The following is a 144179-nucleotide window of genomic DNA, read 5'->3' as shown; positions in this document are numbered from 1 at the left end:
TAGTTGGGAGATTAACATCAAAGGATATACTTTGTATGGAAAGGACAGGCAGGAAGGCAGAGGTGGTGGTGTGGCTCTATTGGTAAGAGATGGAATTACATCTTTAGAATGATGTGACATAGGGTCAGAGAATGTTGAATCTTTGTAGGTGCAGTTAAGAAACTGCAAGGGTAAAAAATCCATTAAGGGAATCAAACATAGGCCTGCAAATAGTAGCCAAGATGTGGGGTTGAGATTACAAAGGGAGCTGAAAAAGGCATGTAATAAGGGTAAAGTCACAATTGTAATGGGGGACTTCAATATGCAAGAGGATTGGGAAAATCAGGTTGGTGTCGGATCGCAAGAGAGGGAATTTGTTGAATGCCAATGAGATAACATTTTTGAGCAGCTCATGTTTGAACCTACTTGGGGGAGGATATTTTAGATTGGGTGTTGTGTAATAACCCAGATCTTAATGGAAACAAACCCTTAGGAGACAGTGATCATAATAAGTTTGAATTCATATTGCAATTTGAGAGGGAGAAGCACAAGTCAGATGTATCAATATCACAATGGAATAAAGGGAATTACAGAGGCATCAGAGAGGAGCTTGCCCAGGTGGATTGGAGGAGGATATTGGCGGGGATGACGGCAGAGCAGAGATGGCTGAAGTTTCTGGGAATAGTTCACATGGCGCAGGACAGATATGTCCCACATAAGAAGTTGTTTTCAAATGGCAGGGGTAGATAACCATGGCAGACAAGGAGAGTTAAGGGCTGCATAAAGCCAAGGACATAAGGTACCAAAAAGTGAGTGGGAAGTTGGATGATTGGGAAGCTTTTAAAATCCAACTAAAGGCAACGAAAAAAAAGCTATAAGAAGGGAAACGTTGAAATATGAGGCCAAACTAGCCAATAATATAAAGCTGGATACTTAAAGTGTTTCAGTTATACAAAGAGTAAAAGCGAGCTGAGAGTTGGTATTGGACCACTGGAAAATGATGCCGGTGAAGTAGTAATGGGGGACTGTCACGTACCCCGTGACCGGGTTACCAAACCAGCAGAAATGGAATGATACGTTGGAGTCCGGTGGTACTGTAACTAAAAGTGTTTATTAGTAAACTAAGCAATACAGTATCAAAAATGCAAATTTACATATAAAACAGGTTAGCAATGATATATACAGAAGTGTGGAAATATAAATCAAAACCAAGCTCTATCAAGGTCTAGGGGTAAATGAATAGTCTAAGATAATGCAGAGTTCTGTTCAGTTCAGTTTAAGTTGAGGTAGTTGCTGTTGTGACGTTGGAGAGAAAGAGAGCGAGTGAGAGTTGAGCAGCTGCAGCAGGCAAACCTTCCGTTGTCTTCTTATTCCATTGTACCGTTGAGGTCACAGATTATGACCCCTCCGTTCCCGGCCAGACCGTTCTTCAGTGGTGGGCTCGTCACCCAGGCGAGGGTGGACACACACACAAGCCCCCACCGGCCTGCATTCACACACTGTGAGCCTCTGACTGATTCCCCCGAATCGATCCTCCAAGCCCCCACCTTCCTGTGGGTGCACAATGCTCTTTCAGTGTCCAGTGGCATGTCTGCCGGTGTCTCAGCAGACTCGTCTTTTATCCCCCTTGCTGGGGTACCAGCCATCCATCAACTGACCATGTCCATGTCCATCAAACTGGGCCACTCCTTGCTGTCTCAGCAGGCACCTGGCACCACTCTGCTGTGTCAGCAGGGATTCACACAAGCAGGCAAAGTACTTGGAAGTAAAGTCAACAATTAGCGAAGAAGCCATAATTATAAATCCTTGTTTTTCTCTCTCATTATCAGCATGTGCAGCATGGTGTCTCTCTCCCTCTTTACCTCTCTCTCTCGTTAGCAGCATACTTCACAGGGGGGGTCAACTTTGGACCCCATCTTCCCATGGTTTGCTCATCACACATAACAGGGACAAAGAAATGGCAGATGAACTTAATGGGTACTTTGCATCAGTCTTTACTATGGAAGACACTAGCAATGTGCCAGAGGTCCGAAAGTGTCAGGGAGCAGGAGTGAGTGCCATTACCATTGCGAAGGAAAAAGTGCTAGGCACACTCAAAGTTATTAAGGTGGATAAATCACCTGGACCAGATGGACTATATCATAAAGTCCTGAGAGAAGTTGCTGAAGATATAATGGATGCATTGGTCATGATCTTTCAAGAATCACTTGATTCTGGCATGGTCCTGGAGGACTGGAAGATTGCAAATGTCACTCCACCCTCCAAGAAGGGAGGAAGGCATAAGAAAGGAAATTATAGGCCAGTTAGCCTAATCTCAATGATGGGGAATGTGGGAAAACACTGAGATAATGCTGAGCCTTTATAAGACACTGGTCAGGCTGCCCTTGGAGTATTGCCAACAGTTTTGGGCCCCATATCTCAGAAAGGATGTGTTATTATTGGAGAGAGCACAGAGGAGGGTCACAAGGATGATTCTGGGAATGAAGGGGTTAACATATGAGGAGCACTTGGCAGCTTTGGGCGTGTATTCACTGGAATTTAGAGGAATTCAGGGAGATCTCATTGGAACCCACCGAATGTTGAAAGGACTAGCTATGGTGGATATGGAGAGGATGTTTCCTGTGGTCAGGGTATTGAGAACTGGAGGAAACAGCCTCAAAATTGAGGGGCGACCTTTTAGAACATAAGGAGGCAATTTTTTAGCCAGAGGGTAGCGAATCTGTGGAATGCTCTGCCACAGACTGTGGTGTAGGCCAAGTCCGTGTATATTTATAGTGGAAGTCGATAGTTTCCTGATCGGTCAGGGCATCAATTGGATATGGTGAGAAGGGATTCAGGATCAGCCACAATGGAATGGTGGAGCAGGCTCGATGGGCTGAATGGCCTAATTCTGCTCCTATGTCTCATGGTTTACTCGCCCCTTCAAGAGAAGGTGGATAGAAGTCGCCATATTAACATCCCACTGAACACTTGTAACAACATTACGTTCATTCTTTAAGATTACCGTGTATCTAGGGGTTCAACAGCTCCCCGAAAGTGAGAAGATCCTGAATCAGGAAGTGGCAGCAACTAACATGGCTTCGAGATGCCAGGTCGAGATATTTTTTGATGAGGAGGCAATTTGCCCCATCTGCCTGGATTTCTTCACTGATCCAGTTACACTGCGGTGTGAACACAACTTCTGCTGTCCGTGTATCACACGCTGTCGGGAAAGTGAGGAGAGAAACTCCTGTCCGGAATGTAGAGCTCGGTTTGCAGACCGCACCCTCCGGCCAAGTCAGCTCCTGGCAAGACTGGCTGAGAAAGCTCTTCCACTTGATGCAGAGAGAGAAGGAAAGGGAACTTCATTGCGAGTTACACGAGGAAGAACTGAAGCTGTTTTGTGAAACGGACAAGAAACTGATCTGTCTGGTTTGTCGAGATGCTTGGATACACGGAGAGCACCACTTCCTCCCGATTAAAGAAGCCTTTGATGTTTCCAAGGTAAAAGCAGCAGATTTTGATCATGTGATTGCTTATTTACTTCTTTATTGCCTAACTCTTTTATTTCTAATTCTCAAAACCACCCAGGATTCGGTTAAATCTTCCTTCGAACTTCTCACAAAAAGGAAGTGGGTGACCCAGGCAATGGCGGAGCAACAGAAACAGAAGATTGAAGGAGTTCGGGTGAGTTTCGATTTCCTGATCCTGTGTAGAGTTGTTCCGTGTGATGCGGGTAATAACAGGACGGCACATTGCTCAATCAGTGCTGCTGTCACATAGATCTGGTGACCTGGTTAGATCCTGAACTCGGGTGCTGTGTCTGGTTGGTTCCTGTCATCGCCTCGATTCCTCCCATATCACAAAGACAAACAGGGTGGTATGTGAATCCGCGGGAGTTAACGGCCGTGTGAAAGGGAATCAGCTACAGAGGAATAATGAGGGAGTGGGAATGATGGGATAATGAGCTTTCTCTCACAATATTTCAGAAGCATCGTGACAAGATACTGAATTACGAAGGTAAACAGGGTTACAATTCCATGCAGGTATATCAAATATTGAAGTTAATACCATGCCCATTGCAAGCTATTGAATTTCAAGCCAAAGAGATTTTCAGACCAAATGCTGGTAAAATTGAACACTGTTGTGTTACGTACCCGTGGGTACCTTGTACTTGTCACGTGACAGTGGTGTTGAAGCTATACTGGACTTAAGGCAATGGTCTTGTGATGGTGGAGTGTCATCATTTTCCCGCCAGTAGAGGTCATGTGACAGTTTTTTCAACAGGGTATAAAAGGAGGACCCCTCCCTGTGAGGAGGGGCAGTTCGTGGCTGGATTTGCCATTTTGACTCCATGCTACTGCGTGGTTCAATATTATGACGCAGTTCCATTGAAAAGTGGAGTTTTATTTTCTGCCTAAAGTTTAAAAGGTCATTGCCGGCAGTTTCTTTATAATATTGCCCGTCAAAAATCAGTGGAGAGTGAAGATCGGAGTTCGGGAGCTAAAAGATCGAGGAAAGTTGATTTCGACGGTGAAACAGGTTCAACCTTGTTTGATCCTCATTCGGAAGGAGTTCGTTGGCTGTGCCTGTGTTAACCCCTGCAATAATAGCAGAAAGGGTTGGGTACAGTTTTGTAAAGGAAAGATCAGTGCCTTTAAGCTGTTTCATTTTCATCTTCGTAAATTCACCGGGAGAAGTATAGTTCAACTGGGAACCGCAACAACACGACGTGAAAGAGAATTTAAATTGTCTGAAAAAAGTCTCTCCTTTACTGGACTGTAAGCATTTTGAACTTTCACAGTACTACTTTGAAGAACTCTTTTTGCAACATCGCTTTAAGAACTGTTTAAGCTGCCGCACAGCAGCTGACTTCCGGTTGCGTTAGCTGTTTGTTTACTTTTTGGGGGTTTGTTTTTCAGTGTTTAATAAATGTTTTATTTGTTATTAGAAAAAACCCTGCCTCACTTATATACTTACTGTTGCTGAATCCGTAACAGTAGGTAGATACGTAGCTGGACCAACCAAGTGAGCTGATAGACTTCTTCCTGTGCTCCGTGATTCTGTTCTCCAGACTGATGGGCTGAATGGTCACCTTTCATATTGGAACCTGCAATACAGTAATATAACATTTAAAGACAGGAACAGTCAGGCATCCTTCAGTCCCACATCACATCCCAGTTTGCTGAACTACACTGGATTCTCATTGAGAAAGAGCAGCACTTACTCCGAGATCTCAGGGAAGAAGAGGCAAGGATTGTAAATCCAATGGAGAAAAATCTACAAGAGATTCAAGAAAATTTGAATTATATTCAGGAGGAAATTTCAAAATTACAGGAAAAGATAGATCAAAACGACTATGTGAAATTTCGAAAGGTAAAGGATTATATTACAGATTGATTCAGTGAAAATACAGAGTCACAAATGGTGGGTGGCATTTCTGAAACAAATGCAGCATTTACCAATAATTCAGAAACTGGTAAACATTCTGTCTGTTCCAGGGCTGAGCTGGTGTTGTTTTCCAGAATAAGTGGCCTCCTTAGTATATGTTCAATCGGAGGATTTTCTCCAAACTGCTTGTGAATGAGTTGCTGTGATCTTGACAATGAGATTGTGATTGTTTCATATCTCCACACTGTTTATATTAGTTACTGCAGTTACACTCAGTGGGTGTGGCTTGTGCGGTGGGGTGCGGGCTATACTGGAGTTAATATGTTAAGAACATAAGACATGGGAACAGAATTAGGCCATTCGGCCCATTGAGTCTTCTCAAACCATCCCTTCATGGCTGATTTATTACCCCTTTCAACCCCATTCTTCTGTCTTTTCTTGTAACCTTTAACACCAGCTAATCAAGAACCTATCAACCTCCATTTTAAGTATACTCAATGACTTGGCCTCCACATATACCAGTGGCAAAGAAGTCCACATATTCACTACACTCTGGCTTTTCATCACTGTTCTAAATCCCTCTGTCTTGAGCTGTGCCATTTGTTCCTAGATTCCCCCACCACAGGGAACATCCTCACCATATCCACTCTATCTAGGCCTTTCAATACTCGATAGATCTCATTGAGACCCCCCCCCCCATTCTTCTAAACTGCAGACCCAGAGGCATTAAATGATCCTAATATATATCAACCCTTTCATTCTCATTCGAATTTCCATTCGAAGCCCCCATACACCTCTGATTATTAAATTTTCTGCCTGTTCAGAAAATAGTCTTCGGCCCACTATGTTATGCCAACCGTGTAACCTACTCTAGAATTTCCCTGGCGCATAGCCCTCTATTTTTCTAAGCTCCATGTACTTATCTGAGAGACTCTTAAAAGACCCTATTGTATCCACTTCCACCTTCGCCACCAGTAGTGCATTCCAAGCACCCACCACTCTCTGTGTGAACAACTTACTCCCTGCAATTAATAATTGGTTATCACCTGGGGAAAAAAAACAAAAATTGGAATAAAGGGTCTTTTTCAACTTCTACACGTGGACTGCTCCAAGGACCTGTTCTTGTCCCTGAATTACCTGTTAATTGTATTAATGATCTGAAGGAGGGATCTGTGTCTAGGATAGGTTCTGTGAACAGACAGAGTGAGTGGGCAAATAAACTTCATTGTGAGAAGCTGTGAGGTGCTGACCTTCAGTAAAAATGAATCAAATGGGAAACAGACTGCAAATGAGTAAAACTCGGATTAACTCATCATCACCTTTCACTTGCACTATTTGTTCATTTTAGTAAGTGATAGAATTTTAAGTATTTGCACTGTTCCACTGCCACAGAAGAACATGTTTCACTAATGGCTACAATATCATAATTCATCCCTGCCCTGAACTCATCTGTTTTTCCTGCAATGAAATATACAGACCTCAGGACATTTGTCTCACCATGCTCAACCTTTTAAATCTGAGTTTTGGTATGAGGTCTTAACAACATCTGTCTCCAGAAACTCTTCACTATCTGTTCTGAAATACCTAAGTCTTCACTCCAACGTGCCCAAAACGCATGTTAATCATTGTTGTGTCTCAGCTGCATTTTAAATTCAGTCTACAATCCATATTCAGATCCAAAGACTGGTTACTATTGAAATTAATATTTGCTGTGTTCTATAACCCCAGAATACACCCTAACGACTGGTCATGGAAAATGTCACAGTAGTGCTCAGTCTGGACAAACAGTGTGGCATTATTGGTGTAAATGAGGGATAAGAAAGGTATGACCACGTCACTGGGCCTATATTATAGACCACACAACAGTCCATGGTATTCAGAGGGACAAATCTGCAGAGAAATCGCATTCTATTGCAAGAAATATAGGGTTGTTATATAAGGTAACTTCAGTTTTGCGCATATTGTAGAACTCACACACTGTAAAAGAACTAGATCAGATATAGTTTGTCAAAGGTGTTCAGGAAAGTTTCATTAATCAGTGCAAAGAAGTCCCAACAAGGGAGTGTACAACACTTGATCTGTTATTAGGGAATGAGAGAGAACAGGTGGGAGAAGTCTGTGTGGGGAACACTTCTCATACACTGATCGCAGTGCCATTAGTTTCAGAGTAAATCTGCAAAAATATACATCTGATCCACAGATTGAGTTTCTTAATTGGAAAAAGGCCAATTTTGATTGATATCAGAAAGGATCTGGCAAGTGTGGATTGGGACAGGTTGTATTCTGGTAAAGGTGTACCAGGTAAGAGAGAGGCCTTCAAAAGTGAAATTTTGAGGGTACAAAGTTTGTATGTGCAAACACGAGGAAATCTGCAGATGCTGGAAATTCAAACAACAACACACACAAAATGCTGGTGGAACACAGCAGGCCAGGCAGCATCTATAGGAGAAGCACTGTCGACGTTTCGGGCCGAGACCCTTACCCTTTCTTGGCCCGAAACGTCGACAGTGCTTCTCCTACAAAAGCTTGTATGTGCCTGTCAGAATAAAAGGTAAAGATAACAAGTTGAGGGAACCTTGGTTTTCAAGAGGTATTGACACCTTGGTTGAGAAAAAAGGAGGCTCACAGAAGGTATAGACATGTCGTAAGAAACGAGGTGCTTATGCAGTAAAAGAAATGCAAGAGAACATTTTAGAAATAAATCAGAAGGGCTAAAGGCAGGCATGAAGTTGCCCTAGCAGACAAGGTGAAGGAGAATCCGCAGGTATTCCACAGATAGATTAAGAACAAACGGAGTGCAAGGGACAAAATTGGTCCTGTGGAAGATCAAAATGATAATCCATGTATGGAGCCAAAATTGATGGGAGAAATCATAAATGATTTCTTTTTTTGCATCTGTATTTACCCAGGAGATGGACATGGAGTCAAAAGAAGTGAGACAAAGTGGCATTGACTTCATGGACCTGTCGGATAAATCTGTTTATTTCCTGATCCTTAGGGTTCTTCCTGGAGCCACAAATAATGTCACTAACAATCATTTATTTTAAAGTACAAACAAAATATAAATACAAGCAAAGTAAATAAATAGCTGAAAAATTATGCTGAGAGATAATGTTATAGAGAGCTTCTTGTCAAAAAGAAGCTATGACGCCTCTGAAAAAGCCATAACATTTTAGAATCGAGATAACAGAAATTGATTAGATAGAAATAAACTAGTTAATATGTACATAATTAAAACATGTACATCGCATGGTTATGTATTAATAGCCAATGAAAAATGGGAGAGGTGATAAACCATCAGTTCAACTGCTATACTGCTCCTTGCCAGTAAGTGGGGATGAACCACCACATACTGTGAAGAATACAAGTGTGGAACGAGCTGGCAGCACAAATGATACAGCGAGCTCGATTCCAACGTTTAAGTGAAGTTTGGATGGGTACATGGATAGTAGGGATATAGAAGGCATAGTGCAGGGGAGTAGGCAGTTTAAATCGTTCGGCATGGACTAGATGGGCTGAAGGCCAATATCTATCCGATAGTTTTCTCCGATTCTGAACCAAGACAGGATTTACACAGCAACTGGTGAGGTGAGGCCCTGGAGAGTGGAGGAGGACAGAAAACCCAGGAGGTGATTGGCTTCACTGGTGGGAATACTGAGTACTGGAGCTGGGACGTCACGTTCCATGTGTACAAGACATTGGAAAGCTCACATTTTGCAGCACTGTACCGTTCTGATTTCCTTGCTGTAGGAATGATGTAACTGAGACACCCGACTGTGCGTGAGACCTAGTAACCTCTCCTCGGATCACTGGGCCACACTACCCGGGTTTCTCCAGATCCCCAGGGACTCTCTAATTCTCTGCTTTTCTCCCCCTGTCTCTGTCACCCTGGATGTGGAAACAGCGCACCCGGGACTCGAGGTGTCTGAGGATCAGAAGAGTGTGAGATGGACGGGGACCCAGAGGGTTTTCCCTGACACTGGGAAGAGGTTCACAGTCTCGGCCTGTGTGCTGGGATCAGAGGGATTCACATCAGGGAGACATTACTGGGAGGTGGAGGTGGCGGAGAATCAGTTTTGGGGTCTGGGAGTCGCTGCAGAGTCTGTGGAGAGGAAAGGATTGTTCGAACGGAGTCCAGAGACCGGATTCTGGATCTTCAGGTGGGTTGATCGCATGGTCAGTATTCTCACCTCCCCTGAATCTCGTCTCCCTGCTGGCCCATCCCCGGGAGGGTGGGAGTTTATCTCAGTTACGAGTCCGGGGACAGTTTCACTTTACAACGCGGAGACCAAGTCCCATCTCCACACCTTCACTGGGAATAAATTCACAGAGAAACTTTATCCTTTGTTCTGGACTGGATATATAAACCAGTGGCTGAGAATCTGCTCCGGTTCCGCTCCGGGTCTGTAAATAGGTCGGGTTGCAGGACTGCCGTCAGGAATAAGTCAGTGGGGTAACTGGGAAGAGTGGTGGTCGTGCTGAATGGAGGAGGGAGTTTAAGGTGATTTTTGGAAATAAGGGACATGTAGTGGTGGTCAGATAGCATCTGTGGAGGGAACTGAACAGTTCATATTTCATCTCGAGGCCCTTCAGCAGAATCAAGTTTAACATCACCAGCATACGTCGTGAAATGTGTTAGCTTTGCAGCAATACAATGTGATACATGATCATAGAGGGAAAAACTGTGAATTACAGTGAATATATTACAGGGTCTATTATATAGTTGAATAAAATGGTAGCACAAAAGTAGTGATGCTTATGTTCCTGGGTTCAAAGTCCATTCAGAAATCGGATGGCAGAGGGGAAGAAGGTGTTCCTGAATCATGGAGTTTGTGCCTTCAGGATTCTGTTTCTCCCTACTAATGGCAGCGATGAGAAGAGGGCATGTGCTGGGTGGTGTAGGTCCTTAATGATGGACGCCGCCTTTCTGGGGCACCTCTTCTTGAAGATGACCAGGATACTACCGAGTCTACCGTCTATGATTGAGCTGGCTAACTTTACGACTCTCTGCAGATCCTTTGCTGTTCCCCCTCCCCACCCCCATACCAGACGGTGATGCATTCAGTCAGAATCTTCTCCATGGTACATCTGTCGAAATTGCGAGTATTTTTGGTGACGTATCAAATCTCCTCAAACTCCAAATTAAAAATAGCCACAGTCTTTCCTTCTTTATAGTTGCCATCAATATTTTGGATCCAGGTTAGGTCCTCGGAGATATTGACACGCAGGAACTTGAAGTTGCTCACTCTCTCCACTTCTGATTCCTCTGTGAGGTCTGGTGTGTGTTCCCTCGTCTTACCCTTTCTAAGGTCTTTGGTCCTATTGACACTGAATGCAAGGTGACGTCACTCAACTAGCTGGCAATCTTGCTCCCGTACACCCTCTCACCACCATATGAGATTCTGCCAACAACGGTTGTAACTTCAGTAAATTTATAGATGGCATTTGAGCACGCAGTCTTGGGTGTAGAGAGATTGAGCGTTCATTATCGGCGATGTGGAGAGGTAATTTCCGATCAATACAGAACGTGCTCTTCCCATTAGGAAGTCGAGGGTACCGTTGCAGAGGGACATACAGAGGTGCAGGTTCTGGAGATTTTCGGTCAGGATGTAGCAATGATGGTGTCAAATGCTGAGGTGAGGTCAATAAGCAGCATCCTGACATACGTGTCTATTGTCCAGGTGATCCAAGGGCGCATGGAGAGCCAGGGAGATCGCATCCAGCACAGATCTATTGCAGTGGATCCAGGCCCTTGCTGAGGCAGGAGCTGATTCTAGCCATAGCCAAACTCTTAAAGCACTTTAGCACTGTAGATGCGAGTGCTGGTGGACGACAGTCGTTAAGGCAGCTCACATTGCTCTTCTTGGGCAATGATATAATTGTGCCCTTTTGCAGCCGGGGGAGTTTCTGACTGTTGCAGTGAGAGGTTGAAAATGCTTTTGAACACACCCGCCAGTTGGTTGGCACAGGTTTTCAGAGCCTTACCAGGTACTCCATCGGGGCCTGCCATCTTGCTAGAGTTCACACCCTTGAAAGACAACTGGCGTAGGCCCCAGAGACCAAGATCAGAGGTCACCAGGTGCTGCCGGGATCCACAACTGTAGTTTCATTCTCCTTTCAAAGCGAGCAGGAACAGTGTAGAACTCGTCTGGAAGCGAAGCATCTCTGCCATTCACGATGTTTGGATTTTGCTTTGTAGGGAGCAATGTCCTGCAAACACTGCCAGTGTTGATGTGCAACCAATGTCGCTTCTAACCCTTACTCTGAATAGTCAAAGGCCTTCTGAAAATCCAAGTACACCATGTCTACTGCAATTCCTTTGTCTGCCCTGCTTGTAATTTCCTCAGAGAATTGCTGTAGGTTTGTCAGGCAGGAATTTCCTTTCAGGAAACCATGCTGGCTTTGGACTTTCTTGTCATGTGCTTCCAGGTGCTCCGTAATCTCATCCCTAACAATCGATTCCAACAACTTCCCACCGATGTCAGGCTAACAGGTCTATAGTTTCCTTTCTGCTGCCTCCCACCCTTCTTAAGTAGCAGAGTAACATTTGCAATTTTCCAGTCATCCGGTACGATGCCACAATTTGTCGATTCATTAAAGATCATCGTTTATGCCTCAGCAATCTCCTGCTACTTCCTTCAGAACCCGAGGGTGCATTCCAACAAGTCCAGAAGGTTTATCTATCCTCCGACCATTAAGCTTGCTGAGCACCTCCTCAGTCATAACTTTCACTGCACAAACTTAACTTCCCTGACACTCTTGAATGTCCGGTATACTGCAGACGTCTTCCACTGTGAAGTCTGATGCGAAATACGCATTCAGTTCCTCTGCCATCTCTGCATCTCTCATTACAATATCTCAGGCATCATTCTGTATCTACCCTCGACTCTCTCTTAGACCTTATATATTTAAAAAGTTTTAGTATCTTCTTTGATATTAGTCATCAGCTTCTTTTCATAATTCATTTTTTTCCTTCCTAATGCCCTTCTTAGTTTCCTTCTGCAAGTTTTTAAAAGGTTCCCACTGCTCTATCTTCCCACTAACTCTGGCTTCCTTGTATGCTGTCTCTTTTGCTTTTATTTTGTCTCTGACTTCACTCGTCAGCCACGATAGTGTCCTTCTTCCAATCAAAAATTACTTCTTATTTAGAATATATCTGTCTTGCACTTCCCTCATTTTTTGCAGAAACTCCAGCTATTGCTGCTCCGCTGTCCTTTCTGCTAGCGTCCATGTGCAGTCAACCTTGGCCATTTCCCCTCTCATGCCTTTGTAATATTCTTCATTCCGCTGAAATACCGACACATTGGAATTTAGTTTCTCCTTTTCGAATTTCAAAGTGAACTCGATCATATTGTGATCACTGTTCCCTAAGGGTTCCTTAGCCTTAAACTCTCTTATCAACTTCAGATCATTGCACAACACCCAGTCCAACACAGCCCCTCCCCTAGTGGGCTCAACAATAAGCTGTTCTAAAAAGCCATCCCTTCGACATTCTAAAAATACTCTCTCTTGAGGTCCAGGACTGGCCTGGTTTTCCCAATCCACCTTCATGTTAAAATCCCCAACGATTATCATGACATTGCCTTTCTGACACACATTTTAGATAGATAGATAGATACTTTATTCATCCCCATGGGGAAATTCAACTTTTTTTCCAATGTCCCATACACTTGTTGTAGCAAAACTAATTACATACAATACTTAACTCAGTAAAAAATATGATATGCAGTAATTAACATCTCGGCTGCTGTTTGTTATGGTCATGCATTTTGGTAGAAGAAATAAATCAGTAGACCGTATTTTATATGGAGTGAAAATTCAAAAAATATGAGACTTTGTGCAGGATTCCCTCAAGATTAATTTGTAGGTTGAATCTGTGATGATAGAGACAAATGCGGTGTTGGAATTAATTTCAATAGGATGAGGATGTAATGCTGAGGTTTCATAAACCTCTGGTGAGGCCTCACTTGGACTATTGTGAGCAGTGTTAGGCACCTTATCGAAGAAAGGATGTGCTGACATTGGAGACGTTTCAAAGGAGTTTCACCATTGTAAGGTGTCAAATGGGGAGCGTTTGATGGCTCTGGGCCTGTACACACTATAATTCAGAAGAATGAGGGATGACTCCATTGAAACATGGAATATTGAAAGGCTTTCATAGAGTGGGTGTGGAAAGGGTGCTTCCTACACTGGGAGAGTCTAAAACAGAGAGAACACAATCTCAGAACAGAAAGGCATCCTTTTTGAATGGAAATGAGGAGGAATTACTTTAACCAAGACTGGTGAATATGCAGAATTCATTCCACAGACAGCAGTGAGGCCACATGTTTAGGTATACTTAAGGCAGAGGTTGAAAGATTCTTGATTACTCAAGGCATGAAGGGATACGGAGTGAATTATTGGCTGAGAAGTAAAATGGATCAGTCATGATGAAATGGCGGAGCAGACTCTATGGGCCAAATGGTCTAATTCTGCTCCTAATTTTTATGATTGTGCAATTTCTTCTTCTTTTTTGCACATTGGGTGTTTGATGTGAAACCCTCTGGTTTTGCTGGCTGTGTAAGCCCAGGGAAGACAATCTCCAGCCCTCACCAAACTTGTGAGATTGAGGCAGTCTCCCACCCCAAACCCCTGTCTGCGTGGATGCTGTGTAATCTGCTGCCCTGTTACAAATTATTGCCACAAGATAACAGACAGTACACTGCAAACGGTGAAAGGAATTATATTTATGTATCTTAACTTAGCTGAAGGATTCATAAAGAAAAGGGCCCATTTTAATTAAACAGTCAAATATGCACAGGTTGCAGCTCATCTTGAACGTCTCTGTCACTCTCACGCGGGGCCACTGGTCTGCGTGAATGTCCACACCACCTTCTGAATGCCATTGGCAATCCATCTCGAACAAATGGGTCTCCCACCAGGTCATATCCTATGACCGGTTCTCCCCAGCGTCTCCTCTCAGAGAAAAGCCCCAAGCCCAACCTTCCTGTCCCTCACCAGAGAAATCTCCCCTTAATCTGACCATCCTAATTGGATGGCACACATCTCTCTCATCTCTTACCTTCAACCAGAACCCAAACAAGCTGGAAACACAGGTCTGATCTTACAGAACTGCAAAATGAAATACGTACAGCATAACAGTGAAAATATGAACCAGGGTGTTACACTCTCTCTTCACCAAAATAGTCATGTCCCCATGATTTTGAAATAATTTGTCATCCTGAATTAATAACACTATTTTCAAAGGAATTTCGTGATGTCAGCACCCCCAATCCATTTATAAAGGGTAGTGACATATCTCATGAAGGGAATAGTCATAGCATCTGCTCCCCTGGTGCTACGTAGGCCAGCCTATCTGGCGTCTCCTGATTCTTTGAGACCTCCTTATCCCATCATCTACTTCAGTTTCAGAAACTCCTTGCGATGCTTCTGGTCTATATGGCGGGGCCTCCCCCTGTCTATTACTCATGTCGTCCAGCAATTCCAGTCCCTCTGCACTTGGCTGAGCTCAGCTTCGTTCCCAGGTTGTAACACAGCCGGTGTGGACTGGGTGTACCGCACAGTCCCTCGTTTACGCTCATCAATCAGCCCATGGCGGCCACACACTTCCTCGAAAGCAGCTCGGAACGCGGGGAGAATGGACAATGTTTTCAAGATTCAAGATTCAAGATTCAAAAACTTTATTGTCATTCTAATGGTACATCAGCTGTGCAGGGCAGAATGAGACAGCGTTTCCCAGGAGCAGTGCAATCATAACATAACAAACGTAACACTAAATAATAAACATAACAATAAATAGTAAAACACAACAGCCACATGTCAGTTAAAAACAAGTTATAAGTGTCCAGTGCAAGTTAAAAGTGTCCAAAGCAGAGTCAGGTAGAGCAGCTATTTAGCAGTCTCACTGCCTGTGGGAGGAAGCTGTTTAGTAGCCTTGTGGTTTTAGTTTTGATGCTCCTGTAATGTTTACCTGATGACAGAAGAACAAACAGTTCATGGAGAGGGTGTGAGACAATAGACAATAGACAGTAGGTGCAGGAGTAGGCCATTCGGCCCTTCTAGCCAGCACCGCCATTCACTGTGATCATGGCTGATCATACACAATCAGTACCCCGTTCCTGCCCTCTCACCATATCCCTTGACCCCGCTATTTATAAGAGCTCTATCTAACTTTCTCTTGAATGCATCCAGAGACTTGGCCTCCACTGCCTTCTGGGGCAGAGCATTCCACATATCCACCACTCTCTGGGTGAAAAAGTTTTTCCGCATATCAGTTCTAAATGGCCTACCCCTTATTCTTAAACTGTGGCCTCTAGTTCTGGACTCACCCATCAGTGGGAACTTGCTTCCTGCCTCCAGCGTTTCCAATCCGTTAATAATCTTATATGTTTCAATCAGATCCCCTCTCATCCTTCTAAATTCCAGTCGCTCCAATCTTTCAACATATGACAGTCCCGCCATTCCGGAAATTAACCTTGTGAACCTACGCTGCACTCCCTCAATAGCAAGAATGTCCTTCCTCAAATTTGGAGACCGAAACTGCACACAATACTCCAGGTGGGGTCTCGCCAGGGCCCTGTACAGCTGCAGAAGGACCTCTTTACTCCTATACTCAGTTCCTCTTGTTATAAAGGCCAGCATGCCATTAGCTTTCTTCACTGCCTGCTGTCTCTAATGATGTACATTGTCTTCTGGAGGCATCGACTCTGAAAGACATCTTGGACAGAAGGTAGGGAGACCCCAATCACCTTCTCTGCCCCCTAACCACCCTCTGCAAGGCTTTTTTTTGTCGGCAGCACTGCAGCTGGAGTACCAGGTTGTGATGCAAAAGGTCAGCACACTCTCAACCACGCCTCTGTAGAATGTAGTTAAGATGTTAGTGGGGAGTGATGCTTGTTTAAGCTTCCTCAGAAAGTGCAATCTCTGCTGGGCCCGTTTCACAATCCCAGTGGTGTTCCTGTACCAGGTGAGATTGTCCAAGATCTGCACCCCAAGGAACTTGATGTTTTCCACTCTCTCCACTGTGGAGCCGCTGATGCTGAGGGGTGTGTGCTCAGGCTCAGACCGTCTGAAATCGACGATCATCTCCTTGGTTTTAGTGACATTAAGCATCAAGTTGTTGTCACTGCACCAGCTCTCTGGGTGTTTGACCTCCTCCCTGTACCACCACTGTGGTATCATTAGCACATTTAATGATCAGGTTCTCCTTCAATATAGATGCACAGTCATGTGTTAGCAGTGTAAACAGCAATGGGCTAAGCACACAGCTTTGTGGGGATCCAGTGCTAGAGTGATGGAGTCAGAGATGTCCCTGCCAACACGGACTGACTGTGGTCTCTCTGTCAAGAAATCCAGAATCCAGCGACACATGGCAGTGTTAAGGCCAAGCAGCGACAGTTTCTCCACTGGTCTCTGCGGGATGATGGTATTGAACGCTGAACTGAAATCAATGTACAGGATCAATGTTCAGAAAGCTCTCGACAACTTTCTCCTTGCAGTCTCCCACTAGCCCTCTCACAATAAGGGTATTCCTCCGCACTAGAATTGAAGCTTCATCCTTCTCGACCGGGTTCAGACAAACCAACACCAACGTAACAAGGACCTCAGCTACTCCCACATCTGCCTCCGAAAACTCCAGCTTCAATGACGAGTAACCATCGTACGCATAGTCATCCGTACTAATACCCCAGATCTCTAGCGCACTGAGTGGCGTCAATGGTAAATACGTCAAATACCTGTTGTAAAACTTGGCATTTTCTCCTTGGAGCGGCGGAGGATGAGAGGTGATCTGATAGAGGTGTACAAGATGATGAAAATGGCTAGCACGAGAGGGCATAGTTTTAAAGTGTTGGGAAGTAGGTACAGAGGAGATGTCAGGGCTAAGGTTTTTTTTTTACGCAGAGAGTGGTGAGTGCGTGGAATGGGCTGCCGGCGACGGTGGTGGAAGCGAATACGATGGTATCTTTTAAGAGACTCCTGGATAGGTACATGGAGCTTAGAAAGACAGAGGGCTAAGGGTAACCCTAGGTAATTTCTAAAGTAAGAACATGTTCGGCACAGCATTGTGGGCCGAACGGCCTATATTGTGCTGTACGTTTTCTATGTTTCTAACAGCAAAGTAACCAGAGAGCCGGCGACAAGTCTGGCTCTAGCATAAATACCCTCAATCCGTAGCGATACGCTGGACCTTGGCCTCCAGGAAACAGAACAGACTGCACTTACAGAACTGCAAAAATGAAACACTACAGCATAACAGTAAAAATGTGAACCAGGGCATTGCAGATGTTTCCTCAGAACGAGTTGCATGGCGTTCCTTTGTTTCATGGCTGCCTGCGGGAAGATGAAACCCATGATCGTATACTGAATGACAATAAATGTACTTTGAATCTTTGCAGTTGCTGGAATCCAGCAGCGCTGCCTAATTTCCTCCTGAAGATGAACTCAGCCATCTATTTGCCTCCACTGATGCTGCTTGACCTGCTGAATTCTCCTGGCAATTTAATTTCCGCTCCTCAACTCAGGGCTTTGCCAACCCAGCTGATGAGTACGAGAAGTTCAACTCGTTGCACAGCCGCTCTCAACTATTCGCTGGAGATGGCGAGCGACGCAAAGACTTGTTCAGTTCCACGGTGCAGGTGCGCCCCCTGCTGCTAGAAGTCGATACTGCATGAGGAGGAGAAACAATGTATTTTCCCCAAAAATATACTTTATTCAGAAATATTACAAAATAAAGTTATTTACATTAAAAACCATTCGTTGACTCTGAGTCCTTATTCAATAAATAAAGTTATTTACAATAAATTATGCGTTGACTTTCGGTTCATATTCAAATTAAAGATGTTTACAATAAAACATTCGTTGACTCTCAAACCTTAGTCAAAGATTAAAGACTTATTAACAACAAACATCCAGGCGTTGACTCTCATTCCTTTACCGAAGTTCCGTTACCGTATGTACATTTCCAGCCACTCCTGGGGCACCATATTGAGTCATCTATCCACACCGCTAATGAGGGGTATTTTCCTCCCCACCCGACCCCTCCCACTCCCGTGAGTGATGAACCTTAAACTGTGGTCCTTCCACAACGGGCCTTCGCGGTGGCTGCACCGAGTTTGAGTGCATCCCTCAACACGTACTCCTGCAGCCGAGAATGTGCCAGTCGGCAGCATTCCCCCACGGACATCTCCGTGTGCTGGAGGACCATCAAGTTTCGGGCCGACCAAAGAGCGTCTTTCACCGAGTTGATGATCTGCCAGCAGCACCGGATGTTGGTCTCGGTGTGCGTCCCCGGGAACAGCCCGTAGATCAGAGAGTCCTCTGTTACGCAGCTGCTTGGGATGAACCTCGACACTGTCCCTTCCATCCTCCTCCACACCTTCTCCGCGAACCCACAGTGTGCAAAGAGGTGGGTTACCGACTCCTCCTCACTGCAGTCCTCCCGTGGGCAGAGGGGTGTGGAGACGACGTTCCGGGCGTACAGGAGGGATTGGACTGGGAGGGCCCCTCTCAACGCCAGCCAGGCGAGGTCTTGGTGCCTGTTGGTGAGGTCTGGCGATGAGGCATTTTGCCAGATGAACTGGACAGTCTGCTCAGGGAACCACCCCACTGTGTCCATCACGTCCTTCTCCTGCAGTGCCTGCAGGACCTTACGTGCTGACCACTGCCTGATGGCCTCGTGGTCAAAGGCATTGACCTGAAAGAACTTTTCTACTAAGGACAGGTATGGCGGCAACGACCAGCGACCAGTGTTGCGCGGGAAAGGGGCCAGACCCATCCTTCGTAGCCAGGGCGACAGGTAGAACCTGGGCACATAGTGGTACATTGTGCCCACGTATCTGGGATCCACACACAACCTGATGCAGCCACACACGAAGCTGGCCATCAGGGTGAGGGCAACATTGGAGAAGTTCTTCCCCCCATTTTGTCATGGTCCGGATCGGTTCCCCTTTAGATTTAGTTAGGTTGCGTTATGATCCGGACCATTAACTCTTCGTTCCCTTCTAATTCCGTTTCACGTGCCCCTTGAAGCTTGGCAATTAAGGTAATCTACTCTCGACCCGAACTGGCAGCTTATAAGCCCCTGGCGTTAGCCGTTCGGGGCGAGAGTGTTAAGAAGCCTTAGCAAGTCGCCGTCGCTACCACAAGCCAGAGTTATCCAGCCCTCATCGGAATACCAGCAATTCGCCTTCCTGCGCCAGAGTGGGTCCGGGCAAGGTCAATCTGCCAGGGGTGAGATGAAGGCGGAGTCCTGACTCGACTTTCATGACCCTTGTCTGCGTCTAACCCTCGACGAAGAGACCCGACTCGGTGCCTGAGTTGAAGGCGGAGTTCCGGCTCGATGTTCATGTCCTGTGTCCGCGTCTGTCCCCTGGAAGAGAAGTCTTGGCTCGGTGCCTGATCTGAAGGAGGAGTCCTGGCTCAAGGTTCCTTGTTCTGTGTTTGTGTCCACGTTTCTGGCTGCGGCGATCCCAGTTCCCTGTTTCCAAGTCCCTAGTCCCCTAGTCCAAGGTTCATGTTCCTCTTTGTCCTCCTTGATTTCCCGATGTTCTGTGTAGCGAGTAATAAACGCTATTTTATTGAACCTAAGAAAGACATATTTGTGTCCTGCGTGTGGGTCCTCTCCCAGCACCCTTGTCCCCTCACCGTGACACATTGACCAGAGACTTCTGCATGACGGCCCGTCTGACCCGCTCCATCTCGGATCCCCATACGAATCTGAAGATGGCTCTGGTGATTTCCAAGATGCAGGAGCGGGCTACATCTGCGCCGTACAACAGACTAGAGAGCACCTCACACCTGATGACCAAGTTCTTGAACGTTATCGAAAGGGAGCGCCCCACTGTGGCCCTCCCCACAGTCCCAATTTTTCTTACACCTTGGCAGTCCGCTCCAGCCAGTTATTCCTGCACTCTTCGCCCCCTCCGAACCGATCGGTCGGGCCAGTTGCCGAAGAGCATGGCTTCGCTCTTCGTGCGGTTCACTTTGGCCACCGACGCCAGCTCGAAATGTACGCAGATGTCAATGTCTGCGACCTGGCCTCGGATCGGAGCAGAAGACGGTGACGTCATCCAAGTACAGGGAGGTTTTGACTTGTGTCCCTCCGCTGCCTGGCAGCGTCACCCCTCAAATGCTCTCATCCCTCCTGATGGCTTCGGCAAAGGGTTCTATGCAGCACACGAACAAGACAGGGGAGAGAGGGCAGCCTTACCTGACTCCAGACCTGATGGGGAAGCTGTCTGTTTCCCACCCGTTGACCTGGACTGCACTACAGATGTCTGTGTAGAGCAGCTTAATCCAATTCCGGATTCCCTCCCCAAATCCCATTTTGGAGAACACGTCCGCCATGTACGTGTGCGATATCCTGTAGAGGGCTTTCTCCTGGTCCAAGCTGACCAGGCAGGCTTCCACCCCCCTGTCCTGCACGTAGGCGATGGTGTCCCTCAGCAGAGCGAGGCTGTTGGAGATCTTCCCGCCCGGTACAACACAGGTTTGGTCCGGGTGGATCACCTGCTCCAGTGCAGACTTGACCCTGTTGGCAATAGCCTTGGACAGGATCTTGTGATCCACACTCAGGAGTGAGATGGGCCTCCAATTTTTAATGTCTTCCCTCTCCCCCTTCTGCTTGTAGATGAGGGTGATGATGCCCTTCCTCATGGATTCTGACATGCTGCCTGCCAGCAGCGTAGCGTTGTACACTTCCAGCAGGTCGGGGCCCATCCGGTTCCACAGAGCCGAATACAGCTCGACCGGTAAGCCGTCGCTTCCGGGAGTCTTACCCGACTCAAAGGAACAGATGGAGCCAGTCAGCCCGTCCAGGGTCAGTGGCTGCTCCAGACTCTCCCGCTTGCCGTCGTCTAAGACCTGCGTGATAGACGACAGGAAGCTGCGGGAGGCTGTGGAGTCTGTGGCCTTTTCTCCGTACAGACCGGCATAGAAGGACCTGCAGACCCTCAGTATGTCCGTCTGCGAGGACGCGACTGAGCCGTCCTCTTCCTTAAGGTTGTGGATCACAGAGCTCCCCCTGTGCATCTTTTGGAAGAGGAATCGTGAGCACGTCTCGTCCTGCTCCACGGTTCAGACCCTCGATCGGAAGATGATCTTGGAGGACTCGGCGGCAAAGTGCTGGGCCTGCCGGCCCTTCACCTCCCGCAGTTCCTCCCCGACATCCACCCCCCTCGACTGCAGAAGGAGGAGTTGCTGCAACTCTCTCTGGAGTTTACGCAGTTCCCTTTGCCCCCGCCTTGCTCTCTGGATACCCTTGCGGATGAAGAACCTCTTGATGTTCTCCTTGGGGGCTTCCCACCAGTGAATCGGGGAATCAAAGAAGGCTTTCGAGGTTCTCCAACCTGTGTACTCCTTCTCTAGTTCCTCGATGTTCTCTGGGGTCAGCAACTTGACATTCAGCTTCCACGTCCCCCTCCCTGCCTTCCGGTCCTCCCGCAGGTGGCAGGTGGCTCTCAGGAGGCAGTGACCAGAGAAGAACACCGGCGTGACGTCGGTGGTTCTGACCGTGAGGGGCTCTGACAGGAAGAGGAAGTCGATCCGGGAACGGGCTGAGCCGTCCGGTCGTGTCCAGGTGGCTTGCGGCTGAGCTCCACCTGTGGGGTCGCCAAAGGCGTCACACAGCTTGGCTGTCTTTACCGTATCCATCAGGAGTCTGGAGGCACTGTCCAGACTGTCGACGGCGCTGCCGGATCGTCCAGCCGCATCAACGGTGCAGTTGAAGTCTCCGGGCAGAACGACCGGCCAGGACGTCACCAGCAGCGGTGGGAGCCGCTCGCTCCGCACGGGGGAGGCGGACACGCTGATCAGCCGGAGCGGAGTGCCCCGGTATTTGACGTCTGCTACCAGGAGGTGCCCGGCAACCACCTCTTTGACTTGGGTGATTGAGAAGTTGCCTCCCCGTAGCAGAATCCCCAGGCCGGAAGCGCGGCAATCGTTGCCCCCCGACCACACCGACAAACCCTGGGACCAACACCGTGACCATCTCCGGCAGTTGCGGAGGTTCGGTAGACCGCGCTTTTGGAGGAAGGTCACTTCGGCGTTCACAGTGTTCAGTTACCGGAGCGCGCTGACGCAACGCCCAGTACTCTTCACACTGCGAACGTTAAAGATCCATCACCCATTACAGATCATCGTCCTCACTTTGGCCGTCCTGACCCCTCATGCCCACAGTCCTGGTGAAATCCTCCACCTGCTGAGGGCTCAGGTACTGCGGGTAGTCCTCGCTAGGGAGAGGCAGTACCGGTTCGGCACCAAAAGGGACCTCCGGGGCTGTCTCTCCATCGGGCTGCAGGCCACCAGAAGTTTTACTGCTCCCGGATTCCCGGAGCTGAGGGGCTCTGCTGATCTCCTCCTCCTGCGTCTGGGGGGTGGCCAGCAGACCTTCACTGTTCTTTTGACTCTCTTCCGCCCGATTAACCCGCCTGTTCCCCTGTCGGGGCTGGTGGCCACCCCCACCTCCCTCCTCCTCCTCTGAGGAGGACAGGTGCCCAGAGGATGTGGTATACTCTACTGTCCTTTTTTTTCGAGCTTTCCAATTGCTCCACCCGCTGTCTTTTGAGCGGCGCCTTCTGAGGCTTTTTCCGTTCCGTGACCACACTCCAGGCTCCCTCATCTCCCTCGGCTCTCCCCTCTTCCATGGATTCTACCTCATCAAGCGGTGGGTGTTCTGCAAGGGGAAGGGAGACCTCGGGGTGGACGCGTCTTCCTCCATCGGTACCGACACCTCCTCTGCAGACAGCGGGCGCCTTCAATCCAGCTGGGGCCTTTCCGATGTTATCACTACCCCTGGCCACCTGTGCGCAGGAGCCCGCACGTCTCGGACCGGCCCTATACAGATGGCCCACCTGCCCGCAGAGCTTGCAGTCCTTGGTGAGGTATCCCTCCCCCTTGCAGTTTCTGCACACCACAGCCTTACACTGGGCTGCGACGTGTCCAGCCTTGCCGCAGTTGCGGCACACCTTGGGTTGCCCGGCATAAACCAGGAAACCCCGGTTCCTGAGGGTGGGTGGATGACACAGCCATTGGCGTCCACCCTCAGCTTCACCCTGACCTGCCTTTTACTTGTCCATGCTCCCAGACTGTCGTTGACGTTCTCACACTTACCCACGCTCTCTACATATCGCGCTCGGAACGTGAGAACGTCGACGACTGGTACACAGGGATTAAACATTTGTACTCTAACCGTTCACTCTCGCTGCGTTGCATCGGCGAAGATGGGCTGCGCTTTTAGTAGTGTAGAATGTACTGTGATAAGTGCTTTCTCTCGCAGTTGTTTAGGTTTAGAAGTGCTGATAACGGGGGATTGTATTCATTTGTTAACCAATTGGGAATGTTATTTTGTCTTGTGGCTGGGAGCTGGGGCGTTTTCGCGGTCTTTCAGGGAGTCGGGAAGAGGACGCTGAGGAACGTGGACGTGTGAGGCACTGCCCGGTCGACCACCAGGGTGGTCCCAGGTGCAAGGACGTGGAGGTTGGAGGAATGCGACGAGGGGTCGAATGGTTCGATGGTTGAGCTCCAACGATGTGCACTGAATCGTCTGAACTCTGATAAGTTTTGGCGCCTTTTATTTTCTTTTCTTTTCCTTCATATATACTGTATTGTTAGTAACCTCTTAGTTCTAGTAAAATCTTTAAAGTACATTCTATAACGGTATTTCGTGTGAGTTTAATATTGTGTGTGCGTCACTGCATTAATTTGTTTTCCACTGCACTTGCATATACGGGAGGCGGGGTTGGAGAGTGGCTGGAGTTCTTCCCCTAGAGGTATACCAGTCTGTTAGGCAGGTGTTACATTTGAGGGGGCCCGTCCGGGATTTGGATTCTCAGGGGCTGTGGAATCGCGCAGGCAGTAGTGCGGAGATGGACAGAGATAAGATTGTGAGCTGGTGCGATTTGGAAGATGTACCAGCGCATTACGCGTGCGTGGTGAATGGAGTGGATTTTGGGGTTTCGGGAGAGGCGTTAGTGCGGGGATTGAGTTTGATAAAGGGTATGGGTCAGGTAGAACTAGTAGCTAGACGGTGTGGTAAAGAGATAGGGTCTAGCTGGGTGTTGGTTCGTACGAGTGCTGACGTCATGACGTTGGATCTGCCAGCGACGGTCAGTGTTCCGGGGGAGGCGGGGCCGTGGAGACTCCACACTTTCTCCGAGGATGAGGATGACGAGGCACCGGAGGAGGAGCTAGAGCTAGAGGTGGCCCCCGGAGTGGTGCCCATCACTAGTAAGGGGGGGTCGGAGGGGGAAGGCGTGACTAAGCCCGGCCCCCAGGTAGGGTGGAAGCCTCGGAGCTGGCAGCCGTACTTGCCCGACCTGCTGACCTTATTGTACAACTCTTGCTACAACCTATATCTGAAGCATTTGCCCATTAACCCCATTTGACGCCCAGCAGATTTGGGGTGTGAGCGAGGGTGATTACCCGAATGAAGGGTACCTATTGGTGAGATTGGAATTCTTGGAGGGCGATGTGGGAGTGACCGACGCTATTGAGACGTTGGTGTTGGTGTGTCCGGAACCGGTGGAAACCGGTGGTGCTGCCCTCCTGGTGGAGACTAACTCCCCCGTTGTGCGACGGCTCCTGGGAGCTTGTAAGGAGAAAGGGGGGGAACTCTTTCTGGAGACCCTCTCGGTGCATCCAGTGTTTCGAGCGGTATTCGAAGAAGGGGTTGCCCCCAAGGGCTAGACCCGGAGTGTAAACGAGGGACGGTGTGGTGTACGCAGGCGAGGCCCAAGGTGATCCGACCAGGGGAGGTAGCCTTCGTGATGGGGAGCCCCAGATTCCCCGGAGTGCCGACGGGCGAATCCCTGTTAGTAGACGACCCGGACGATCTTGACGGGGAAACACGATATCCGGCGGGGGTGCTGGTGAGACCAGGGGTGGTACATGTGAGGCGTATAGCCGTCAGTGTCAGGAACACTACGACAAGAGAAATCACCTTTAAGAGGAGAATGCCACTGGCACATCTGTTCCCGATGACGGTAATGTCTAGCGCACCAGTGAGCACCCCTAACGGGGAACGGTTGGAGCATCGAAAGGAACTGACCGCTGAGGCTTTTAACTTCGGGGATTCCCCTGTGTCGCTGGAGTGGAAATGCAGGCTAGTGGAGAAGATGCTGAAGATGGAAGCTGTTTTATCTCGGGGCGAGTTTGTTGTTGGCTGCTCCAAAAGCACTCGCCACACCATCCGGGTGACGGAGGACACCCCGTTCCGAGAGAGATCCCGGCGGCTGGTCCCGGCAGATGTTGAGAATGTGCGGTAGCACTTGTGCAAGTTGAAGGAAGCAGGAATCATAGCTGAGTCTCGAAGTCCCTATGCGTCCCCAATAGTGGTGGCACGGAAGAAGAACGGGAGGGTGCTCATGTGCGTTGACTACAAGACTTTGAATCGGCGAACAGTCCCTGTTCAATATACCGTCCCAAGGGTCGAGGACGCTTTGGCCTGCCTGAGCGGAGCGAAGTGGTTCAGTGTGCTGGACTTACGAAGTGGGTATTACCGGATCCCAATGAGTGAGGGAGATAAAGAGAAGACAGCCTTTATCTGCCCGCTGGGGTCCTTTCAGTTCGAACGAATGCCCCACGGCATATCTGGGACTCCAGCCACCTTCCAGAGACTCATGGAGAGGACTGTGGGGGATATGAATCTGCTGGAGGTGCTGGTGTACCTGGACGATTTGATCGACTTTGGAGGAACATGAAAAGCGGCTGTTAAGGGTATTAAACCTGCTTAAGGAGGAAGGGCTGAAGCTTTCCCTGGACAAATGCCAGTTCTGTAAGTCGTCGGTTAGCTACGTTGGCCATATCATTTCGCAAGAGGGAGTGGCTATTGATCCAACTAAGATAGAGGCCGTGACCACCTGGCTGAGACCCCAGAAAGTGAGCGCTCTGCGCATGTTTTTGGGGTTTTGTGGGTATTACCGCCGGTACGTGAAAGGATACGCTAAAATGTGTCACCCGTTGACTCAGCTGTTGTGTGGCTATTCCCCGGTGGGGAAGCAGAGGAAGGGGGACCGGGGACAAGACGTTGGAAGATACTGGAACCCGGCGGAGCCATTTGGTTCGAGATGGGATAATAAATGTGAAGAGGCGTTCCAATCTTTGAAAAGGGCGCTGACCCAAGCCCCGGAGTTGGCTTTTGCCGATCCCCAGAAGCCATATGTGCTGCACACGGATGCCAGCCGAGAACGTCTAGGGGCTGTTCTGTACCAGGAGCATGGTAAAGCATTGAGACCGGTAGCATTTGTCAGCCGAAGCTTGTCGCCCTCTGAGAGAAACTACCCCACTCACAAGTTGGAGTTCCTGGGGCTGAAGTGGGCGGTGGTGGACAAGCTGGGCGATTACCTGTACGGAGCCAAGTTTGAGGTGAGAACGGATAACAATCCTCTCACTTATATTCTGACTTCGGCTAAGCTGGATGCCACAGGACATCGGTGGCTGGCGGCCTTGTCGGTATATGACTTCAGCCTGAGGTACCGGCCCGGAACCAAGAATGTCGATGCGGATGCTTTGTCTCGTCGGGAGCCGGGGGAACAGGAGAGGGACGAGGAGTGGGAGAGTGTCCCTGCCCCTGGAGTGAAGGCGATGTGTCAGTTTGCTATCACCGTGAAGGCCGAGGGAAGAGGAAGGCTGGAGCGAGCCGTGGACCATTTGGGGGTTTTTGACGACGCCATACCCCTAACTTACTGTGACCTGACCGCACTGCGGACTAAACTGTTGCCGGAACTGAGTCCGGAGGAAGTGGCAGCTGCTCAGCAAAATGACCCGGGTCTTGGCACTGTGTGGAGAGCAGTAGAGAAGGGGGATGTGGTGTTGGCTGAGGAGGCGAAACACCCGTCCGTGCCGCTGTTATTGAAGGAGTGGCCTCGGTTAAATTTAAAGAACCAAGTCTTGCACCGGGTCACGACGCCTCCGGACCAAACCCGCCGTTGGCAACTGGTCCTGCCGGAGAAGTATCGGCAGACTGTACTCCAGGCCTTACATGATGATTCTGGACACTTGGGGGTGGAAAAGACCTATGGATTACTCAAAGACTGGTTCTACTGGCCCCGGATGAGGGGGGAGGTCGAAGAATACTGTAAGGGATGCAGTCGTTGCATCCGGAGGAAGACCCTGCCCGCGTTGGCGGCTCCACTGTCGCACCTGCAGAGTGCGGGACCTCTGGACCAGATGTGTATGGATTTTCTGTCGATTGAGCCTGACACCAACAACACCGCGAATGTCTTAGTTATCACCGATCATTACACTCGCTACGCTCAGGCATTTCCCACTAAGGATCAGAAAGCGACGACAGTGGCGAAGGTGTTATGGGAGAAGTATTTAGTTCATTATGGCCTTCCCAGGCGAATCCATAGTGATCAGGGGAGGGACTTTGAGAGCCGCCTTATCCATGAATTATTGACTATGCTTGGGGTTGAGAAATCCAGGGCTACCCCTTATCACCCACGGGGAGATCCTCAGCCAGAGAGGTTCAACAGGACCTAGTTGGATATGCTCGGGACGCTGGAGATTGGGCAGAAAAGTAAGTGGAGTCGTCATATTGGACAATTGGTTCACTGTTACAATTGTACTCGCAATGATGCTACAGGATACTCGCCTTATTATCTGATGTTCGGGCGGGAAGCGAGGTTGCCCATTGACTTGTGTTTTGGGGCTGGAGTGGGTGAATTACCCGGGAAGCCCTATCTAAAGTATGTGTCCAATATGAAGAGGGAGTTACAGAGGGCGTATGAGTTGGCCGAGGTGGCGGCTACCAAACAAAATCAGAGGAATAAGATGCGGTATGATTAAAAGGTGAAGTTTCCTCACTTATTGCCGGGCGACCGGGTCCTTTTACGGAATTTGGGACTCCCTGGTAAGCACAAGTTGGCAGATCGATGGGCGGCCAGCCCCTAAGTGATAGAGAGCCAGATACCAAATCTACCAGTTTGCCGGGTGAAACCTGAGGATGGGAAAGGGCCTATCAAGGTACTCCATCGGAACCTCCTGCTGCCCCTGGGCCAAGCGGTGCAAGTGGACAAGGAGCCAGACTGGGAGGTTGCGCCTAGTACAAAGACCCTGCGAGGGCGCGGAGCGAGGGAAGAGCCCGCTGCTGACGGGCCGAGACGGGTCCTTAACCCGGGAATGGATACCGATTCGGAAGATGACGACTCCGATGAGTGGCCCCTGATCCCATTCGCTGGCGCTCCAGTACCAGAAGAGGAGGCTCCTGGTCCTTCTCATACTGAGTTGGGCGAGAGGAGGGAAGGTGTTGATGGTCAGATGGAGAGGCAGCCAGCGTTGGGGGGGAGAGAGGATGGAACTCGAACGTGAGCCAGAGGGTTCTCAGGTGAGGGGGGAGCCCTGTGAGGGAGGGGGTGAAGGTCTGACAGGTAGACCTGGTGTGTCCGAGGCAGAGGGTTCGCAGGTGAAGAGGGAGCCCAGTGAGGGGGAGGATGAGGGTCCGACAAGAGTGTCCCCCGCGGGGTCTGAGGCGGAAGGGTCGGTAGAAGGGGTACGGAGATCTCAGAGAAGTCGGCGCCCCTGGGAGCGGTTGACATGTGTTGCCAGGAGAACCGAATGTGATTTCTACTGCTCTGGGTAGTTATGTCGCTGCTTTCTGCACCTGGGTTGGGTTTTGTGTGTTGCAAGAAGCATTGGGGAACTCTGGTAATGTCATGAGGGCATGACATTTGCTGGTGGGGGGAGAATGTACAGTGTACTGTGTAGGTTAATCAAAATGGCTTCTTTGTTTTGTTAAGAGTAGGAATGCTTCTTTGTATGATAAGTGCTTTCGCTCGCAGTTGTTTAGCTTTAGACTTGCTGATATCGGGATTGTATTCATTTGTTAACCAATGGGGAATGTTATTTTGTCTTGTGGCTGGGAGCTGAGGGGTTTTCACGATATCCGCCGAGATTCCTTCAGGGTTCTTTTGAAGACCCTGACCTGGAGACTTTAACTATGGTTCCGAGCGGGAATGGGATCCGTTCTCGGGGTTTCAGGACCGGCCGGTGTTGTTCGGCCTGAGATTCGGCCTTGTGTTTGGAAGCCTAAGGTCTCGGGACTCTGGAGACGGGCGGATCGAGGGTAAATGTCACGGCATGATACTCGTTTGTCCTCGGGGAGGCCGGAAAATCTTTCACTGTGGGCCGGAAGACGCGAGATATTTGCGATCTTCGGACACAGAGCTCGTAAAAAGCGACGAAATTGACTTTTTAACATCGTCAACCAGCGGGCTGTTGTTATATCTCTCGTTCGCTGTGAAAACTGAAGGATACCTCCCTCTCTCTTACTAGGATGTAAGACAAACCTGTGGTTTGTCGAATGCCGGATGAAATGCGATAGACTTTGGGGTAACTGCACGGTCTGTGTCTTTGCTATCGCCTCGCGTACACTTGTGCTCAGTAGTGGGCGCTCTTTTTGCCGGGGGGGGGGAAGTGGAGGGAGATATCGTTGCCTTGTTGCCGCTTACGCGCGGGAGGGGGTGCTGGGGGGGGGACTTTGGGGTTCTCATGTTTAAATGTCGTTCATTCTTTGGGGCACTATGTTTTCGTGGACGTTTTGCGAAGAAAAAGCATTTCAGGATGTATTTTGTATACATTAAATTGGACACTTCAACCTTTACTTTCTCCCTATCAAATTCCAAGTTGAACGCAATCATATTGTGATCACTGTTTCCTAAGGATTCATTTAGCTTAAGCTCCCTTATCACCTCCGGTTCATCACAGTATAGCTGATCCCCTTGTAGGCTCAACGACTAACTGCTCTAAAAAGCTACTTCTAAGGCATTCAACAGACTCACTATCTTGAGATCCATTACCAACCTGATTTTCCCCAATCGACCTGCATGTTAAATCTCCCATGACTACCATAACATTGCCCTTTTGACTCGCCTTTTCTATTTCCTGTTGTAACCTGTGATCCACCTCCCAGCCACTGTCGGGAGGCCTGTATATAACTGCCACCAACTCCACTTGGCAGAAAGTGTGTACACCGGGTCAGAGACACCCCGGACCCCGGAACCCGGGAGGCAACAAACCATGCGGGTGTCCTTCTCACGTCCACAAAATCCCCTGTCTGCTCCCGTGACTATAGAGTCTCCAATGACGACAGCTCTCCTCTTCTCCGTCCCATCCTTCTGCACCACAGGGTCAGACTCAGGCTACATCCACACTCGACCGGATAATTTTGAAAACGCCGGTTTCGCGTAAAAACGATAGGCGTCCACACTATGAGTTTTTGAAAATATCTCTGTCCACATTGAAACAGAGGTTTCAGCGAATCTCCTCCTGCTGCGCATGCGCATGACACATTTACCAAAAACAAACGAAATGTTTGGTGTCGAATCTCGCCGTAGAAGTGCGCGTTTGTGTAGTTACAGACTAGAAAAACTTAAAACGACGGACAGCTGTTGGCTCTCGCGCAGGAGAACTTAAAAGTAAAAAAGAAAACAAATATTGGAGCGTACGGCGGCAACTGACAGGGAGTTCACGGACAGATTGACCCGGCTGACGACGAACGTTGAAAAACTGACTAACTCTGTTGCATTAATAAAGCACCTTGTTAAATGTATAAATGCTTTAATGTCTGCATCAGTGTTATCCTGTATTTCCATACAACGTTACATTAGGCTGTTACACGTCTATTGTCAGAGAAGTACTTGCATAAATAGGTAAACCACCTTCATACCAGCAAGGACAGAAAACAGGGCAAACTGAGTACAGTATACTTATTTATTCAGTAAGTTATGGGTCAAAGTATTTGGTGCGTACATTTCTAACTCTTCTGGCTTCAGTATCGTTGCCCTCCGTTCTGAAATTGTTAGGTTGCGTTCAAGAAAACAATGAAATAGCGCGCTGCCGTCTGATAGCGTTTTCAGAAGTCTCCGGTTACCCCGTCCACACTGATCTGCCCGAGCAGCGTTTTCAAAAATACCCACCCTGGAAAGCGTTTCTGAAAAGCTCCGGTTTCGGGGGACGAAAACGCCGCTTTAGTGCGGACGGAGGGTAAAAACGAAGAGAAAAAGCTTCGGTTACGGATTTATCCGGCGTAGTGTGGATGTAGCCTCAGTGCCGGAGGCTATGCTGGGCAGTCATCCTCGCCAACAGTATCCTGGACGGTATACTTATTATTCAAGGGAATGGCTACAGGGGTGCTCTGCAGTACCTGTCTATTCTCCTTCACTTTCCCCCCTCTGAATGTCACCCAATGACCTGCTTTCGGCAGGCTAGGTGCGACTACCTCCCTGTAGCTCTCATCTGGCCGCTCCGCTTCAGCTCCGCCTCTATTCATTTATTTGAGCTTTTCAAACTGCTTGGTCACCTGACCTTGATTGCCCAATCAGCTGCCTTCTGCTGAGTCTGAGCTAGTCAAATCTTGATTGTCTCATCAACTGCTTTCTGCTGTGGAGGGTAATGAAAAAGTGGACATTATAGCTCAACAATCACTCAAATCGTCTATAATAGAGGTCCAGATTCCTCTAAGCAAAGCGGAAGTCAAAAGCATTATAAAAACACGTATTGAGGAGACATGGCAGAAGCACTGGGATGAGAGTGAAACAAGGAGACAACTGTACAAAATACAAAGGCAAGTCAGATACCAAAGAATATAAGGTGAGCATAAAAAGATACAAGTGATCATCAGTCGTTTAAAAATTGGACACTCAAGTCTTAATTACACATTATACAAATTAGGGAAACATCCAACTGGGTTATGTGAATACTGTAATCAACCAGAAACAGTTGAACATGTATTGATAAAATGTAAGAAGTATGAAAGAGAAAGAGTGAAAATGATAGGAGTGCTTCAGATAAGCAAAAAAAAAAAAACAACTGCATTTTAAGTAGGAGTTTAAGAGAAATACGGACCTATATCATGAAGTATCTGAACGATTCTGGTTTATTATATAGAATTTAAGGAATGCAATTCTTTTCATTCCTCCTGTTTATCAAACGATCCACACTCCAGTCCAGTAGGTGGCGGTAATGCACCTTACAGCTGGTTTGCCAACCGCCATAAAACAACAGAATAATAATAATAAGAACTGCTTTCTGCTGAGCGATTCAAATCTTGATTGCACAGTCCAATTGCCAAAACTGCCAGAATGTCTCAAGTCAAAGCCTCAGAGCTCCACTCCTTCACTGACCCACTCACCCACTGGCTGCTTTCCACCGAGAAGCAGGACCTCAAAGGTAGTAACCTCGTGATTTCTGACTGTGCCATGAGACAGTGAGGATAGGAATAGAATGAGGTGGCAGATAAATGCGTGGGACTTGTGCAAAAGGGGCAGGCTGCACTTGAATCCGAGGGGAACCAATATTCTTGCAAGCTGACTTATTACAGCTGTTGGGAGTGATTTAATCTAATATGGCAGGCAAATGGGAACTAGTATGTTAGAGCAGAGGATGAGCCAGAAGATTTACTAGTAGATGATGGCTATAAGGAAGGACAAGCCAATGAGAGGGTACAAATGCAAAGCAAAGAGGTAAGTTGTACCACAGAGGCAAAATTCAAAAGGGCGAAGAACAGAGGGCATTAAAGTGCTGTATTTAAACGCACATAGCTTTTGGAATAAGGTGGACGAACACGTGGCACAATTAGATGGTCGCTATGATGTTGTGGGCATCACTGAGTCGTGGCTGAAAGAGGGCTATATTTGGGAGTTTAACATCAAAGGATATACTTTGTATGGAAGCAGCAGGCAGGAAGGCAAAGGCAGTGGTGTAGCTCTGTTGGTACATCATTAGAAAGGAGTGATAGCGGGTCAGAGAATATATAGTTGCAACATTACCTCTGAGCTCTTAAACTCAATCCCATGATTGATAAAGGCACCATATGCCTTCTTAACCATAGGGTCAACCTGCGCAGCAGCTTTGAGTGTCCTTTGGACTCGGACCCCGATCTCTCTGATCCTCCACACTGCTAAAAGTCTTACCATTAATACTGTATTTTGCCATCATGTTTGACCTACCAAGATGAACCTCCTCACACTTATCTGGGTTGAACTCTATCTGCCACTACTCAGCCCAGTTTTGCGCCCTATCAATGTCCTGTCGTAAATTCTGACAGCCCTCCACACTATCCACAACACCACAACCTTTGTGTCATCAGCAAATCTACTAACCCATCCCTCCACTTCCTCTTCCAGGTCATTTACAAAAATTATGAAGAGTAGGGGTCACAGCACAGATCCCTGAGGCACACAACTGGCAACCGAACTCCATGCAGAATATAACCCATCTACAACCACTCTTTGCCTTCTGTGGACAAGCCAGTTCTGGATCCACAAACAATGTCCCCTTGGATCCCATGCCTCCCTACTTTCTCAATAAGCCTTACATGGGGTACCTTATCAACTGCATTGCAGAAATCCATATACACTACATCTACTGCTCTTCCTTCATCAATGTGTTTAGTCACATCCTCAAAAAAATCAATCAGGCTCATAAGGCATGACCTGCTGTTGAGCAAGCCATACTGTCTATTCCTAATCATATAATGCCTCACCAAACATTCATAAATCCTGCCTCTCAGGATCTTCTCCTTCAGCTTACCAACCACTGAAGTAAGACTCACTGGTCTATAATTTTCTGGGCTATCCGTACTCCATTTTTTGAATAAGGGAAAAACATCCATAACCCTCCAATCCTCTGGAACTACCCCCCCCCCCCCCATCCTCATTGATGATGCAAAGATCATCGCTAGAATCTCAGCAATCTCCTCCCTCGCCTCCCATGGTAGCCTGGGGAATATCTCATCCGGTCCCGGTGACTTATGCAACTTGATGCTTTCCAAAAGCTCCAGCACATCCTCTTCCTTAATATCTACAAGCTCAAGCGTTTCAGTCTGCTGTAAGTCATCCCTACAATTGGCAGGATCCTTTTCCGTAGTTAATATTGAAGCAAAGTATTCATTAAGTATCTCTGCTATCTCCTCTGGTTTCATACACTCTGTTCCACTGTCACACTTGATTGGTCCTTTTCTCTCATGTCTTATCCTCTTGCTCTTCACATAATGTCTTTGGGATTTCCATAGTCCTGTTCGCCAAGGCCTTTCCCTGGCACCTTCTGGCTCTCCTAATTTAATTCTTAAGCTCCTTCCTGCTAGCCTTATAATCTTCTAGATCTCTATCATTGCCTAGTTTTTTTTAACCTTTCATAAGCACTTCTTTTCTTCTGGACTTGATTTACAACAACCTTTTTACATCACGGTTACCATCCTTTCCCTTCTCCTCGCAAATATCTCCTGAACATTTGCCACATTTTTCCGTACATTTCCCCAGGAACATCTGTTTCCAATTTATGCTTCCAAGTTCCTGCCTGATAGCCTCGTATTTCCCCTTACTCAAATTAAACACTTGGTTCTTGCAAGATTATCACAAATGTCCTCACGATCTCTTCAGCCACCACTTTCAGAACCCTGGGGTGTACACCATCTGATCCAGCTGACTTATCTACCTCCAGACCTTAAAGTTTCCTGAGAACCTTCTCTAGTTATTCAGTTCCTCCACGATTTCGTTGTCCCCAATTATTCCCTCCCCAGCATTGTTGTCCTGTGTTCTAGTATCTGCTCTCCCCTCTCTTTTATACTTTATGTATCTAAAGAATCTCATCGTATCCTCTTTAAAATTATTGGCTAGTGTAACCCCCTGGGTCGCCTCAGGCTCGCTCAGCTCGTTCTCGTCTAGGGGGAGCAGCCTTCGGCCCCGCCAAACTGGGTAATCAGCTGGTGTGGATGCTGTGTGATTTCCCTGCCTCGCCCAAAAACAGACAGTACACCATATGCGATTAAATGAGTACAATTTATAAAGGTTACTATAACTAAGTGATTAATAACGATACAGTGTATATGAAGGAAATGAAAATAAAGAAAAGGTGCCAAACTTATCAAAGTCCAAACCACTTCGTGCACAACCGTTGGAGCTCAATTACTGAAGTCTTCTGGCCACCATTCGATCCCCTCCGAACTCCTCGACTCGCAGCTCAGGACCACCCGAAGTGGTCAACCAAGCACATCTAGCTTTATCTCCTCTCCTCGGAGTACCTCCTGGCCTTGGACCCCCGCTTGGGGTCCGTTCCTCGCCCAGATTACAGCATCGTGTCCTCTCTCTCTCAACCCCTCGCGCCGATCTCCCCAAAATCCTGCCAACAATAGCTTACAGACTCAGAAGAAAGAACAACATTAATCCCAATTGGTTTACAAAGGAATACAATTCTCGTTATCAGTAAATTTTAACCCAAACAAGCTTCCAGCACTCTCTCGCAACAAAGAAGCATTCCTACTTTTAACAAAACAAAGAAGCCATTTTGATTACATACACTGTAACAAAGAAAAAGAAGAAATCCCCTTACACTCTCCCCCACCAAATAAAAGTCATGTTCTCATGACTATTAAATAACTCGCCACCTTTCCTGCCAACACACCCTAACCCAAACACAAACAGTGACATCTCCTCCCCACACAGTAAACCTCACGCCCTATTCCTCAGGCGCTACATAGGCCAACTATCTGGGAGTTCCCTAACCCTTCTGAGACCTCCGTACCCCCTCACCTAAACCCTTCAGGCTAGGACACAACTGGGGATACCTTGGGCCCGCTACCAACTTCTCTCTCAACCTCTCACTCATGCCCCACACTGCACACAGCTAACCCTCCCCACTACACCTGACTCAGTGGGAGAAGGGCCAAAGGTCTCTTCCTCAATCAAGGGAAAGTCAGCAAAGGGCAGCATGTACCACACATCCAGCACATTATCCATCGGATCTGTATTCTTCCTCATTTCTGCGATTGGTAGCTGCTGTTTGATCTTCTCCAAACGGAAACACGTGGCCTGCACTGCTCCTGCAGTCTCTTCAGCCTCCTGCAATTGAGATTATCATCTTCTCTGGCCCCTGCAACTCTCGCCACAGGCTCAGCAGTTCTGACTCACGCATCCCGGCCATCTCAATCTGGGACGCAGTTACTCCAACAGCTTCTTCCACCCCGACCTGAAAAGCAGCAGTTAAAGATTGGTCAGCCTCCAGTTCAGTATTCACTGCACTTCTCTTCAGTTTTTTCTTCCTCATGACTTCTTCCAGATGAACATTCAGGTTTTGCACTTCATTTGAACTGTCGATGGTCATCTTCAGGTTCCCTTCAAGCTTCCGCTTCCCTCTGCCGAGATTTGTCTGTAATTTCTTCACCTCCGCAAACTCCCCTCTCCAGGTTCTCAGTTTGCGGTTGCCCTCAGTCAGACAACTTTCTTCGTTCTCTCCAACTTGTAAGTCTTCCAAATGGTTCCAGATCACTTTCTCCAGTCTCTCCGTCTTCATTTCAATCTTGATTCCGTAGAGACAGACACTCACGAGCTGCGACCTTCGCCAGCCCTGGCACGTGTCCAGAAAACACTTTAACTCTGTAGTTCTCAGCCGCTCCTGCAAAGACCTCACTTCATATTCTCCTGAGGCAAATCCAAATACCAAGAGATCATCCACACACGCCAAAACTCCAAACGCCTCCACATCCCCCATGGTCTTCCACGTGCCCCGCGGGAAAGTTGCAAGGGCTCCGGATATGCCCTGTGGCATCTTTTCGGACCGGAAGACTCATAGGGAACTTATAACGGCCGTCTTCTCCTTGTCGGCCTCACTCATCGAGATCTGGCAACATCCACTCCTCAGATCCAGCATCTTAAACCACTTCGCACCACTCAGATAGGCCATCGCCTCTTCGGCCCTCGGGGCCATATTCTGGTCACTGACGGTGCGCCTCTTCAGCGCAATATAATCCACACACACGCTGCCTACATCTTCCATGGCTTCATGGGCCAGTCGCCGCAACCTCTGTCTCACCGAGGTGTCTTCAGCGGTCAACTCCCCTCCCTCGTGGTATTTCGCGAGGGTCTCACCCTCAGATACTTCCCCCAGGCCGTACCTCCACCGGCTCTTGTTTGAATTCGGTATCGGCCCAATGCTGCTACACACGTCCGCACAAGCAGCTCGAAACTCTGGGTGCATCGATAATGCCTCCAAACAGCGCTCACCCGCCTCCTCCGGGCAGGCCCCCAAGCGCACCAGCAGGATATTGGTTCTCTCCAGAACCGAAACGCTGCCCGTCTCAACAGTGTCCAGACACATCAGCATTAACGATTCACGAACCTCAGTCACCTCCACATTTGCCTCTAAGAACTCCATTTTCACTGACCAACAACCGTCGTCTGGATAATCACCGGCACTGGTACCCCAAATCTCCAGTGCCCTCAATGTCGTCAAGGGTAAATGCTTCCAATAACGGTTATAAAACAAACTGTACAGCAACTTAACCGGCGCCCCGGTGTCGAGGATGGCCTTAACTTGACTTCCATCCATCCATAACAACACCTGTGTGCTTGGTCCCTCTAAGCCTTCAGGAATAGGGTCTGTTCCTTTCGGGAGTTCCTTGGTACATCGCTGGGAACGTGCTCCCCCAGAGACCCCAAGCCGGTCCCCCACTGGGCCTCCTCTAAGTTTCCCGACGCCTCTCGGATCAACTGAACAACTGGGGGAGGAGCTGATCCCCTTGACAAATCCCCCTGGTACTGCAAGCTATTTATCTGCCCCCCTAGCCAAAAGGGATACCCTAAAAACTTTCCACCAATCTCCTGCCACGGATATGATAAGCCCCCCAGCTGCGGCATTTGACTTCTAGTCGAACCAAACGCATTTTCCCACACTTGCCCGGAACTGGCAGCTGTCACTTCGAGGTAATTGTACCCGACAGTTCTAACAACGTCACCATCCCGCCTACTCAAACTTTCAACCAATCCCTGTCGCTTTCCCTCAGCCAAGCACTGCCACTCACCCAACAACTGAGAGGTCCGCTCCACCCCTTTAGGGCTGGACATAGTTTAAAGAGGGTGATCACACAGCTTCCACAGAAATCAATTCCGGACGAGCACCCCACAATGTAACCCCCTGGGTCGCCTCAGGCTCGCTCAGCTCGTTCTCGTCTAGGGGAGAACAGCCTTCGGCCCCGCCAAACTGGGTAATCAGCTGGTGTTCAATCATTATTCAATCATTCCTTTTAACTCAGATCGTCCAGAACCAGCAAAATCCTTGTAAATTTTCTCTGTACTCTTTCAACCTTGTTTACAACTTTCCTGTAGGTAGGTGACCAAAACAGCACACAATACTCCAAATTAGGCCTTACCAATGTCTTATTCAACTTCAACATAACATCACAACTCCTGTAATCATACATTGATTATGAAGGCCAGTGTGACAAAAGCTTTATTTCCAACCCTATCTACCTGTGACACCACTTTCAATGCATTATGGACTTGGGTTCACCATCCTTAGTGCCCTACTGTTCACTGTGTAAGACCTACCCTGGTTGGTGCTGCCGAAGTGCAAAACTTCACACTTCTCTGCAATAAATTCCATCAGCCATTTTCAGTTCATTTCTCCAGCTGATAAAGATCCTTCTGCAAGCCATGATAACCTTCCTCTCTGTACAATACACTCACAATCATCGTATCATCCGCAGATTTCCTGATCCAGTTAACTACATTATTGTCCAGATCATTGATATGGATGACAAGCACCAATCCCTGTAGTACTCCACGAGTCACAGGCCTCCAGTCAGACGCCATACCACACACAACCACACACCAGCGTCTCCCACAAAGTCAATGTCTGATCCAGTTTACTACCTCATTCTGAATGCCGAGCAACTGAACCATCTTGAGCAGCCTCTACTGTGGGCCTTGTCAAATACCTTGCTAAAGTCCATGTAGACAACATCAGCTGCCTTGCCTTCTCCCACTTCCCTGGTAACTTCCTTGAAAACCTCTGTAAGATTGGTTAGACATGACCTACCATGCTGACTATTGTTCACCAGCCCATGTCTATCTAAATAGTTATGTATTCCCTTAGAGTACTTCCAGTAAATTTCCCACAACTGATTTCAGACTCACTGGCCTATGATTTCCTGGTTTATGCTTAGAACTGTTTTTAAAACAGCAGATTAACATCGGCTATCCTCCAATCCTCTGGTACCTCTCCTCTCACTAAGTATGATTTAATTATCTCTTCTAGTGCCTTGGCGATTTCTGCACTTGCCTCCCATAGGTCCAGGTGAACACCTTGTCAGGCCTTGGGGATTTATCCACCCCGATTTCTCTCAGGGTAACAAAAACCTCCTCCTCTGTAATCTGTACAGGGTCCATGAAGTTGATGCAGCTTTGCCTCCTTTCTATAGACTCTGTGTCCATCTCCTGAGTAAATACAAATGAAAAAAACATTAAGATCTCCCCCATCTCAAAAATTTATTTTTGAAGGCCTCCCTCTTACCAAGTACACCTTTGCCAGGAAACAGCCTGTCCCAATACACACCTGCCAGATTATTTCTGATTATTTAAATTGGCTTTTCTCCAATTTAGAATGCACCAGAGCTATCATTTTGCATCTTTACTTTGAAACTAATGGCACTGTGATCACTAGATGTAAAGTGTCCCTCTACACACACTTCTGTCACCTGTCCAATCTCATTCCCTAATAACAGATCCAGTATCGCATGCTCTCTGGTTGGGGCTTCTACATGATAAAGGAAACTTACCTGAACACATTTGACAAGCTCTTTCCCTTCTAGCGGGGTGGGATTCATTCCCAGTCAATATGTGGAGAGTGAAATTCACCTACTATAATATGACGTTTCTTGCACTAAGAAAGTAAAACTTTTTGAACCATATATTGTATATATTTTTATTACGATTTTTTAAATAATACAAAATGCAGCTCAGAAACAGGCCCTTCGGCTCACCAAGTCCTCACCAACCATTACCTATCCTCTTACACTCATCCTACGCTGCAGCTCATTGGCCTCGTCCGTCACAGCAGTTCCGGAGTGAAAGCGTGTCCCCCTGAACCCCGGCAGACAGCTGGAGAAGGTGCAGTCCCCTATGCGGCCAGCAGTTGGCAGAATCGCTCCAGTTATTCGCTCTCACACTCTGCTTTCACCGGTCGGGAACAGAGACCAAGTGCACACTCAGTGCTCACCAGTGTCCAGCAGGAGCTGTGGACAATTACTCGTGTCCACACTCCGAATCCTTTATCCGGCAGGGAACCCAGACTGAGAGACCACAAGGCACAGAAGTTCAGGAAAAGTCTAGCAGCTCTCTAGGAAAGAACACAACTGACACAGACATGATAGACAGTAAGAGTCTCTTCATCCTTGCCGTGGGAATGTTTAATACTACAGGGAGCAAACATAAGATGAGTGCAGAAGGTTTAAAGGAGGAAAGTTTAATTTTACACAGAGAATTCTGAGATCCTAAACGTGCTGCCAGGGAAGGTGGTGGAAACAGATAAAACAACAGTTAAGAGTCATTTAGACAGACACATGAACAGGCAGGGAATGGAGGGTTGAGGACCGTCTGTAGGCAGATGGGATGAGATTGAATTGGCACAATGTTCAGCACAGACTTGTGGGCCGATTGGCCTGTTCCTGTGCTGTATTGTTCAATGTTCTATGTTCAGCAGTTGTGAACGCAGCAGTCAACAACAACAACAACTGGTATTTAGGTACAGTCGCTGTGTAAATGCAGTAAAGTGTCCCGGGTGCTTACACAGACGTGTTTCTCACTGGATACAAAAACTATGAATACAACAAACTCTGCATCCTGTTACAAACACTGGGGACAGTGGAGTGAATACAGTCAACACGGGTACAGAGGATGCTCTACACGGAGTGCATTGGTTACCGCTCCCCTGTGTAATCCAACAGACTGAAGACCAAAAAATTAAAAAAACACAAATGTAGATTTGTGTTTTAAGATGATAAAAAACAGGTGCAAAATGTGGCCATTCTTCCCCTTGTGCCTGTCCTACCCTTCCCTTCACTCAGAACATGGCTGATCTTTGACCCCAGGGAAACTGACACTGAGCTCATCACTGAGCCATGAAAATCCAGAAACCTTGTGGAGAGAATTCCAAAGTTTCACCACAGTCTGGATGGGGAAATTCCTCATCTCAGACCTGTTATTTTGAGTCTGGGTCCTCTGGTTCCACACACCAGCCAGGTGAAACCTCATTCCTGCCTCTGCCCTGTCAATACCCTGTGAGACAGTGTCTGTCTCAGTCAGTCCACCTCTTACTCTTCTAACTTTGAGACAGGTCCAGCCAGTCTGATCTCTTTGAGGACAATACCTCACCCTCCAGAGCAATCTGGGAAACTTTGTCTTCATTCCCATTATCCCACAGACTCTCTCTGGGAGGGAGACCAGAGGTTCCATGTGCAGTCCCACCAGGACCCCAAAGTGGATATCTTTATTCCTGTATTCACACCTCTCTGCATTGAAGCCTACAATTAGATGGCTGCCTGGTTTTATTCCTCAAAGTTTAATCTTCAGTAATGTTGGTCCAATGTTGATCTCAGACTGTGTACATGTAAAACACACCCTTTATTTCAAATGACAGGTGTGGCATCATGTTGAGCTTCTTCTCAAAGGCACAGCTATCATCCATGTAAACAACATTTACTGCCCTTCCCTCAGGGATCCTCCGGATCATGTGAGTTCCCACACACAAAACCATGGTAAATAGCCCTAATTAGATTGGAGAAACATCCCTTATTGTGATCCTCCTTCCAGACAGCTCAGTTACATGAAAACAACGTTCCTGGATCAGCCCTGTGATGTGTAGATGTTGTTTGTCTCTCCCACTTTGACAGTCATAGAGAAGTACAGCACAGAAACAGGCCCTTCAGCCCATCTAGTCCATGCTGAAACTAATTGATCGACCTACCCCCATCAACCTGCACTGGGACCATCACCCTCCATATCCCCACTATTCATGTACCCTTCCAAACTTCTCCTAAACGTTGAAATGGAGCTCACATGCACCACTGGTTGTAATGTTTGATCATCAAACATTCCTTCAAAATTTACATTGTGAGACTTGATTGCTGACAGTCACAGAGAGAGAGCTACACAGGCATGTATTGTGTGCACTCCCTTACCAAACCGTACTGTCGCCCCCCTCCCCCCCCCCACCGCTCATGCACACAGACACACACACACACACACACACACACACACACACACACACACACACACACACACACACACACACACACACACACACACACACACACACACACACACACACACACACACACACACACACACACCTGGGCTGAGACACAGTAATTATTACCCACCGCCACCTCCTCTCTTTGCTCTGGCCTGCCCGTGACTTCTCCCAATCTCAATCCATCTCTCTTTCAGGGTCTCCCCTACCCCTTAACCACGATACAGCTGCCTTCGGACCCTCTCTCCTCCAAAACTTTCACTGCAAACCCGACTTATTGCTCCTTCATTTCTTTCACAGAACACTCCTTCCCACTCCGTCCTCGGAGCCTCGACACTCCCCTTCTCTGCAGCGTCTCTCCCCACCTCAGTATATCCCCTCAGTCTTAGTCCTTCCCACTCCGTCCTCTGAGCCTCGACACTTCCCTTCTCTGCAGCGTCTCTCCCCACCTCAATATATCCTCTCAGTCCCGGTGAACCCCACTCCCGGTGAACCCCACTCCTTTTGCCAAAAGACCCTCACCAGGGTCAAAGAACTTAACACATTCCTCCCATTGTCGATTTCTTTCTGCCACTCTGACTCTCAGACTTCCAGTGTCTCTTTCTCTCCATCTGGGATAGTGAGACATGGGTTTATGATATCACAGACATTTCTGAAATCTGGTTAATGGACGGGCAGCTCAGTGTTCTGGAGTACAGACGGGACAAGCATGATAGAAGTGAAGGTAATAGAGGAGTTGTTGTCATGATGTTAATTAGGGAGAGCATCACTGCAGTAACTAGAGAGATATCCCTGGGGGGAAAGGCCAGTGAGACGGGTTATAAGTAAGGAGTGAACACTTAACTGTTATTTACTATTGAACCCCAAAAGTCAGTGAATATCAGAAGAATCGGTATGTAGGGAGATTGCAGATAACTGTTGGAATATTAGGGTTGTGTTAGAGAGTGACTTCAATTTCCCTGATATTGACTGTGGCAGATATAATACTGAGGGATTTGACGGGGTAGAATTTGTAAAGTGTGTCTGAATGTTTTCACAAGCAACGTGCAGATGACCGATTAGAGAAGGGGTGACACTTGACCTCCTCTCAGGATGTGAGGCTGGGCAAATGTTTGACGTGTCAGTGGGGGAGCAAGTTGGGATCAGTGATCATTATTCTATTCGTGTTTAAATAGTTATAAAAGTACTTGTGGACTCATCTTGAACTGGAGCAAGGTGAATGTTGATGGTATGCAAGAGGAACTTGTCAGATTAAGGCAGGTTGTATCATGCAAATCATTCAGCAGTACAATGGACAGAGTGGTAACTTGACAGGGTCATCAGGAGGGGACAAAGGAGACTGAATAGCTTTGGTAACAGGGAGAAGGGGGTCTCCTTAAGGATCAGTGTGATCATCACTGTTGGAGCTCTGGCAGATGGGTAAGGTCAGACTCCTTGTCTGTGTGTACCGTGGACAAGGGCAGGGAAGCTGGGGGATTCAGGAAGGAGTATGGTAATGTCCTGAAGCATGACCAAAGAGGAGGCACTAACTTTATGTCATAAACCCTGACTTTAAGTCTTAAACAGAAAAAGCTCTACAAATCCCTTCAGCATGACTTTGTCCACCCTCGGACCTTGTGAGAAAACGGAAGAGATTGGTGGGGCACCAGATGAGATATTTAAAAACATTAAACACAGTTCAGCGTGGGATCCCGGGTGAACTGGCCAAATGGATACAAACCTCACCTGTGGTCGGAGGCGGACGGTGGTAATGCAGGGTTGTTTTTCAGAACGGAGGCCTGTGACAGTGCTGAATCACACATTTACATTCATATTAGCTCATTACATGATAGGGTGGGGGTGGGGTTTAATGCAACGTGACATTGTGAGATGCTGGATACACTGGGATTACTCAGACACATTTACATTCATATTAGCTCATTACATGATAGGGTGGGGGTGGGGTTTAATGCAACGTGACATTGTGAGGTGCTGGATACACTGGGATTACTCAGACACATCTGCGGGAAATCTTCCTGACTTCCCCCCTGTACAGACCTGCTCTGATGTGAGGCCCGGCCGGTGGCGGAGTGGCAACTGGACTTCGAGGCGAGTGGTCCCGGGTTCGAATCTGATCAGCTCCTTGCACGCTTTCCATCCGTGCTGGGTCGGCCTCATAAACACAGACAAAATGCTAAATAAACTGCCAGGTTGCTGCCCGATGTGCCACAAGTGCAGAGAGATCAAAATCCTATTCTCCACCTTGATCTATCTCGTCACCATATCTCCTCTCCTTCTCTGCCCCTTCTCCTCTTGCGAGCTGTCCTCAGATCCCTCACCTTCAAACACTCTCACAACCCTCTCTTTGCTGCACCCCACATGTCACATTCCTGTCATCCCCGCATACAGCTCTCCTTCCCACTCACTCCTCTGGGGATCAGTATACCTCCTGCCCTCTCCCTCCTCTCATTCATGTTAACTGTCAACTCATTTCCTTTCCACTCACTCCCTCTCCAGCCCAGAGCCTCTTTCCCTTCATCTTTCACTCAGCCCCGCTCTCGGTAAACTGGGACAGCCACCACCTACACGGGGATTTTCTTTCCACCTTGTGCCTGGCCCCGGGGAGATCTGTTACAATATCTGCCCTTTAAATTCACGGGTGAGGGTGTGCCTTATCCATTCACTGTTTGAGTTCTATATTAAATGGAGAGCATTCATTGAGAAGGAAGGTGTGAATACAAGAATTAAGATCTGCTCTGAAGTTGCATGTGGTCCTGGTGAGATCGTCCATGGAACACTGTGCACTGGTCTGGTCTCCTCCCAGAGTCAGCCTGTGGGATGCAGGGAATGAGCAGATTTCCCAGATTGATTTGAAGGGATATGGTGGTGGCCTCGGAGAAATTACACAGACTGTTTCAAACTTGGAAGAATAAGAGGTGGTCTGACTGAGAGAGACACAGTCTCACAGGATATTGACAGGGTAGAGGCAGGAATGAGAACCTGGCTGGGTGTGAAACCAGGGGATCACAGACGTAAAGTAAAAGGTCACCTGCGATGGGGAGAAATTTCCTCACCTTAAGAGTGCAGTGAATCTTCGGAATTCTCTCGACAAGGTTTCTAAATGTTAGGGGCTCAGGTATGACGCGGATGATGCAGGAAAGTGACGCTGAGGTTAAAGATCAGCCTTGTTGTGACTGAAGGGCAGGTCTGCTGTGAGGGGCCGAATGGCCACACCATTTCCTATTTCTTATTTTCTAAAGCATGAGTTTACCTTTGTGCCTTGTTCTCCCTTGGCCTTCAGTCTGTTGGAGTGCTGGGAGCACCAGGAATCCGCCAGCAGCCGCTGCGGCACAGCTCCCGTCTCCAAACAGCATGACACGAGGAAATCTGCAGATGCTGGAAATTCAAGCAACACACACAAAATGCTGGCTCTTCTTCCTATAGATGCTGCCTGGCCTGCTGCATTCCACCAGCATTTTGTGCCTGTTGCTTGTCCAAACAGCATGAGACGGGTTTAGGATCGACTGGCACAGAAGTGTATTGAGGCCTAGATCTTCGAGTTTACTGAATAGTTTTGAGGGGATGATGGCGTTAAATGCCGAGCTGGAATCCTGGTGAACGCATGACTCTGTGTGAAGAGCCAATGAGATAGCATCCGCTGTGGTCCTGGTGCATCAGTATGTGAATAGGAGCGGATCCAAGTCACCATTCAGACAGGGGCCGATCATCTTCAACACCAGCCTCTCAAGACACTTCGTCACTGTGGACGTATGTGTCACTGGGCGATAGATTTGGACAGGTTCCCATGTTCTTCTTGAGCACCGGTATGATTGAAGCCAGCTTGAAGCAGATGGGTACCACACACTGCTGGAGCCAGATGTTGAAGATATCTGTCAGCCAGGTGATCAACACAGGTCTTCAGTACTCAGCCAGGTACTCCACCTGGATCAGATGCTTTCCTTGGATTCACTCTCTTGAAGGCAGCTCGCGTGTCATCTTCAGATACTGAGACCAAAGGTTCATCGGGTGACATGGGGGATGCAATTGGTCCTCCCAGCTCTGGAGGTCAAAGCGAGTGTACAAGGCATTGAGCTCATCTGAAAGCAAAGCACCACTTCCCATATGTCACAGGATTTAGCTTTGTAGGAGGTTATAGCATTCAAACAGTGCCAGAGCTGTCGAGATCCCACATTGATTCTAGTCTCATCCAGAATCTCCACTTTGCCCCGGAGATGGCTTTCTGTAGATCATACCTGCACTTCTTGTAGCATTGTCGATCTCCAGACTGGAATGCCTCTGATCCGGCTCTCAGCATGTTCTGTATTTCATTGTTTATCCAGGACTGCTGACTGGGGACACACTCATCCACAGCTATTTTAATAAAGTCTGGGACCACCCTGGTGTAGTCATTCAGGTGCTCAGTTGAGTTTTTGAACACAGCCCAGTCCACTGACTCGAGGCAATCCTGTAACTGTTTCTCTGCCTCCTGCAACCTCCTCTTCATTGTCTTGATCTCTGGAGCCTTGCTCTTCGGGCCCTGTCTGGGTGCAGGTAGCAGGAGTACGGCCAAATGATCTGACCTACCAAAGGTTTCTTCTCAGAATCAGAACCAGGTTTAATATAAATCGGAGCAGCACTCACAAAATGGTGGGAGAACTCAGCAGGATAGGCAGCATCTGTGGAAGGGAATAAAGAGTCAATGTTTTGGGACAAGACCCTTCATCAGGACTGGAAAGGATGGGGGGAAAGCCAGTATAAGAAGTTGAATGGGGGAGTGGAAGGAGTACCAGCTAGCGGTGATAGGGGAAGTCAGGTGAGGGGGAAAACTGAGTGAGTGGGAGGGAGGAAATGGCTGTCCTACTTGAGTTCAGTACAGACTGGCAGCTCCTGTGACACTGCTGGTGCCAAACTGTACTGGTCTCTGCTGTAGTTTTGGATCGATCAGCGGCGGAGCCTGATACAGAGGCAGCATCTTGCTCTCCACATTGTGTTGCCCCGGCTTGCATACACCCTGTAGATAGCCAGGACACAACATCCATGGTAGACCCCCACCAGCGGGGGGCGCTCTCCTACATGAAAATGCGACGAAGTGCGTTGTTTAACTACCAATACACCACAGCGTGTGCTGGGGCAGCTCACAATTACTGCCACACATATTGGCACCAAGACAGTCTGCCCACAATGCCCAACAGGGTAATACAGAACACAACAAGCAACAAAACAGTAACAGCAAAAACAAGTCTCCTTCCTCCCTCGCACAAACGGTCTTTACCCACAGCACAGGCCTCCAGCTCCAGCTCCAGCCCCATAGACACGGGATGTCTGCAATGTGGTGAAAAGTGGGGCAACTATTCTCGAGATTAATATCAAGAACAGTGAGGTACGGGTACAGTGAAAACTCTCTCTTGTAGCATCACAGACACATAACTACAGACAATATAAATGATATATACATTATACTCAAATATTTCAGCTTCCTTTTCTGCGAAACCAACTGAAAATGTTACTTTCCTGTCAATTGGCAGATCAAACTCTTTATTTATCAGTCTGATTTGCACTTCTATTCAACCGTCTCTTTTTATGCTAACCATCATCTTTATCTGTCAGTCACCTGCCCAAGAGAAATGAATACAAAGAAGTGAGATACTTGCTTCAGTTATGTCGGCCATTGTTTATACAACATCTTGATGTGCTGACTTTCTTTCAAATTTCCAGCATCTGCAGACAGAGAGGACCAAAGCCCATTAATTCCATCAAGCACCATGTCGTGCTTCCCACACTCCATCAGACAACAAGATACAGGGGCAGAACTAGACTGTTCAATTCTGGTTGATATTGCTTTTCTTTAACCCCATTCTCCCTATTACCCTTAAACACCCCTCATCAATCAAGAACCTGCCTTCATCTCTGTCCTGCTCTCTTTTTCCACTACTTATTAAATGTAATTGTCCATGTACATTTCTAATTGTAATTTATATAATGTTTATGTATTACACTGTATTGCTGCCACAAAACAATCAATATCACAACATATGCCAATGATATCAATTTAATTTTAAATTTTATTTTATTTAGAAATACAGCACAGAACTTGTCATTCCCACACAACAAGCCCAGCAACCCAACAACTTAATCCTGGCTGAATCACGGGACAATTTACAATGACAATTAGCCTTCTAACCAGCAGATCTTTACACTGTGGCAGGAAATCGAATCACCCAGAGGAAACCCATGCACACATGGAAAAGAGCATAAAAAGTTTCTTTCAGAGAACTCAGAACTCTGATGCCCTGAGCTATATTAGTATTGTTCTAATTCTATGCTAACGTGGTGCCCCAACTCTAATTCTAATTCACCAATCTTTTCCTTAAATAAACCCATTTTTGAGACAACGAATTCCACACTCTCCATTCTAAAAGTACGTCCCTTTATTCTGAGATTATGTCCTCTTCATGTGCACTCTGTCTAGGCCTTTCAGTATACTGTAGGAGTCAATGAAATCCCCTCGACATCTGTCTGAACTCCATCGAGGGCAGGCCCAGAGATATCAAACACTCCTCACACGTAAGGCATTAAATTGCTGGCATCAATGTTGAGAACCTCCTCTGGACCCTTCCCCAATGCTAGCATGTCTTCCTGAGATACAGGATCTGAAACTGCTCACAGTACTCCAAATGCAGTCTGACCCGTGCCTTAGAAGGCCTCCGTGTTACATCCTTGCTTTTATATTCCAGTCCTCTTGAAATGAATGCTAACATTGCATTTGCCTTCCTCCCCACAGACTCAACTTGAGTCACAGTCCAGTGCTTGGTTCGCTCGGAGTTAAAAACCTGAAGGTCCAAGTCAGGAGGTCGAGTCCTGAAGGAGTCATGAGAGCCCGTCAGAAGTCAGTGCGAGTCGAGGCCCAAAGGTCAAGCATGTGATTGGCGAGTCGAACTTCAACTCCAACACCGTCTTAATATCCACTCGAACCAAAGAGTTCTTCTGGCAGGTTGTGAAGGAACTCTCTTATCATCTCTTTTCCTTCTTTCACAGCATCCACACATCACTAGTTTGGCGAGCACTGACTACCACTCACACTTGAAATTATTAAGGACCTCCTCAACCAGGACCTTGCTACCATCAGGGAGGAAGTACAGGAGCCTGAAGACTCACACTTAACATTTTAGAAACAACTTCTTCCCCTCTAACAACAGATTTCTGAATGGACAATAAACGCACTATTTTTATAATCTTTTTGTACTACTAAATTATTTTAATTTATATATGTTATATACAGGAGACTGAAGAGCCATACTCAACATTTAAGAAATAGTTTCTTCCTCTCCACCATGGATTTCTAAATGGACAATAATCCCACTATTTCTGATCACTTTTTGTACCATAATTTAATTTACAGTTTTCAAGCTCATGTCGAAGTTTAATTATCATTCAACCATATATGAACATAGTGAAATGAAACAGCATTCTAAGGGGCCAATGTGCAAAACACATTACTGACAGCACACAGCACAGCACATATAGTTATGATTTCAGAAAAATATAGTCATACAGCCACACAAAAAGTAATACAGTACATCCAAATTTGTGAATGGCCTGGCCTGCAGACTGATGGTGAATGGGATGTTGTCCTGGTCCAGCTTGTCACCCAGTGACAGCACTGACGGGAGGGTCCAGCTACAACCCCAACCCAGCATGGATTCCAGCACACCCACACTCTGCTCCCTCCCACACCGCCTCCGGTGTCTCCTCCCATGTGCAGCTGCAATGTGTATTACGCTGTACTGCTGCTGCAATACAACAAATTTCATGATATCTGCCAGTGATATTAATTGGGATCCTGACCTTGGATCTGAGTTGCCTTCACTGGAGCTCCTCACTGAATCCCTCAGGTTCAGGTTCAGGTTTATTGATTCAGATTCATTTATTTATCACAAATACATTGAAACATACAGTGAAATGTGCCGTTTCCATTAATACACAGCTCAGACTGAGGATGTGCTGAGGGAAGCTCACAAATGTCACCTCAGATTCCAGTGCCAACATGGGATGTCCACAACGTTCAGCAGAACGACACAAGCAACACCAACAGCAACATCAACAAAACAACTGCAAAAAAATACTCTTCCCACCTTCTCCCCGCTCACCCACTCACACACACAGGCCTCCAACCCTAGGACAGGCCACCTCCAGGCCTCCAGTCCTTGGCCCCAGACTCCCAAACCTGACAGGGCTTCTCTGAAAGAACACAGAATACTGTGCCCACAGCACTTCTCAAGGACAAGCTGGTTTGGGTGGCAGGAAGGCAGGGGAGCAGAAAGGTGCATTTAATACCCTTTTAGTCAGCAGTGTGAACAGGGAGAAGCATAGCTCCCCGAAACAGAGTTGAGAACAAGGCAACAATGTCAACATATATTTATCTGGTTGAGGGCAAAACCAAACCGAGCGATGGAAAGTGATGAAGGGGAATCAGATGAGGCAGAGTGGCAAATGATGAGAAACAGAAATGTTTGCCCAGGGTGACAGTGGGATTTCTGAATATCGATGAGCAGAGGAGGGTGTGACTGTCAGTTTAAATATAGACTTCCCCTGTAGTCTTGCAGCCTCCCCACAGTAACTAAACCCCCTAGGTTCAGGGGAAATGCTGGAAATCTAGAACAATACACACAATGTGCTGGAGGAGCTCGGCAGGTCAGGCAGCATCTATGGATGGGAATAAACAGTCAACATTTCGGGTTGAGACACTTCATCAGGACTGGAAAATGAAAGGGGAAGAAGTCAGAATAAGAAGGGGAGGTGGGGAGGGACATTCTCAGGCAGAGCAGTTATCGTGCCAAGCCGCGATGCATCCGGATCGACTCTGATCTGACAGATAGGTAGGACAATCTTGAAGGGCTGAATAATCTCCTCCAAATCCTCTTATTTTATTTCCTGGTTTGTGTGGTTTAATGTTTGACACTTTTACTGGCTGACCACATGGAAAATAGTTTGATGCCTCGCTGAAAGAGACTTGAACTCACTTGAGCTTTTACTTTCTGAAATTTGGGCCTTGCTTGGTTTAGCTGACACAAGGTCATTCTAACTGAAGATCTTACTGATGGCAGGGTATGCATTAGTCTCACAGCCTGAGGGAAGAAGTTGTTACCCTGTCTGGCTCTCATAGTGCTCATGCTCCTCTACCTCATTCCTGGTGTGAGTGGGTCAATGGGATTGTGGTCAGGATCCTCAACAAAGCTTTGGGCCACTCATACTCAACCTTTCTGGTAAATGTTACAAATTGAATGAGGGAGACATCACTGATCATCTCGATGGTTTTTACTATCCCCTGTAGGGGTTTGTGGTCAGGCATCGAAAGGCAAAGCAGACTCAAGGGACTGCATGGTCTCATTCTGCATTTGTGTCTTATGGTCTTATTGTTCTTGAGATTCTGCAGATGCTGGAAATCCTGAGCAACACACATACATAAAATGCTGGGGGAACTGAAAGTTCAAAGTAAAATTATTATTATTACATCTTTATCACCATATACTATCTGAGATTTATGTTCTTGTGGGCATTCACAGTAGATGCAAAGAAACACAATAAAATCAATGAAAAACTACACACAAACAACAAACATACAGACAAACAACCAATGTGTATACAAGACAAACTGCGCAGTCACAAGAAAAAAAAAATAATAATAAATAAATAAATATGTAATAAATAACACTGAGAACATGAGTTATAGATTCTCTGAAAGTGAGTCCATAGGCTGTGCAATCAGTTCAGTTCTGAGATCCATGAAGTTATCCTCACTGATTCAGGATCCTAATGTTTGAAGGTTAATACTGTTCCTGATGTTGTTAGTGAGGGACCTTGGGCTCCTGTGCCTCCTTCCTGATAACAGCAGCAAGATGAAAACTTGGACTCCATGTGGGGTCCTTGATGATGGATCTTCATTTCTTGTGACAGTGTTCCTTGTAAGATGTGCTCAATGTTGGTGAAGGCTTTTAGATAGATAGATAGATAGATAGATACTTTATTCATCCCCATGGGGAAATTCAACATTTTTCCAATGTCCCATACACTTGTTGTAGCAAAAACTCATTACATACAATACTTAACTCAGTAATAATATGATATGCATCTAAATCACTAACTCAAAAGCATTAATAATAGCTTTAAAAAAGTTCTTAAGTCCTGGCAGTTGAATTGTAAAGCCTAATGGCATTGGGGAGTATTGACCTCTTCATCCTGTCTGAGGAGCATTGCATCGACAGTAACCTGTCGCTGAAACTGCTTCTCTGTCTCTGGATGTTGCTATGTAGAGGATGTTCAGGGTTTTCCATAATTGACCGTAGCCTACTCAGCGCCCTTCGCTCAGCTACCGATGTTAAACTCTCCAGTACTTTGCCCACGACAGAGCCCGCCTTCCTTATCAGCTTATTAAGACGTGAGGCGTCCTTCTTCTTAATGCTTCCTCCCCAACACGCCACCACAAAGAAGAGGGCGCTCTCAACAACTGACCTATAGAACATCTTCAGCATCTCACTGCAGACATTGAATGACGCCAACCTTCTAAGGAAGTACAGTCGACTCTGTGCCTTCCTGCACAAGGCATCTGTGTTGGCAGTCCAGTCTAGCTTCTCGTCCAACTGTACTCCCAGATACTTGTAGGTCTTAACCTGCTCCACACATTCTCCATTAATGATCACTGGCTCCATATGAGGCCTAGATCTCCTAAAGTCCACCACCATCTCCTTGGTCTTGGTGACATTGAGACGCAGGTAGTTTGAGTTGCACCATATCACAAAGTCCTGTATCAGCTTCCTATACTCCTCCTCCTGTCCATTCCTGACACACCCCACTATGGCCGTGTCATCAGTGCAATTCCTGCAATGCTCTGGGCTGTTTGTATTTGTGTTTCCCTACCAGGTGGTGATGCAAGCAGTCAGGATACTCCCCACTCTGTATCTATAGAAGTTTGTCAAAGTTTTCAATGACACGCCGAATCTGAGCAAACTTTGAAGAAATTAGGGCACTGTTGTGTCTTCTTTGTTTTTACAGTTATGTGCTGCAGCCAGGACTGATCATCTGAAAAGATAATTGAAGCTACTGACCCTCTCCACCTCCGATCCTCTGATGAGGTCTGGATCATGGACTTCCCCTTTCTTCCTCCTGTACTCAACAATCGATCTTTGCTTTAGCTGACATAGAGTGAGATGTCATTGTTGTGTCACCATTCAGCCGGATTTTCAATCTCCCTCCTATGTGCCAATCCATCGTCACTTTTAACTCAGCCAACAATAGTGATGTATCAACAAACTTACTATCATATTGCAGCTGTGCTTAGCCATAGAGTCACAAAGTAAACTGAGCTGAACAGGGAGGCTAATCACAAAGCCTTGTGCTCATGGTGATACGGAGGGGATGCTGTTGCCAATCTAAAACGACTGGGGTCTGACACTGAGGAAATCAAAGATCCAGTTGTACAAGGAGGTTTCAAGGCCCTGGTCTTGGAGCTTATTGATCAGTTCTGATAGGATGATAGTGTTGAAAGAAGAGCATCCTGATGTCTGCATCTTCACTGTCCAGATCTTCCAGGGCTGTGAAGAGCCAATGAAATGGCACCTGCTGTGACTGTAGATAAATTGGACAGTAGTCACTCCTCAGGGAGGAGTTGATATGGCTCATGACCAACCTCTCAAAGCACTTCATCACAGTGGATGGATGTTCTACTGGGTGATGGCAGGTCAGGCAGCATCTGTGGAGTGTTCAATGTTTCCAGCCGAGACTGAGTCAGGACTGGAAAGGAAGGAAGAAGAAGCCAGAACATGGTGAAGGGGGAGGGAAGGAGTACAAGGTGAAAAGTGTTAGATGAGACAGAGAGGGAAGATGTGTGTGGTGGGGGGGGGGCAGGGGTGGGAAGGACGGATGAAAACGTTTGGAAACTGAGAGGCTTGACCTATCGAGTGTTCTTCACCATTACCAGCATCCTGTGGTGCAGACCAATCAGCCATCCAAAGAAGCAGTCACACTCGGAGAAGACTGCCCAACAACGTCTCCTCTGCTCCCCATTGTTGTCGAATGGTCCATCATCGCCCCCCTTGTGGTAACTGATAGTAGCTCGGAGCGTCAGACAAACCAGGTTTCTGTCACCAGAGACGGTGAACGGAGCAGGCAGCTTGAGAGCAAATGCTGATAGAGGGAACAATAGTAACTGGGTTAGCCCAGTGCAAGATACTTGTGGTACAGGGGATATGGCCAAGAAAGTGCACCAGCAAATCTTCCTCCTCAGGAGGTCGGAGAATTTTTGCCTGTCCTTTCAAGGTGAAATTTATTGTCATCTAACTGTACAGATTTTCAACCAAACAAAACATCCTTCCTCCAGATCATAGTGCACCCACAAAACATACATCATACACAGCACAGAAACCAAAATATTATATTACAATGAAGTTAATAAAATCTATTTCAAAATTCATGCAGTAAACCACAGGACATGTAAACAGTAAACAGTTTGCTGTTCCAATGACCAGACCTCGCTGGTGACAGGGTATTCACTAGTCTCACAGCCTGAGGGGAGAAGCTGTTACCCAGTCTGGCTGTCCTCATCCAGTTCAATGCCTATTCCTGACTGTAGTGGGTCAGAGAGATTGTAGGATGGGTGGTGGGGATAGACTCATAGAGTCATAGAAAAGCATAGCACTGAAACAAGCCCTTGGGCCCATCTAGTCTGTGCCGACCATATAAACTGCCTGTTCCTATCAACCTGCACCGGGACCATAGCCCTCCAAACCCCAAGCATCCATGTCATATCCAAACTTCATTATAACATTGAAATCGAACTTGCACCCACCACCTGCTCTGGCAGCTCGTTTCACACTCTCACGACCCCGTCAGGGAAGAAGTTTCAGAATCAGAATCAGGCTTATTATCACGGCATCTTTTGTGAAATTTGTTAACCGCACATGTTAAACTTTTCACCTTTGATGCTTAACCTATGACCTCTAGTGTCCTCCCACCCAATGTCAGTGGAAAAAGCCTGCTTGCATTTATCCTATATATTCCCCTCATATTTTTTCTACCTCTATCAAATCTTCCCTCAATCTTCAACGTTCCAAGGAATAAAGTCTTAACTAATTCAATCTTTCCTTATAACTCAAGTTCTCCAGTCCCGGCAGCGTTCTCATCATTTATTTTCTGTATTCTTTCAACTTGGGAACCGGACTGAAGAGACGGAGGAAGGGGTGGTTGGCTCACAAATAGAGAAAGCTTGTAGACAGTGAGTGGGAGGATAGGCAGGTGATAGAGAAGGGATGCGCTCAGACTGATGGTTTGAGATGTGTCTATTTTAATGCAAGAAGCATCATGAACAAAGCAGATCAGTACTTGGAGATATGATGTTATGGCCATTACAGAGACTTGGATGACTCAAGGGCAGGAATGGCTACTTGGAGTGCCAGGTTTTAGACGTTTCAGAAAGGACAGGGAGGGAGGCAAAAGTGGTGGGGGTGTGGCACTGTTGATCAGAAATTGTGTCACGGCTGCAGAAAAGGAGGAAGTCATGGAGAGATTGTCGACTGAGTCTCTGTGGATGGAAGTTAGGAACAGGAAGGGGTCAATAACTCTACTGGGTGTTTTTCATATACCTCCCAATAATAACAGGGATATCAAGGAGCATATAGGGAGACAGTTTCTGGAAAGGTGTAATAAAAACAGGGTCAGCATGGTGGAAAATTTTAATTTCCCAAATATTGATTGACATCTCCCTAGAGCATGGGGTTTAGATAGAGTGGAGTTTGTTAGGTGTGTTCAAGGAAGGATTCTTGACACAATATCTAGATAAGCCTACAAGAGGAGAAGCTGTACTTGACCTGTTATTGGGAAATCAGCCTGGTCAGGTGTCAGTTCTTTCAGTAGGAGAGCATTTTGGAGATAGTGATCACAATTCTATCTCCTTTACCATAGTTTTGGAGAGGGAAAGGAACAGGCAAGTTAGGAAAGTTTTTAATTTGAGTAAGTGGAAAAATGAAACTACCAGACATGAACTTGGCAGCATAAATTGGGAACAGATGTTCTCAGGGAAATATACAGCAGAAAAATGGCAAATGTTCAGGGGATATTTGTGTGATGTTCTGCTGAGGTATGTTCCAATGAGACAGGAAAAGGATGGTAGGGTACAAGAACCATGGTGTACAAGGGCTGCTGTAAATCTAGTCAAGAAGGAAAGAAAGGCTTATGAAAAGTTCAAAAAACAAGGTAATGATAGAGATCTAGAAAATTATAAGGCTAGCAGGAAGGAGTTTAAGAACAAAATTAGGAGAGCCAGAAGGGGCCATGAGAAGGCCTTGGCAAACAGGATTAAGGAAAACCCCTAGGCATTCTACAAGTATGTGAAGATCAAGAGGTTAAGATGTAAGAGTATAGGACCAACCATGTGTGACTGTGGAAAAGTGTGTATGGAACTGGAGGAGATAGCAGAAAGTCTTAATGAATACTTTGCTTCAGTATTCACTACGGAAAAGGACCTTGGTGATTGTAGGGATGTCTTACTGCAGACTGAAGAGCTTGAGCATATAGACATTAAAAAAGTAGGATGTTCTGGAGCTTTTGGAAAGCAACAAGTTGGATAAGTCACCGGGTCCAGACGAGATATACCCCAGGCTACTGTGAGAGGCAAGAGAGGAGATTGCTGATCCTCTGGTGATGATCTTTGCATCATCAATGGGGACAGAAAAGGTGCCGGAGGATTGGAGGGTTGCAGATGTTGTTCCCTTATTCAAGAAATGGAGTAGAGATAGCCCAGGGAATTATAAACCAGTGAGTCTTACTTCAGTGGTTGGTAAGTTGATGGAGAAGATCCTGAGAGGCAGGATTTATGAACATTTAGAGAGATATAATATGATTAGGAATAGTCAGCATGGCTTTGTGAAAGGCAGGTCATGTCTTACGAGCTTGAATTTTTTGAGGATGTGACTAAACACATTGATGAGACTAGAGTAATGGATGTAGTGCATAAGGATTTCAGCAAGGTATTTGATAAGGTACCCAGTTCAAGGCTTATTAACAAAGTAAGGAGACATGAGATCCAAGGGGACATTGCTTTGTGGATCCAGAATTAGCTTGCCCACAGCAGGCAAAGAGTGGTTGTAGATGGGTCATATTCTGCATGGAGGTCGGTCACCAGTGGTGTGCCTCAGGGATCTGTTCTCAGACCTTTTCTCTTTGTGATTTTTATAAATGACTTGAATGAGGAAGTGGAGGGATGGGTTAGTAAATTTGCTGATGACATAATGGTTGGGGTTGTTGTGGATAGTGTGGAGGGCTGTCAAAGTTTACAGTGGGACATCGATAGGATGCAAAACTGGGCTGAGAAGTGGCAGATGGAGTTCAACCCAGATAAGCGTGAGGAGGTTCATTTTGGTAGGTCAAATATGATGGTAGAATATAGTATTAATGGTAAGAATCCTGGCAGTGTAATGGATCAGAGGGATCTTGGGGTCCAAGTCCATCACACACTTAAGGCTGCTAAGTGGATTGACTCTGTGGTTAAGGAAGCATATGGTGGATTGGCCTTCATCAAGTGTACGATTGAGTTTAAGAGCTGAGAGGTAATGTTGCAGCTGTATAGGACCCTGGTGAGTCCCCACTTGGAGTACTGTGCTTAGTTCTGGTCGCCTCACTACAGCAATGATGCAGAAACTATTAAAAAAGGGAGCAGAGCAGACTTACAAGAATGCTGCCTGGATTGTGGAGCATGCCCTATGAGAGTAGGTTGGTGAACTTGACCTTTTCTCCTTGGAGTGACAGAGGATAAGAGGTGACCTGATAGAGGTGTGTAAGATGATGAGAGGCATTGATCGTGTGGATAGTCAGAGGCTTTTTACAGGCTGAAGTGGTTAACATGGGAGTGCACAGATTTAAGGTGCTTGGAAATAGGTATAGAGGAGATATTTGGGGCAAGTTCTTTACACAGAGGGTGGTGGGTGCGTGGAATGGGCTGCTGGTGGAGGCAGATATGATAGGGTCATTTAAGAGACTCCTGGACAGGTACATGGAGCTTAGAAAAATAGAGGGCTCTTTGTAACCCTAGTTAATTTCTAAAATAAGTACGTGTGCGGCACATCATTTTGTTCCTAAGGGCTTGTCTATGTTTTGTATGTTTATTTGCATCTTTCCTGTACACAGATGACCCGAACTGCACACAGTACTCCCAATTAGGTCTCACCTTAGACAATTTCAACATGAAACATCCCATTTCCTGCACTCTATACTCTGATACAAAGGCCAATGTGCCAAAAACTTTCCTTATGACCCTACCTCCCTGTGACACTACTTTCAATGAATTATAGACCTGCATTCAAAGAACCCTTTATTCTACAGCACTCCTCATTGTCCTGCCTTTCCCTGAGTCAGACCTACCCTGGTTGGTGATACCAAAGTGCAACATCTCACATTTATCTGCGTTAAATTCTCTCTGCCATTTTTCAGCCCAGTTTCCAGCTGGTCCAGGTCTTGCTGCTAGGCTTGATAGGCTTCCTGTCAGTCCACAACACCCCCAGTCTCGGACAGCCATGCACAAACTTGCTGTTCCTCAACAATGAGCATATTTAGATGGAGCACTGCCACAAGAAAGCAGCATCCATCATCAAGGACTTTAACCAGGTTCAGCAACAGCTATTACTCCACAACCATCAGGCTCCTGAACAGGCGTCACTCACTCTCCACAACTCTGAACCGATTCCACAACCTGCAGACTCACTTTCAAGAACTCTTTAGTAATGTTCTCAGTATCTTTTTATTTATTTGAACAATTTATCTTCTTTTGCACGTTGATTCGTTGTCAGTCTTTGTTTATGTGGAGTTTTCATCAATTGTATTATTTTCATTATTTTTCTGTAAATTCCGGCATGAAAGTGAATCTCAAGGTAGTACATGGTAACATATAGATGGCTTAAAAATAAATTTTGCTGAACTTTTGAGTACTGGTATTGAAACTACAGGGGGCCCATCCCCAGCATCCTGGCCAATTCTTATTACTCAAATAACACTGAACAAAAGAGCCATTTTGGTCGTTTGTAGCTTGTTATGCATGAACACATGAGATTCTGCAGATACTGGAAATCCAGAGTAACACTCACAAAATGCTGGAGGAAATCAGCAGATCAGGCAGCATTGATGGAGACAAAGAAAAAGTCAATTTGTCACACCAAGACCTTTCATCAGAGCTCAATGCTTCAAGATAAGCATGAAGGTTCTGGGCCAGAATCATTGGCCCTCTAAATAGATGCTGTTTGGCCTTGTTGTGCATGCATGTGTTGGTTACCACATGACCATCGAGACTGGTATCTCAGTGGTTGTTGGGTGTCCCGATATCAGAAATCTCAAGTCAAAGGATTTGGTGTAACTCCATGACAAGTGCGCAGATTCATAATGTCAGCAAAGAACAGGCCCTTCGGTGTAATTCATCAATGCTGAACACGGTGCCAATCTAACATGAGCCATTTACCCATTTCTGATCCATTTCCATGTATGTGTCCAAATGTCTTTTAACTCAAGCACACAACATGAAATATAGACAGTCCAGCACTGTACGGGATCTTCGGCCAATGATGCAGTTAGACCTTTGAACCTTGTTCTAAGATCAATCTAACACGTCCGTCCCCCATAGCTCTCCACTTTTCTTTCATCCATCTGCCTGCCTGAATGCCTTAAATGCCACTAATGTATGTGCCTCTACCACCAGCCACCACTTTCTGTGTCAAAACTCTACCTCTGACATCCCCCTACACTTTTCTCCAATCTCCTCAATATTATGCACGTTCTTATGAACCATTCCTGCCATGGGAAATAGGTCCTGTGGCATAGGCCCACCACCATCTGTGTGAAAAAGTTGTCCCTCAGATTCCTGTTAAATTTTTCCCTTCTCAGTTTATACCGATTAGTTCTTGATTCCCCAGTCCTGCGAAAAAAGAGGTCTGGCCAATTAATCTGGACACAAGAGTTCAAACCAGTCTTAAGGTAAATACAAGTATTTGTGACAGTGACCATTTCCAATGAGCTGCAGGAGAGGTGGGAGGTTGTGTCTGGGTTCTCACTGGGAGAAGAATAAGGTAGCGTCTACAGAGGGAAATGGACAGTCAACGTTTTCCCTCAAGACATTTCCTCGGAACAGAATTGGGCCTTGTGTTTCCCTCCATTGATGCTACCTGGCCAGCTGACTTCCATTAGCATCTGCAGCCTCTCTTATCTCAGGACTGTAATGTACACATGACAGTACATTCAGCCTGACTTGACTTGGTCTTAGTTTGTTTGGATGACTCCACTCTTCCCCCCACCCCCAAGAATTTTTACCCAAGATCCCTCACTCAAGCAAACTTCTCCAGAGGTACCGTAGAGAGCATTCAGACTGGTGTGGAGGTGGCGATGTACAGGATCAGAAAACACTACAGCGAGTTGTAAACTCAACCAGCTCCATCAAAGGCACTAGCCTCCCCACCAAGAAGGATATCTTCAAAAGAGGATGCTTCAAGGAGGCAGAATCCATCAATAAAACCCTCGCCATCCAGAACGAGTCCTCTTCTCACTGACCCATCAGGGAGAGGTACAGGAGCCTGAAGACACACACTCAGTGTTTTAGGAACACCTTGTTCTTTCCACCATCAGATTTCTGAACGGATCATTAACAGTACCACACTGTTCTGTGCCATGTATTTATTTTCTTATTGCAATGCACTGTAAAACTATTTACTGCACTGTCCAGCAGCCACAACACAATGAATTTCATGACGTACGTCAGTGATAACAAACCTGATTCTGATTCGAATTCTTGACCCCGCTGGGAAATCCTGTCTTCCTGAAGTGCGGCACCCAGAATTGGAGCTGAGTCTCTATCATTCAGCTGTGGATTCTTTCCCGTAGCTTGTAATTTCCCATCCAGGGAGCGAGCTGCCAGAGTTTCTGTTCATAGCTTTTGCTCTCAGCTGGGCTTCCTTGTTCGCCTGTACTCTCTTTCGTAAGAGATATAGCTCATCAGTCTCCCCACCCCCACGCAGAGTGCTGATCTATTTTTCTCTTGCCTTCTGTCTCATGGAATAATTGGTGTTCCAGTTGTTAATCAGTAGTGTTACGAACCCCGTAAATGGGTCACTTACCAGCAAAGATGGACAGGTCCGTTGAAGTCTGATGGTACTATTTTTAACAGCATTTATTAGTAAAAATACACAAAAATAATATCAATGCAAATATACAGATAATATACGTCATCAATACTAAATCTAAAAGTGCGGGTATAATAATAATCAATAAGAAATAAGCTCTATCGTTGTCTAGGGGATAATGTATTGTCCGATGGAAATATAAAAGTCACTCAGTTCATGCAGGCTGCAGCCTTTGGGGACCGCTGGGTTTGCAACGGTTGGAGAGAGAGAGAGTTTGGGAGAAAAACTTGCCGGCTTTCCTTTTATGATTTCGATCCGTCGGAGTCTCGTTGGTGTGGACGTTCACTTGTGGCCTCTCCTTTAGCTAAAGCTGTTCTTCCGTGGTGAGCCCGCCAATCCCAGGCAAGGGAAGGACGCACACGAGCCCCCCACCGGCTGTCGCTATTAAATGCTGTCACGGGATTTCTAGCGTTTCTCCTGGTGCGTCTAAAGGGACTGTTCCCCAGACCCTCTTTTATCCTTACTCACGGGGTCTCAGATGTCAATCAGGTTGGGATGATGCAATCCCTCAACCAGCCCACTCTGGTCGTCCCCTGAGGGGCTTCAATGAATAGGACAGTACTCAATACACAATTCCATCTCCAAGAGACAATGGCTGTTATCAGTGGCTTTGTTTCGCTGAGGCCAGGACACATTCCAAACCTTGTGGATTCTGCGTGTCTCACTCTCATTTCCTGGGTCCCAGACCTGAATTAATAGCGATCTTGCGATTCTCAAAAAGGAGGGGGGCGACTTTGTACCCTTCGGCCCCTCAGCGTTGTGGCACATTCGTAACAGTAGACAGACAGACAGACAGACAGACAGACATACTTTATTGATCCCGAGGGAAATTGGGTGGAAATACAATTGTATCGACATGAATTACTCAGTCTGATGGCCTGGTGGAAGAAACTGTCCCAGAGCCTGTTGGTCCTGGCATTAGAGCTCCTTATGTGGGTTTGGTCTGGTAACACACTACTGTAATTCTATCCCATTGCTTTGTCATTCATAAAATTGACTTCCTTTGAAACCAATTGACCTAAATTTACTCTTCACTCTTTGACAGCCAGCTGCTAAACAGGTTTCTTTTCGAAGCCTTTTACTACAAGGTACTACAGAGATGATCACTGGCCCACTTTGTCTTTCATCCATCGCTCATCAGCTGGGACAATCAGCTCAGCAAGGGAAACTTGGGGATGACAATATTGCCAAGAACCGGAAGTGATGTCCAGTCCTGAGAGGGTAAGCAAGGCTAATGTCCTCCCCCGAACAGCATTTATGAACTTAGTTTTGTCACATGTACACCAAAAACTACAATGAAATGGGTCACTTAAATTAATGATCAACACAGTCTGAGGATTGGACGGATGAAGCCACAAGTGTAGCCACACTTCTGGCGCCAACGTAGTTAAGCCTGCAACATACTAACTCTAATGCATACATCTTTGGAATGTAGGAGGAAATCGTAGCATGAGGAGGAAATCAACACAGTCTTCAGGAGAATAGACAAACTCCTTTCAGACAGCGGGAATTGAACAGGGCTACCAATACTGTTATAGTGTTACGATATCTGCAATACTGCAGGTCTTCCCAAATTGGATGGGGTTGTTTGGAAAGGAAAGGGCGGTGGGGGAGAGGCAAACGACAAAGTAAGCAGGAACTTACCGATTGGGTGGGAGAGAAAGTTGGTTCTCACCGTACTCACAGACAGTACTCCTTTCTCAGTTGGAAATGCTCATTGTCACATTGGAGTTAGTGAGATCTTCTTCTGAAGCCCATCAGCACTTCTGGGGCAGAGGCAAGAACAGCTAACAGTGACTGATCAAGAGCAAGTGTCTTTATATCTCCCTGCATTGCAGAATGACAAAATGGTGGACGCTAATTTGCGGTGGGAGATCCTGTTGTACATCCCTGTGGATGGTGTTTGAATTTTCACATTGAACAAATGGGTCAGATTGCTGAATTTGTATTAAGACCTTACCACATCACAGAAGGGACACCACTGATATCAATTCCTTTGATGGCAAAGAAAGACTGTTGGAGGAAATTACCTGGCCTCTTGGGTTTTGGCATTCTGTTCTGGGGGAACTGGGAGGGGTTAATCTATTCCAGCCAACCTCAGTCCAGAGTATGGTGACAGTCTTAAGGGACTTGAGCCTCAATGGCCCTGATGGAGTAAGTGCTTCAAAGGCTGGTATTTCCCTACGTACCATTTATATAACTGAAAAGTCCTGACTTTTAGTGATTTCCCCTCCTGACAGAGTGTTGGTGTGGGTGGTATGTTGAGTACAGGTACAAGGTGTCAGATGGATGGCAAATGCGAGCAAGAACAGTATCTTGGGATGCTGTGTCAATGCCAAATGGTGTTGTGAAGCTGGGCTAAGGCACCGGCGACCCCTGTTTCCATCCAAGGGGTCAGTGTGGACATGGTGGAGGATTACAAATACCTGGGGATATGAATTAACAATAAACTGAACTGGTCAAAGAACACTGAGGCTGTCTATAAGAAGGGTCAGAGTCGTCTCTATTTCCTGAGGAGACTGAGGTCCTTTAACATCTGCCAGACGATGCTGAGGATGTTCTATGAGGCTGTGGTGGCCAGTGCTATCATGTTTGCTGTTGTGTGCTGGGGCAGCAGGCTGAGGGTAGCAGACACTAACAGAATCAACAAACTTGTTCATAAGGCCAGTGATGTTGTGGGGGTGGAACTGGACTCTCTGGCGGTGGTGTCTGAAAAGAGGATGCTGTCCAAGTTGCATGCCATCTTGGACAATGACTCCCATCCACTCCATAATGTACTGGTTAGGCACAGGAGTACATTCAGCCAGAGACTTATTCCACCGAGATGTAACACTGAGCGTCATAGGAAGTCATTCCTACCTGTGGCCATCAAACTTTACAACTCCTCCCTCGGAGTGTCAGACACTCTGTGCCAATAGGTTGGTCCTGGACTTATTTCCACTTGGCATGATTAAGTTATTATTTAATTACTTATGATTTTATATTGCTATATTTCTTCACTATTCTTGGTTGGTGCGGCTGTAACGAAACCCAATTTCCCTCGTGATCAATAAAGTATGTCTGTCTGCCTGTCTGTCCTCTTGTCCTCACCAACCACCTCACAAGCCTCCACATGCAGCAAACAGTTCTCCGTGAATTCTGCCAGCTCCAATGGGATCCCACCATCAAGCATATGTTTCCCTCTCCCAAAATTTCCACTTTTCACAGAGATTTCTCCCTACATGACTCTACTGTCCAATCATCCTTCCACGGTGATCTCCCTCTTGGCATTTATCCTTGCAAGCAGAACAAGTGTCACACCTGCCTCTACATCTCCTCCCTCACTTTTATTCAGGGCCCCAGACAGTCCTTGCAGGTGATGCAACACTTCACCGATGTGGTCATATACATTATTCAGTACTCCCAGTGCGGCCTCCTGTAAGTCAGTGAGACCCGACATAGATTGGAAGATGGCTCTGTAGAGAACTGTTGTTCCATCTGCCACAAAGAGCAGCAATTCCCAGTGGCCACCCATTTCAATGTTACTTCCCATTCACATTCCAACACATCAGTCCATGACCTCCTCTTCTGCCACGAAGAGGCCACACTCAGGTTGGAGGAGCAACACCTGATATTTCATCTGGGTAGCCTTCAACCCGATGGCATGAACATTGATTTATTGAACTTCTGGTAATGCCCCTCTCCCATCCGCTGCTTCACCCATTCTTATTTCCCTCTCCTACCTCTGTTCTTACCTGCCCATCACCTCTCTCTGGTGCTCCTCCCCTTTCATTTTCTTCAATGGTGTTCTGACCTCTCCTAGCAGATCCTCCAGCCCTTTATCTCTTCCACCAGTCAACTTCCCAGATCTTTCCTTCACTCTCTCTCCCCTCCCGATTTCACCTACCACCTGCCACCTTGTATTTCTTCGTCCCCTGCCCCCAGCTTCTCTAGTCCTACACCCTCGCTATTCAGTGCTGATGAAGGGTTTTGACCCAAAATGCCGACTGTTTAATTCTCATCCATAGATGCTGCCTGACCTGCTGAGCTCCTCCAGCACATTGTGTGTAGTGCAGAGAAATGAAGGCCTGGCTGGCAAGCCCCGGGATTGGAGGTCTGCAAGAGTACAGAGGTCAAGACCCCAAGGTCCATGTCCGGTGATCAGCAAGTGCTGAGTTGGATACCTAGAAGTTTTGCGAAATCCAGAGTTGGAAGCCAGAGCTCAAAGTCCAAGGCTGGAAGTCGAGGCCCCAAGGTCGAAGACTGAAGCCAGGGAGTCTAGAGATTGAGGCTTGATATCTGTGATTCTGTGAGTCCAGGGCCACAGACTGGGGTCAGAGGCTTGTCCAGGGGTTGTAGGTCAGTGTGTGTGTGAGTGGGTCGGATGTATCTCCTTTTGACTTTCCTTTGGGCAGCTGGTGGGCAGTAAATGTTGGCCCTGCCACTGATGGCCACATTCCATGAACAATAAATTCTTTTCCCTGTTCCAGCTGAGAGTTGCAGCATTTCGTTTCTGCTCTTCCTCCCTCCTCTTGATCAATGAGTCCCCATCACCCTATCTCTTCCCCTTGCTCCCCCACCCTCCCCAACTGCCCATACCCCACACACTCCTCCCCACCTCCCTCCCTTTATTCCACGTTCCACTGAAGTGTTTATGTCTCAGCAAGATCTAGAAAAACTCCCCCGTGCACTTACTTTTAGTGGGCTTGACTACGGTAATAGTGTTTTCACAGATCTCTGTTAAAGATCCCAGGGCCAGCTGCAGCTTATTCAGAACACTACTGCTAGAGACTCCACTAAGACCAAGAAAGCACTCCAGTTCTCAAGTCGCTACACTGGCTTCCTGTCCATCAGATGATTTAAATTAAAATGTCACTACTGGTTTATAAACATTGAATAGTCTCGGGCCCAAATACATCTCCGATCTCGAACTTCCCGAGCTCTCAAGTCTTCTGGGGCTGGTCTGTTTACCGTCCCCAGGGTCAAAACTAAGCATGGTGAAGCAGCTTTTAGTTATTATGCTCACAGATCTGGAATAACCTTCTGAGAATCTGGTCTTCCCCAACTTTAAGCTCTTTTAAATTGAGGCTTAAAACTTTTCTTTTCGTTGTAGCTTTTAATTAGAATCTCCTACACTGTAACTTCTATTTATCATATTAACTTCTGTGTGATTTTGTTCTGTTATATATTGTCTGAAATTTGATGTTTGAATTTTATATCTTGTTTTATGTAAAGCACTTGTGTTATGCTTGAAAAGTGCAATACAAATAAACTTGCTTTTTTACTTCGCTTTCCTCTCCATCATCTTTGTCACTGTCACCTCTCATCTCGCAGCTTCTGACACATTTCCACACTCCACCCCTTCCTCATCCGGATCAGCTGACAGCTCTTACTCCACGCTTCCTTCCACCTTTCTATGCTGCCCGTCTACAGTCTTTCTTTCAGTCTAGATGAAGCCCGTCTACAGTCTTTCTTTCAGTCTAGATGAAGCCCGTCTACAGTCTTTCTTTCAGTCCACATGAAGGATCTCGAACCTAAACATCAACTGTCCATTTCCCTCCATAGACATTACCTGACTCGCTGGGAGAACCCGGCGCTTTGTGTGTTGCTACCACGACCCATCCCATCTTACCAAGACTCACCCTGACCTCTCTCTTCCAGTCAGCACCACCACCATTTATCCCAGTTACCCCACATTAGTGCCACTTATCTTTAGGACCCGGGGGAGCCTGGGAGCCGGGGAGCTCAGGACCCACTGCCCGCGGCTGCTGCTGAATCCGCAATGTTTCTGTTCCATTGACCGATGCCATTAACACATGAAAGTTATTGGATTGATAATTCTCGTATCGTATTTATTTCACTGTCCGCATATTTATATTGAGACTGACTTTCTCCTGACACTGGTCCCGGGACCCGAGCCATTTATGGACCCGGAGAGGAACCGGAGTAGATCCTCAGCCACTGGCTCTTATCCCAAATCCAAAACAAAGGATAAAGTTTCTCCGTGAATTTATTCCTTTATTCCCAGTGAAGGTGTGGAGATCGGACTTGGTCTCCGCATTGTAAAATGAAACTGTCCGGGACTCGTAGCTGAGAAAAACGGGAGACGTGATTCAGGGGAGAAGTGAAGCTTGGTCCCGTTCGGATCGAACACATCATCATCCCGCCCGATGATCCAGAATCCGATCTCCGGAATAGTTCTGACCGATCACTTCCTGTCCACGGACTTTGCGGCGATTCCCAGACACCAGTCCCGATTCCCCGTCACCTCCACCTCCCAGTAATGTCTCCCCGATGTGAATCCCTCCGATCCCAGCACACAAGGATAGTATGTGAACCTCTTCCCGGTGTCAGGAAGCTTCCTCCAGGTCCCGGTGTATCTCACACTTTTTCGATCCCCAGACACCTCGAGACATAGGTGCGCCATTTCCACATCCAGGGTGACAGAGACTGGGGAGAGAAGTAGAGAATTAGAGAGTCCCCGGGGATCAGGGGGAGACTCGGGCAGCGCGGCCCCGGGACCTGGGGGAGATTCTGCTGTGCCTCAGGCACAGTTGGACCCCGACGGGAACCTTTCCTGGGTTTTAACCAATTACTGAGGATAGGCAATCAGTATCTGCCTGCATTTGTCCATTATTCCTTTAAACCTTTCCTATCCGCTTACGTGTCCAGGTGTCATTTAAATCAAGGTAACTGCACCCTCCTTTACAGCTTCCTCTGGCAGCCTTCTGGGCTCCGGGGAAAAAGTCCCAGCCTATACAGCCTCTCCTTGTAACCCAAACCCTCCTGTCCTGGTCATGTTCTGGTAAATCTGTTTTATACTCTCTCAGTTTAATGACATCCTTCCGATAACAAGGTAACCAGACGGAGTTCCAAATGTGGCCTTATGGACGTCTTGCACACACCTAACGAGACATCCCAGCTCCTGTACTCTGTATTGTGACTGATGAAGACAATGGTCTCTCTGATCTACAGCACTCTCCAGAGACTGACCAATTGCTGTGTAAATCCTCTCCTGCTTGGCCTTCCCAACAGGCAACCCCCACATTGCTCTGAATTAACATCCATTTGCCATTCGATGGCTCACTGGCTCAGTTGGTTTAGATCCTTTTGTCGTCTTGGATAAACCATGGGCACCAATGCAAGTACCGTGCAATTTCGACTCTGAGAGTTCTGGAGTTCGGAGTTCATTTGTAGTGCCGTCCGTACGGAGGTTTATGTCCTCCCTATGACTGAGTGGGTTTCCTCTGGGTGCTCCAAATTTCTCCCACAGTACAAAGAGTAATTGTTCATTGTAAATTGTTCTGTGATGAGTGGATTAAATAGCTGGGTTGCTGGTAGGTGTGGCTCGTTGTGTTGGAATGAGCTAATCCTCATCATTGGATCAGAGGTGGAGAGGATAGTGACTTTAAATTCATTGGTGATAATCTTTTCAAGGAGTTTCCTGGGTCCAGCATGCAATTGCAATTATGAAGAAAGCACAGCAGTACCTCTAGTTCTCTGGGTGTTTGCAGAGTTTTGGCATGATAGCTAAAACTTTGACAATCTTCTATAGATGTGTAATGGAGAGTTTATTGGCTGGCTGCATCACAGCCAGTTGACTCTAACATCGTCCCAACCACTGAGACCAGGCACTGATCTATAATTCCCAGTCTGCTGCCTTTCTCCTTTCTGAAAGAGTGGAGTGACATTTGCAATTTTACTGTCCTCTGACACCCAATGAAAGATCATTGCTAATGCTACCACAATCTCTAACAGTACCTCTTTCAGAACCCTAGGGTGCACGTTAAATCTGGCCCAGGTGACTTGTGTTCCTTTGGGTCTTTCTGCTTTTTGAGCACCTTCTCCCTTGTATTAGTAACTACACCCACTCCTCCTCCTTCACACACTACAATATTGGCACACTGCTCGTGTCTTCCATAGAGAAGAATGATGCAAAATAATCATTTAGTTCATCAGTCATCTCCTTGTCCCACGTAATTATTTCTCCTGCCTCATTTTCTAGTGGTCCTATATCTACTCTCTTCTCTCTTTTACTTTTTTTACATACTTGAAAAAGCTTTTACTATGCACTTTTATGTTATTTGCTAGCTTGCTTTCATATTTCTAATGATTCTTTTAGTTGCTCTCTGCAGGTTTTTAAAAACTCCCAATCCGCTATTTTCCCACTAATTTTTGCTTTGTTGTGTGTGTCTCTTTTGTTTTTATACTAGCTTTGACTTCCCTTGTCAGCCATGGTTGTACTATTTTGCCATTTGACTATTTCTTCATTTTTGTAATACTTATGTCCTGCACCCTCCTCATTCTTCCCAGAATTACACGCAATTGCTGCTCTGCTGAAATCTCTGCCAGCAGTTCCTTCCAGTTTACTTTAATTTCCCTTACTTCACTGAAATACTGCTATGTCAGACTTTACTTACTCCCTATAAAATTTCATGTTGAACTCAATCATATTGTGATCACTGGTTCCAAAGGGTTCTTTTACATTAAGCTCCCTAATCGCCTCTGGTTCATTACGTAACACCCAGTCCAGTACAGCTAATCCCTGAGCAGGCTCAATGACAAACTGTTCTAAAAAACCATCTCTTGGGCATTCAACTCACTGTCTTGAGATCCATTACCGACCTTATTTTCCCAATCGATCTGCATGTTTAAATCTCCCATGACTTCAATAACATTGCCCTTTTGACATGCTTTTTCTATTTCCTGTAGTAATCTGTTATCCACATCCCTGCTACTGTTGCGAGGCCTGTATATCAGTGCTATCAGAGTCCTTTTACCCTTGCAGTTTCTAAACTCAACCCACAAGGATCTTCCAATCCTACGTTACATATCTTTTTACTGATTTGATGCCATTCTTTACCAGTGAAGCCACACCACCCCCTCTGCCTACCTTCCTATCCCTCCAATACAACGTGTAACTTTGGACATTCAGCTCCCAATTACAACCATCTTTCAGCCACAATTCAGTAATTGCCACAACTTCACACCTGACCATCCGTAATAGTGCAAGAAGTTAATTCACCTTATTTCTTATACTTCACACACCTGGATGCAACTGTGATGGGGTCCAGAATTGACCTAATGAACTGTGCTGCTAAAAAGAAAGAGAGAGAGGGAGGTGTCCAACGCAGAGACCCTATCATTAAGAGAGAGAGAGAGAGAGAGAGACTGCTGGAAAGGTTGATGTTATGGTTTCTCTACAAGTTGTTTACTTTTCCCCGAGGTCACTGCCTGCTTGTAAAGTACTTACAGAGAGAGAAGGGTGGAGCAGAGGGAAGGACAGCTGGTGTTCAGCATGCAGAGATAAATATCAGGTCCGCTGATATACACACACACACACACACACACACACACACACACACACACACACACACACACACACACACACACACACACACACACACACACACACACACACACACACACACACAGAGTTTTTGGACACTGGACGAGCTTTGTTGTACCCACGGGAAGATGGGGTTTTTGGAGGATTGATTTGTGGAAATCGATCAGTTACTCTCGCAATGTGAAAAGGTGTGACCGGTGGGGCATTATTTGTGTGTCCACCCTTGCCTGGGTGAAGATTCCATTATGGAATAACGGTCGCAGGTGTCAGATGGTGACTTTTACAGGACTTTGGAGGACAACGGGAAGATCGACAGCATCAGCTCACCTCTCACCTCTCTCTCTCTCTCCAACGCTACCCAACTAAATACCTCGAACTCAACTGAACTCTCTTCATCATCGTAAGACTATATCCATTTACCTCTGGGTTTGAAAGAGCCTAGTTTTGTGTTATATATTCATTGCTAGCCTGTTTGATATATTTGCATTTATATTACTGTACTGCGTAGTTATAATAATCACTGTTAGTTTACAGCAATACCAGACTCCAATGTGTTTTCCATTTCTGCTGGTTCCTTAACCCGTCACGGGGTATGTGACACAGCACCTTGAGTACCGTATCTGCTACCCTTTTAGATTTTGCATCCCTAATGTACTGATACTCGCCCTGATGGCTGCGACTATGTCCCATCACCCGCCTGGTCTTCCTGACAGCCTGACTGAACACTGTCTTTACTTTTTTTACCATCCACCCTATCTTGAGTCCCTTCACTCTGGTTCCCAACATCCTGCCAAATTAATTTAAACCCTCCCCAACAGCTCTAATAAACCTGCTGCAAGAATATTGGTCCCCCTCGGGTTCAGATGCAATCTGTCACTTTTGAACAGGTCATACCTCCCACAGAAGAGATCCCAATGATACAAGAACCTGAAGCCCTTCCCCCTGCACCAGCTTCTCAGCCACACATTTAACTGCAAAATCATCATGTTTCTACCCTCCCTGGTGGGTGACACAGGCAGCAATCCAGAAATTACTGCCCTGGAGGTCCTACTTTACAGCTTTCTACCTAATGTCAGAATTGGAATGGGGGACCGGGAAAATCAGTCTGGTGTTGGATTGCAAATGAGGGAGTTTGTAGAATGCCTACAGGATGGCTTTATTCAGCAGCTTGTGTTTGAGCCCACTCCGGGAAAGGCTATCTTAGATTGGGTGTTATGTAATAACCCAGATCTTATAATGGGGCTTCATGTAAAGGAACCCTAAAGAGGCAATAATCATAATATGACTGAATTCATCCTGCAGTTTGAAAGGGAGAAGCATATGTCATGTGTATCAGTATCACAGTGGAATAAAGGGAATTAGAGAGGCCTAGGAGAGGAGCTTGTCCAGGAGGATTGGAGGGGATACTGGTGGGGATGGTGACAGAGCAGAGATGGCTGAAGTTTCTGGGAATTGTTCACAAGGTGCGGGATAGAAGCCCACAGAAGAGGAAGTTCTCAAATGGCCGGCGCAGGCAACCATGGCTGACAAGGGAAGTTAAGCACTACACAACAGCCAAGGAAAGCGCATACAAGGTAGCAGAAGTGAGCTGCAGGTTGGATGATTAGGAAGCTTTTAACACCCTATAAAAGGCAACTAAAATGCTTTAAGAAGAGAAAAGATGAAATATGAGAGGAAACTGGCCAATAATATAAACCAGGATACTGAATGTGTTTTCAGTTATATAAAGAGTAAAATGGAGGTGAGCGTTGATATTGGACCACTGGAAAATGATGCTGGTGAGGTAGTAATGGGGAACAAAGAAATGGCAGATAAACTTAATGGGCACTTTGCACCTATCTTCACTGTGGAAGAACTAGCAGTGTGCCAGAGGTCCGTGAGTATCAGGGAGCAGGATTGAGTGTAATTGCTATTACAAAGTAATAAGTGCTAGGCAAACTCAAAGGTCTTAAGGTGGATAAGTCACCTGGACCATGTAGACTACATCCCAGAGGCCTGAGAGAGGTTGCTGAAGAGACAATGGATGCACTGGTCATGATCGTTCAAGAATCACTTGACCCTGGCATGGTCCCAGAGGACTGGAACATTGCATATGTCACTCCACTCTTTAAGAAGGGAGGAAGTCAAAAGAAAGGAAATTATAGGCCAGTTAGCCTAACCTCAGTGGTTGGGAAAGTGTTGGAGCCTATGATTAACGATGAGGTTTAGGGGTACTTGGAGATGAATGACAAAATATGTCAAAATCAGAATGGTTTCAGTAAGGGGAAATTTGCCTGACAAATCTGTTAAGAGTTCTTTGAGGAAGTAACAAGCAGGGTGGACAAAGTTGAGGCAGTGGATGTTATTTACTTAGATTTTCAGAAGGCATTTGATAAGATGCCACAGATGAGGCTGCTTAACAAGATACAATCCTCTGGCATTGCCGGCAAGATATTGGCAAGGATAGAGGAATGGCTGACAGGCAGGGGGCAGCAAGTGGGAATAAAAGGGGCCTTTACTGGTTGGCTGCCAAAGACTAGTGGTATTCCTCAGAGATCAGTATTGGGTTAGCTACTTTTCACTTTGTTTATCAATGATGGATTTGTGGCAAAGTTTGTGGATGATATGAAGATAGGTGGAGGGGCAGGTAGTGCTGAGGAAGCAATCTGATTGCAGCAGGACTTGGAAGAATGGGAATAATAGTGGCAGATGCAATACAGTGTAGGGAAATGTCTGATAATGTATTTGGGTAAAAGGAACAATAGTGTGGACTATTATCCAAATAAACTTGGAATACTGTCAATAGTTTTGGGCCCCATATCTCAGAAATGATGTGTTGTCATTGGAGAGAGTCCAGAGGAGGTTCACAAGGATGATTCTGGGAATAAAAGGGTTAACATATGAGGAGAGTTTGGAAGATTTGGGCCTGTACTCACCGAAATTCAAAAGAATGCAGTGGGATCTCATTGAAACCTTCCAGATGTTGAAAGGACTAGATAGGGTGGATGTAGAGAGAATGTGGTGGGGGTATCCAGACGTAAACGGCAAAGATTGAAATTCAAGGGGTGACCTTTTAAAATGGACATAGGGAGGAATTTTTTAGCCAAAAGATTGGTGAATCTGTGAAATGCTCTGCCACTGACTGTGGTGGAGGTCAAGTCCGTGAGTATACTTAAGGAGGAAGTGATACTTTCCTGATGAGTCAGGTATCAAAGGATATGGAAAGAAGGCAGGTGTATGGAGTTGAGTGTGATCCGGGATCAAACATAATGGAATGGCAGTGCAGAGTCGGTGGGCTGAATGGCCTAATTCTGCTTCTATGGCTTATGATCTAAATGGGACTTCCTCAAGAAGCCATTTTATTTTGGATGGACAAGCTGGACCCAGATTTCAACATCTGCCAAACTCCTTCCCAGATCATCCTCCTGAGGAATCTCACCCTGGATCCGGTCTCTGCTAATGTAATGTCAGGTCAGAGGGAGTTCAGTACACAAAACAGACTGGATCATACCTAACTGGAGATTTCTGTCTGTGTCCCACCCTGAGAGTGTGTGTGTGTGTGTGTGTGTGTGTGTGTGTGTGTGTGTGTGTGTGTGTGTGTGTGTGTGTGTGTGTGTGTGTGTGTGTGTGTGTGTGTGTGTGTGTGTGTGTGTGTGTGTGTGTGTGTGTGTCCATGCACACATGTTAATTGGGGGAAATATCAGCTGGTATGTGTACATATTGAAGGTGAGTGTGTGTATTGAAGATTTGATGTTACAGTCTGTCTTCACATGTCCATTGTGTGTTGACAATGTGTGTGAGTTGCTCTAGTAAAACATGTTCTCTGTGTCTGAGAGGAAGTTTTCCAGTTGCTGGGGGAACTAACAATGTGCGATGCTGAGGCTCTGACGACAATCTGCCCATTCTTCTTGTGTATGTGTGTGAGGGGGCTTTGCATGGCCGGTAACGCTGCGTCTGCTTCTCCCGAGATGAATCCTTGACAGAGGTCAATGCTGTCGGTCTATCCGGGCTTGGTCTCGCAATGTTGAATGGGCCGATTTCATAACCATGAGGCTCACGAGCCAGCAAGGGGCAGACCTGCGTCAACGAGTCTGCAGTCACGAACCGGTCAGACCGGCTGAGCGAGTCAGAAAGGATTTGTGTATTTTTCCAACAATCCCTGTCACCACAGTGACATCAGTGTTTACTCCCTTCAATGCAATTAACTCCAGAGCTGCTGTATTAGGATTCAAAGTTATGCATTGGCCTATTTGTCAGAGCAAATGCGATCAGGATGCTGTGCTTCACCTAACAGTACATGTTTTCGTTGTGTTAGTGAGTTCAGAGATTTGACATCTCCCGCTGATGCCTCCCAGCAGGTGAGGTTACTGCTGGAATAAACTTCAGTTTCCCTTCAGCCTCTTATTACAGCCAAATTTTGTGTCTAATTATAACATACTGGTGTCTCTTAAACAAGGACAAATAAATCTGTATCTTTTATCTCGCTTAATGACAGCAAATTCGTCCCCAAAAGCTATGTTGAACAAATAGGGGTGATAGAATTTTTCAACCAGTAGGGCACCATCTGTCACTGACAATGTCTGGGTATCATCACTAATCCTGTAAATATGATACAGCTGGTTGTAAACTGGGCATTGGCTATATTTGAACTATTTTACAAATCCATACAGAGTTTCAGTAAAGACCATGTCCTCTTCCAACGAGCTTCCTCCTGAAATAAATAAAACACAGAACTCAATTGACTGACACTGACCATTGGCATTCTGACAGCTGGAACTTGAGACAGGCTATTACAAGCTGCTGAAAATTCCTATATAACACACGGGGAAAGGGGGCTACAGAACCACAGGAGAAAGTACAAGGAATTTTATGAAAATTATACCATAACTGAGAGGATGGAACTTACAGGAGAGACCAGACAGGTTGTGTATTTTTATCTGGGTACGATGTCAGGGAGAATCAGATGGAGGAATTTAAGACACCGAAGGGATTTGATGGGGTGGGAGTGGAGAAAATATGACTGCATGTGTAAGACCAAAAGCCAAAGATAAATCATCAGTTGGTCGTTAATAAATCTTACAGGAAATGTAGTGAAGAGAATGTGGAACTCACTGCCACAGGAGTGGTTGAAGTGGAGCAGCAGAGATTGAATGTAATGTGGAAGCTGCATAAACACTTGAAGGACCATGGAGTCGGGGACACTGTTACTGGCTGTGGTGAGTAGGTGGGAAGGGACTTGTGAAGCAGGGAAACTGATAGGAGAGAATGGACTGAAAAACCTGTCTATGATGAAAAATCAGATATAATCCGATGAAGAATAGTTCCAACAAAGAAAAACAGTCGGTGCCAAATTCTCTAAAACAATGAACCTGATATAAACTGATATTGATGGTAAATCTGATGTGTAGGTCACATTCTGCAATTCAACCTCAGTTCCCGCTGATCGACAGAGAGACCCACACACCCACCGCACCAGACACACTCACAGCCTGTGACTGTAACTGGGTGTTACTCTGAGTATCGGGGATATTATACGAGGGAATCACAGAAACGATCACCAGCTCAGTGCTCTGATCAGAGTAACTCATTCCCGAGAAAGTTGCAGGCTATCCTCTGATGTACAGATGTTGTGGGAGGCCGGTTTGGGACAATGACAATCCTGAACAGTCAAAACATCTGTCTGGTTTAAATCAGTTTACAACTACAGTATCTGTAAATAACAATTGATTTAAAACACAACTTTTTGTCACTGTGTACCTTTACAGAGCCAAACTGAAATCTCTCACCATGAGAAATATCACACCGTCTTTCTGATCTACCCATTCCTGTAATTTTGAGATTTCCTCCCGAATAGAATTCAGATGTTCTTGAATCTCTCGCAGATTTTTCTCCATTAGATTAAGAATCCTCTCCTCTTCTTGCCTAAGATCTTTGAGTGCACACTGCTCTCTCTCAATGAGAATCTGGTGCAGTTTGGCGATCTGGGACTGAAGGCTGTGTGATTGTTCCTGTCAAATCAAAGGAAAGGCTAGTTAGTCTTTGAGGTTATTGTATTTCTTTCTGACGTGGAAGGGTCTATTCAGCTGATTACATTTGAACCTGCTTTCAGATACTCCATGGAGCTCAACGACGAGGCTTGCATGCCTCAAGTGACTCAGACAGCTATGTTGGCTGGAGTCAGGGCTTGATGCTTTGGTTCTTGGTGGGGTCACCCATGTCAAACAGGTCAAAGGGCAGAGGCCAGACAAAGAGTCCTGCAGGTTTGCGGGTTCAGTTCAGGACCAACAACCCTGCTTGATAAAACTGATTTTCTAAAAAGAAATCATTCAACATTTGAGAGTGATAGCATTCCTAAGTCTCCCCAGCCCAGACTTGCATGATGGACAGTAGCGAAAACTGAGAAGTATATACTGTCATGTTGAGTGAAGCCCTGGACAATGCCAGAGATGGAGGACCTTCACTGCTATCCTAAACGCCAGCGGTGTAACAGACAGTAAGTAAGTGGCTCTCAGATCTTCAATCACATTCCAACACATTTCCCTGAAACGGATTTTTCCTCACTGACCCATGAACTCCCACCTAATTCACACACAACCCACCCTCACTGGGTTAATTACGGTAGTGAATTAAACGTTGAATCAGGATTCCTCAGCAATGTCGCCCACCGTGGTCACAGGGAGAACATGCAAACTCCATGCAGACAGCATAGAGAGCTCAGGCTACTGGAGCTGAGATACTCTGTATTCTGCATTGAAGAGAGCAACGCTACACAACAAGATTGTAAATTCTGCTCAGGAAGCCTCACCCGAACTCCAGAAATCTTCTCTTTCTGTTGCTGCTCCACTTTCTCAAAGTTAGATTTCCTTTTTTTGCGAGAGAGTCCAAGGAAGATTTAACCCGATCCTGGGAATTAAAGAGTGAATTGATTAAACAAAAAGATGACACAACATAAACAGACTATCGAAAGAGGGTCATTTTACCTTGTAAACTTCAACAGCTTCGTTAATCGGCAAGAAGTCATGAGACTTGTGTTCCCGCGAATCTCTACAGATCAGGCAGATCAGTGTCTTGTCCGTCTCACAGAACAGCTTCAGTTCTTCCTCATGTTCCTCGCAGTGAAGTTTACTTCCCTTCTCTTTCGGATTCAGGTTTAGTTTCCGGGCTTTCTCAGACAAATTTGCTAAGGCCCGATTGACCCTGAGGGTGCAGTCTGCAAATACCTCTCTACATTCCGGGCAGGAGTTTCTCTCCTCCCTTTCCCAACACCGTGTGATGCAGGAGCGGCAGAAGTTGTGTCCACAGTCAAGTGACACCGGATCGGTGAAGAAATCCAGGCAGATGGGGCAAATTGCCTCCTCGGTTAAACACTTGAACTGGCCTTTCGAAGCCATATTAATTTCCTGGAACAACACACACAAAATGCTGGTGGAACACAGCAGACCAGGCAGCATCTATAGGGAGAAGAGCTGTCGACGTTTCGGGCCGAGACCCTTAATTTCCTGGTTCAGGGTCCTTTCACATACGTGCAGCTTCTGAACCTCTGCAGTACCGCGATTGTCCACTAGGCGCGCTGCAGTCCCAGAGAATGAAAATTGTTCCTGCAAATGCTCAGTGGGATAGAACCACGGCAATTCCCACATTGGGGTGGGATCAGAAATATATTAAACATGTCTGAATATAAATGAAGCCCGAGAGAAAAGCCTGGTTCGGTGTAAGACCGGGGTGAAGAGGAGAAGTCCTGAAAAACGAAACAGGCAGTTGATGTTCTAGATCAAGGATCTCGACTTGCTGTCCATTCCCTTCTACAGATGCTGCCTGGCACGCTGAGTCCCTCCGGTATCGCAGATATTTATTTACTTACTTATTTGTTTGCTTGTTTATTTATTTATTTTGATCGAGAGAGATTCAGACTAGAATGTAATTCCATGAAATTGGGGACGTGGAAAGAATATTGTGCTGAGAAGGGAGGGATGCAGTGGCGATGACTAACACGTGACTGCAGGACAAAGTAAAGGACAGGACATCAGGGTGTAAAAATCAGTTTTTGGTGAAGTCCTTATTTCTCCGCCCTTCCTGTGAAAAAGCATTCTGACATTTCCCCCATGTCCGCCTGGGCTCCATTGGAAGGCCATCTCTCCCTTACTCTGGACACTGGCGACAAGTTAAATTATTTTATCAGAATGCACTTTATTCACAATAAAATATTCACAAGAATACTCTGAACCGTTCCATAGCTTTCCTTACGTATTCACACAGTTATTGTGTTACGTAGTTTTCTACTACATTCATTAAGAACAATCGGGCTGTTGTATCTCACACGGCTCCCGGGGGTGTTCACTACTGCAGTAATTGAGGTGCTTCCTCACCCAACCAGGCCGCTCCCTGTCCAGAGGCGGAAACCCCCTATACTGTACCTTCAAGGCGTTCCACGGCACGTACTCCTGCATTCTTAATGCGCCATCATCCTCTAGATGAACAAGTTTCGGGCAGACCAAAGGGCTTCATTCACCGAGCTGACACTGGATGTCGTTTTTCTGTGCGTCGCTGGAAAACAGCCCCTAGATTAGAGTGCCCTCTGTCACGCATCTTCTCGGGATGAACCGTAACACAGGCCCCGCATCTCTCTCCACATCCTGTATGCAAAGCTCCAGTCGGGAAAGAGGTGAGCGACCGTCCTTTCCCTGCTATTGTCATCTCGGGGCAGCGCATAGTGGGCGATGCTTCGGGCCTGCAGCGTGGACCAGACTGGGGAGAGGGTCCCTCACCACCCGCCAGGCAAGGTCTTGGTGCCAGTTTTGACGATGAGGCGTTTTGACAGATGATCTGGACAGGCTGCTGTGGGAACTAACACGCTGGCACCAGAACATCTGCGGATGCTGGAAATCCAAGCAACACACGCAAATTGCGAGAGGAACTCAGCAGGCCAGGCAGCATCTGTGGAAAAGAGTAAAGAGTCGAGGTTTCGGGCCGAGACCCTTCATCAGGACTACCACACTGTGTCAATCGAGTCATTCTCCCGGCTTGTCTGCAGGATGTTCGCTGCGCACACAAAACGCTGGGAATCTCAGCATCTAAGGAGAACAGGCGACGTTTCGTCAGTCATCAGGACTGGAAGCTCGGCTGTTTACTCTTTTCCACAGCTGCTGCCTGACCTGCTGAGTCCCTCATGCATCTTGCAGGGATTTCTGTGATGCGCGGGTTTCCATCACCTGCTGATCCGTCTGGATGTGCCGAGCTGACCACTTCCTGAATGACAAGTGCCCGAATGTGTTGGCCCGGAGCAACTGGGACCAAGTTCATTAACGCAACCTTCACATCCAGGAGGCAACGTTACTGCCCGGAACTTGCTCTAATTCTGAGAACAAACTCGGCGCTTCCATCAGACTGAAATCTACGGTCTGTCACTCAAGCATATTCAGAGCCGAGGAGTGAGCCCCTCCCAGTGTCAGTGGGCTGAGCGTTTGGAGTGAACAAGGGCCGGAGTTTGCAACCGGCAGCGAGTGGGTCTGGGGGGAGGCCGGAAATCGGGAGTGGCGTCTCGGGCAAAATTCATCTACACGGAAGATAGCCGGCTTCTGTTTTCCACCGCGAAAAGGGCCTGTTTTCTGCAGCTGCCTCCGAAAGCCGCCTCCTGCTGCTGGGAGCGGCCGTGCTCTCACCGATCCCCTGTGCAAACCGACAGACTGGAGGGCAAGGCAGAGCAAGCCACAAAGGCAAACACGTATTTAAGGAATTAAATTTTATTCACAATTAGCATATCTACAAAAGAGTAAAACAGTTCAAACGGCATTTTAAATTCTTAGTGCCAGATGGTCAACACATTAACACTATTTAAACCATTGCCAATCAGCTAGTCTCGGGGTAGCCGAAGAGATTGTGGAGACGTTATTGGTGATCTTTAAGTTTTCACCGGATTCCGGAGTGGTTTCGGAGGACTGGAAAATTGCAAAAGCCAGGAAATTAAAGGCCGGTTCTTCTAACTTCACTGGTCGGGAAGACGCCGGACTCCGTTATTAAGCACAAAGTATCGGACACGTAATAGGTTGGACGTCAGTCCAGCATTCAACACAATCATCACTCAGAAACTGATTGGAAAGCTGAGTCTACTGGGCCTGAACACCTCCCTCTGCAACTGGATCCTAGACTTCCTGACTGGGAGATCTCAGTCAGTCCGGATCGGGAGCAGCATCTCCAACACCATCACTCTGAGCACGGGGGCCCCCAGGGTTGTGTGCTCAGTCCACTGCTGTTCACTCTGCTGACCCACGACTGTGCTGCAACACACAGCTCGAACCACATCAGCAAGTTCGCCGATGACACGACCGTGGTGGGTCTCATCAGCAAGAACGACGAGTCAGCTTACAGAGAGGAGGTGCAGCTGCTAACGGACTGGTGCAGAGCCAACAACCTGTCTCTTAATGTGAACAAAACAAAAGAGATGGTTGTTGACTTCAGGAGGGCACGGAGCAACCACTCCCCACTGAACATCGACGACTCCTCGGTAGAGATCGTAAAGAGTACCAAATTTCTTGGTGTTCACCTGATGGAGAATCTCACCTGGTCCCTCAACACCAGCTCCATAGCAAAGAAAGCCCAGCAGCGTCTCTACTTCCTGCGAAGGCTGAGGAAAGTCCATCTCCCACCCCACCCCCCTTCCTCATCACATTCTACAGGGGTTGTATTGAGAGCATCCTGAGCAGCTGCATCACTGCCTGGTTCAGAAATTGCACCATCTCGGATCGCAAGACCCTGCAGCGGATAGTGAGGTCAGCTGAGAAGATCATCGGGGTCTCTCTTCCCGCCACCATGGACATTTACACTACACGCTGTATCCGCAAAGAAAACAGCATTATGAAGGACCCCATGCACCCCTCATTCAAACTCTTCTCCCTCCTGCCGTCTGGGAAAAGGCACCTAAGCATTCGGGCTCTCACGACCAGACTATGTAACAGTTTCTTCCTCCAAGCTATCAGACTCCTCAATACCCAGAGCCTGGACTGACACCTCGCCCTATTGTCCTGTTTATTATTTATTGTAAATGCCTGCACTGTTTTTGTGCACTTTATGCAGTCCTGGGTAGGTCTGTAGTCTAGTGTAGCTTTCCCCGTGTTGTTTTTTTTATGTAGTTCAGTTTAGTTTTTGTACTGTGTCATGTAACAACATGGTCCTGAAAAACGTTGTCTGGTTTTTACTATGCACTGTACCAGCAGTTATGGTCGAAATGACAATAAAAGGTGACTTGACTTGACTTGAAGTAGCATTATTTCCCTAAGGGGAAATCTTGCCTGACAGATCTGAAGAAGGGTTTCAGAATGAGGTTTAATATCACCGGCATATGTTGTGAAATTAGCTAACATCGGGGGCAGTACAATGTAATACATGATAATATAAGTATAAATTAAGTAAATCAATTACGGTATATATTAAATAATTAAAATAAAAATGCAAAACAGAAATAATGTAAAAAGTGAGGTAGTGTTTATGGGTTCAACGTCCATTTCAGAATCGGCTGGCAGAGGGGAAGAAGCAGTTCATGAATCGCCGTGTGTGCCTTTTCCCAAGAAGACCCCCTTCCTGACAGTAACAATGAGAAGAGGGTATGTCCGGGGTGATGGGGTCCTTTCTGAGGCACCGCTCCTTGAAGATGTCTTGGATACTACAGAGGCTAGTACCCAAGACAGAGCTGACTAATTTTGCAACTTTCAGTAGCTTGTACAGTAGCACCCCCCCCACTCCACCCCGACCTCCCCAGACCAGACAGGGATGCAGCCTGTCAGGATGCTCTCCACAGTACGTCTGTAGAAGCTTCAAGTGTTTCAGACGACATACCAAATCTCCTCAAACTCCAGATGAAATGTAGTCGCTGTCTTGCCTTCTTTATAGCTGCATCGATATGTTGGGACCAGGTTAGATTCTCAGAGATCTTGACAACCAGGAACCTGAAATTGCTCACTCTTTCCAGTTATGATCCATCTATGAGGACTGTTGTGTGTGTGCCCCACTCTCATCATAATCAGCTTTTTGGTCTTACTGACGATGAGTGCAAGGTTGTTGCTGTGACATTGCCTAGCTTGCTGGTAGATCCCACTCCTGTACAACCACTTGTCTCCATCTGAGATTCTGCCAACAATGGTTGTACAAACAGTGAATTTATATATGGCATTTGAGCTATGCCTAGCCATGCAGTCCTGGGGATAGACAGAGTAAACCTAGGGGCTGAGCACCCGTGTTGATTGTCAATGAGGAGGAGGTATTATTACCAATCCACACAGATTGTGGTCTTCTGGTTTGGAAGTCAAGGATCTAATTGCAGTGGGAGCTACAGAGGCCCAGGTTCTGTACCTTATTGATCAGGACCGTAGGAGTGATGGTGGTTAACACTGAAATATAGTCAACGAACAGCATCCTGATGTAGATGTTTGTATTGTCCAGGTGATCTCGGGCCATGTGAAGAGACATTGGGATTGTATCTGCCACAATTGGCAAATTGCAGTGGGTCCAGTTCATTGCTGAGGCAGGAGTTAATTCTGGCCATCACCAGCCTCTCAAAGCATTTCATCACTGTAGGTGTGAGTGTTACTGGATGATGCCCATTAAGGCAGCTCACACTACTCTCCTTGGGTACTGGTATAATTGTTGCCCTATTGAAGCAGGTGGGAGCTTCCAACCACAACAGTGAAAGGTCGAAAATGTCCTTGAGTACGCCTGCCAGTTGGTTGGCACAAGTTTTCAGAGTCTTACCAGGTACTCCATCAGGGCCTGCTGCCTGGTGAGGGTTCACCATCCTGAAAGACAGCCTCTGAGACAGAGATCACAGGGTCACCGGATGCAGCAGGGATCTTCACAGGTACAGATATATTCTTCCTTTCAAAGAGGGCATAGCAGGTGTTGAGCTTGTCGGGTACAGTACTGAAGCATTGGTGCGATTCATGCTATTGGGTTTTGCTTTGTAGGAAGTAATGGAATGTAACCTCCTACCTCGCTCAGAATTGTTACTTTGCTCTTGTAATAGCCTTTCACAAATCATACCTGGTTTTCCTGTACAGATCTGGGCTGCAAGATTTAAATGCCTTAGAATTAGCCCTCAAGCAGCTCTTGGTTCACCCATGGCTTTGGGACTGTACAGCAAGTTTTTTGTAGGCACCCACTCACCCACACAGGTTTCAACTGTGGCATACTCGTCCAGATTCGAAGATGAATCCCTGAATACTGTGGGGACCAAGAAGGTATGGACAAGGGAAGCTCAGGCGCGCTTACAGGACTGCTTTGAATAGGAGGGCTAGACAGTATTCAGGGATTCATCTTCGAATCAAGTACAACCAGGTATTCAGACTTTCCGAAGTGTGGTGTGGAATAGTACGATAATTCCTTTTGATCTTAGTGTAACAGTGCCGTAGTTTCCTCTGTTACTACAAGTGATTTGTTGATGATAATTATTTAGTGATTTTTTTCAAGCTTCCCTGGTTAAAATCCCCCAAAATGTTGGGGAAGGTGTAAGGTTCTGCTGTTTGGTGCATGTTGCTCACAGTGTTGAGAACACTGGGAGCCTGTTTTACATTGCCCTGAAGTGAAATGTACATTGTGACCAAATTCACCACTGAAATCTGCCACGGCGGATAAAATGGCCTGCGCTTGATTGAGAGATATTCCAGGTCTGATGAACAGAATTGAGACATCACTGAAACATTTGTGCACCAAGGGGAGTTGATCGTGAGGCATACACCACCACCTCTGCTTTTGGGAGACACAACCGTCCTATCCTGATGGTGTACAGTCAACCCGTCAATCTCAATTGCTGTGTCTGGTATGGAGGGGGTTAACCTGGAGTCTGTGAAGCACAGGATGCACGTGGTCCTAATGTCCCTATGATACAGCACGATAGCTTTGAGATCATTAGTTTTGCTAACCAGAGACAGTACATTTACCAGCAAGATAGTTGATTTGGTAGTCAACAAACCTTGTGATTTTTTAAATGCACTTGTCGCCCGAAGCAGCAATATTTCTGATGAGAAGTCATCCTCTGTTGGATTTAGACAGTGATAGATTGTTCTATTGCATTAAAATACATTTACTAACTTTACAGACCTTGGATGTAGTTGTGATTCTCTATAGCAGGAATATTTAATTGCATCCTTTGAGCTGAGCCACTTCAAGTTTGCCATTGAAGGGGACCCAGAAGGTCCGAAACGATGACTGCTTACTCGTTTCCATAGATGCTGCCTGGCCTGCTGAGTGGGTGTGTTGCTTTAGATTACCATCATCTGCAGATGTTCTTGGGCTTGTGACAAACCTATTGCACTCTTGTGGAAATAACAGGCAGGATAGACAAAAGAGAATCAGTAGATGTTGTTCACTGGGATGTTCAGAAGGCATTTGACAAGGAGCCACACATGAGGCTGTGAAACATGCCATGGTATTACAGGAAAGATACCAGCATGGAGAGGAGATTGACTGACTCTCAGGAGGCAAAGATTGGGAATAAATGGGGACTTTTCTGGTTGGCTGCTGGTGCCTAATGGGATTCACTGTGGTCGGTATCTTTTCATGTTTTATGCAAATGATATGGATGGCAGAATTGATGGTTTTGTGGGCAGGTTTACAGATAATATAAAGATAGCTGGTGCTCAGGAAGCAGGAAGTCTGCAGTAGGCCTTAGACAGATTAGCAGAATGGTCAAGGAAGTGGCAGCTGGTATATCGTGGAGGGAAGTTGATGGTGATGCATGTTGGTAGAAGGAACAAAGGAACAGACTATTAAATGGGTAGTGAATTCAGAAATCGGAGGTGAAAGGGGTCTTGTGCATTATTACCTAAAGGTTAACATGCAGGTTGCAAATACAATGCTCACGTTAATTTTGAAATGACAGGAATGTAAAAGAAGAGTTTGAATGCCGAGTCCTTATAAGGAGGTGGTCAGACCACATTTGGAATGTTGTGAGTAGTTTTGGGCTCCTTATATAAAACAGAATGTAATAGGAATGGAGAAGGACCAGAGGAGGTTCAGAAGGATGATCCTGGTCAGGAACGGGTTAGTTATGAGGAGCATTTAATGGCTCTGTGCCTTTATATACTGTAGTTTAGAAGAATGACAGGGTATCTCAATGCGACCAATCAAATATTGAATGGCCTACCTAAATAGATGAGAGGATGTCTCCAATAATGGGAGAGACTAGGATCAGGGGGCACTGACTCATAATACAAGGGCATCCCTTTAGTACAGGGGTGAGGGGGAGTTTCTTCAGCTAGGGAATTGTTAATCTGGAATTCATTGTCAAAGGCAGCTGTGGAGGACAAGTCATTTGAATCTATTTAAAGTAGAGGTTGATAGGTTCTTGATTTGTAAGGGAGTTGAAGATTACAGGAAGAAAGCAGGAGAATGGGGCTGAGAGGGGAAATAAATTTGAGTAGCAGAGCAGATTCGATGGCCTGAATAGCCTAATTCTGCTCCTATGTTCTATGGTCCTATTATCAAGTGCTGTTTGATCCTGTCTGTCATAAACTTTCGCCTCACTGATATTTGGCTGAGCCCCGGTTCCCTGTCTCCGCAGCCTCTTGTGTGACGTCACCAGAGTTTCATACAGCCACAAGATGGCGCCAGTGAACCACGGTGCCGTTGTGATAACCGCAGTCAAGACAATGAGCCCTGACGAAGAGTCTCGGCCCGAAACATCGACTGTACTTCTTCCTATAGATGCTGCCTGGCCTGCTGCGTTCCACCAGCATTTTGTGTGTGGGCTGATAATTATGTTATGATTTGAAGGACTTTTAAATGGTGTTAAAAGGGTACATCCTTTGTGGAGTTTTGTCTGTGGCTGGGTCACAGGCATAATCAATCGACAGGGGCCTCTCGCAATGCTACCTATGGCAATCAGTCTCTGCTTTTCCTTTGAATTCATCATGAGCAGCATGGCGGGAGCCTGCTGCACAGGCAACAGCTTGTGTACCGAATCATACAGCCCCGTCTTGCATACCGGCATGTGAAAGATAGGATTCGCAGGCAACAGCTTGTGTACCGTATCATACAGCCCCGTCTTGCACACCGGCATGTGAAAGATAGGATACACAGGCAACAGCTTGTGTACCGTATCATACAGCCCCGTCTTGCACACCGGCATGTGAAAGATAGGATACACAGGCAACAGCTTGTGTACTGTATCATACAGCCCCGTCTTGCACACCGGGATGTGAAAGATAGGAAGCAAATTCCATGGTCGACCTCGACCAACAGAACACCTCTCTTATTGTAACTTACAGGTTTTTTAAAACCTTGCACTGTACTTCTGTCACTAAAACATTTCACAGCCTAACAATGATAAAGCTGATTGTGATTCTCATTCTCACTTCCTTTCTTGCCTTGACAATATCCTTTCAAAACACAGTTTCTATAGGTGGCAGGGACCTTCCCACATCCCCCTTATCCCTCACCTTTCACAAAAGGTGTCAACATTTCTTTGGGGCATTGGGATGTGCAATAAATACTGGCCCCATGATCCTATAAGACCATAAGATATAAGAACAAAATTAGATCATTTGGCCCACCAAGTCTGCCCAGTCATTCAATCCTGGCTGATTTATTACCCCTCTCAACCTCATTCTCTTGCCTTCTCTCAGTAACCTTTGACACCCTGACTATTCAAGAACCTACCAACCTCCGCTTTAAATAAACTCAGTGACTTGCCTTCCACAGCCATCTACGGCAATGAATTTCTCAGATTCACTACCCTCTGGCTAAAGGAATTCCTTTATGTTTTGAATTGATGCCCCTCTATTCTGAGGCTGTGCCCTTTTGGGCCTAGACTAACATTATAGGAAATACCGCCAGTCTGGTTCAACACGTGTGTGGATGAGGCCCACATGGTGTGACAACCTCCCAGGATGGGACGCCAAAGGCAGTGTAGGAAACAGCAGGTGTCCATGCTGGGTTGGGAGATGACCCCTCCCATTGGCTCTGCTCTCTGCCCGGTGCAAGGCGAGCTGATTTGCGTTCGTCTGCTGAACCGGTGTGGGATGAGGAACTGCTGAGTGCTTGTTCTTGGAGACACATGGCTCGAGGCCAGCATCCCATGCACCAACAACCTACAGGCCATGCCACTCACAGACCTGGGGTGAATTATTTGTTGTGACTGTGTTTTCCTGCTAGTGTATTGACATGTGCATTGTGCTGTGTGTGACTGTATGTTCCGTTTTGCAGAGAATGCCATTTCGATCGGCTGTATTCTTGTGTAAGGCTGAATGACAATGAATGGAATTTGAAACTGCTCACTCTTTCCACTGCTGAACCCTCGATGACGAGCCGGTGTGTGATCTTCTTACTCCCGGATGGGGTGGGGTGGGGTGATGTGAGAAGCTGGGATTTGGCGGGCAGAGGAGGCTGAGAAAGAAGGACGCTGACAGGAGAGGACAGTGGACCTTGGAAGAAAGGGAAAGAAGTGGGAAACCAGGGGGAGGAGATAAGCAGGTCATGTCACTGGGAGAAGGCCATCAGAATACAGGAAATCAAAGGGAGATAAACAATGTGGCTGTGAACCTGTACCTGTGGTGTGCTGTTCTGTGAGCTAAACAGATTCTACCATTTACCTGCACACTATTCCCAGTCCTGATGAAGGGTCTTGGCACGGAACATCGACTGTTTATTCATTTCCTTAGATTCTGCCTGGCATCCAGCACTTTGTGTGTTACTCTGGATTTCCAGCATCTGCAGAATCTCTGGTTTTGTTTCATAGAACATTACAGCACAGAAACAGGCCTTTTGGCCCTTCTTGGCAGTACCAAACCATTTTTCTGCCTAGTCCCACTGACCTGCACCTGGACCATATCCCTCCATACCCCTCTCATCCATATACCTGTCCAATTTTTTCTTAAATGTTAAAAGTGAGCCTGCGTTCACCACTTCAGCTGGCGGCTCATTCCACAGTCCCACCGCTCTCTGTGTGATGAAGCCCCCCCTAATGTTCCCTTTATACACAGAGAATTGAAACTTCGATTCCAACTAATCTGAAAAGGAGGATGTTATTGAAATGTTGATAAATTAACAAGTTTAACTGTAAGAAACAAAGTTTGCGTGTCTGTGGACCCTGCTCCGTCCCTATCACTAGTATGCTTTCACTTTCCCCGACACGCCCTGGCCAGTGGAGAAGCGGCCGCTCCCGGGTTTGATCGGGTGAGTGGGGCTGGGGAGGCGCCTGGACAAAGAGGGTCACTTTCAAATTTCCCAGCGGGGCTCCGTGAAAGGGAGACCCGCGGTCTCCCCCCTTCCTCACCCCGAAGGCGGCTCTGGCCGAGACTTCGCTTCGTTCGCAGAGCTGGGAGCCGCCCAGTGTCAGGGAGGCGGAAGTCGGGCACTAGATTGTGCAGAGATCGCGGCGCAGAGTTTCAGTCTGGGCCGGGAGGATTTTCGCTGAGAAGCCGCGATGGCGTTGATCCACTTGGTGACTGGGAAGAGCGGGTGGAAGGGCTTTTAACCTGTAAAGTGGTAAGAGTTGAGGAGTTGTAGTGAGTGGGGGAGGGTGGTGATACTGCGCAGACTCCAACGTTTCGGTTCAGGAGCACCGCAGTAAAAAAACAAGTAACTTCAGTCGGGCTGGCGAGAGAGTGGGAATAAAGTTGTTTTTTTTTAATGAACATCAAAAGAAAGTTTATTTAAATCAAATATAAAAGGAAGAAACAGTGCAAAGATTTTATAGCACACACACAAAATTGGGCAGGAAGTCAGGAAGAAACTATGGAGGGGAGTACAAAGTCGACGGTTCGGGGCCGATACCCTTCATCAGGGCGGGAATAGAAGAGACCAGAAGCCCGAATATATAAGTGGGGTGCGGGGAGAGTGAGGAGTACAAGCCAGCAGGTGGGAGGAAAGGTGGATGTGTGGGTTAGGGACGGAGACGGGACGAAATAAGAAACTACGAGATGATTGGACCATTTCCGATACCCCTCCCCTTCCTTGATATCTCTGTCTGACCCTGGGGACAGATTGCCTACTAATCTATTACAAACACACGGACTCTCATCGCTACCTGGACCGTACCTCCTCCCACCCTATTGTAAAAATGCTGTCCCCTTCCCTCAATTCCTCTGTCTCCGCAGTATCTGCTCTCAGGATGAGGCTTTTCATTCCAGAGCAACTGAACTTGCTCAGGTGTCAGATCTCTCAGTGAGAGAGCATTTTGGAGATAGTGATTACAATTCTATCTCCTTTACCATAGATTCAGAAAGGGACAGGAATAGACAAGTTAGGAAAGCATTTAATTGGAATAAAGGGAAATATGAGGCTACCAGGCATGAACTTGGAAGCATAACTTGGAAACAGATGTTCTCAGGGAAACGTACGGAAGAAATGTGGCAAATGTTCAGGGGTTATTTGCATGGAGTTCTGCACATGTACTTTCCAATGAGACAGGGAAAGGATGGTAGGGTACAGGAACCATGGTGTACAAAGGCTGTTGTTAACCTGGTCAAGAAGAAAAGAAGAGCTTACGAGAGGTTCAAAAAACCGGGTAATGATGGAGATCTAGAAGATTATAAGGCTAGCAGGAAGGAGCTTAAGAATGAAATTAGGAGAGCCAGAAGGGGCCATGAGAAGGCCTTGGCAGACAGTATTAAGGAAAACCCCAAGGCATTCTACAAGTTTGTGAAGAGCTGGAGAATAAAACGTGAGAGAATAGGACCAATCAAGTGTGACAATGGAAAAGTGTCTATGGAACTGGAGGAGGTAGTGGAGGTACTTAATGAATACTTTGCTTTAGTATTCACTACGGAAAGCGATATTGGAGACTGTAGGGAGACTTACAGTGGACTGAAAAGCTTGAGCATGTAGATATTAAGGAAGAGGATGTACTGGAGCTTTTGGAAAGCATCAAGTTGGATAAGTCACCAGGACCAGACGAGATGTACCCCAGGCTACTGTGGGAGGCGAGCGAGGAGATTGCTGAGCCTCTGGCGATGATCTTTGCATCATCAATGGGGACAGGAGAGGTTCTGGAGGATTCGAGGGTTGTGGATGTTGTTCCCTTATTCAAGAAAGGGAGTAGAGATAGCCTAGGAAATTATACACTAGTGAGTTTTACTTCAGTATTTGGTAAATTGATGGAGAAGATCCTGAGAGGCAGGATTTATGAACATTTGGAGAGGCATAATATGATTAGTAATAGTCAGTATGGCTTTGTGAAAGGCAGGTCGTGCCTTATGAGCCTGGTTGAATTTTTTGAGGATGTGACTAAACACATTGATGAGGGTTGAACAGGAAATGTAGTGTATATGGATTTCAGCAAGGTATTTGATAAAGTACCCCATCCAAGGCTAATTGAGAAAGTAAGGAGGTATGGGATCCAAGAGGATGTTGCTTTGTGGATCCAGAACTGGCTTGCCCACAGAAGGCAAAGAGTGGTTGTATTTGGGTCATATTCTGTATGGAGGCCTGTGACCAGTGCTGTGCCTCAGGGATCTGTTCTCGGACCCCTACTCTTAGTGATTTTTATAAATGATCTGGATGAGGAAGTAGAGGGATGGACTAGTAAATTTGCTGATGACACAAAGGTTGGGGTGTTGTGGATAGTATGGAGGGCTGTCAGAGGTTACAACGGGACAATGATAGGATGCAAAACTGGGCTGAGAAGTGGCAGATGGAGTTCAACCCAGATAAGAGTGCGGTGGTTCATTTTGGTAGGTCAAATGTGATGACAGAATACAGTATTAACGGTGAGACTCCTGGCAGTGTGGGGGATCAGAGGGATCTTGGTGTCCGAGTCCACAGGACACTCAAAGCTGCTACTCAGCTTGACTCTGTGGTTAAGAAGGCATACGGTGCCGAAGGGCCTGTATTGTGCTGTTGGTTTTCCATGTTTCTATATTTCGTAACAAAGGAGATGTCCTCCATCTTAAAAGAACTGGGATTTTCTTCCTCGCCATCAATGCTGCCATCAACCGCATCTCTTTTATTTCACACACGTCTGCTCTCACTCCATCCTCCCGCCACCGTATCAGGGATAGGGTTCCTTTTGTCCTCACCTACCACCCCACCAGCCACCGCAACCAGCATATAATTCTCCATACCTTCCACCATCTCCAACGAGATCGCACCACAAAACACATCTTTCCCTACCCCCTCTCCCACAATTTCTGCTCTCCGCAGGGATCCCTTATCTATTACAAGACTCCCTTATCTATTTGTCCCTCCCCACTGCTATCCCTCCTGGCACTGATCCTTGCAAGCAGAACAAGTGCTACACCTGCTCCCTCACTACCCTTGAGGGCCCCAAACAGTCCTTCCAGGTGAGGCCACACTTCACCTGTGAGTCTATCAGGGTCATATATTTTGTCCAGTACGCTCAGTGTGGTATTCTGTATATCAGTGACACCCAACACAGACAGGGAGACTGTTTCGCCGAGCAGGATCTCCCAACAGCCACCCATTTTCATTCCACTTCCCATTTCAGTTCCGGTATGACCATCCGTGGCCTCCTACACTGTCGTGATGAGGCTGCTAATTTTTGGACCTTTGCTGTTTCCTAGCCTTTGGCCCTCCCTCTCTGATATCACTGTTGCCCATCTCTTCCCCTTGATAAAAATAATGCCTTTTGTTTTCAGCAAACATGCTGTGATAGAAAGTGAATGGCGGTGGATTTGTAAAGTTAGAAAAACAAATGCAGAACATTAACACAGACAAAATTTGGAATGTTTGTGAATATTATTGAACAAGGTTGCTAAAGGATGTTGTCATTCAATTAAACATTGCACAAGATAAAATAATGGTAATATCTGTATGTTAATGTATGCAAAATATAATGATTCATATTCAAAAACCATGCAATTTTTTTTACTAGGGGATCTTTGTTTTCCACCCATCTCACAAACATGGAACAAATATATCTCGCTGTGTGTTTACTTCCAGTGGTTCTCTATTCTGCACATGGTAAGCACCTCTGGCATTCATTTATTTTACATTATTAGTGGACAGTGTTTCAAAGTCTAACGAATAATTGAGTCATAGTGTTACAGAACACTGCAGCAGAGAAACAGACCCTTCGACCCATCTGATCTCTGCCAAACTGTTATGCTGCTTAGTCCCATTGACTGCACATGGAGCAAAACCCTCTATACCCCTCCCATCCATTTATGTGTCCAAATTGTAAAAATATTACAATCCAACCTGCATCCACCACTTCTCTGGTAGCTCATTCCACACTCGCGCCACCCTCTGAGTGAAGAAGTAGTTTCCACTTAAATATTTCACCATTCACCCTTAGCAGATGACATCTAATTCTAGCCTCACTACACCTCAGTGGAAAAAGCCAGCTTGCATTTACCCTCTGTGTACCTCACAATTTTGTATGCCGCTGTCAAATCTCCAATCATTCTCATCTGTTCCATGAAAATAAGTCCTAACCTATTCACTCTATCTCTAACTCATGGCCTTGAGTCCTGGCAACATCTCTGTAAAAGTTTCTCTGTACTCATTCAGTCTTATTGATATCCACGACCAGAACTACACACAATAATTTTGCCCTACCAACGTCTTATACAACTTCAACATGACACCCTAACTCCTTTTCTCAATACTCTCTGTATTAAGACCCAATCGTGCTGCTGCCATCAGGTAGAAGGTAGAAGAGCCTCAGGACTCGCACCACCAGGTTCAAGAGTAGTTACCACCCCTCAGCCTTCAGGGTCTTGACTAAAAGGGAATAGCCACACTCAACCTCACTTGCCCCAATAATTGAAATGAACCCACAACCAGTGATCTCACTTTCAAGGACTTTTTATCTTATGTTCTCGAAGTCAAATTTATTGTCAGATAGATAGATAGATAGATAGATAGATAGATACTTTATTCATCCCCATGGGGAAATTCAACTTTTTTCCAATGTCCCATACACTTGTTGTAGCAAAACTAATTACATACAATACTTAACTCAGTAAAAAATATGATATGCATCTAAATCACTATCTCAAAAAGCATTAATAATAGCTTTTAAAAAGTTCTTAAGTCCTGGCGGTAGAATTGTAAAGCCTAATGGCATTGGGGAGTATTGACCTCTTCATCCTGTCTGAGGAGCATTGCATCGATAGTAACCTGTCGCTGAAACTGCTTCTCTGTCTCTGGATGGTGCTATGTAGAGGATGTTCAGAGTTATCCATAATTGACCGTAGCCTACTCAGCGCCCTTCGCTCAGCTACCGATGTTAAACCCTCCAGTACTTTGCCCACGACAGAGCCCGCCTTCCTTACCAGCTTATTAAGACGTGAGGCGTCCCTCTTCTTAATACTTCCTCCCCAACACGCCACCACAAAGAAGAGGGCGCTCTCCACAACTGACCTATAGAACATCTTCAGCATCTCACTACAGACATTGAATGACGCCAACCTTCTAAGGAAGTACAGTCGACTCTGTGCCTTCCTGCACAAGGCATCTGTGTTGGCAGTCCAGTCTAGCTTCTCGTCTAACTGTACTCCCAGATACTTGTAGGTCTTAACCTGCTCCACACATTCTCCATTAATGATCACTGGCTCCATATGAGGCCTAGATCTCCTAAAGTCCACCACCATCTCCTTGGTCTTGGTGATATTGAGACGCAGGTAGTTTGAGTTGCACCATATCACAAAGTCCTGTATCAGTTTCCTATACTCCTCCTCCTGTCCATTCCTGACACACCCCACTATGGCCGTGTCATCAGCGAACTTCTGCACATGGCAGGACTCCGAGTTATATTGGAAGTCTGATGTGTACAGGGTGAACAGGACCGGAGAGAGTACAGTTCCCTGCGGCGCCCCTGTGCTGCTGACCACCGTGTCAGACCTACAGTCTCCCAACCGCACATACTGAGGTCTATCTGTCAAGTAGTCCACTATCCAATCCACCATGTGAGAGTCTACTCCCATCTCCGTTAGTTTGTGCCTTAAGATCTTGGGCTGGATGGTGTACAGCAAGCCTGAGATTCATTTATTTATTCTATTTATTTGTATCTGCAGTTGCACAGTTTGTTACCTTCTGCACTCTGGTTTATTCTTCATTGATCCTGTTACAGAATCTGAATGAGATTATCGCCAGCATACGTAGAGAAATTTGTAAACTTTGCGGTAGTAGTACAATGCAATAGCAGGGGCATCGAGATGGAGCTCTTCAGAGACCGTGTTAGAGAGCTGCAGCTCGGTGACCTTCAGCTTGTTAGGGAAAGTGAAGCAGTGATAAACAGAAGCTACAGGGAGGTAGTACCCCAAGGTTACAGGAGACAGATAACTGGGTGACTGTCAGGAGAGGGAAGGGAAGCACCCCTAGGGCCGTACCCCTCAACAATAAGAACTCCATTTTGAGTACTGTTTGGTGGGGTGGAACCTGCCTGGGGGAAGCAACAGTGACCGTGCCTCTGGCACAAATTCTGGCCCTGTGGCTCAGAAGGATAGGGAACCAAAGAGAATGGCAGCAATAATAGCGGACTCGATAGTCAGGGAGACAGATCGGTGATTCTGTGGATGCAAAAAGGACACTCGGATGGTAGGTTGCCTGCCAGGTGCCAGAGTCTGCCACGTTTCTGACGCATCCACAATATCCTGAAAAGGGAGGTGGAGCTGCCAGAAGTTGTGGTACATATTGGTACTAATGACATAAGTAGAAAAAGGAAGGAGATCCTGAAAAAAGAATACAGAAAGTTCAGAAGGAACATATAGTACAGCACTGTATAGGCCCTTCGGCCCACAATGTTGTGCCAACCCTTAAACCCTGCCTCCCATATAATCCTCCACCTTAAATTCCAACATATACCTGTCTAGTAGTCTCTTAAATTTCACTAGTGTATTTGCCCCCACCACTGACTCAGGCAGTGCATTCCATGCACCAACCACTCTCTGAGTAAAAAACCTTCCTCTAATATCCCCCTTGAACTTCCCACCCCTTACCTTAAAGCCATGTCCTCTTGTACTGAGCAGTGGTGCCCTGGGGAAGAGGCACTGGCTGTACACTCTATCTATTCTGCTTAATAACTTGTATACCTCTATCATGTCTCCTCTCATCCTCCTTCTCTCCAGAGCGTAAAACCCTCGCTCCCTTAATCTCTGATCATAATGCATACCCTCTAACCCAGGCAGCATCCTGGTAAACAACACACACAAAATGCTGGTGGAACACAGCAGCCCAGGCAGCATCTATAAGGAGAAGCACTGTCGACATTTCGGGCTGAGACCCTTCGTCAGGACTAACTGAAAGGAAAGATAGTAAGAGATTTGAAAGTAGTGGGGGGGAGGGGGAAATGTGAAATGATAGGAGTAGACCGGAGGGGGTGGGTTGAAGCTAAGAGCTGGGAAGGTGATTGGCGAAAGTGATACAGAGCTGGAGAAGGGAAAGGATCATGGGACGGGAGGCCTCGGGAGAAAGAAAGGAGTGGGGGGGGAAGCACCACAGGGAGATGGAGAACAGGCAAACAACTAAATATGTCAGGGATGGGGTAAGAAAGGGAGGAGGGGCATTAACGTAAGTTAGAGAAGTCAATGTTCATGCCATCAGGTTGGAGGCTACCCAGCCGGTATATAAGGTGTTGTTCCTCCAACCTGAGTTTGGATTCATTTTGACAATAGAGGAGGCCATGGATAGACATATCAGAATGGGAATGGGATGTGGAATTAAAATGTGTGGCCACTGGGAGATCCTGCTTTCTCTGGCAGACCGAGCATAGGTGTTCAGTGAAACGTTCTCCCAGTCTGCGTCGGGTCTCACCAATATATAGAAGGCCACACTGGGGGCACCAGACGCAGTATCGCCTCACCTGGAAGGACTGTCTGGGGCCCTGAATGGTGGTGAGGAAGGAAGTGTAAGGGCAGGTGTAGCACTTGTTCCGCTTACAAGGATAAGTGCCAGGAGGGAGATCGGTGGGAAGGGATGGGGGGGACGAGTGGACAAAGGAGTCGCGTAGGGAGCGATCCCTGCGGAAAGCAGAAAGAGGGAGGGAGGGAAAGATGTGCTTGGTAGTGGGATCCCGTTGGAGGTGGCAGAAGTTACAGAGAATTATACGTTGGACCTGGAGGCTTATTATCTTTCCTTTCAGTTAGTCCTGACGAAGGGTCTCGGCCCAAAACGTCAACAGTGCTTCTCCTTATAGATGCTGCCTGGCCTGCTGTGTTCCTCCAGCATTTTGTGTGTGTTGTTTGAATTTCCAGCATCTGCAGATTTCCTCGTGTTAGCATCCTGGTAAATCTCCCCTGTCCCCTTTCAAATGCTTCCACATCCTTCCTATAGTGAGGCGACCAGAACTGGACACAGTACTCCAAGTGTGGCCTAACTAGAGTTTTATAGAGCTGCATTATTACCTCATGACTCTTAAACTCTACCCCTTGACTTATGAAAGCTAACACCCCATAAGCTTTCTTAACTACCCTATCTACCTGTGAGGCAACTTTCAGGGATCTGTGGACATGTACCCCCAGATTCCTCTGCTCCTCCACACTACCAAGTATCCTGCCATTTACTTTGTACTCTGCCTTGGAGTTTGTCCTTCCAAAGTGTACCATCTCACACTTCTCCGGGTTGAACTCCATCTGCCACTTCTCAGCCCACTTCTGCATCCTATCAATGTCTCTCTGCAATCTTCGACAATCCTCTATACTATCCACAACATCACCAATCTTTGTGTCGTCTGCAAACTCCACCCTTCTACCCCCACATCCAGGTCGTTAATAAAAATCACAAAAGCAGAGGTCCCAGAACCGATCCTTGTGGGACACCACTAGTCACAACCCTCCAATCCGAGTGTACTCCCTCCACCACGACCCTCTGCTTTCATAAGGCAAGCCAGTTCTGAATCCACCTGGCCAAACTTCCCTGGATCCCATGCCTTCTGACTTTCTGAATAAGCCTACCATTTGGAACCTTGTCAAATACCTTACTAAAATCCATGTAGATCACATCCACTACACTAACCTCATCTATATGCCTGGTCACCTCCTCAAAGAACTCTATCAGGCTTGTTAGGCACGATCTGCCCTTCACAAAGCCATGCTGACTGTCCCTGATCAGACCAGGATTCTCTAAATGCCTGTAGATCCGATCTCTAAGAATCTTTTCCAACAGCTTTCCCACCAAGATGCAATGCTCACTGGTCTATAATTACCCGGATATCACAACTACCTTTTTTGAAAAAGGGGACAACATTTGCCTTCCTCCAATCTTCTGGTACCATTCCTGTGGACAACGAGGACATAAAGGGCCTAGCCATAGGCTCAGCAATCTCTTCCTTCACCTTGTGGAGCAGCCTGGTGAATATTCCGTCAGGCCCCGGGGGACTTATTCGTCCTAATGTATTTTAACAACTCCAGCACCTCCTCTCCCTTAATATCAACATGCTCCAGAACATCAACCTCACTCATATTGTCCTCACTGTCATCAAGTTCCCTCTCATTGGTGAATACCAAAGAGAAGTATTCATTGAGGACATCGCTCACTTCCACATCCTCCAGGCACATCTTCCCACCTTTATCTCTAATCGGTCCTACCTTCACTCCTGTCATCCTTTTGTTCTTTACACAATTGAAGAATGCCTTGGGGGTTTCCTTTACCCTACTCACCAAGGCCTTTTCATGCCCCTTTCTTGCTCTCCCCAGCCCCTTCTTAAGTTCCTTTCTTGCTACCCTATATTCCTCAATAGACCCATCTGATCCTTGCTTCCTAAACCTCATGTATGCTGCCTTCTTCCACCTGACTAGATTTTCCACCTCACTTGTCACCCATGGTTCCTTCACCCTACCATTCTTTATCTTCCTCAGCGGGACAAATTTTATCCCTAACATCCTGCAAGAGATCCTTAAACATCGACCGCATGTCCATAGCACATTTCCCTGCAGAAACATCATCTCAATTCACACCCGCAAGTTCTAGCCTTATAGCCTCATCATTTGCCCTTCCCCAATTAAAAATTTTCCTGTCCTCTCTGATTCTATCCTTTTCCATGATAATGCTAAAGGCCAGGGAGTGGTGGTCACTGTCCCCAGATGCTCACACACTGACAGATCTGTGACCTGACCCAGTTCGTTACCTAATACTAAATCTAGTATGGCATTCCCCCTAGTCGGCCTGTCAACATACTGTGACAGGAATCCATCCTGAACACACTTAACAAACTCTGCCCCATCTAAACCCTTGGAACTAATCAGGTGCCCATCAATATTATGGAAGTTAATGTCAGCTATGATAACAACCCTGTTATTTTTGCACCTTTCCAAAATCTGCTCCTCGGTATCTCTGCTGCTACCAGGGGGCCTATAGAATACTCCCAATAGAGTAACTGCTCCCTTCCTGTTCCTGACTTCCACCCATAATGACTCAAGAGAGGATCCTGCTACATTACCCACCCTTTCTGTAGCTGTAATAGTATCCCTGACCAGTAATGCCACCCCTCCTCCCCTTTTCCCCCCTCTCTATCCCTTTTAAAACACTGAACTCCAGGAATATTGAGAATCCATTCCTGCCCTGGTGCCAGCCAAGTCTCTGTAATGGCCACTACATCATAATTCCATGTATGTATCCAAGCTCTCAGTTCATCACCTTTGTTCCTGATGCCGCTTGCATTAAAGTACATGCACTTTAGCCCTTCTGCCTTACTAACTTTACACCCTTTATTCTGCTTCTCTTTCGTCAACGCTTCTTTATAAGTTAGATCTGGCTTTACTCCATGCACTTCTTCCACTGTTCTTTCGCTCCGGGTCCCATCCCACTTACAAATTAGTTTAAACCCTCCCGAACCATGCTAGCAAACCTACCAGCAAGGATATTGCTCCCCCTCAGGTTAAGGTGCAACCCATCCAATCTGTACAGTCCCACCTTCCCCAGAAGAGATCCCAATGATCCAAAAGTCTAAAACCCTGCCTCCTGAACCAACTCCTCAGCCACGCATTCAACTGCCATCTCCTCCAATTCTTACCATCACTATCACGTAGTACTGGCAGCAATCCTGAGAACGCCACCCTTGAGATCCTGTTCTTCAGCCTTCTGCCTAGTTCCCAAAACTCACACTTCAGGACCTCATCCCTGTTCCTGCCTATGTCATTGGTCCCAACATGTATCACGACTTCTGGTTGCTTTCTCTCTCGTACCAGGATGTCGTGCACCCGGTCAGAGACATCCCAGACCCTGGCACCCGGAAGGCAACAAGCCTTGCAGGTGTCCTCACGTCCACAAAATCTCCTGTCTGCTCCCCTGACTATAGACTCCCCAATGACAACAGCTCTCCTCTTCTCCATCCCACCCTTCTGCACCACAGGGTCAGACTCAGTGCCAGAGGCCCTGCCACCATGGCTCACACCTGGTAGGTCATCCCCGCCAACTGTATCCAGGACGGTAAACTTATTATTCAGGGGAATTGCTACAGGGATGCTCTGCACTACCTGTCTACTCACCTTCGCTTTTGCCCCTCTGACTGTCACCTAATGACCTGCTTCCGGCAGCCTAGGTGTGACTACATCCCTGTAGCTCTCATCTATGACAGCCTCATTCTCCCTTATGAGTCGAAGGTCATCCAGCTGCTGCTCCAGATTCCTCACACGGCCTTCCAGATCGCCCAGCCGCAAGCATTTCTGGCAGATGTGACTCTGCTGAGCTATTCAAATCTGGATTGCACAGTCCCACTGTCAAAACTTCCAGAATCTCTCAAGTCAAAGCCTCAGAGCTCCAGTCCTTCACTGACCCACTCACTCACTGGCTGCTTTCCACTGAGAAGCAGGACCTCAAAGGTAGTAATCTCGTGATTTCTGACTGTGCCATGAGACAGTGAGGATAGGAGTAAAAGGAGGTGGCAGATAAATGCGTGGGACTTGTGCAAAAGGGACGGGTTGCACTTGAATCCAAGGGGAACCAATATTCTTGCAAGCTGACTTATTACAGCTGTTGGGAGTGATTTAATCTAATACGGCAGGGGAATGGGAACTAGTATGTTAGAGCAGAGGATGAGCTGGAAGATTTACTAGTAGATGATGGATATAAGGAAGGACAAGCCAATGAGAGGGTACAAATGTAGAGCAAAGAGGTAAGTTGTACCACAGAGGCAAAATTCAAAAGGGCGAAGAATAGAGGACATTAAAGTGCTGTATTTAAATGCACATAGCTTTTGGAATAAGGTGGACGAACACATGGCACAATGGTCGATATGATGTTATGGGCATCACTGAGTCGTGGCTGGAAGAGGACCATAGTTGGGAGCTTAACATCAAAGCATATACTTTGTATGGAAGCAGCAGGCAGGAAGGCAAAGGCAGTGGTGTAGCTCTGTTGGTACATCATTAGAAAGGGGTGATATCGGGCCAGAGAATATTGAATATTAGTGGGTGGGGTTAAGGAACTGCAAGGGTAAAAAAACTTTATGGAAATCATATATAGGTCTCCAAATAGTAGCCAAGATGTGGGGTTGAGATTGCAAAGGGAGCTGGAAAGGGCGTGTAATAAGAGTAATGTCACAATTGTAATGGGGGACTTCAATATGCAAGGGGATTGGGAAAATGAGGTTGGTGTTGGATCACAAGAAAGGGAATTTGTTGAATGCCAATGAGACGGCTTTTTGGAGCAGTTTATGCTTGAGCCTACTGGGAAAAGGCTATCTTCGACTGGGTGCTGTGTAATAACCCAGGTGTTATTAGTCAGCTGCATGTAAAGGAAACTCAGGAGACAGTGATCATAATATAATTGAATTCGTACTGCAATTTGACGGGGAGAAGCACATCTCACATGTATTAGTATCACAATAAAATACAGAGAATTACTGAGGCATGAGAGAGGAGATGGCCCAGGTGGATTGGCCGAGGATACTGATGGGGATGACAGCAGAGCAGAGGTGCCTGAAATTTCTGGGAATGGTTGACAAGGCATGGGATAGATATGTCCCACAGAGGAAGAAATTCTCAAATGGCAGGGATAGGCAGCCGTGGCTGACAGGGGAAGTTAAGGACTGCATAAATGCCAAGGAAAGGGTGTACAAGGTAGCAAAAGTTGGATGATTCGGAAGCTTTTAAAATCCAACAAAAGGCAATTAAAAAAGTGGTAAGAAAGGGAAAAGATGAAATATGAGGGCAGACTAACTAGTAATATAAAGCAGGGTACTAAAAGTTGATTTTTTTCAGTAATATAAAGAGTAAAAGGGAGGTGAGAGTTGATATTGAACCACTGGAAAATGATGCTGGTGAGGTAGTAAAGGAGGACAAAGAAATGACAGCTGAACTTAATGGGTACTTTGCATCTGTCTTCGCTGTGGAAGACACTAGGAGTGTGCCAGTGGTCCATGAGTGTCAGGGAGCAAGAGTGAGTGCCATTGCTATTATAAAGGTAAAAGTGTTGGGCAAACTCAATGGTCCTAAGGTTGATGAGACACCTGGACCAGATGGACAACATCCCAGAGTCCAGAGGGAGGCTTGGAAGAGAAAACAGATGCATTGGTCATGATCTTTCAAGAATCACTTGATTCTGGCATGATCCCAGATGACTGGAAGATTGCAAATGTCACTTCACTCTTTCAGAAGGGAGGAAGGCAAAAGCAAGGAAATTACAGGCCAGTTAGCCTAAACTCAGTGGGTGGAAAAGTGTTGAAGGCCATTTTTAAAGATGAGGCTTTGGGGTATTTAAAGATTAATGATAATTATGTCGAAGGCTTCTGTGAAGGAAAGTCTTGCCTAACAAATCTATTTGAGTTCTTTGAGGAAGTAACAAGCAGGGTGGACAAAGGAGAGGCAGTGGATGTCACTTACTTGGACTTTCACAAAGCTTTTGATAAGCTGCCACACATGAGGCTGCTTAAGATAAAATCCTGTGGCGTTACAGGAAAGATTCTGGCATAGACAGAGGAATGGCTGACAGGCAGGAGGCAGCGAGTGGAGTAAAAGGGGACTTTTCTTGTTGGCTGCCAGTGACTAGTGGTGTTAAAACATAGAAACATATATGCAGTGCCGAACATATACTTACTCTAGAAATTACCTAGGAGTACCAATCTCCCTCTGTTTTTCTAAGCTCCATGTACCTATCCAGGAGCCTCTAAAAAGACCCTATTGTGTCCGCCAATAGGGTCTTTTAAGACCTACAGTGTTTCTCAGGGGTCAGAATTGGGAACCGCCGCTTTTCACATTGTTTGTCAATGGTTTGCATAATGCAGTTGATGGATTTGTGGCAAAGTTTGCAGACGATGATATGAAGATAGGTGCAGGGGTAGGTAGTGCTGAGGAAACAATGCGATTGCAGCAAGACTTCAACAAATTGGAAGAATGGGCAAAAAATGTGGCAGATGTTGGGAAATGTATGGTGATGCATTTTATTAAAAGGAGCAATAGTTTCTGAATGGGAGAAGGTTCAAACATCAGAGGTGCAGAGGGACTGAGGAGTCCTCATGCACATAAATAAATAAATAAACAAACAAATAAGTAAACATAGAAAACCTACAGCACAACACAGGCCCTTCGGCCCTTAATGCTGTGCCGAACATGTAATTGCTTTAGAAATTACCGAGGGTTACATATAACCCTCTATTTTTCTAAGCTCCATGTATCTATTCAGGAGCCTCTTAAAAGATGCTATCGTATCCACCCCCACCACTGTTGAAGGCAGCCTATTCCACTCACCACCCTCTATGTAAAAAAACTTACCCCTGACATCTCCTCTGCATCTACTTCCAAGCACCTCAAAACTGTGCCCTCTCATGTTAACCATCTCAGCCTTGGGAAGAAGCCTCCGACTATCCACGTGATCAATGCCTCTCATAAATTTATACACCTCCATAAGGTCACCACTCATCCTCAGTCGCCCCAAGGAGAAAGACTGAGTTCACTCAACCTGTTTTCATAAGGCATGCTCCCCAATCCAGGCAACATCCTTGTAAATCCACTGTGCACCCTTTCTATATTTTCCACATCCTTCCTGTAGTGAGGTGACCAAAACTAAGCACAGTACTCCAAGTGGGGTCTGACCAGGGTCCTATACAGCTGCAACATTACCTTTCAGCTCTTAAACTCAATCCTATGATAGATAAAGGCCAATGCACCGTATGCCTTCTTAACCATAAAGTCAACCTGTGCAGCAGCTTTGAGTGTCCTTTGGACTCGGACCCCAAGATCCCTCTGATTCTCCACACTGCCAAGAGTCTTACAATTAATACTATATTCTGCCTTCATATTTGACCTACCAAAATGAACCACCTCACACTTATCTGAGTTGAACTCCATCTGCCACTTCTCAGCCCCGTTTTGTATCCTGTCGATGTCCTGCCGCAATCTCTGACAGCCCTCCACACTATCCACAACACCCCCAACCATTGTGTCATCAGCAAATTTACTAACCCATCCTTCCACTTACTCATCCAGGTCATTTATAAAAATCATGAAGAGTAAGGGTCCTAGAACAGATCCCTGAGGCACACCACTGGCGACCGAACTCCATGCAGAATATGACCCATCTACAACCACTTTTTGCCTTCTGTGGGCAAGCCAGTTCTGGATCCACAAAACAATGTCCCCTTGGATCCCATGCCTCATTACTTTCTCAATAAGCCTTGCATGGGGTATCTTATCAAATGCCTTGCTGAAATCCATATACACTACATCTACTGCCCTACCTTCATCAATGTGTTTCGTCACATCCTCAAAAAATTCAGTCATGCTCGTAAGGCACGACCTGCTTTTGACAAAGCCATGCTGAATATTTCTCATCATATTGTGCCTCACCAAATGTTCATAAATCCTGCCTTTCAGGATCTTCTCCTTCAACTTACCAACCACTGATGTAAGACTCACTGGTCTATAATTTCCTGGGCTATCCCTCCTCCCTTTCTTGAATAAGGGAACACCATCCGTAACCCTCTAATCCTCCGGAACCCCTCCCATCCTCATTGATGATGCAAAGACCATTGCCAGAGTCTCAGCAATCTCCTCCCTCGCCTCCCAGAGCTGCCTGGGGTATATCTCATCCGGTCCCGGAGACTTATCCAACCTGATGCTTTCCAAAAGTTCCAGCACATCCTCTTCCTTAATATCTACATGTTCAAGCATTTCAGTCTGCTGTAAGTCATTTCCCTACGATTGCAAAGATCCTTTTCCATAGTGAATACTGAATCAAAGTATTCATTAAGTACCTCTGTTATCTCTTCCGGTTCCTTACACACTTTTCTACTGTCACACTTTATTGGTCCTATTCTCTCATGTCTTATCCTCTTGCTCTTCACATACTTGTAGAATGTCTTGGGGTTTTCCATAGTCCTGTCCACCGAGGCCTTACCATGGCCCCTTCTGGCTCTCCTAATTTAATTCTTAAGTTCCTTCCTGCTAGCCTTATAATCTTCTAGATCTCTATCATTACCTAGTTTTTTGAACCTTTCGTAAGCTCTTCTTTTCTTCTTGACTAGATTTACAACAGCCTTTGTACACCATGGTTACCATCCTTTCCCTGTCTCATTGGAACGTTCCTATGCAGAACTCCTCGCAAATATCCCCTGAACATTTGCCACATTTCTTCCATACATTTCCCCGAGAACATCTGTTTCCAATTTATGCTTCTAAATCCCTGCCTGATAGCCTCATATTACCCCTTACTCCAATAAACGCTTTATTTCCCCTCACTCCAATTAAACATTTGGTTCTTGCAAGATTATTACTAATCTCTTCAGCCACCACTTTCAGAACCATCTGACCAGATGACTTGTCTACCTCCAGACCTTAAAGTTTCCTGAGAATCTTCTCTAGTTCTGGTAACTTAATACACTTCATCACCCCACCACCTGGAACTTCCACCAAACTGCTAGCGTCTTCCACAGTGAAGACTGACTCAAATTATTTATTCAGTTTGTCCACCATTTTATTGTACCCAATTACTCCCTCCCCAGCATTGTTTTCCTGTATTCCAGTATCTGCTCTCCCCTCTCTTTTACACTTTATGTATCTAAAGAAACTCATAGTATTATAGGACTCACATGATAAACAGAGGGCTGTGGGTAACCCTAGGTAATTTCTAAGGTAAGGACATGTTCGGCACAGCTTTGTGGGCTGAAGGGCCTGTACTGTGCCGCAGTTTTTCTGTGTTTCTATAAATGCTGAATTTTTTTTTGTCTGGGGTGTCCAAAACCACGGGTCACAATAAAGGAAAGTTCATTCTTGGCAAAGGCAAAAAGAATTATTTTCCTCTCACAGGAACTTGATAGTTTTGAAATATGCACCCAAGAGGGTTCTGGTAGAATATTTAAGCCATAGGTTCAGCCATGACCTTATAGAATGATAGAGCAGATATGAGGGGCCAAATGGCCTACTACAACCACTTCTTACATTGTTATGTGTGTAACACACACAAAATGCTGGAGGAACTCAGTAGGCCAGGGTCTCGGTCCAAAACGGCAACTGTACACTTTTCAATCGATGGTATCTGGCCTGCTGAGTTCCTCCAGCATTTTGTATGTGTTGCTTGGATTTCCAGCATCTGCAGATTTTATCTTGTTTGTTTTTACATGGGTACTGCAATTTGTCTCACTGTTCCCATTCCGACGTGCCTGTCCGTGGCTTCCTCTACTGTCACAGTGAGGCCACTCGCAGGTTGGATTAGCAACACCTCATATTCCATCTGGGTAGCCTCCAGCCCGATGGTATGAACATTGATTTCTCCAGTCACGGGTAAGTTCTCCCCACTCCACTTTCTCTCTTTCCCATTCCCCATTCTGACTCCCTTCATTCCCCTTCTTCTTACATGCTCATAACCCTCTATCCATTGCTCTTTCTCCTGTCCTTTCTCCCATGGTCCACTATCCTTCCTCCAAGATTCATCCTTCTTCAGCCTTTATCTCTTACATGAATCTTCTCCCAGTATCTTGCTTCATCCCCTCTCACCCGGCCACCTAATCTCACCCATCGTCTGCTCGCCAGTGCCCTTTCCCCTCACCCCACCTTCTCATTCTGGCTTTTTCACCCTTCCTTTCCATTCCTGATGAAATGTCTCAGCATAAGATGTTAACTGCTTATTCCCCTGCATAGATGCTGCCTGACCTGCTGAGTTCCTCCAAAATGGTATGCATGTTGCTAATGATTTCGAATATCTGCAGAACCTCATGTTTATGGTTGCTTTCCTCTTTTGTCTCTCAGATAGGTAGAGAAATATTTACCAGACAAACTTGTAGAATCTTTCAGGTTAATTTTGATGCATTTAAAGTAGAAATATTTACCAGCTTGAGCCCATAATCATTTTGAGCAAAGGTATATTTTAGTTTTCCCTCAAATTAAAGATAATTATAATTAATTAATAATATATTATTGAGTGTAAGATATTTGCTGAAATTGGTCTCTCTTTTATATGTAACAGGTAAATTCCAAGTTATTGGCCCAGAGCGTCCTGTCATAGCCATCGTGGGTGAAGATGTGAGGATGGACTGTAAAGTTGTGCCAACGGAATCGAGTCACAGCATGGCACTCCAGTGGCTTAAAACAGACCTCCACTCTGCAGTTCACGAGTTCCGAGACGGAAGAGATGCAACTGCTAATCAAGATCCTGCTTACAGAGGAAGGACTGAGCTGTTCAAAGACCAAATAGATAAAGGAAATGTGTCCCTTTGAATAAAGAACATCCGAGTAGCCGATGAAGGGACATACATCTGCTCAGTTGATAATGGAATTGATTTTGAAGAAACATCTATTGTCTTGCAAGTTGCAGGTTAGTGGGCATGTCTAAAAAGTGAAAACTCACCCGTACAGATGCAATGAAAAACTTACTTGCATCACAACATCACAGAGACACAGCATCACGTAAGCAGCATTTGTCAGTAACACACCAGTTGGACAAAAATTATCCAAAACTTTTACAAGAAGAATACAGTTAGATCAAAATAAATCTCCATTTTACTGTATGGTGGTCAACGTGTTCACAGTATTGCAAAACTGTGGGATTTGGGTTGTACCTGTAGGTTGGTGAGAGCAGCGTGGTAGCATTGTGGTTAGTGTAACGCTATGATCAGATCCTGGTTCAAAGGTTAAATGTCCGTTGCTGTCTGAAATGAGTTTATACGTTCTCTCTGTGACTGTGTGGGATTGCACCCACATTCCAAAGGAGTGCAGATTAGTGTTAGTGAATTGTGGGCATACTATGTGCCACAACAGTACACTCACTCTGTGAGTCATAGTAGTAGCTACATGCCTGTCTGATAGTCTCTTAAGTGACCCAAACATATCTGTCTCAACCCCCATCCTGGCAGAGCATTCTACACATCCACTACTCTCTTAAAAAAAACAACTACCCCTGAGGACATCTCCCCTATACTTTTCTGTTACTTAAAGTTAGGCCCTCTTATATCAGCCAACTTAATATTCATTCAGAAACATTTAAGAGGCTTGAAAGTTGGCAAAGCTGGGAGATTTTATTGGTAGTTCTGCATCAGGTTCACCCTAATACGTTGTTGAAGGTACATGCACGACACAGAAAATCACTACTGAGCTCCACAGACCGTTTCAAAGTTCAAAGTAAATTTATTACCTAACTACATATATGCTATCCTGAGATTCACCTTCTTGCGGAGATTCACAATAAGTAGAAAGAGACCTGCACACAACCGAGACAGACAATCAATGTGCAAAAGACAACACAATACACAAATAATAAAATAAGTAAAAACAAACAAAATAATAATAAATAAATATGTAAGCAATAAATGAGATGAAGAGTCCTTGAAAGTGAATTCATCGGTTGTGGGAGTAGTTCAGTATTGGGGTGAGTGAAGTTATCCCTTCTGGTTCAAGAGCCTATTGTTTGAGGGGTAATTAATGTTCCTGAACTTGGTGGTGTAGATCCTGAGGCTCCTGGCCTCCTTCCTGATGGCAGCAATGAGAAGAGACAGACAGAAAGAACAATTGTTTTGGGTTCAAACTTGGCAAACTGGGGCAGTGAGAAAGCACAGCAGAGAGTGCACAGAGTGGATCTAAACTGACAACCTCGTGCTGAATGTTTCTCATGTTTTACACAAAGAGCAGTTCATCACAAATATTATTTCTAAATTTGTTTGTTGATTCATGCAGCTTTGGGATACGAGCACTGGATCAACATTGGAGGATATAGAAAAAATGAAATTCAACTTGTCTGTGAATCTAATGGATGGTATCCTAAACCACTGATACAATGGATTAGTGGTGATAAAAAGAATTTGACTTCAAAGTCTGAAATAAATTACAACCAGGATTCCAAAGGCCTGATAAATGCCAAGAGCAAGATTTTTGTATCAAAAGATGCAACCAACAGGTCCAGGTGTATCTTAGAGAATCAAGTACTGAAGAAAGGACAAGAAGCAACTATCGAGATAGCAGGTTTGTAAACTACCAAATGTAGTTAATCACAATTGATTTGCATAGCTAATAAATTGAACGACGAGAGACAACAAAGTAACTACACTGCCAAGATAATCTCACTCTACAAACAATCCTGTCTGCTCTTGATGGTTTTGTCTCATGCCTAATGAGGATAGGTTGAGTGAAATGGGGCTTTCCTGTTTGGCGTGAAGGAGGATAAGAGGTGACTTGATAGAGGGCCGAAGGGCCTGTACCGTGATGTAATGTTCCATGTTCTGTTTTCCACAGGAAGTCTCTATAATTAGGCTGGTCCTGGATATCAGCTCAGAGCTGAAATGTGGTGTGGTGGGATCTCTTGATTTGGATCCCTCCAGATTATTGATGAGGGATTGATCACACATGGACAGTGGCCAGTTGTGTCTTTTATAATGTTTCCTCTGCCCATTCCAGACTGACCAGGAATAATCCCGGGGTGATGAGTCCTTGAAGCAATTGTATGAATATTTTTAACGAGCTGTTCCCCATTTGGAGCAGTGAACATGGAACATGCAACGTAGAGCAATACAGCACAGTACAGGCCCTTCAGCCCACATTGCTGTGCTGACCATTTCACTCCGTGACTATTCTAACTCTTCCCTCCCACATATCCCTCGATTGTCATATTTCCCAGGAGAATCTAGGACACTGATCATCCCTTCTGTAAAGGAACTCTTTGTGATGTACTGAACTGATTATTTTGTGACTTCCAACACCCATCATTTTATGTTTCTTTACAAACTACTCCTTTGTATGATCATCATAAACTCTTACTCCTTGGTCTAACTACACCACTGTGCAGCTGGGCATTGGACTTCCAAACCAACAGACCTTGGATAGTCAGGATGCATAACAACAACTCCCTCCCCATCATCCTCAAGAGGGGTAACCCCCAGCACTGTGCACTGAGCCCATCACTGTACACTCTGCTCACACACAACTGCCCGACCAAACACCCGAACAATCACATTGAGCACCCACGAACCCACCCCTCCACGCCCCACTGCTTTATTATTTCCTGTCAGTCACCGTCTGTATGACACTCCTATGGCTGGCATCACTTTATGGACATACAATCTGTCTTTGCAAATAAGCTATATTATAACCATATAAAAATTACAGCATGGAAACAGGCCATCTCGGCCCTTCTAGTCCATGCCGAACGCTTACTCTCACCTAGTCCCACCTACCTGCACTCAGCCCATACCCCTCCATTCCATTCCTGTCCATATACCTATCCAATTTTTTTTTGAATGACAAAATCGATCCTGCCTCTACCACTTCTACTGGAAGCTCGTTCCACAAAGCTACCACTCTTGGAGTAAAGAAGTTCCCCCTCGAGTTACCCCTAAACTTTTGCCCCTTAACTCTCAAGTCATGTCCTCTTGTTTGAATCTCCCCTACTCTCAATGGAAAAAGCCTATCCACGTCAACTCTATCTATCCCCCTCATAATTTTAAATACCTCTATCAAGTCCCACATCAACCTTCTGCGCTCCAATGAATAAAGACCTAACTTGTTCAATCTTTCTCTGTAACTTAGATGCTGAAACCCAGGTAACATTCTAGTAAATCTCCTCTGTACTCTCTCTATTCTGTTGAAATCTTTCCTATAATTTGGTGACCAGAACTATACACAATACTCCAATTTTTGCCTCACCAATACCTTGTACAATTTTAACATTACATCCCAACGCCTATACTCAATGCTCTGATTTATAAAGGCCATCATACCAAAAGCTTTCTTCACCACCCTATCCACATGAGATTCCACCTTCAGGGAACTATGCACTATTATTCCGAGATCACTCTGCTCTACTGCATTCTTCAATGCCCTACCATTTATCATGTATGTCCTATTTGGATTATTCTGACCAAAATGTAGCACCTCACACTTATCAGCATTAAACTCCATCTGCCATTTTTCAGCCCACTCTTCTAACTGGCCTAAATCTCGCTGCAAGCTTTGAAAACCTACTTCATTATCCACAATGCCACCTACCTTAGTATCATCTGCTTACTTACTAATCCAAATTACCACCCCATCATCCAGATCATTAATGTATATGACAAACAACATTGGACCCAGTACAGATCCCTGAGGAACACCACTAGTCACTGGCCTCCAACCCGACAAACAGTTATCCACCACTACTCTCTGGCATCTCCCATCCAGCCACTGTTGAATCCGTTTCACTACTTCAATATTAGTACCTAACGATTGAACCTTCCTAACTAAGCTTCCGTGTGGAAACTTGTCAAAGGTCTTACTGAAGTCCATATAGACAACATCCACTGCTTTATCCTCGTCAACCGCTTCAAAAAATTCAATAAGATTTGTCAAACATTACCTTCCACGCACAAATCCATGTTGACTGCTCCTAATCAGACCCTGTATGTATATATATTCATATTTATTGTGTTAAGGTGTTCTTTATATTTGGATTTTTCTTGTGCTGCATTGGATTCAGATTAACAGTTGGTTCAATCTCCTTGTGTACTGGAAATGCCATTAAGCAATCTTGAATCCTGAATTTTGTGTGGAAACAGGCCCTTCTGCCCAACTGGTGCATGCCAACCAAGATATCTATCTATGCTGGTTCCATTTGCCCATGTTTGCAGTTTAAAATCCACCCAGTCCATATCTAACTGTTATTCTGCACAGTTCCATCAACCTGCACCTAGACCATAGCCCTCCAAACCCTGTTCATCTGTGTATTTCTTAAAACTTCTCTCAAATGTTGAAATCAAACCCACATTCGCTGCTTCTGCTGGCAGCTCACACCATCCTATGAGCTCCTTCTCAAGTTTCCCAAAAATATTTCACCTTTCACCCTTAATCCAGGACCTCTAGTTCTAGTCTCACCCAACTTCAGTGGAAAAGCCAGCTTCTGTTTGTCCTATCTATACCCCTCATAATTGTGTATATCTTCATCGAATTTCTTCTTTATTCTCCTGTGTTCCAGGGCACAAAGTCCTAATCTCGTTAACATTTCACTGTAACTCGGGACCTCACTTTCTGGCAGCATCTTTGTAAACTTTCTCTGCACCCGTGCAATTTTATTCATATCTTCCCTTGTGGCTTTAGAAATACAGGGCACTTCCCAAAGTAGCCATGCACTTTCAGCCTTATTTTTCTTAAATAGAAAATGAATGATATCTGTGGGTTATTTTCAAGGCGATGTTGTCTAATCATTGGCATTTGCTTTTCAGATGTTTTCTTCCCAGTTGTCTCGGGCTGGCTGGTGTTCTTGTGTCTGCTCCTCTGTCTTCTGTTGATAGCTCTTGGTCTTGGCATTTTCTGGACCTTAAGAAGACGTAAATACATGAAAGGTATGGTCTTGGTCTCACGCAGCCATTGGGCAACACCGAGTCACAATTTAACCCACTTTATTCTTCCTGTTACCAATGAAATTAAAACACACCCAGTGGCTACTTTATTTGGTACAGGAGTGGAACCCGGTGTTGTCTTCTGCTGCTGCAGCCCATCAGTTTCAAGGCTCGATGTGTTATGTGCTCAGAAGTGCTCGTCTGCACACCACTGTTGTAACGCTTGGTTATCTGAATTACAGTCAGCTTGAACAACTCTGGCCACTCTCCTCGGATCTTTCTCAATAACAAGCCTTTATTAGTTATTTGCATTAATGTGCTGGTGTACCTAATAAAGTGGCCACATCGTGTAGCTTGAAATAAGTAGGGGAAGCGGCATCTGTGCAGAAATAGTCGGACACTCTTTTGGATCTTTGCAAACCATGAAATCCTGATATTTTGGGTTGAGGTTGGTTGATGTGGGGGTGGGGTTCCTGTGGGAGAGGATTCAGAGAGGCCCACGTAACAATTGGCTTCGAAGTGGTTAGGTGTCTGCAGGCCCAAATCCATGTGGGCTGGATGCTTGTCCTGGGGTTGAAGGACTGTGAATGTGACTGTGGGAGGAAGGAGTGCAGCTCTTTTTGCTGTTTGTTTTGTTGCTTTTTGTGTTCTGTGTTGTTCTGCTGAACATTGTCTGATAGGTTGGAGATGGAATGTGGGGTAACACGTGCGGGCTGCCCCCAGCACATCCTTGGGTCGTGATGGTTGTTAACACAAATGATGCATTTTGCTGTATGTTTTGAAGTCAACGTGATGGACACCACGGTAATGTAGCATGGCACTATTAAAGCTCAGAGCATTTCTTCCACGCTGCCCTCAAGTTTACCTGATCCCTTTCCGACACCTCCCTCCCCTTTCTCAATCTCTCTGCCTCTATGTCTGGAGACAGCTTATCTACTGATGTCTGTTATAAACTCTCTGACTCCCACTGCTACCTGGACTATACCTCTTCCCACCCTGTTACTTGTAAAAATGCCATCCCGTTCTCTCAATTTCTCCATCTCCTCTGCAACTGCTCTCAGAATGAGGCTGTTCATTCCAGAACTAAGGATATGTCCCCCTTTTTGAAAGAAAGGGGTTCCCTTCCTCCACCGTTAACACTCCTCTCAACCATATCTATTCCATCTCATACATATCTGCTCTCACCCCATCCTTCTGCCACCCCACCAGGGATTGGGTTCCTCTTGTCTTCACCTACCACTCCACCAGCCTCCACGTCCAGCAGCTAATTATCCACAACTTCTGCCATCTCCAGTGGGATCCCACCACCAAGCACATCTTTCCCTCCCCACTGATCTCCCTCCTGGCACATCCTTGCAAGCAGAACAATTGCTACACCTTCTCCCTCACTACCATTCAGGACCCCAAACAGTCCTTCCAGGTGAGGCCACACTTCACCCGTGAGTCTGTTGGGTTCATCTACTGTATCCGGTGCTCCCGGTGTGGCCTCCTGTATATCAGTTAGACCGGATGTAGATTAGGAGACAACTTCGCCGAGCACCTACGCTCCATCCACCAGAAAAAGCAGGACTCCCAATGGCCACCCATTTTAATTCCACTTCCCATTCCCATTCCCATTCCAACGTGTCAGCCCATGGCCTCCTCTACTGCACAACAAAGCCACACATGTTGGACGAGCAACATCTTATATTCCGTCTGGGTAGCTTCTAACCTGATGGCATGAACATTGATTTCTCAAACTTGCAGTCACACCTCCGACCCTCCTTCATCATTCCCCATTCCCATTTCCCTCTCTCTCCTTACCTGCCCATCACCTCCCTCTGGAGTTCCTCACACTTCATCATTCCCCATTCCCATTTCCCTCTCCCTCCTTACCTGCCCATCACCTCCCTCTGGTGTTCCTCACACTTCATCATTCCCATTTCCCTCTCCCTCCTTACCTGCCCATCACCTCCCTCTGGTGTTCCTCACACTTCATCATTCCCCATTCCCCTCTCCCTCTCCCTCCTTACCTGCCCATCACCTCCTCACACTTTACTTTCTTGCATGGCATTCTGCCCTCTCCTATCAGATTCTGCCTTCTCCAACCCTTCATCTGTTTCATCAATCAACTTCCCAGCTCTTTGCCTCACCCGCCTCTTCTCCCGGTTTCACCTGTCACCTACTACCTTGTATTTCTTCCTCCCCTCTCCCACCTTCTTACTCTGACTTCTCATCTTTTTTCTCCAGTCCCGATACTGCTCTCAGCCTGAAACATCGACTGTTTACTTTTTTCCTTCGATGCTGCCTGGCCTGCTGAGCTCCCCCAGCATTTTGTGTGTTTTCGACATAATGAGATAAATAAATCTGAATTGGAATCCATTCTGTTTCTGAAGTGGCCTAGCAAGCTGCTCAGTTGTGCTACATCCAGTGTTAAAGCAAAAGAACGATATAAGCAGATACTCCACCTGGTATCAACCCACGTGCTGAATTCTGACATCATCAGTTCCAGTCCAGTTGTCCTTGCAAAGGTCTCCCGGAGGACATTTGAGGACAGTTGTTTGTATTTTCAGAGATCCCCCACAAAAGGGATCTGTTGGCCACTTAAAGCAAATTTAGGCCACTCAGCCCTTCTACCATGCCATCCTGTCTAATTTATTATCCCTCTCAACCACGTTCTCCTGCCTTCTCTCTGTACCCTTTGATGCCCTGACTAATCAAGAATCTATCAACCTGTCCTGTAAATATACCCAATGATGGTCTCCACAGCCATCGGTGGCAATGAATTCCACAGAGACACTACCCCCAGTTAAAGAAATTCCTCCTCATCTCTGTTATAAGGAACATCCTTCTATTTTGAGGCTGAGTCCTCTCATTCTAGTCTCCACCACTATTGGAAACATCCAGTCTATCTAGCAATACTCAATAGCTTTCAATAAGAGCCCACCTCATTCTTCAAAACACCAGTCAGTACAGGCCCAGAGCCATCAAACTATCCCCACACATTAACCCTTTCATTCCTGGAATCACTCTCGTGAAAATCCTCTTGACCCTCTTCAATGCCAACACATCTTTTCTTAGAAAAGCAGCTCAAAGCTGCTCTCAGTATTCCCGGGTTGGTGTGACCAATGCTGTGTAAAACCTCAGCATTACATCCTCGACTTTGTATTCTAGTGCATGCCATTGGAAGGTTGGGGTACAGTTCCTGCCACTCTCTGTAAGCAGTTTGTACATTCTCCCTGTGAAATACAGTATTCTGATTTTTTTCCCCACATTCCACACATGAGCTGTTAGGGTCAGGATTAGTGAGTTCTAGTCGTGCTGTGTTAGTACGGCATCACTTGCGGGCTGCCCCCAGCTTTTCACAGACTGTATTGGTCATTGATATAGACAATGTACCTCACTGTGTGTTTTAATGTACAGGTGATAAACAAAGCTAATCTGTTATACTGACCAAGGCAGCCCTTGTAGGCAATATTCTGGAGTTGACTGCTGTTGTCCTTAGGTACTTCCTGTCCTGCTGGCAAAACTGCCCCAGCAGTGAGACCGATACTTATGGGAGCAGGTAGCTCTGGAGTCTGAGCATTGACTACCGATCCCGTAATATCCAGTAGAATTGGGTTCAACGTGGACATGGACATCTCCTGCCAACTACCCAGCAGTGACCTTCTCAGCCAATGGAACCGTGCTGCTCAATGTTCAACATGTATGGAAGAAGCACTGAAAATAGTAATTGTACAAAACAAACCCTGGGTAGAGGGCCTCTCCCTTCAGGAATCACTTGGCAGCATGGTCACTGATCAAAGTGGTCAAGGCACGAAGGACCAGGATGCCATATTAGGACGGTAGTGATTAGCGCAATGTTGTTACAGCTCGGGGCATCGGAGTCCAGTCCGGTGTTCTGTGTCCTCCCTGGGGAATGTGTGGGTTTCCTTTCGGTGCTGCAATACCCATTAATAGATTGATTGGTCATTGTAAACTATCCTGTGATTAGGCTCGGGTTAAATTGAGGATTGCTGGCAGCACTCCTCGAAGGGCAGGAAGAGCCTATTCTGTGCTGTATCTCTAAGTAAATAAAAATAAGTTTAAAAAAATTGGATCCGCAAGTGGAAATGTGCAAACAATCGTGAGGGGATGAACTTACTTGATTGGCAAGAATGACATCTCCTTATGGCAAATGGATCTGTGTATGGCCACATTACAAAACTGACCACATGTGGTGTTTCTGGAGATAAGGTGACACCCAGAATTCCCTCCATCCCAGAAGTCAGTTGTCAGCCAGTAAGATTCACTCCATGGGATATCAAATAATGACTGATAGCTTTGGATACAGCAACAGTTATGGACCTGACATTCCTTCTGTAGTACTGAAGTTTGCATTTGCTGGTGCAATTACTCGTTCAGTTTTGAAATGCAGAATTCACTCTATTCATTCATAATTATAAGCAGAAATAGATGTTAATGAGAGATGCTGGTGTTTATATTAACTACAATTCCCTTGTTGAATTTTCTAGGTCTAGAAGATGACGAATCCGTCAAACAGTATGGTGAGTTTATAATAACTGAAATAAATGCACTATAACAATGAATAAACTCCCAGCTCTTGTAGATGTGCCTTGTAAAGAGACCATAAGGTATAGTAAGACATTAGGCCATTCAGGCCATCGAGTCTGCTGCACCATTCCATCTTGGCTATTTTATTATCCTTCTCAACCCCATTCTCCTAACTTCTCCCTGTATCCTGGCTAAAGGAATTCCTCCTCATCTCTGTTCTAAAGGGACGTCCTTAATTTTTTTGAGGCTGTGCCCTCCAGTGCTAGACTCCTCCACTGTTGGACACATCTGATCTACCTCAGCCTTGCAGTATTTGACAGGTTTCAGTAAGGCACCAGCGGCTGAAGCTGCAGTACAGGGTTGTTAAATGATGTACTGAAAATTGACAAAGCATTTAGACCATAAGATATAGGAGAAGAATTAGGCTATTTGGCCCATCAAGTCTGCTCCACCATTTCATCATGGCTGATCCATTTTCCCTCTCAGCCCAAATCTCCTGTCTTCTCCCAGTATTCTCTCATGCCCTGACTAATCAAGAATCTAACAACCTCTGTCTTAAATATTCCCAATGACTTGGCCTCCTCAGCCACTTGTGGCAATGAATTCCACAGATTCGGAATCATTTTTGTGAACCTGTTTGAACCCTTTCCAATGGCAGCACATACTTTCTTAGTTATGAGGCTCAAAAGTGCTCTCAATACTCCAAATGAGGCCTCACCTACTGATTCTTGAAAGATCATTATATGTGCCTTCACAATATCTTCAGCCACCCCTTTCAGAACCCTGGGATGTATACCATCGGTTTAAGTGACTTATCTACCATCAGTTTCCCAAGAACCTTCTGCCCATTAATGGCAACTTCACACACTTCTGTTCCCTGACTCTCTGGAACTTCTGGCACACTGCTGGTGTCTTCCACAGAGAAGACTGATGCAAAATACTTAATCAGTTCATCCACAATTTCCTTGCCCCATTACTACCTCTCCAGCATCACTTTCCAGCGGTTCGATATCTACTCTTGCTTCTCTTTTACACTTTATCTGTCTGAAGTATCCTCTTCAATATTATTGGTTAGCTTACCTTCATATTCTATTGTTTCCTTCTTTATGATTTTTTTAGTTGCCGCCTTTTGGTTTTTAAAAGTTTCCAAATCCTCTAACTTCCCACTAATTTTTGCTGTATTATGTGGCTTCTCATTACACATCGGTGATTATATAAAATTATAAGCAAGCATAGGAAAGGTAAACGACAAGAAAAATATCAGCTCTACACTCCAATCCCACACATGCAATGTCAACTCTTTACAGTAACAAAACATGACAAAGCCCTATTCTCCTACAACATCCAGCTAAAAAGCTTGGTGGTTAGCTAAAAGGTTTGCTAAAAAGCTAAAAAGTGGAGGGAGATTCGTAAGATTACTTAAACACACAGCCTCTGTTTGTAAAGGATAAGGAGATCTGTATCCCAGAATAATGCATTTGAGGTAATGCATCACCTCAAATATAGAGGTGAGTCATTTAGGACTGAGGGTCTGTTAGTTCTCTGATCATCTGAATTTGATTAGAACATAGAACCTACGGTAGAACAGTACAGCACAGTACAGGCCATTCAGCCCACAATGTTTTGCCAACCATTTACCTACTTCAAGATCAATACAACCCTTCTCTCCCACTTAACTCTCATTTTTTTCTTTCATCCATGTGCCTATCTCACAGTCTCTTTAATGCTTCCAATATGTCTGCCCCTACCAGCACACCTGGCAGTGCCGAGGTGTATGCCGAGGAACTTAAAGCTGTTCAGGCTCTCAACTCCAGATCCGTTTACGTCTATAGGGTTTACCCTGTCTCCATTCTTCAAGCAGTCCACAACATTGAGGGAGAAGTTGTTTTCTTGATACCACTGTGTCAGGCTGATGACTTCTTCTCTGTAGGCTACCTGGTTATTATTTAATCTAACTCTGTAACATCAGTGTGGATCTGTAAGTACCAACCTTTGTTTCAAGACCTGTTTCCTTGTGAGATATTGCATGGGGAAAGGCTCTTTCAAACTGTACAAAGATGTGACATTCAATTTAATCACACAGCAAACACAAACCGTTTTTGCTTGAATTTACATAATATAAGTGACTTGCAACTTTTCAAAATGGGGAATAAAGGAAGAACAACCTGATGTTCATTTCCCATGCCTCCAGAGTCATAAAAAGAATCACAGAGCAATACAGCACAGATACAGCGGGACATTGATAGCGTCAGCTCAACAAGCTTTTTGAGGATGTGACTAAACACATTGATGAAGGAAAAACTGTAGATGTAGTGTATATGAATTTCAGCAAGGCATTTGATAAGGTACCCCATGCAAGGTTTATTGAGAAAGTAATGAGGCATGGGATCCAAGGGGACATTGCTTTGTGGATCCGAAATTGACTTGCCCACAGAAGGCAAAGAGTGGTTGTAGACAGGTCCCATTCTGCATGGTGGTCGGTGACCAGTGGAATGCCTCAGGGATCTGTTCTGGGACCCTTAATCTTCGTGATTTTTTATAAATGACCTGGATGAGGAAGTGGAGGGAGGGGTTAGTAAGTTTGCTGATGACATAAAGGTTGGAGGTGTTGTGGATAGTGTGGAGGGCTGTCAGAGTTTACAGAGGGACTTTGATAGGATGCAAAACTGGCTGAGAAGTGGCAGATGGAGTTCAACCCAGGTAAGTGTGAAGTGGTTCATTTTGGTAGGTCACATATGATGGCAGAATATAGTATTAATGGTAAGACTCTTAGTAGTGTGGAGGATCAGAGGGATCTTGGGGTCTGAGTTCATAGGATGCTCAAAGCAGCTGCACATGTTGACTCTGGGGTTAAGAAGGCATGCGATGTATTGGCAAGCGGTAATGTTGCAGCTATATAGGACCCTCGTCAGACCCCTTGGAGTACTGTGCTCAGTTCTGGTCGCCTCACTACAGGAAGGATAGGGAAGCCATAGAAAAGATGCAGAGGAGATTTGCAAGGATGTTGCCTGAATTGGGGAGCATGCCTTATGAAAACAGGTTGAGTGAACTCGGCCTTTTCTCCTTGGAGCGACAGAGGATGAGAGGTGACCTGATAGAAGTGTATAAGATAATGAGAGACATTGATCGTGTGGATAGTCAGAGGCTTTTTCCCAGGGCTGAAATGGTTGCCACAAGAGGACACAGGTTTAAAGTGCTGGGGAGTAGGTATAGAAGAGATGTCAGGGATAAGTTTTTTACTCAGAGAGTGGTGAGTGTGTGGAATGGGCTGCCAGCAACGGTGGTGGAGGCGGATATCATAAGGTCTTTTAAGAGACTTTTGGATAGGTACATGGTGTTTAAAAAAAAGAGAGCCCAGTAATTTCTAAGGTTGGGACATGTTCAGCACAACTTTGTAGGCCGAAGGGCCTGTATTGTGCTGTAGGTTTTCTATGTTTCTAACCGTTAGTTGTTAAAGTTAGGTTTAAAGGCTTCTGCATGTCCTAGCTCACTGAGATGTAGATGTCTTTCTTAAGGAAAGACACTGGCTGATGTATGGTCACACAAACATCAGTATTAACCAAATATGTTGAAGGAGTGTAGGCCTTGCACTGAGGATGGTAGGGCACTGAAGAGTGTGGGAGAACAGCAGGATCTCCTCCCTTGGAGTGTCAGACACCCTGAGCCAATAGGCTGGTCCTGGACTTATTTCCACTTGACATGATTAACTTATTATTATTTAATTATTTATGGTTTTATATTGCTATATTTCTACACTATTCTTGGTTGGTGCGGCTGTAACGAAACCCAGTTTCCCTCGGGATCAATAAAGTATGTCTGTTTGTCTGGGAAAATAGATCCATGAATTCTTGAAAGTGGCATCACAGACAGACAGGGTCATCAAAAGATCTTTGGAAAATTGTCCTTCTTAAATCAGAGTATTGAGTGTTGAAGCTGGATGTTATGTTGAATTTGAATAGGGTGCTGGTGAGGCTAAATTCGGACTGTTGTGTGCAGTTCTGATCACCCACCTACAGGAAAGATATCAATAAGATTGAAAGAATACAGAGAAAATTTACAAGGATGTTGTCAGGACTTCAGGATCTGAGTTGTAGGGAAAGTGTAAATAGGTTAGGACTTAATTTCCTGGAGCACAGGAGAATGAGGGGAGATTTGATAGAGGTATACAACATTATGAGTGGTACATATAGAGTAAACCAAGCAGGCTTTTCCACTGAGGTTGCATGAGACTACAACTAGAGTTCATAGGTTAAGGGTGAAGGGTGAAATATTTAAAGGAGAAATTGAGGGGGAACTTCTTCATCAAAGGGTGGTGTGAGTGTGGAACGAGCAGCTAGCAGAAGTGCTGGACGTAGGTTGAATTTCAGCATTTAAGAGCAGTTTAGGTAAGTACATGGATGGGAGGGATATGGAGTGCAGGTTGATGGGATTAGGCTGACTGACGTTTTGTGGACTAGATGAGCTGAAGGGCCTGCTTCTACCCTGTAGACACAGAGAACTCTGTGGAGATGTCGACTGCAGGATATCAATTGACTGACAAACCAAGAGAATGACCCTGCTGTTTCCCTCCAACCGAGGAAGCGCAGTCTGGTCCTCCATTTAATATTTCTATGAAAAGATCACTTCTCCATCAGCACAGCACCCCACGGCATTGCATTGAAATGGAGTCTGAACGTTGAGCCTGAGTCTTTCACTTATGTTCACCTCCTCTGCCAGGGAAGTGAGGTTACCCACCCTAACCTTGGGCTATCATAGAAAATGACCAATAACATTGCACCAATAAGGTTATTAAAGTATATTTTTCTTAATTTTTTAGGCCACTGGAAACCTCTTGTTGAGTCAGGTAAGTCATAATATTTAACAGAAATGTTATGAAAATGTTGAGGAACGTAGATTCCCTGTGCACCATCAGTTTAAACTCATCTAAGCTGCAGAATGGTGAGAGTCAGAACAAACAGCGACAGGGCATAGTTAGAGAGGGTGGGAAGTAGATTGGAGGGATATCACCAAGGAAGACCATCTCAGTGTTATCATATGATAGATGTCTGAGTCAGTGAGCCCTCTGGAAGCTGGAGGCCAGACATGTCCTGAGGCTGGAGGACTGACTGTGAGTGAGTGGGTGGATGGGAACGAGGGAGCAATGGCCTGGCTTTACTCTTATTGTTGTTAGTGGAGGTGGTGTTGGTGGAGTTGGTGTTGGTGCTAATATTCTTGTTGCATGTGCTCTTCTGAACATTTTGGTCAAATTATGTTGGCCCTGGAATGTGCAGTGACACTGGTGGGGTGTCCCCAACATATCCTCAGGATGTGCTGGTTGTTAACACAAGTGAAGCATTTCACTGTATGTGTCAATGTACATGTGATAAATAAATGAATCTGAATGTAGTAATGGGGGGATGTCTGTCATGCTGTGAATAAAACTGAAATGTTGAAAATAATTAACAACAATATGATGTAAGAGCATAAAGAGGCCATTTGGCCCTTTGGTCTGATCCACCACTCCATCATGGATGATTTATTATCCATTTTAACCCTACCATCTCTGTGCAACATTTCACCCTGACTGATCAGGAACCTATGAACCTTCATTTAAAAATACCCAAAGACCTGGCCGACCCAGTCGTCTGTGGCAATGAAATCCACAGATTCACCACAAACCTGCTGAAGAAATTTCCTCATCGTCTCTCTTCTGGGGGGATGTCCTTCTATTCTGAGACTGTGCCCACTTGTCCCAGACCCCACCCCCACTATAGGAAACATCCTCTCCTTCTCCCCTTTATGTGAGCCTTTCAAGATGTTAGAGATTTCATTGAGATTCTCTCTCCCCCACCTCCTCCAACACACCCATTCTTCCAAACCCCTGCAAATACAGCCTCAGAGCCATCAAACACTCCTCATGTGTTGACCCTTTCATTCCTGGAATCAGATTATATTTCAGTCCCTTTGCACCCATACAACTTGTGATTTTTTAGAACAGTGTCTGTGCTGGGGTTGTCTACTTTGGAAATCAGATTCGGGTGAGACTTCAACTTTACGTGCCCCCAGTTAGTGTAATTATGCAGTCTGTTCTACACCCTTCAACCTAGTTACAACATGACCTACCTCGAGGGCGACCCAGCTAAATCCAATTTCAAATTTGATCGTTGCTCTCTCAAAGAAAAATGAAGATTAGCTTTACTTGTCACATGTACATCAAAAACACAATGAAATGTGTCCTTTACATCAAATAGAATCAGTGAGGATTGTGTTGCCCCTTAACTCAAATGATGTATTTCACTGTATGTTTTGATGTAAAATGATGAATTAGTTGTGGGCATGCTACACTGGCACCGGAGCATAACGATGCTTGCGAGCTGTGCCCAGTACATCAGACTGTGTTGGTCACTGATGCAGAGGTGCATTTCACTTTGATTTCATGTTTCGATGTACATGTGACAAATAAAACTAATCATAAACTTCCAATTCAAATGAAGGTTGAACATTATGAGGAGAACTGCATGGTAATTCAATGTACAGGGAAAGTTTTTCCATACTAACTGGCTGTTTTTGTTTCCAGATTGGGAGATCATGTGTAAAAATCCAGGTAAGATTGATTACGATGGGTATTTTGGCTCCATCTGATGTCGCATCAGAATCAGAGTCAGGTTTGTCTACATCTGCGGCATATGTTGAGAATACTGTGGTCTTGTGGCAGCAGTACATTCCAATGCATCATAATAAAGAACATAGTGATCATAGGTTCACTGTGGCAGTGGGGAAGAAGCTGTCCCTGAATGTTGGGTGTGTGTCTTCAGGCTCCTGCACCTCCTCCTCTGACGGTAGCAATGAGAAGAGGGCAAGTCCTGGGACATTGTGCTTCCTATGATGGATGGTACCTTTTTCAAAATTCAAAGTACATTATTATCAAAGTATGTACATGTTATACAACCTTGAGAGTCAACTACTTGCAGGCAGCCACAAAACAAAGGAACACAATAGAACCCACTGAAAGAAACCGCACAGAACAAAGACCATCAAACACCCAATGTGTGAGAAAAGATCAAATTCTGCCAACAGTAAAAACGTAAACAAATCACAGGTGGAGTCTCCGAAAGTGAATCCACAGCCACGGAGCCAGTTCAGCAGCACAACTGCATCACCTTTATATCTCCGTGATGGTGAGGAGGCTGGTGCCCATGATGGAGCTGGCTGAGTTTACACATTTCTGCAGCTTTTTTCCCATCCTCTGCAGTGGCCCCTCTACCAGACAGTGATGCAACCAGTTTGAATGCTTTCCGCAATACCACTATTGAAATTTGCCAGTGTCTTTTGGAACATACCAAGTCTCATCAAACAAAAGAAAGATAGTCATTGTCAGACAGACAGACAGACAGACATACTTTATTGATCCCGAGGGAAATTGGGTTTCGTTATAGTTGCACCAACCAAGAATAGTGAAGAAATATAGCAAAATAAAACCAGAAGTAATTAAATAATAATAAGTAAATTATTCCAAGTGGAAATTAGTCCAGGAGCAGCCTATTGGCTCAGAGTGTCTGACACTCCGAGGGAGGAGTTGTAAAGTTGTAAAGTAAAATCCTCTTTTCAGACACCACCGTCAGAGAGTCCAATTCCACCCCCACAACACCACTGGCCTTGCGAATGAGTTTGTTGATTCTGTTGGTGTCTGCTACCCTCAGCCTGCTGCCCCAGCACACTACAGCAAACATGATAACACTGGCCACCACAGACTCGTAGAACATCCTCAACATCATCCAGCAGATGTTAAAGGACCTCCATCTCCTCAGGAAATAGAAACGGCTCTGACCCTTCTTACAGACAGCCTCAGTGTTCTTTGACCAGTCCAGTTTATTGTTAATTCGTATCCCCAGGTATTTGTAATCCTCCACCATGTCCACACTGACCCCTTGGATGGAAACAGGGGTCACCGGTGCCTTGGCCCTCCTCAGGTCCACCACCAGCTCCTTAGACTTTTTCACATTAAGCTGCAGATGATTCTGCTCGCACCATGTGACAAAGTTTCCCACCGTAGCCCTGTACTCAGCCTCATCTCCCTTGCTGATGCATCCAACTATGGCAGAGTCATCAGAAAACTTCTGAAGATGGCAAGACTCTGTGCAGTAGTTGAAGTCCGAGGTGTAGATGGTGAAGAGAAAGGGAGACCGGACAGTCCCCTGTGGAGCCCCAGTGCTGCTGACCACTCTGTCTGACACACAGTGTTGCAAGCGCACGTACTGTGGTCTGCCAGTCAGGTAATCAATAATCCATGACATCAGGGAAGCATCCACCTGCATCCCTGTCAGCTTCTCACCCAGCAGAGCAGGGCAGATGGTGTTGAATGCACTGGAGAAGTCAAAAAACATGACCCTCACAGTGCTCGCCGGCTTGTCCAGGTGGACATAGACACAGTTCAGCAGGTAGGCGATGGCATCCTTAACTCCTAGTTGGGGCTGGTAGGCGAACTGGAGGGGGTCTAAGTGTGGCCTAACCATAGGCCGGAGCTGCTCCAGAACAAGTCTCTCCAGGGTCTTCATGTTGTGGGAGGTCAATGCCACCGGTCTGTAGTCATTGGAGCCACTGGGGTGTGGCCTTCTTTGCCTTATTTGTAATTGCATCAAGCTCTTGGGCCCTGGCTAGACCTTCCGAGAAATAGACACACAGGAACTCGAAACCGCTCACCCTTCCCCCTACTGATTCCTCAATGGTGGGTGTTCTCTCAACTTCCTCTTTCCGAAGTCTACAATCAATTCCTTAGCCTTACTGACAATGAGTGCAAGGTTATTGTTGTAACACCACTCAACCAGCTGATCTGTCTCACTCCTGTACTTCTCCTCATCACCATATGTAATAGTTGTGTCATCAGCAAATTTACAGATGTTGTTTGTGCTGTGCCTGGATACACATTAATGGATGCAGAGAGAGTAGAGCAGTGGGCTAAGCACACGTCCTTAAGGTGCACCAACGCTGTTGATTGTCCATGAGGAGGACAATGTTATTTCCAATCTGCACAGGCTTTTAGTCAAGGATCTAGTTGCAGAGGAAGGTCCAGGGTTTGGAGCTTGTTGATTAGAATGAAGGATATGCTTTTGTTGCAATCAATAAACAGCAGCCTGACGTAAGTACTACTGTTGTTCAGATGACCTAAGGCTGAATGGAGAACCAGTGAGATTGCATCTACTGTAGACTGATTATGGCAATTGGCAACTCTCAGTGGGTCCAGGTCCCTGCTTAAGCAGGAGTTGATTCTAGTTATGACCAATCTCTCAAAGCACTTCATCACAGTAGATGTGAGAGCCACTTGGAAATAGTCATTACCAGCTCACCCTGCTCTTCTTGGACACGGGTGTGATTGTTGTCCTTATGAAGCAGATGTGAAACTGACTGCAGCAGTGAGAGATCGAAGATGTCCTTGAACACTCCCACCGGTTGGTTGGCACAAGTTTTCAGAGCCCTACCAGGTACACCATCAGGGCCTGACACCCAAAGTGTTCTCACCCTCTTGGAAAATGTTCTGACATCAGCTTCCTAGGTGGAGATCACAGGGTCACTGTATGCTTTATGAATTTGCACAATTGTAGTTTTATTTTCCCTTCAAAGCGTGCATAAAAGTCATCAAGTTCTTCTAGCAGTGAAGCATCACAGCCACACATGATGATAGCTTTTGCTTCATGGGAAGTAATGCCCTGCAAACCCTGCCAGAGATGATGTACATCTGATTCCATCTATAACCTCAATCGGAATTGCCTTTTTGGTCTTAAAATAGGCTTCCATAGGTCGTACATCGACCTTGAATAATTCTGGATCATCATTCTTGAATGCCAGAGATCTGGTCCTCAGCAAACTATGAATCTCCTGGTTTATCAACAGCTTTGGGTATATAGTTCTTAAAGGCATACACTCATCCATTAAGGTCTTGATGAAGTTGGTGACAACTGTGCCGTACTCATTCAGATTCAAAGATAAATCCTTGAATATTGTCTAGTCCACTGACTCAAAGCAGTCCTGTAAGCACTCTTCTGCCTCCCTTGTCCATGCATTCTTGGTCCTCACCACTGTTGCTGTTAGTCTCTGTCTATACACTGGGAGTAGAAGTACAGTCAGTTGATCAGACTTTCCAAAGTGTGGGTGTGAGTGGCATTGTAAGCATTCTTCATGGTGGTATAACAGTGGTCATGTTTGTTGGCTCCTGGGGTTCCACAGGTGATATTTCGGTGGTAGTTATTCAGAGACTTCTTCAAGTTGGCCTGGTTAAAGAACCAGGGACAATGATTGGGACGGCTTTGGGGTGTGTTTTTGTGCTTGCTGAGCTTAGCTCCTCCAGTCATTCCCTGACATTGGCCTGAAGTGGAATGTACACAACTACCAGAATTTTGGTAGAAAATTCCCTCAGCAGATTAAAATGATGATATTTGACCGCCCGATGTTCCAGGTTGGGTGAGCAGTACTGGGATAGAACTACCACCTTTGTGCACCACAATGAGTTAATCATAAAGCATATTCCACCGCCGCTGCTTTTAAATGACAGAATAGTCCTGTCTTTGCGGAGAATGGTGAAGCTGCATCTAAAATGGAGGGTGGTAGCCATGTTTCTGTGAAGCAGAGTACACAGCAGTCGTTCCCTGATGTCCCTCTGGTACAGTAACCTTGCTCTGAGATCTTCAGTTTCATTTTCCAGGAACTGTACATTCACCAGCAGGATAGTCAGCAGTGGAGCGCTAAAGCTCTGCATTTTAATCCTGTCTGGGTAGACCGGCTCGGCTTCTGCAGTCTAGTTTCTGAAAGGGGAAATGCACTCTTGAACTGGCTCTGCATTCTGGGATCCACCAATTATGAGTCTCGACAGAATTTTTACGTGTCTTAAAATGATGTGATTACTGTGGCTGTGATTGTGGACTTCAGCTGTGGTAGTCTTCAATGGGAAAATTTGACAATTCCAATTGGAGGTGCACACAAAGAGTCGCTGAATATTGGCACCATCTTGATGATCCATTTTGATCCATAAGCACCAGAATATGTATTTGAAAAGATCCCTCTCAACCCCCATGATGGGTACTTTGCAGTTTCTGATCTAGTGCTGCTGAAGAGGCTTCAGACACAGTTGGTATAAAAGGAAACAGGAAATGCACCATCTAAATGTTCCAGCTGGAATGAACGGCCAGTTGATGGCAGCTGCAGGGATGTAATATTGCCAGGAGCCAGAAATGAAGAGTTGCAACACCATCTCTTAATAACTCTGGGATTTCCCTGCCGTGAGAGTGAGACCCACCCACAAATGTGCCTCAGCATCTGTCATCCACTCTCTGCCCGACTCTTGTTGCCCTCCATTCCTTCCAGGTTGCATTCTTGTTTCTATTGATCTCATTCACTGATCATGTTGCTACTCAGTCTCTTTGGATCTCAGCTGCTTAACAACATATCAAATGCCATCTCTTTCCAAATCATTACTGAGCTTTGTCTCCAACTACCAGACTGCGTCCATTTTTTCCCTTGCAAGGAGCAGGAATGCATAATGCCTCATCAGTCTAATCCCACCTCCTATCATTTCCTGTTGATGACCATCTATGTCAGTGTCAGGCCACCCATCCTGAGAAGTGAGATCCTAGAACGCTGCCTTTCTATGACTCCAGGTTCCTCTTTCTCAGACTATCAGTGTAGAGCAGTTGGATCTAATTCCTGATTCCCTCCTCAAGCCTGTTTTGGAGAGTTTACCCATCCCATTCATGTGTGTGCCCTGGCAAAGGTGTTCTCCTGGTCCAAGCTGACCAGGCAAGTATCCGCCCACTCTCTTGTACGTAGGTAGTTTGTATCTGTGAGGATTGCATAGAACATATATGTCAAACTCAAGGCCCGCGGGCCAAATCCGGCCCGCGGTGGAATTATCTTTGGCCCGCGAGATAATATCTAATTACTATTAAAGCTGGCCCCAGTAATCGAAGCGCCTATGGCGTATGATATGGCTAATGCTGAGTTTATTCAGGTACCAGGTTTTCAGGGTTTTTAGTGTTTATTCGGCAGTCTTGCTCGGCAGTCTTCTTCATAAGAAACGGAATTTGTAAAGTGAAACACTTTGTAGTTATAGCAGAGTCTGAGACACATGAGAGCAGGCTGAAAAAACGGAGGCAACGAAAGCTGCGTTTGCACGCGTCCGACTGATCCGGCCCACATGAAGCTGCATTTTGCTCAATCCGGCCCGTGACCTAAAATGAGTTTGACACCCCTGGCATAGAACATAGAACAGTACAGCACAGCAACCAGCTTCCACCACAATGTTGTGCAGAACCAATTAAATTAGTGATCGAGTGACCAACTGAACGAATCTCCTCAGCCAACATAATGACCATATCCTTCCACTTTCCTCACTTGCAAAAGTCTATCTAAACAACCCTAGAAAGTCTGTAAATTTTATTTTTGTAAGTCATTTTCAATATGAATAAAGTATATTTTAATCCAAAAACGTATCAGGACTACAAAGTAATAGTATGAAGGGGACTGGGACTGATTGGGATTGCTCTGCTGGAGCCTGACACAGTCTGAGGATCACAATGAGGAACTGCAAACAGTCCTTTCAGGTGAGGCAACAAGCATGTCCACACCATCTGCCAAAAGTGGGATTTCCAGGTGGCCAACTGTTTTAATTCCTATTCCCACATGTCAGTCCATGGCCTCCTCTTCATTACCATGAGATTGATCGCTCTCAGGTTGGAGGAGCAACACCTCATATTCCATCGATTTAGCTCCAACCTGATGGCATGATTATCAATTTCTCCAACTTCTGGTAATTTGTTCCCCATTCCCCTTCCCTCATCGTCAATTTCCTATGCCGGCCACGTAAATAGATTAAAATTATTTATTTATTCTCCTCATCTGCCTATCACTCCTCCTGGGTTCCCTCTTCTTTCCCTTTCTCACAAGTTCCTCTCTATTCTCTATCAGATTCCTTCTTCTCCAGCCATTTACCATTATCACCTATCACCTCCCACCTCCTTATTTCCTGCCACTCCCCTACCCACCAACTTCACCTATCAAGTTCTAGCTTCCCTGACATCTAGTTTCCTGTCTGATCCTTCACTTACTGACCTGGTGCTCTGGTTCCCAGCCCCCTGCAAAACTGGTATAAACCATCCTGAGTAGCTTTAGCAAACCCCCTGGCCAGGATATTCCCATTTCAGTTCAGGTTGCAACCCATCCATCTAGTACTCTAACCTAATTACAGGACAACTTTTAAAATGACCAATTAAGCTACAAACCGGTTAATGGGGAGAATGTACAAACTGCTCCCAGACGGCGCTGGAATTGAACGCTGAACTCCGTAATGCCCTGAGCTGTCATAGTGGTGAACTAATTGCTATACTACTGTGACAAATATGTAATTTGATAATAAATTTGCTTTGAATTTGATGTTTTAATTGAATGTTGCTGCTGGTTACTCTCAGCTTATAACCTACATTATAACTGTTATCAATTTTTCCCATTTCTTGCAGCCTCTATAAAACTGGACACAGAAACAGCACATCGACAACTGGAGATTTCAAAGGATCAGAAGAGTGTGAGACTGACGAACTCCCAGACAGATGTTCCTGAAAATGAGGAGAGGTTTACAGCCTGGGAATGTGTGTTGGGATCAGATGGATTCACATCAGGGAAACATTATTGGGAGGTAGAAGTTGCGGGAAATCACAAGTGGTCTCTGGGAATTGCTGGAGAGAATGCAAATAGAAAGGGTGACCTTACATTAAAACCAAAGAATAAATTCTGGTCCATTGGGCAAAATGAGAAAGAAATCCATGCAAACGATAATGATAAATTGGATATCTCTTATCAAGAGGTTCCCAGGAAGATAGGAGTTTATCTTGATTATGATACAGGGGTAGTTTCATTTTACGATGCAAACACCAGGTCTTTCCTCTACACATTCAATGAGAAATTCTCTGAGAAGCTTTACCCTTTCTTTCACACAACACATCAGAAGAGATGGCTGAAAATCTGTTCCAAGCAGGAAACAAAACCCAGTAATCATTCTAAAAATAATGTCATTTAACACAGCAGGTCTGTGCAATATGGATTAAGTATGTGTGGCTGAGAAGCTGGGGCAGGGGCAGGGCTTGGGTTCTTGGATCATTGGGATCTCTTCTGGGGGAGGTATGATCTGTACAAAAGGGGTGGGTTGCCATGAACCTGGGGGGGGGGCAATATTTTTGTGGGTGGGTTTGTTAGAGCTGTTGGGGAGGGTTTAAACTAATTTAGCAAGGGGGTGGGAACCAGAATGAAGGGACTCAGGTTAGGACAGATGGTAAGAAAGCAAAGATAGCGTGCAGTCAGACTGTCAGGAAGGGCAGGCAGATGATAGGACAAAACTGCAGTCAGCAGGGTGAGTATCAGTGCATTAGGGGAGCAGAATCAAAAAGGGTAGCAAATACGGTACTCAAAGTGTTATATCTTAATGAATCGAGAGTAAGAAATAGGGTGAATGATCTTGTTGCACTATTACAGGTTGTCAGGTATGAAGTTGTGGCCATGACTGAATTGTGGCTGAATCGTGGTTGCAGTTGGGAGCTGAATGTCCAAGGTTACACACTGTATCAGAGGGATAGGAACGTAGCTAGAGGGGGCGGAGTGGCTCTTCTGGTAAAGAATGGAATCCAATCAGTAGAAAGATGTGACAAAGGATTGGAGGATGTTGAATCCTTGTGGGTTGAGTTGAGAAACTGCAAGGGTTAAAGGACCCTGATGACAATTTTATTCAGGCCTTCCAACAGTAGCTGGGATGTTGAATACAGATTTCAACGGGAAATTAAAAAAAGGCATGTCAAAAGGGCAATGTTATGATAGTCTTGGGAGATTTAAACACGCAGGTGTATTGGGAAAATTAGGTTGGTAATGGATCTCAAGAGAGTGAGGTTGTTGAATGCTTACAAGATGGCTTTTTAGAGCAGTTTGTCATTAAGCCTACTATGGGATCAGAAATACTGGATTGAGTGCTATGTAATGAACCAGAGGCAGTTAGGGAGCTTAAGGTAAAAGAACCCTTAGGAGCCAGTGATCAAACTATGATTGAGTTCAACTTGAAATTTGATAGGGAGAAAGTAAAGTCTGATGTAGCAGTATTTCAGTGGAGTAAGCAAAATTACAGTGGTATGAGTGAAGTGTTGGCCAAAGTAAATTAGAAGGAGCTGCTGGCAGGGATGACGGCATAGCATAGCTTGAGTTTATGGGAAAAATGAGGAAGGTGCAGGACAGATGTATTCCAAAAACAAAGAGATACTCAAATTGCAAAATTGTACAACCGTGGCTGACATGGGAAGTCAAAGCTAATGTAAAATCAAAAGAAGGGGCATACCACAAAGCAAAAATTAGCCGGAAGATAGAGGATTGGGAATCTTTTAAAAACCTATAGAGTAACTAAAAGAATCATTAGAAGGGGAAAGATGAAATATGAAAGCATGCTAGCAAACAATATCAAAGTTGATAGTAAAAGCTTCGTCAAGTATGTAAAAAATAAAAGAGAAATGAGAGAGGGTATAGGACTGCTGGAAAATGAGGCCATAGAAATAATAATGGGGGACAAGGAAATGTCAGATGAACTAATTGAGGATTTTGCATCAATCATCACTGTGGAAGACACTAGCAGTGTGCCAGGTGTTGTAGTGTGTGAAGGAAGAGGAGTCAGTGCAGTTACTATCAAAAGGAAGAATATGCTCAAATTCTGGAATACCTAAGGGTACATAAGTCACCTGGAGCAGATGAACTGCACCCTAGGGTTCTGAAAGAGGTAGTGCTAGAGATTGTGGAGGCATTAGCAATGACCTTTCATAAATCATTGGACTCTTGCATGGTGCCAGATGGCTGGAAAATTACAAATGTCACTCCACTCTTTAAGAAAGGAGGAAGGCAGCAGGAAACCTGACCTCAGTGGCTGGGAAGATGTTGGACTCAATGTTAAGGATGAGTTTATGGAGTACTTTGTGAAACAGGACAAGATAGGACAAAAATCTTGCCTGACAAACCTGTTGGAATTCTTGGAGGAGATTGCAAGTAAGATGGATAAAGGAATGCAGTGGATGTTGTATTTTTGGACTTTCAGAAAGTCTTTGGCATGTTGCCACACATGAGGCTGCTTACCAAGTTAAGAGCCCATGGTATTACTGAAAAGTTACTAACATGGTTATAGCATTGGCTGATTGGTGGGAGGCAGCAAGTGGGAATAAAAGGATCCTGTTCTGGTTGGCTGCCAGAGGCTAGCAGTATTCCACAGGGGTCGGTGTTAGGACCACTTCTTTTTATGCTGTTTTTCAATGATTTAGATGATTGAATGGATGGCTTTGCTGCCAAGTTTACAGATAATACGAAGATTGCTGGTGAAGCAGGTAGTGTTGAGGAAACCGATAGGATGCAGAAGAACTTAGACTGATTAGGAGAATGGGGAAGAGAGTGGCAAATGAAATACAATGTTGGAAAATGAATGGTCATGCACTTTAGTAGTAGAAATAAATGTGCAGACTATTTTCTAACTGGGGAGAAAATCCAAAAATCTAAGAGGCAAAAGGACTTGGGAGTCCTTGAGCTGAACACCTAAAGGTTAACTTGCAGGTTGTGTCAGTAGTGAGGAAGGCATTGCAATTTTAGCATTTATTTCAAGAGGTCTGGAATACAAGAGCAGGGATATGTTGCTGAGACTTTATAAGGCACTGGTAAGGCCTCACCTTGAGTATTGTGAACAGTCTTGGGCTCCTCATCAACGAAAATATGTGCTGGTATTGGACAGGGTCCAGAGGATGTTTACAAGGATGATACCAGGCATGAAAGGGTTATCATAGAAGGAATATTTGATGGATCTCAGTCTGTATTTGCTGGAATTTTGAAGGATGAAAGGGGATCTCATTGAAACATTTCGAATGTTGAAAGGCCTAGACAGAGTAGATATGGAAAGGATGTTTTCCATCGTTCAGGAGTGTAGGACAAGAGGGCACAGCCTCATGATAGAAGGACGTACATTTAAGGTACAGATGCAGAGAAATTTGGGAATTTGTGGAATTTGTTATCACATGCATCTGTGGAGGCCAGGTCGTGGGTGTATTTAAGGCAGAGATTAATAGGTTCCTGATTGGACATGGCATCAAAGATTACAGGGAGAAGGCTGGGGAATAGGGCTGAGGAGGGGGAAACAAGGATCAGCCTTGATTGAATGGTGGAGTAGACTCAATGGGCCAAATGGCCTACTTCTGCTCCTATGTCTTATAGCCTTATGGTCTTATAAATATGTAAATATGGGAGTTCTTTGAGCAACACACACAAAATGCTGGCACCATCTATGGATGGGAATAGATAGGTGACATTTTGGACTAAAGCATCATCAGGAATAGAAAGGAGGGAGGAAGACAGAATAAAAGATGGGGTGGGGGAGGAGTACAAACCGGCAGGTGATCGGTGAGACCAGGTGAGCTCATATTCCATCTGGGTAGCCTCCACCCTGACGACATAAACATCAATTACTCTAAATGCCAATATTTTCCCCCTTCAACTTTTCCTTTGCTCCATTTCCCATTCTGTCTCCCCTTTTACCCTTTCCCCTCTCTTCACATCATAAAATTAAGGTAACCAATAGAAAACAGTGAGGTGATATTAATGATAGATTTTAAATATTAAAGATTAGCTTCATTTGGTGCATGTACATTGAACCATATTCACTGTACTCAGTGATGCGTTGTTTGAATCAAGGACCAACACAGTGTGCTGGGGACAGGGGCACCATGCCTCTGGCGGCAGCAACACATGCTACTAACCCCATCCCATACATCTTTGGAATGAGGTAGGGAACTGTATCAAGACTGATGAAGGGTCTCAGCCCAAAACATTGACTGTTTACTCTTTTCCATAGATGTTGTCTGGCCTGCTGAATTCCTCCAGCATTTTGTGTGTGTTGCTTCATCGAAACTATCACTTATTTTATTATTCTGTTTCACAAAGTTTACTGCCTCCTCTGTAAGCAACAGTAAGATCCTATTTTATAAATCAAAATAAACTTTATTAATAATAAAAATATTTACAAAAATAAACCATGCAATGTCTTTAAATTCTTACATTCATAGTCAATGCATTACACATTGTTTATTGCATTCCTTACAACCAATAGGACTGGGGTGTTAACTGCTACAATAATTGAAGAGCTTTCTCATCCAACCCAGACTTGTCCTGTTCAGTAGCGGAAGAACCCTATACGGTACCATGATGAGGGCAACATCAGGTGTGTATTTGCCCCTGTTGTCCAAGGACTTACCCACTGTGACCCATCTGACTCACTTCATCTTGGATCCCCAGATGAACCTCAAGGCAGTTCTGGGGATTCCCAGCAGGAGGATTGGAGGATGTTTCACAGTTGCATCAAGTACAGCAGCCCTGAGAGCACCTCACACCTGATGGGTGTTCTTCCCAGTTATCGACAAGGAACACCCTCCCACAGTCCCAATTTCTCTTCTACCTTCCCAATGCACTCCAGCCAGTACTTGTTGTATTGGTCCAGTTGCCAAAGAGCATGGCCTCACTCTTCATTCAGTTAACCCTGGCCCCCGATGCTAACTCAAACCAATCGCAGATGCTGATCAATTTGTGAACTGACCTTGGATCTGACCAGAAGATGGTGATGTCATGTACTGGGAGGATGGGTTACTTGGCCAAGTAATAATGACCTGTGCTGATCAACTGACTACGGTATTCTCTACAATCTTTAACCTCTCGCTTCAGCAGTATGTGGTACCCACCTGTAATCAGTATTACAGCTGAACAAAGGGGACTATGGAGCTATGAGGGAGGAGCTGGCCAAAGTTGACTGGAAAGATACCCTAGTTGCAATGACAGTGGAACGACAATGGCAGGTATTTCTGGGAATAATTCAGAACGTTCAGGGTCAGTTCATTCCAAAGAGGAAGAATGATTCTAAGGGGAGTAGGGGGCAACCGTGGCTGACAAGGGAAGTCAAGGACAGTATAAAAATAAAAGAGAAGTATAACATAACAAAGAAGAGTGGGAAGCCAAAGGATTGGGAACCTTTTAAAGAGTAACAGAAGATAACTAAAAAGGCAATATGAGGAGAAAAGATGAGGTACAAAGGTAAGCTAGCCAAGAATATAAAGGAGGATAGTAAAAGCTTCTTTAGGTATGTGACGAGGAAAAAAATTAGTCAAGACCAAAGTTGGGCCCTTGAAGGCAGAAATGGGTGAATTTATTATGGGGAACAAGGAAATGGCAGACGAGTTGAACAGGTACTTTGGATCTGTCTTCACCAGGGAGGACACAGACAATCTCCCAGATGTAATAGTGGCCAGAGGACCTAGGGTAATGGAGAAACTGAAGGAAATTCACATTAAGCAGAAAATGGTGTTGGGTAGACTGATGGGACTGAAGGCTGATAAATTCCCAGGGCCTGATGGTCTGCATCCTAGAGTACTTAAGGAGGTGGCTCTAGAAATCGTGGATGCATTGGTAATCATTTTCCAATGTTCTATAGATTCAAGATCAGTTCCTGAGGATTGGAGGGTAGCTAATGTTATCCCACTTTTTAAGAAAGGAGGGAGAGAGAAAACAGGGAATTATAGAGCAGTTAGCCTGACATCAGTGGTGGGGAAGATGCTGGAGTCAATTATAAAAGATGAAATAACGGCACATTTGGATAGCAGTAACAGGATTGGTCCGAGTCAGCATGGATTTACGAAGGGGAAATCATGCTTGACTAATCTTCTGGAATTTTTTGAGGATGTAACTATGAAAATGGACAAGGGAGACCCAGTGGATGTAATGTATCTGGACTTTCAGAAAGCCTTTGATAAGGTCCCACATAGGAGATTAGTGGGCAAAATTAGAGCACATGGTATTGGGGGTAGGGTACTCACGTGGATAGAAAATTGGTTGGCAGATAAGAAACAAAGAGTAGGGATTAACGGGTCCTTTTCAGAATGGCAGGCAGTGACTAGTGGGGTACCGCAAGACTCGGTGCTGGGACCGCAGCTATTTACAATATACATTAATGATTTAGATGAAGGGACTAAAAGTAATATTAGCAAATTTGCAGATGACACAAAACTGGGTAGCAGTGTGAAATATGAGGAGGGTGTTATGAGAATGCAGGGTGACTTGGACAGGTTGGGTGAGTGGGCAGATGCAGTTTAATGTGGATAAATGTGAGGTTATCCACTTTGGTGGCAAGAACAGGAAGGCAGATTACTATCTGAATGGTGTCAAGTTAGGAAAAGGGGAAGTACAACGAGATCTAGGTGTCCTTGTTCATCAGTCACTGAAAGTAAGCATGCAGGTACAGCAGGCAGTGAAGAAAGCTAATGGCATGTTGGCCTTCATAACAAGGGGAGTTGAGTATAGGAGCAAAGAGGTCCTTCTGCAGTTGTACAAGGCCCTGGTGAGACTACAGCTGGACTATTGTGTTCAGTTTTGGTCTCCAAATTTGAGGAAGGATATTCTTGCTATTGAGGGAGTGCAGCATAGGTTCACAAGGTTGATTCACAGGATGGTGGGACTGTCATATGTTGAAAGATTGGAGCGACTGGGCTTGTATACACTGGAATTTAGAAGGATGAGAGGGGATCTGATTGAAACATGTAAGATTATTAAGGGTTTGGATGCGCTAGAGGCAGGAAACATGTTCTCAATGTTGGGGATTCCAGAACCAGAGGCCACAGTTTAAGAACAAGGGGTAGGCCATTTAGAACAGAGTTGAGGAAAAACTTTATCATCCAGAGAGTGGTGGATCTGTGGAATGCTCTGCCTCAGAAGGCAGTGGAGGCCAATTCTCTGGATGCTTTCAAGAAAGAGTTAGATAGAGCTCTTAAAGATAGCGGAGTCAAGGGATATGGGGAGAAGGCAGGAACGGGGTACTGATTGTGGATGATCAGCCATGATCACAGTGAATGGTGGTGCTGGCTCGAAGGGCTGAATGGCCTACTCCTGCACCTATTGTTTATTGTTTATTGTTACCTACTTCAAGCAGGTTTCAATTATACCGGTGGCCAAGAAGACATGGGGAGTCCTCTTGTGCTTACATCCACAGTGATGAAGCATATTAGCTCCCGCCTGAGAAGCAGCTTAGATCCGCTCCAATTTCCCTTCCATCACGCAGATCCACAGTACATGCCATCTTATTGGCACTTCACTCAACCCTGGAACATCTGGACAGCTAAGATGCATACATCAGCTTGTAGGCAGCACGGCACACGGCAGCAGCAGCCTTTCCGATCTGGTGCTACTTTAATTTAGTTTTTTGATTTAATTTAATTTAATTTAAATTTACCACATTGATGTTGCCCTAATCTCTGAAGTTAGAAACATAGAAAACCTACAGCACAATACAGGCCCTTCGGCCCACAATGCTGTGCCGAACATGTACTTACTTCAGAAATTATCAAGGGTTACCCATAGCCCTCTATTTTTCTAAGCTCTATGTACCTATCCAGAGACCCTAACGTATCTGCCTCCACCATCATTGTCGGCAGCCCATTCCACACACTCACCACTCTGCGTAAAAAACTTACCCCTGACATCTCCTCTGCACCTACTTCCAAGCACCTTAAACCTGTATCCTCTCGTGATAGCCATTTCAGCCCTGGGAAAAAGCCTCTGACTATCATGAATGAGTGAATGCCTCTCATCACCTTATACACCTAAGTTGTGTTCTTTAGCCTCTTCTATGACTTAGCTTTCAGTCTGTGATGTGTGGTAATTGGCTGCAAGGAAGAGAGCACCGAGTGTAGTGTATCTACATTTGCTAATGACACTAAATTGAGTGGGAAAGCAAATTGTGCAGAAGATTCTGAGGGTCTGGAGAAGATATATATAGGTTAAGTGAGTGGGCAAGGGTCTGGTAGACAGAGTACAATGTTGGTAAATGTGAGGTCATCCACTTTGGAAGGAACAATGGAAGAGCAGATTATCATTTAAATGGTAAAAAATTGCAGCATGCTGCTCTGCAGAGAGACTTGGGACTGCCTGTGTAAGAATCATTGGAGGTTGGTTTACGGGTGCAGCAGGCTATCGAGAAGGCAAATGGAATGCTGGCCTTCATCGCTGGAGGGATTGATTCTAGGAGCTGGGAGGTAATGCTGCAAATGTACAGGGTACTGCTGAGGCTGCAGTCATGATCAGCCATGATCTCAAAATGGTGGTGCAGGCTCGAAGGGCCGAATGGTCTACTTCTGCACCTATTGTCTATTGTCTATTGGAGTACTGTGTGCAGTTCTGGTCTCCTTACTTGAGGAAGGATATACTGGCTTTGGAGTCGGTGCAGAGGAGGCTCACCAGGTTGATTCCAGAGATGTGTGGAATTCAGAAGAATGAGAGCAGATCTTAAACATACAAAATTATGAAAAAGCTAGATAAGATAAAGGCAGGAAAGTTGTTTTCACTGGTAGGTGAGACTAGAACTCGGGGACATAGCCTCAAGATTCGGGGGAGTAGATTTAGGTGGAGATGAGGAGGAACTGCTTTTCCCAGAGAGTGGTGAGTCTGTGGAATTCTTTGCCCAATGAAGCAGTGGATGCCACATCAGTAAATATATTTCATACAGGGTTGGATAGATTTTTGCATAGTAGGGAATTAAGGGTTATGGGGAAAAGGCTGGTAGGTTGGGAATCAGCCATAATCTTATGGAATGGTGGGGCAAGCTCGAACGGCCAGATGGCCTACTCCTGTGCCTATTTCTTATGTTCTTACATTCTGACTGTGACTAACCAACATTTCCCAGCTACAATTTCCATTGGACTTACCCAGCGATGGTCAGTGTTGTTGAAGTTTCTCAGCAGTTTCACTGGGGAATCTTCCAGAGGAACTGAAATAAACCCACACAAGAACAATATTTTTACTAATACGACACTGTAATGCTTGTACCTTTATTTTATTGAACACTATACTGTTTTGGAGTATGTAATAAACTTTACTAATCTAATTATAGAAACCTTGACAATAATTTCACTTTTTTAATACAAGTTTGTTGGTTAGAAATGTTCCCTACATTTCTAAAGTGAGGTGGAGGCTCCGTGCTGAACCTGGTGCCCCTTTGCCCAGTAACTTGATCCCACCTTGTGTGCAGAGGCCAAGGGCATTTTATCTCAGGTTATTCGGAGTGGGGTTGGTGAACATTGATGCTGAGGACAGTGGGGGAGGGGATGCTTACAACTTCCCACCAATGACAGGACTATTCTCTCTTTCTCTCTCTCTCTCTCTCTCTCTCTCTCTCTCTCTCTCTCTCTCTCTCTCTCTCTCTCTCTCTCCTCTCTTTTCTCTCTTCTCTCTCCTCTCTCATTCTTTCTCTCCCCTCCCCTCACCCTCTCTCCCTTTCACCCCTCCCACTCCCCCTCACTGCCACCATCACTCCTCCCCCTCTCCCAGCGTCTCAGCCTCTCGACTCTTCTGCTGTTACTTCCTTCACGTCTGGCATTCACCAGAAGTCCAAGGAAGCAAAACATCAGCACGTCCTCAAGAATAATTGATGTACCAGTCTTGTGAATTGAGAAATCAAAGTTTGGTTTGCATCCAGCAATATTTATGAGTCCAGGTCATCATTAGGCTGTATGCCAATTTGATGGCGTATAAATGATATGATCCTGCAAAGGAATGTTAAACAGGCTGTGAACAGAAATTCAGGAACATCTTGTTTCAAACACCCTTTACTGTAAAATGTGCAGTTTGGGTTCTCAGTGTCCGAAAGTCGACCTTCCATACAAATCTATTAGAGAACACTAGGTTTTCTCAAATAAAAATAGTGAAGAAGCCATTTTATGTTTAAGAAAATCCATAACAACTCATTTATTATACTCCAAACCCTGAACACAAAGTGTGGTTAAAAAAAATTACATAATTATATCAGACCAGCCTCTTAAAGTGAAACGCCAACTCAATATCAATGGTTGTGAATTATATATGTTTCCATTAATTACATTACACTACACAGCCTTCCCCCTCCCCATAATTCACTAAAACCGGCATTGTGAACCTGTCCGGAGTTTGGACGAGCCTCCCAGCTCAGGTTCTGTGTTCCATGGGAGGAGGAACAGCAGGTGCCTCAGCTCCTCCAGAGGAGTGTCATGTGATGCAGGCTGTGCTAGTGGAATTCTTGGTGGGTCTGTTTAAGGCGATCTATGGAAGTACATTCAGGTTTACCCCTCTTCTCTATGATAAAAAGTGTCTTCCCCCCATTCAAAATGGGCCATCATAAGGGGGTCTAAGGGGATGCTGGTGTGCATCATGGCAGGCTAAAACAAATGAGGTGGAATGTAGGTCAACAGGAACCCAAGAGAGCTGTACACCATGATGGGAGGTAGGAATAGGTGGAAAGGACTTGAATTTACTGAGGAGGGTGGAACGCTTTGAATAGCCGACAAGGCATTTGTGGTGTCAGGAATGAAATCTCCTGGGTCTCGTAATAGCTGCCCTTATACCAACAGCCATGGGTGACAGCAGGCCCTATTTCAGAGCTGTTCTGAGCCCCACAGATGATCATTCCCACCAGATAATATAGTATAGTATATTCACATACTATATTGTATATTACTAAACTATTACTATACTATAGTATAGTATAATACATAGTATAGAATATGGTATTAATAGTAAAACTCTTGGCAGTGTGGAGGATCAGAGGGATCAAGGTCCGAGTCCATAGGACACTCAAAGATGCTGCGCAGGTTGACTCTGTGGTTTAGAAGGCATACAGTGCATTGGCCTTCATAAACCGTGGGATTGAGTTTAAGAGCCAAGAGGTAATGGTGCAGCTGTATAGGACCCCGGTCAGACCCCACTTGGAGTACTGTGCTCAGTTCTGGTCACCTCACTTCAGGAAGGATGTGGAAACTATAGAAAGGGTGCAGAGGAGATTTACAAGGATTTTGCCTGGATTGGGGATCATGCCTTATGAGAATAGGTTGAGCAAAGTTGGCCTTTTCTCCTTGGAGCGGCAGAGGATGAGAGGTAACCCGATAAAGGTGTACAAGATGATAAGAGGCATTGATTGTGTGGATAGCCAGAGGCTTTTTCCCAGGGCTGAAATGGCTAACGTGAGAGGGCATTTTTTAAGGAGCTTGGAAGTAGGTACAGAGGAGATGTCGGGGTAATTTTTGTTACTCAGAAAGTGGTAAGTGCATGGAATAGGCTACTGGCATTGGTGGTGGAGGCGGATATGATAGGTACATGGAGCTTAGAAAAATAGAGGGCTATGGGTAACCCTAGGTAATTTCTAAAGTAGTTATATGTTCGGCACAGCTTTGTGGGCTGAAAGGCTTGTATTGCGCTATAGGTTTTCTATGTTTCCATGCCAACATCCATCGGTCAGGGAGGCCCTGAGACCAGCTTTTAAGAAGAGCTGAGACAGCTCACTTAGGCTCCTGGGGTGTGGGGATCTGCTATGGTGAGAGGCACCATCTCTGCTAAATTCATCAGGAACTTGCAACTATCTAATTCTGCTATTTATCTCCAAGCAATCAGTCATAGAAGAAAATGTCACGCAAATACTTAGAGCAGCCTTTCTCAAACTTTTGGCCATGGAGGCAATGTTGAAATAATTTTTAGTTCTCAGTGAACCCCTGCATAAAAATTATATCTACAGCTCATGGTACGTTAGTGTAATCAGTAAGTTGTTGATATAATAAATCAAAAATAATTGAAAATGCTCTTTTGAGCAGGGAATGAATGTTCAGCTGACCTTTCTTGAAAATATAATAGATCATTAAGCTTAGCTTACCTTTCTTGAAATTAATCTTTCCTTCCATTTCATAAATTTTAAAATCCCATAAGGCAAACATAATAAAGTTCTCAATTTTTGGTTGAACTTGAGATAAGCACACCTTCAACTGAAATAAGAGTATTTCTATCCTTGCTTTTGTTGCTTATTAAACAAGAAAAGGCTTCCTCACACATGTAAGAAGTTTAAAGCCGAAGCAAAATGTTCATTGCTTTCCGATGAATGGCAGGATACTCTTCTACAGAAATCCAGAACTTGTCCAGGGTCAGGTCAGTAAATCTAATCTTGAGTGCATGATCAGAGTGCAGCTCACAAAGTTCATCCTCTTCCCTCAAAGTCAGGTTCTCAGGCTGAGCAGAAGATTCAGAGAAAGATTCCCTCAACCAGTCATACTCTTGTGTTGAAATGGAGAGAAATGACTGTTCAATTTTGTTCTGCAGTTCTTCCAGGTGGTTTTCAACAAGATTCGAGACTTTCTGATATCCTTCCCCACTCTCAAATCTAATCAGCAATGGAAACATTTCAAGATCTGCTTTTGCAACATGATTTTTCCAAAGATTCAGTTTCCTTTTAAATCCAAGAATCTTGTCACTTGAAGTCAAAACATTTCCTTCAGGACATTGCAGACGTTCAACTGGTTCATTTGGTCTGTTAAGTAGGTTAGTTTCTGCAGACATTCTTCATCTGCAGAGCACTCAGCAAAATCTGGCCTACTATTTTCTAGAAAGTACACCTGCAATTCGCCTTTCACTCAAACATCCTGTTGTGCTCTCTTCCTCTGCTCAGCCACCAGATTTCTGTATGTAGCAGGAGATCGGTGTGCTCTTTCTCCAGAGTTTCACACAGTTCTTTAAACATTCTCCAGTGAACTGGTCTTAAAGCTACTAAGTGACGTGCTTCCTGAACTCTTTAAATGACTGTGACTTTATTTTCAAAAGCTTTAATCTTTTTTTCTTGAGATTCCAAATGGTTTTTAAAAATAATCAGCACAATTATGTGTCAAGTGGCTGTGATTTGTAGTTAAGTGTCTTTTTAATGTTGCTGGAGCCATTGCTGCATTTGTAAGTTGTTTGCTACAGACTGGGCTCAACGGAATCGGACAACGTGGATCACCAGTCCATGTAAAACCCATTGATGAGCAGCTCTCATTGTATAAATGGACTTTTGTGTGCCCACAGTTGCACTACCGCAGTGAAATGACTCAGAAGATTGTAATTCCGCATCATTAACCTTATCAGAAATGACCATAGGCCTAGGCCTAGAATCCTTCTCTTCCATCTCACACATCCTCTCAAAAATCACCACACTGCACCGACTTCAGAATGAAAATTTCCCTCAAGTTTCCACCACACCAGTAGTTTGTTCGCTCCCAAAAATCAGTTGGCAGCACGTAAGGGGAAATCGGGAGAGGTAATTCGGGAGGGAGAGGCTGACATCACA

The 144179-nt window shown here is 45.7% G+C and overlaps 1 long non-coding RNA gene and 1 pseudogene across 1 annotated transcript; one reads left to right on the top strand and one right to left on the bottom strand.

Moving 5' to 3' along the window:
* Positions 1 to 76567: 76567 nt before the first annotated feature.
* On the bottom strand, positions 76568 to 78087 carry LOC140720603 (uncharacterized). The gene is made up of 3 exons (XR_012097223.1): positions 77838 to 78087; positions 77663 to 77760; positions 76568 to 76865 (listed from the first exon to the last, which is right to left on the bottom strand). It is a non-coding gene; the product is annotated as an uncharacterized lncRNA (long non-coding RNA).
* Positions 78088 to 88907: 10820 nt separating this feature from the next.
* On the top strand, positions 88908 to 131182 carry LOC140720533 (butyrophilin subfamily 1 member A1-like; annotated as a pseudogene).
* The last annotated feature ends 12997 nt before the right edge of the window (positions 131183 to 144179 follow it).

This window comes from Hemitrygon akajei, chromosome 2, assembly GCF_048418815.1.
Source record: "Hemitrygon akajei chromosome 2, sHemAka1.3, whole genome shotgun sequence".
In the NCBI taxonomy this organism is placed as follows: domain Eukaryota; kingdom Metazoa; phylum Chordata; class Chondrichthyes; order Myliobatiformes; family Dasyatidae; genus Hemitrygon; species Hemitrygon akajei.
The sequence above is the reverse complement of the archived record's forward strand: the minus strand, read 5'-3'. Positions and strand labels throughout refer to the sequence as shown.